Here is a 144,179-nt window from a genome sequence, read left to right as displayed (position 1 = left end):
GTTTCCTTTCTGCAGCTGATCAAAAGCCAGTTTTCCCAGAGACTCCATCATCTTCCTGCTCGCTGGACTCCAGTGTGGATCTGTCTCAGCTCCTCCATCATACTTGACTTTCTTCACTTTGGCCTGAACCACCAGGAAGTGGATGTACATCTCAGTCAGGGTCTTGGGCAGCTGTCCTCCCTCTCTGGCCAGGTGATCCTCCAGAACTGTAGCAGTGATCCAGCAGAAGACTGGGATCTGACACATGATGTGGAGGCTTCGTGATGTCATGATGTGGGAGATGATCCTGCTGGACTGCTTCTTATCTCCAATTCTCTTCCTGAAGTACTCCTCCTTCTGTGGGTCAGTGAACCCTCTGACCTCTGTCACCATGCCAACACAGTCAGGAGGGATCTGATTGGCTGCTGCAGGTCGTGTGGTTATCCAGAGGCGAGCAGAGGGAAGCAGTTTCCCCCTGATGAGGTTTATCAGCAGCACATCCACTGAGGTGGACTTTCTAGGGTCAGTCAGGATTGTAGTTTTGTGGAAGTCCAGAGGAAGTCGACACTCATCCAGACCATCAAAGATGAACACAACCTGGAAGTCTTCAAAGCTGCAGATTCCTGCTTCTTTGGTTTCAGTAAAGAAGTGATGAACAAGTCCCACCAAGCTGAACTTTTCCTCTTTCAGCACATTCAGCTCTCTGAAAGTGAATGGGAATATGAACTGGAAGTCCTGGTTGGCTTTGCCTTCAGCCCAGTCCAGGGTGAACTTCTGTGTTAGGACAGTTTTCCCAATGCCAGCCACTCCCTTTGTCAGCACTGTTCTGATTGGTTCGTCTCTTCCAGGTGAGGCTTTAAAGATGTGTTCTTGTCTGATGGTTGTTTCTGGTCTGTCTGTTTTCCAAGATGCTGTTTCCATCTGTCTGACCTCATGTTCATCATTGACCTCTGCAGTCCCTCCCTCTGTGATGTAGAGCTCTGTGTAGATCTGATTCAGAAGGGTTGGGCTTCCTGCTTTAGCGATGCCCTCAAACACACACTGGAACTTCTTCTTCAAGACAGACTTGAAATGATGTTGAAAACCTTCAGGGGGAATTTCTAAAAAACAAATTAATTAAATCTCAGTCAAGAATTTATTAAGTACACGTGCATGTTGTCCATCTGCAAGATATGAGTTAATGTAGCATTCATTAACCAGCTCAAATCTTTATCTGTTTCTTACTGCGCTGCAGACGGTCAGCCAGCTCCTCCTCATTCATTCTCCTCAAGAAGTCCAGTGTGATCTTCACAAATGCCTCTCTTCTGCTCCTCTGCTCATCATCCTCCCTCTGACTCTCTAAGCATTCTGGGTAATCTGGACTCAGAACCTTCTGGATCTTCTTCAGCTCGTTCTTCACAAAAGTGATGATGTTGTCCTCCAGCAGCTGGAACAGAATACTTTATGAATGACCCAATCAGACTGAAATCATGGAGCCAAACATCAGATCCATGGTCTACAAAGAGCAGCATGGAGATGACTGTGAACAGAATAGATGTAAAAGTAGTTGATGTACATGTACAGACCATAAATATGGAGTCCAGCTGTGTTTGATGGGCAGACTGACCACCTCGAACCTCTGCGCTCTCCTGGTCCACTCTGTGGAGGAATCATCATCAATTCAGCCAGTGATATTTTGACAAAGACATTTATTTAGATGACTGCTCGTAGTTGTATATGGCTATAATTTCAGCTGATCGTACTAAAAATCAACAGCTCAGCTTAGTTTTTTTCTTTAAAAAAGTGGCTTTCCCAACCAAAAGCCAACATCAGCTGCTAACAAATTCTCTTTGGATAACAGATGTAAAGATATAACAATCAATCGTCTAAGATATGGTTAATTCCTCTCTCAGCTCAACGACCATACTTGAAGTAGATAATTATGTCTCTCAAACTTCACCATTTTTTGGATCATCGTGTGGGACACGAGTACAGAGCTGCTAACTATCTCTGACTCATCTGTGTCCTGGTAAACAACCATGTACATATCCAAGAGGTTGAAATCTCACAGTTTTGCCATAAAAGAACCACAGAGAGGTCCCTGTATTAAAGTTTACCACTGACAAAGGTTTCATAACATCAGAGTAGCACAGACAATATGATTTGGATCAGACGATGGAATGAATCGTTCAAACCCTGAGTCAGGATGCTCAGGTGTCATTTGGTAGCAGAACATTTGTGCTATACAGAACCAGTATGTGCAATGGTTTGGGCCTCCTGCTTTATTTAGTTTTAAAATGGGTCAGTCAGCTACAGGATGGCAAGGTTTCTTGTAATTAAAACAATGAACTTTGTTTTTTAATGAATGACATGTGGCCAGAGATGCTCTATAGTTTTTAGTTTCTCCATTTTTGTCGATACATCCACGAGATCTTCAACTAACACCTCTGGCAGACCTTAAGAGAGGTTCGCTCTGAGTTCCTGAAGACTCTGGACGTTCTAGCGCTGTTGGTTGACTCATCTCTATAATGTTGTGTGGTTATCAGGGGCAGTGTCTCTAGATTGACAGACTGTGGTGGTTCCCATCTTTAAGGGGGACCGGTAAGTTCCACTCTTTCCTGGTGGGTGATGGACTCTGTCAGGGCTGCCCTTTGTCACTGATTCTGTTCATAATTTTTACAGACAGAAACTCTACGCATAGCCAAGTGCCACGAGGCTTTCACTTGGTTTTCACAGATGATGTGGTTCTGTTGGCTTCATCGAGTGATGGCCTTCAGCCCACACTGGAATGGTTCACAGCTGAATGTGAAGATGTGAATGTGAGACCTACCTAACCCTAACCTGGCTGAGCTCTAATCTTAAAAACAAAACAAAAAAACAGAAAAATCTTAATATCAATAAGCTGAAAAACACTACATAGGTGGCACCAACCTACTTACTTAGCGTTTTTAACAGAAAACAAATGGAAATGTACAGGGTCCACCAGACTTACCCAGTCCTCTTATTCCCACCACAAACCTTACACAAACAGATAAACGGGGAGGTATAACAACATTCAACAACACCAAGCAGTTAAATCAGCTCTCGAAGAGTTCATGTTACTAACCGCTCACCTCTCTGCAGCAGACACCTGCTGGACTTTAAAATCAATGGGCTGACGTCTAGACCGGTCACTCTTTAAGGACACACAGCTGGGTCCAGCTTCAGGTCCAGCAGGACTCCCATGGGTCCTGTTAGGGAGGAAAAACTTGTTTTTTTTTATTTACAACCACAGAAGCCGATGAAGATTAGGATACCTTCATCATCCCAAAGACAAACTGAGCAGGCTGAGCATGAGCAGAAGGAAACGCCAAACTAGTGTTGGCAGTGGGCATGCTGGTTTTGGTCAGTTTAGCCACGAGGCTAAAGTCAAACTACCCACTGCTAGCATTTGTTTCTAAAATAGTTCAGGATCCAGATGTCTGATGTCTAAATTTCCACAACTTCTTAAAATAAATAGTTAAAAACAGCCAATTCTGTCAAAATGTGTCTTAAAACCAGATAAAAATGACAGTTACACCCGAGCCTGTGTCCTTTGAGACATTTTAGATCATTTTAGAAACCACAAAGCAAAAATCAAACAAACAAAATCATCATCACTTACATCAGACAACAAACTGACAACAAAGAGTTCATGTTACTAACAGCTCACCTCTCTGCAGCAGACAGAGGCAGGTCTTCTATGGGAGGGCTTTTAGACTTGTCACGCTCTCTGGGTGGAGGTCCAGGTTGGTTCCTGTGAATAATGATGGAGCAGTGATGTGAGTGCTGAGCTGTGACATGGAGAAGAGTCATGGACAGTTAGAGATGGTCATCTCACCTCTGAGCTTTGGTCTGGCTCTCATGTTCCCCACACAGAGTGCTTTTAGAGGGAGGGACTCGCTCCTCTCTGTCCTCACACTGATCCATGCTGCTCAATTCAGATCAGCTCACACACACTTTCTACCTTCACCTGCAGAGGAAACACGAAGCATTCAAGTGCACATCAACTGAGAGCTGCAGAGGTCGTGTCTGATGTGTTGATGCGCTCCATCTGAGTGCAAATAATATGAAGTATCTGCTGTAGTTGTAGGACTGACCATCACATATCAATAAGGGATCAATAATAACAGCAACAAGCAGTGTTATTCTTAGAGACTGTAGGGACTTCTACAACCAGAGTTAATCAACATTATGTTATAAATTATAAAATAAATAGATGTTCATATCAAATAAATGTACTTATGATAATATCATGTTAATGAGATGAAAAATAATGTTCACATTACAGAAATAAACCTGAATGTTGTTCTTGTGCAGAGCGTTCACTGCACAGTGTTTCCTGTTTCCTTTCATTTGATACAAACTGTAAATATTCAGAGACAGATGATCAAACTGAGTCGGAGTTGCACTGGCACATATGGAAAGAATAAAATACACAATCGTTTACAGCAGCAAACCTCAGAGTAACAGAGAGTACATGTCCAAATATCATAACTGAGAATCAGCCAGACAGTTTCCTCTGTCACAAACTGCTTTCATCAGTTCACTACAAGAAGTGTCACAGAGATGATTTCAGCCTCCAAATCACCCAATCACAGTAATTATAGTAAATGCGTGTCTGCAGGCGACATCATGAATGTTACGAATGAAATACTTGTTGGGTTTTCTCTGTTATACTTGTGTTATTGTGGAGTCTTTACCTCACCCAGTCATGATTAAGGAAACACACATTAACTGGTGATGGTCTGAGACATTCATTGGTTGTTGTAAAAATTAAAATCCTATTTAAATAATCAGTGTCAGGTGAATACACAAACATCAACTATGGGCAGATCTTTGTGCCATCAGAAACTGAATTTGAATAAGTTAAATTTGAATTGCTCAGATTGAATCTGAATTGTAACTTGAATCAATGCTTTTTAAAACTGAATTTGAATTTGCCTAATTTGAAATTCATTATATTTCTTTGATAGTCACTAAAGTAAAATTTAATTTTATATTTTGAAAATGAATTCATTTGCTCTGAAACTGTATTTTATCCTTTAAAAATGTAGCGCTCGACTAATGTCAGTTTCAGTTCTACAATTCAGTTTTTTGGGACCTACATCCAGTTCCAGAGTAATCGAGCGCAGATTAATAGAACTACTTTTTGCCAGCTTGTTACTGTCGGGAATCTACAGCGTCTTGAACTGGATTAAGACCTCGGAAGCCATGTTGAATGACCAGCGGATAAACTCTCAGGTTGGTAATAAATGTATTACGTGTATATGAACAAGTGTCATGTTAACAAATGATAGCCGTACAGTAACTTTTATGCTTATTGTAGCATAAAAGTTACCTCAGATCCTCGGATCACCTGAAGACACTGAGAATGGGCGCCCCACTCATTTCCTTTCTAACCTTCTCTGTGAGTTATTGAGCATAGACGTGCTTCCATCTCCACCTGAGCTCGATAGAAAACATTACTCCCTTGCAGCTAAGCCGCCCGTGGGGCACCGGCCCTGCCCGGTGATCTTTCGTCTCCATCGATACCAGACCAAGGACCTCATCATTTGAGGAGCCTGGAGGAGCTTCGCCTGCTGAGGCTCAACAATCTGCAATGTGGAAGACTACAATCCTGAGGTCTTTAAGCAGCAGGCGAACATTATGTTGGCGCTCCACAGGCGAGGCTTTAAGAGGCTCCCAAAGACTCCAGAAGCCTCACAAAGCATTATTACTAAACTGTGACGATATCTTTCTATCTGAATATGGAATGTGTGATGTTTGGTGTACCTTAAATCCTCAAAAGAGAGACTACTTCGACTTCTCACTCATGCACCATACATTACATTAATTATCTGCAGCAGGTCCACTCCTGTGCCTACGACAGCATAGTTACTTCAGATCATGCCCCACTTACTCCGTCTCTTCTCCATCCATCCATCCATCCATCCATCCATCCATCCATCCATCCATCCATCCATCCATCCATCCATCCAATTCAACCCTTCTGCCAGACAAGTTTGTAAAGTTTATCCAGGATGATAAGGTTTTACTTTGCCACTAGCCCCTCTCCAGAGACTTCCAGCCTTGTTGTATGGGATTATTTTAAGGACTATATCAGTGGACAGATTATTCATTATTAAGTAAAAATTTAAAAGCTTTACACCTCAGAGTCACAAACTTACTGCAATGCAATTAATGACTTTCTAGCTAAACTTAACATTCTTCAAATTCCACCAGAATGTAAAACAGGCTGGATGAACCCATCTCTCAGTTAGACGTTTCCTTAGCTATAGCTTCTGGGGTCATTTGAACAACTTGGTAATAAATACAGTCAACCAGTATCACACATTTTAATATACTTGCAAGCCAGGCACTTTATTTATTCCCAGATATCAGACTCAAGCCCCCCACCTCCACCAGCCTACACTATTAGGAACTATCCAACAATTGAATCCAACCAATAGAGTGCCTCTTGAACCAAACGCAAAACATTATGGGAAGAACGTCTTGATGCATTCTCAATCATCCAGGAAAGTAAATCTCCAAAAGTTGATTCTGTTCATCTGGACGTAGCGTTTTGTGGGAGAAACGTTTCGTCACTCATCCAAGTGACTTCTTCAGTCTCAGCTGACTGCAGGTTTCCCCAAACCTTATAAACAGTACATTTGCATAATGACTGAAACCAGCCCACTGAAGGAACAATGGGCTGTGAGGTCAGTTCCTTAATCATAATTATGCAAATTCCCATGACCATTGATCAACAATCACTGACCAAAACACCCTGGATTTTGTTGAGAAAGTGAGAGATGTCATTATGGAGGCAGATGAAACCATGGTCTCGTACGACGTTACATCTCTCTTCACTTGTATCCCAGTCACGGAAGCGTTGGAGGTAGTCCGTAAGAGATTACAGGATGACACCAACCTCAGCGACAGGACCACTCTCAGCATCGACCAAGTGTGTTTGAACTGTGTCTTCATTCCACCTACTTCACATACAAGAGTCAGTTCTACAGGCAGAAACATGGGTGTGCCATGGGCTCCCCAGTTTCACCCATCGTGGCCAATTTGTACATGGAAGAAGTGGAAAAGAGGGCTTTGCTATCCTACCCTGGAACACCACCAAGCCATTGGTTCAGATATGTGGATGACACCTGGGTGAAAATCAAATCTCAGAACGTACTACATTTCACGGATCACATTAACTCGGTGGACCAACACATCAAATTCACCAGGGAGGATATGAAAAGTGGCAGGTTAGCCTTCTTAGACTGTGAGATTTCCATCAGTAATGGGGGACATCTAAAAGCTGACGTGTACCGTAAACCTACACATACGGATCAGTATCTAAGGTTTGACTCTCATCATCCACTGGAGCACAAACTGGGTGTCATCAGGATGCTACAACACAGAGCGAACACCATCCCCACTGACACAGCGGCCAGGGAGGCAGAAGAACAGCACATCAAGAAGGCCCTGAGTAAATGTGGTTATCCCAGCTGGACTTTTGTCAAAGCTGGGAAGGCTCCTAAAGAAAGCTCCAGCCGATCCAGGAGAGAAGGACAACCGCTGCCCAGGCGAAAACCTGTAGTGATCCCATATGTGTCAGGAGTATCGGAACAGTTGAGACGCATTTTTTCTAAACACCGGGTCTCTGTGGCTTTTAAACCCCAAAACACGCTGCGCCAAAAACTGGTCCACCCCAAGGATCGGGTCCCCCGACACAGAGTAACATAGTGTACGCTGTTAAGTGCCAGGAGGATTGCCAGGATTTATACATCGGGAAACCAAACAACCTCTGGCGGCCGGATGGCACAACACAGAAGAGCCACCTCATCAGGCCAGGACTCTGCAGTCTATTCACACCTACAGGCCAGTGGACACTCTTTCAATGATGAGGATGTACACATCCTGGACAGGGAGGAACGCTGGTTTGAGCGCTGAGTCAAGGAGGCCATTTACGTGAAAAGGAAAGACCATCTCTGAATCGAGGAGGGGCCTAAGGGTACATCTGTCACCATCTTACAATGCTGTGATTGCAGCCATTCCCCAACTCTCTGTGAATGGGACTCATGGCCATTGATCAGTGTTCTTTGATCAGTGGGTTTTGGTCAGTGATTGTTGATCAATGGTCATGGGAATTTGCATAATTATGATTAAGAAACTGACCTCACAGCCCATTGTTCCTTCAGTGGGCTGGTTTCAGTCATTATGCAAATGTCCTGTTTATAAGGTTTGGGGAAACCTGCAGTCAGCTGAGACTGAAGAAGTCACTTGGATGAGTGACGAAACGTTTCTCCCACAAAACGCTACGTCCAGATGAACAGATTCAACTTTTGGAGATTATGGGAAGAAGGCTTGGACATGACAACTTCTGACATGGGCCTGTATACTCAAACATGTCAACACAACATCATTATGTGCCTGCCACTGTTTAATCCAGTTGAAAGTGGTGCATAGAGTCCACTTTTCAAAATCCAGATTATCTCGTATCTATACTGAACTCACTTGTAATTAGGGCAGAAAAATATGGTCAAAAATATTTATGATGATAAATATTTGAAAACGATATAACTGACGGGAGACAAAATGCTTTACAACGCCACAACTTTATTATTCCAAAAAAACCATCAATGATTTTCACTTAAACAAGCAGCTGTTTTTTATGTGTAATATTATGTTGAAGCACAGTACGTATCACTCCACGAGGCTCCTGACTACGGCAGCCGTAATGCTCCGACAATCCATCAGGCGGTGCGGCTTCGTAACTTAGCAAAGTCGTACTAAAACATTTTTGACAGATTTTTGAGCGCCGAGTACCACATAAAATCTGTACGGTAATAACGACGGCCCGCTTGCAGGCTTTACAAAAAAATATGTGCTTTGTTGCGTATCTGAGGGACAAAAGCTAAACCAGTTCCACACCACTGAAGCTGCAGCATTTTTACAAACCAACTCTGGTTCATCTGTTTCATTAACGATCCGCTTTCGCCCTTCTCATTCTCCATCACCGCCATGCTTCTTCCACCATGTGCGTATGAAAACAAAGGCACTGCGCATGCGCGTGTTACTCATATTCTGTCGCGTATTTCATTTTCTTATCATTGCCTGACATTATTCCGGTATTACCGCAAACGGTATGATATGGTCCAGGCCTAGTTGTAATTGATGCAAAACTGATCCTCACTGATTTGTTCCCTGTTGGCCAGGAGGGCAGTTTTACCGAGGCGGCGGGACGCTGCCCCTCCCATTCATTATCAGTTGTCATGTGACCTCATGTCCAAAAAAAGAGAAGAGGAATAAAAGAGGAGCATCATGTGACTGAAGTAAATTTCAGCTTTCTTCTTTAAACACAGTTACAAGTTTAATGTTTTGTTTTTTTTATTTTAAATTGAAAATCATTTCAAGAACTTCATAGTCATCATTATTGTTGACTGAGTGTGTTCATGACTGTTTTCTGCTTGGTAACAGAGGAAGTGGTTTCATCAACTTCCTGTGGTCACAGTCATGTGACTGTTAGCTGTTTAGTGTTTCTCCAAAATAAGGACTCAGAGAGCTGTTAAAAAAGAGGAAGTGTGCTGATGTCACACTGTCTAAAATGAGGTGCAGTATAAAACAGTGAAACCTCAGACTGTTGTCTTCTTCCTGCTCTGGTCAACGGTCATCTTCCTGTTTATTTAACATCTGATAGATTTGATCTTTTCATTTCTGATCTTTAAATGTTTGCTTTGCTGGAACTTTTGCTCGAGTAGAAGGAAACTGAAGTGGTTCCTTCTGAGCTTCTGAAAACACGTCTTTTCTTCTCTTTGTGTTCTGGTACTTTCTCAGCTGCAGGGGCTCTCCTGGGGGGAGGTGGAGGTGCCCCTGTCCCCTAACATCCTCTCAGTGTTGGGATGGTCAATGAAGGAGTTTTGTGTAGTTCCAGCAGAGACACTAAAACACAACAGTGATTGTGTCTAAACAGACAAACATGAACTAAATGCAGTGAAGCTGCTGTTTGTCTGAGTGTAATCAAATGTCTGAGGGAGCTTACTGCACAGGAACATTTATGTCTTTCCTTTTTTATTTCACTGTGAAGGCTGAACCCTCTCTGAAGTCAGCAGCATCATTTCACACAGAGGTTTACAGTCGAACATTTTAAACAGGAAGTGATCAGAAGTCTCCAAAAGTCTCTGAAACACTGAGAGGAAATCCGCTGTTCAGCTCAGCTGCTGATCATAGTGTCAATATTTCAACCCATCCCCACCAACTCCAGATGTTTGCAGCTGCACATCTATCACATCAAGAAAGTTCTGACAGCAAAAACTGACCAAAGGCTGAAAACATGCATGTTGATCTGTGAGTAGCAACAACCTTTAGACAGCAGGAACCCATCAGCAAGAAATTTACATCAGTCCTTAAAACAGGATTCAAACCTTCCACTTGCAGAGCTGCTAAAAACTGCTCTACATGCTGAACCACAAACTCCACCCTGTACAGAAAAAGTCTTCACTGTTATTTTTCTACAGATCATCACTGAAAGCATTCAAACTGACTCATCATGGAGTCTTTTTTCCTTCAAACTACAAACATTAAACGTGTCCTTAAACAGCAGCTGAAACGTCCAGAAACTGAAGACAACCAGCGTTTGAACACAAACAGTGTAACAGTGGAAATCATCATTTAGACCTTTTCATTTAATTTTAAGACAAAGTCACACCCACACTGAAAGGAGGATGTGTGTTTAGCACACGTGCTTAACCGACAGCCTCGTTGGTCCAGCTGTGAGTCCGTTACTGTGAACTATGGAGTGGCAGATGTGTGCTGTTCGTGCTGGAACTAAGCTGCACACAGCTGATGTTAGTCAGGAAACATTACACACTGCTAAGGTTACCTTCACACGGAGCTTCACATGGAGACGATCAGTTAGCAGAAACAGGAAGTTCAGGAAAGAGAAAGTAAAGTTTGAGCAGAAAGGAAACACCCACAGGGTTGTGTGACGTCACCGTTACGATCAGGAGCGTTAGAAACCGTCAGTGCTGCATTCAGGTGCACGTGGGAAACTCCCAAATCGCTGACAGGTTGTTCAAAGGTGATTTATTTCTGCTGGTTGTCTGGAGGTCAAAACACAAACTGCATGATGTCACTGTAACCACCACAGTGACAGGAAGTGTTTTTAAATGACTGAAACACTGAAATGATGCTAACGGCTGTCGTTAGGCTCACTGACAGCAGTGCTGATGTGTTCGTGTCAAACACTGGCTCAGGTCAGACTCCTTCATCCTTCTCCAGCGTGAAGCCGCCCTCAGACACACAGGAGCTCTGACCTTTGACCTCCTGCAACCTTTTTATAAAAAAAAGTTTGTATATTCGAAGCTTTTGATGCGCACGAACATCAGTCCAGCTCCTTTAGCTTTGGAGCATCATGTTGAGTTATTAAAAGCTCTTTGAATTCTGCTTTTATATTTTTATGAGCTCCCAGCTCTGTTTGAGCCTCCAGCTAAAATAAAACATCTGAGCTGAGATTAATGTGACGAACACACATTTATGATCACAGTTCCTGTACACTGACACATCAGTGATGTTTGTTTCTGGGTTTGAGGTCAAAGGTCAGCTTCATACCTGCATCATGTTGTTAGTGTTGAATGTGTCACTGCAGAGGTGTCAGCGTGTGTGGAGCTCGTCTTTGCTCCCTGATGTAGGAACGTCTTTGACTTGTTTGAACTGTTTAATCTGAGTTTGTTACTTTTCAGCTGCAGTAACATGTTGATGCTGTGCATCAGCTCAGCTCCACAAATGACCTTTAGACTGAGGTCACTTCCTGTCACTGTCCTGACAGAGTCTTCAAAGGCTGATGACATCACAGCTACGAAGGCCGCCCTGATCCATCTCTCCAGCAGACAAACATGTGTTTTGGGTTTCAGTCACTAAGTGCTACAGTTTCATCATCGCTTTTTAAAGAGGGAACTTCATCTGACACATTTTCACAGCTTTGAAGTTGAAATGACGCTTTGAAGGAACCACAGAATGGATTTGCCTCCACAAAAGAAACAGCAGCAGACTGAGGATCTTGTTAGAGGAAGAAGATTAGTGAAAAAAGGAGATCTGATGTTAGAAATGAGAGCAAAGGCAGGAGGTGTGTGGACTGTGTGTAGAAGCATGTGTGTGTTACTGAAATGTTTGAAGTCTGTTTATGAATCCAGTCATGTTTAGTTCAATATAGCGATGTGCTGATCTTTACCATGTTGTTCTGTAGTTATCATGACAAAATTAGAACAATGAACCAATTAGCCTGTGACAAAGGTGTTGCTGAGTGAAGGCGTTCATATTGACAAGTGCAAACTTGTTGTTCTTGGTAAACAGAATAATCTCAACGAGTCAGGGCTGCCCATGTAAAAAAAACGTCAATACTTAAACTTAAAGCTACAGTTGAGATGATACACAGAGATAGTAAGATTACTTACATTGTTATAACAGAAGATTTGTATAACATGGATTTATAAACTCCAGCTGCAGAAAACTGACTAAACCTGCAAATAACAGCAGCGTGCACGAGCGCTTCCTCCTGAGTGTTTGTGTGAGCAGCGCCCAACAGAAACTGACGAGTGTTAAACCTGAGTAAGTTTGAACTGTGCACTTTAGTTTACAGTCTGTCGCCTCTTTGTCTTTGAACATTAAACCTGAGCTGATGTTTCACATAAAGTGAAAAATGATCAGCCTAAAGTTTGCTGTGCATCACAGCAGCCGCTCACAACGAGAGCTTCATGTTTTATTGTTTACTCAACAAGAATTTCTGTGTTTTTCCGTTCAATCAATAATCTATAAAAGCTTAAAGGTAGAAAGAAGGGAAACTTACAGTGCCTTCAAAATCTGCAGAGGAAGAATTGTCTCCACACCCGAGACTTTCTCAGTATGTTCCTGTTTCAACTCGTGTTGTGTGGCTTCAAATGCTCTTTGGCTGTTTTGTTCTCTCCGCCCATTTCATCGAGGAAACATTGGGAAGATAAAATACCACACATGCACAGGCATGTCACATAAAAGCAGCACATAGTGATGAAAAGTCAAGCATGATTAGAAATGCTTATGAATAAGCTTAATAAGGTAGAAATAAGCTTTCAGATGCAGACTGGTTTGACAACCTTGGTTTTCTGTAGATGTGACTGCTCAGATAAATGAACTGAATATCAAAGTGCAATGCAAGGGCCTGAAATGTACAGCACAGTGAAAGTTGCAACTTCTCTCAAGTCAATTGGGGGACAATATCCTGACTCACATGCCAACACTGAAGGACGCCGTCAGCTGATCAGCCCCACTGGTTCCATGGTAGAAGCACCGCATGGTGAGTTTTCAAGGCAACTTCAAGACTTCAAGACGTTTGAGAGTGAACCGTCACTGCTGTAGCACATGGTTTCTTCTCCTGTAGTGTGGATAATGCACCCAGTGATGTTCACAGGTCTGTCCCACTAGTTTTACTCTTCCCACACATGAGGAGACATGCTCAGAGCATTCTAGTCCTCTTTGGATCTACCTACAGACATTCTCAGTGATGAAGTTCAACAAATCCAGATCCTCTATCACTGATGATCACCTCTCAGGGTTCCATCGCAGACATTCAGCCAGATTTCGCTGCACTTGTTCAAGCCCAAGACAGACTGGATTTTTCTCACTAAATCAGTGAGCTGAATGAAAACATCGTAAGCACTTGTTTCTTCTTGTATAAAGTTATATGATATATTCTAAAGAATCTTTAACATACCGGGGCGATCGTGGCTCAAGAGTTGGGAGTTTGCCTTGTAATCGGAAGGTTGCCAGTTTGAGCCCCGGCTTGGACAGTCTCGGTCATTGTGTACTTGGGCAAGACACTTCACCCGTTGCCTATTGGTGGTGGTCAGAGGGCCCAGTGGCGCCAGTGTCCGGCAGCCTCGCCTCTGTCAGTGCGCCCCAGGGCAGCTGTGGCTACAGTGTAGCTTGCCATCACCAGTGTGTGAATGGGTGGATGACTGGTTGTGTAAAGCGCTTTGGCGTCCTTGGGGACTAGTAAAGCGCTATACAAATACAGGCCATTTACCATTTACTGCAGATTTGTGAAGATTAACAAGTTAAAATAAAACAGTGATGTAATGATTTTTTAAAGTTGTTTATTACTTTTAAAGGATTATTTTACTATCAACCTACATCACAATTCATACATTTACATAAATATCTACAGAATATTCGTATACTTCTGATTACCAGTAGCAGCTTAGCAAAACATACAATTTACTGCTTTTTACCTTGGGAGAAATTTAATATTTAGCAGCATTAAGTTAAAGTTATCAATGGTTCGCCCCTACAACACTATTCAGATTTTTGATGTGGCCACCTATAGAAATTAATTGCCCAGCCCTGGCCAAGAGAAAGGTCTGAAAAGCTTAAAATCATTATTCTGAAGCTTTCTAAAGTTTGTTTATATTTGGTACTATTATTATTATTAGACATGCTTTTTATGTCAATGCAGACCAAGATCCGAGGTTTCACTCACTTAATTACAAGCTGTCATGGCTCCGGTGTTGGCGATCAGCGATCTACTATTCTCCCCTGCCTGAGGAGCGACCCGCCTATGGTTGGCTACTTCCAAGCGCAATCCTGAACTTCTCACCTGCGACTCCTGTCAGCGAGATCTTCAACTCACACTTCCGGCAGAGCTTCAACAGTATTCTGAGGGAGACTGGGGACATTGAGTCTGAATGGACCATGTTCAGCACCTCCATTGCCGAAACTGCTGTATTGAGCTGCGGCCGCAAGGTGGTTGGTGCCTGTCATGGTTGTAACCCTTGAACCAAATGGTGGACACCAGAGGTGAGGGGAGCCACCAAGCTGAAGAAGGAGTCCTATCAGGCTTGGTTAGCCTGTGGGACTTCAGAGGCAACTGATTGGTACCGACAGGCCAAGCAGAACGCGGCGTGGGCAGTGGCTGAAGCAAAAACTCGGGTGTGGGAGGAGTTCAGAGAGGACATGGAAAAAGACTTTCGGACTGAAGAGATTCTGGCAAACCGTCAGGCGACTCGGGAGGGGAAAGCGGTGCTCTACCTGCACTGTGTATAGTGCGATTGGAGCGCTGCTGACTTCGACAGAGAAAATTGTTGGCCGACAGAAGGAATACTTCGAGGACCTCCTTAATCCCACTGGCACATCTTTCGTGGAGGAAGCAGAGTCTGATGACGAAGGCAATAACCTGCCAGTCTCTGGGGGCGAGGTCACTGAGGCAGTTAAATGACTCCTTGGTGGCAGAGCCCCTAGGGTGGATGAGGTTCGCCCCGAGATCCTGAAGGCTCTTGATGTTGTAGGGCTGTCTTGGTTGACACGCCTCTGCAATGTTGCTTGGAAATCAGGGGCAGTACCCCTGGACTGGCAGACTGGGGTGGTGGTTCCTATCTTTCAGAAAGGGGACTGGAGGGTGTGTTCCAACACACGGTCGAATGCCTCCCTGGGAAAGTCTATGCCAGGGTGCTGGAGAGGAGAGTCCGTCCACTAGTCGAACCTCGGCTACATGAGGAACAACGCAGTTTTCGTCCTGGTCGTGGAACACTGGACCAGCTCTTTATCCTCTCGAGGATACTCAAGGGCGCATGGGAGTTTGCCCAACCAGTCTATATGTGTTTTGTGGACTTGGAGAAGGCATTCGACCGTGTCCCTCGGGGGTCCTATGGGGGGTGCTCCGGGAGTATAGAGTGTCTGGCCCATTGCTACGGGCCATTCAGTCCTTATACGACCGTTCAAGAGCTTGGTCTGCATAGCCGGCAATAAATCGGACTCGTTCTTGGTGGGTGATGGGCTCCGCCAGGGCTGCCCTTTGTTACTGATTCTGTTCATATTTTTATGGAGCACGGTAACTAGTTATTATGCTAAAATCAGGAACATGTTAATCGTTACTGGGATTTAGATTCGTTACTTCGTGTGTTGAGTTCGACTTACCTCGGAACACAGACCTGGGAATAATGTCACACTCCAGGAAACAGCGTTCTGGCTAGTCTCGTCAGAGAAGTCGGGATTCCAATATGGCAATGCCCTCGAAAACAGTTGCTTTGCTAGCCCTCTACAAAAACAAATTACTACTAAACACATATGCAGCCATAGCTGGACCCGGTGGGCCGATGATGATTTTTCGTTTTGATGTGCGAATGTTTGGTTTTTGGTTTTTTGTTTTTTTCCATAGCGGTATAAACAATGAAAGGTGGTGGATTGGCCAGATGCTGGCAGATGTGTAAAAAATAACTCAATTGTTTGGTGGTGGCTATCGCGGAGCTTCCACAGATTCAGTAACATTAGCAAGTGGTGGAGGCCAGCAGATGGATGAGGGAAATGGGAGGCAGGAGGAGGAGGAGAGACCCGAGGCAGCCGCTGGTCCGAGTGTCAGGTGAACTGAACTTCAGGTAAGAAGTTATGAGCTGCAGTCTATCTGGGTCAGATATAAACCAAGTTTAGGTGGAGTTTATTTTCGTTATGCTGACTTTTTACAGTCAGTTACAATAACTCGTACTGCGTACTAGCTAGTATGATGGAGTTTCTATATAGCTGGGTGGGTGCTATGATTTTATTGATAGTGAACTTTATTTTATTCATTTGGTTAGTTTTTAGAGTTGCCAACCATCCCGTATAAAACGGAATCGTCCCGAATTCAGAGAAAATATTACGTGTTTCGTGTTGAGCTGAAAAGAAACGCAATTTGTCCCGGACTTCAGCTACAATGAAAAAGACACAAAGCTGGAGTTATTCTGCGTCTTTACGCGTCAGCTGCCTCTTCTTCTCTCATTCTCTCCCCCCTCCCTCTCCTGTTGCTTGTTCAATCATGAAACTGATCAATGATCAGCTGATCGGCTTTTCTCTCGTGTTTGTTTATCGCCCACTTTGCGCCAGAAAGAGGAAACCAGCGGATGTCGCGCTAAACAACAGCAGCACGTTAAAGTTTGATCAGCTGTTGTTAGAATTTATTTAATATTAATTTCTAGTATCAGCTGATGTTTGCTGGAGCCACAGCTGTAAAGCTGCTGGTCATGATGTCAGTTTGGATATGTGGTGAGAGGGAAACATGCAGATGAAACCAGGAGATGTCCTTACTGAATCATCAGAGCTGAACAGGTGATGGAGAAACATGTTTACCTTTTAGGTGACATGGATGTGTTGAAAGGAAGTTATGAACTGTTTCTGAGAGACAAATAACACCAGGATCCTTTTCTAAGTAGCTGACAGCCGGTAACTGTGCAGGGGCGGGTCCAGCAAAGTGTTGCCAGGGGGCCAGGTAGGGCATTAACAGGGAAAGGGGGGCACAAAGAAATACTTTTCTTTCTTATTCTCATTTAATTATTTAATAAAAGCGAGACATTTTATCTGAATCTTACAACAAATGATTGATAGATTGATATATATATGTATACCAACAAAACAGTGTACATCACTGTCACAACAGCATTTGTTTTCATTCAAAGGCTTTATGGTTTTTCCTATAATGGTGGGCCGGTCTCTAGTCAAAACGCCCGGGCTGATTTTTTGTCCAAGTCCAGCCCTGTATGCAGCTCATCTGCAGTCTGGTGTTACCTACATCTTCCTACTCGGAAGGCAGAATTTCCAAGTTCTGAGTACAATCGAAAGCACCATGACTATAGTTTTCCTGTTAGATGTAAAAAGCGCACGTGGCGCTGTGAGTAGGCTAGAATCATGGCGGCAGTTGAGGACGATTTAGGCGTGGGATTTCTCTTGTGGAAATATACATATGATTTTTTTCCTTTCTGTTGGTAGGTGGCACAGTGCACTTGTGGCAGGATAGTGCTAACATGTAAGCAAGCTATAAGACTGGCAGTCTTGCTGGGTATCCAGTTAGGGAAGCAACATATTAATAAGAGAATTCTGAGTAAATCCAAAGTTACTTTCCCTAGTAACTAGTTACTTTGAAAGTAACGAGTAACTTGAAGTAACTGAGTTACATTTGATAGAAGTAACTAGTAATGTAACTAAGTTACTAATTTAAAGTAACTTACCCCACACTGATGATGACGTTGGAATCAGGACTGGTTGTGAGAGCATCTGTGTTGAATGTAGAAGTTCACTCTGACGCCTCTGCCTTTCTAAATGGAGGGACAGTAACTGTGTGTGTATATGGGCAATGCTTGAGCTGATTTCTGCTGTTGGTGGCGCTGTCACGTGGTGTTCGCTCGCTCTGTGGTAGAGTATCACTTCCTGTTCCTGCTCAAACACAGTGATGTTTCTGAGTAGCTTATCTGCTTAGCAATTTAATTAAAACCTTTTAAATACATTCTTTTTTCATAGTATAATCTTCACGTGCTTCATCCGAAGCACACTTTCTGTGTACTCACTACCTAATTTATAGCCAAAGTATTCACTCACTGTCTCTGTACTGTTTCGCTAGCTTAGCTTAGCTCGTAGCCGACTCGTTAGCACCATGGCTACTTCACCTGTCCCTCCTGCACTTTCCTGCTCATTGTGTCAGATGTTTAGTTACTCCTCGGCCTCCTTTAGCAGTAATGATACCTGTAACAAATGTAGCATATTTGCAGCTCTGGAGGCCAGGACTACTGAATTGGAGACTCGGCTTCGCACCCTTCATTCACCCGTAGCTAGCCAGGCCCCTGTAGCTGGTGCAGCCGAAGATAGCGTAGGCCCGCTAGCTGTTCCCGGCAGACCCCAAGCAGCTGGGGAAAGAGGGCGGCTGGGTGACGGTGAGGAGGAAGCATAGTCTTAAACAGAAGCCCCAGGTACACCACCAACCTGTTCATGTGTCTCAACTGCTTTTCCCCACTCGGCGACACACCCGCCGGGGGTCAAACTCTGGTAATTGGTGATTCTGTTCTCAGACATGTGAAGCTAGAGACACCGGCAACCATAGTCAATTGTCTTCCAGGGGCCAGAGCAGGCGACATTGAAGGAAATTTAAAACTGCTGGCTAAGGGTAAACGTAAATACAGTAAGATCATAATTCACGTCGGCAGTAATGACACCCGGTTACGCCAATCGGAGGTCACTAAAATCAATATTGAATCGGTGTGTAACTTTGCCAAAACAATGTGGGACTCTGTAGTTTTCTCTGGTCCCTCCCCAATCAGACCAGGAGTGACATGTTTAGCCGCATGTTCTCCTTAAATTGCTGGCTGTCTGAGTGGTGTCCCAGAAACGATGTGGGCTTCATAGATAATTGGCAAACCTTCTGGAGGAAACCTGGTCTTGTTAGGAGAGACGGCATCCATCCCACTTTGGATGGAGCAGCTCTCATTTCTAGAAATATGGACCAATTTATTAAACCCCCAAAATATGACTATCCAGAGTTGGGACCAGGAAGCAGAGTTGCAGTCTTACACGCCTCTCTGCAGCTTCTCTCCTCCTGCTACCCCCAAAACCCATCTCCATTGAGACCGTGTCAGCTCCCAAAAGACAAAAACAAACTAAAACCAGCAATAAACAACTTAAACATAAAAAAAAATCACAAAGAAAGAACAATACAGTATCCACATCTGAACCAAAGAGTAAAACAGTGAAATGTGGATTATTAAATATTAGGTCTCTCTCTCCAAGTCTCTGTTAGTACATGACTTAATAATTGATCAACAAATCGATTTACTCTGCCTTACAGAAACCTGGTTGCAGCAGGATGAGTATGTTAGTTTAAATGAATCAACACCCCGAGTCATTCTAACTACCAGAAACCTCAAGCACAGGCCGAGGGGCGGTGTGGCAGCAATTTTTCACACCAGCCTATTAATTAACGAAAGACCAAGACAGACTTTTAATTCATTTGAAAGCCTGATGCTTAGCCTCGTCCACCCCAGCTGTAAAACTCAGAAACCAGTCTTACTTGTTATCATCTATCGTCCACCTGGGCCTTACACAGAGTTTCTCTCTGATTTCTCAGACTTTTATCTGATTTAGTGCTCAGCTCAGATAAAATGATTATTGTGGGTGATTTTAACATCCATGTAGATGCTAAAAATGACAGCCTCAACATCACATTTAATCTGTTACTAGACTCAATTGGCTTCTCTCAAAATGTAAAAGAACCCACCCACCACTTTAATCACACTCTAGATCTTGTTTTAACATATGGCATAGAAACTGAACATTTAACAGTGTTTCCTGAAAACCCTCTGCTGTCTGATCATTTCCTGATAACATTTACATTTACAATAATTGATTACACAGCAGCGGAGAGTAGACTTTATCACAGTAGATGTCTTTCTGAAAGTGCTGTAACTAAGTTTAAGAATATAATCCACCCACTGTTATCATCTTCAATGCCCTGTACCAACACAGAGCAGAGCAGCTATCTGAACGCTACTCCAACAGAGGTCGATTATCTTGTTAATAATTTTACCTCCTCACTACGTACGACTCTGGATACTGTAGCTCCTGTGAAAACTAAGGCCTCAAATCAGAAGTACCTGACTCCGTGGTATAATTCTCAAACACGTAGCCTGAAGCAGATAACTCGTAAGCTGGAGAGGAAATGGCGTGTCACAAATTTAGAGGATCATCATTTAGCCTGGAGAAATAGTTTGCTGCTTTATAAGAAAGCCCTCCGCAAAGCCAGAACATCTTACTATTCATCACTGATTGACTGTTTGTCAGCCTGGCTACAGTGCTGAAGAGAAACCTGGGGTTGTTCTTATTTTCTTCAGAGCTCTGTTGAGCCAACAATCCCTTTAACGTTAACTAGTAATGACTTCATGAACTTCTTCACAAATAAAATTTTTATCATTAGAGAAAAAATTACCAATAATCATCCCACAGATGTAATATTATCTACAGCTACTTTTAGTACCATCGATGTTAAGTTAGACTCTTTTTCTCCAATTGATCTTTCTGAGTTAACTTCAATAATTACTTCCTCCAAACCATCAACGTGTCTTTTAGACCCCATTCCTACAAAACTGCTCAAAGAAGTCCTGCCATTAATTAATTCTTCGATCTTAAATATGATCAACCTATCTCTAATAATCGGCTATGTACCACAGGCCTTCAAGCTGACTGTAGTTAAACCTTTACTTAAAAAGCATCTCTAGACCCAGCTGTCTTAGCTAATTATAGGCCAATCTCCAACCTTCCTTTCATATCAAACATCCTTGAAAGAGTAGTTGTCAAACAGCTAACAGATCATCTGCAGAGGAATGGCTTATTTGAAGCGTTTCAGTCAGGTTTCAGAGCTCATCACAGCACAGAAACAGCTTTAGTGAAGGTTACAAATGATCTTCTTATGGCCTCTGACAGTGGACTCATCTCTGTGCTTGTCCTGCTAGACCTCAGTGCAGCGTTCGATACTGTCGACCATAATATCCTATTAGAGCGATTAGAACATGCTGTAGGTATTACAGGTACTGCACTGCAGTGGTTTGTATCATATCTATCTAATAGACTCCAATTTGTACATGTAAATGGAGAGTCCTCTTCACACACTAAGGTCAATTATGGAGTTCCACAGGGTTCAGTGCTAGGACCAATTCTGTTTACATTATACATGCTTCCCTTAGGCAGCATCATTAGAAGACATAGCATACATTTTCACCGCTATGCAGATGACACGCAGCTCTATCTATCCATGAAGCCAGGTAACACACACCAATGAGTTAAACTGCAGGAATGTCTTAAAGACATAAAGACCTGGATGGCCGCTAACTTTCTGCTTCTTAATTCAGATCAAACTGAGGTTATTGTACTCGGCCCTGAAAATCTTAGAAATATGGTATCTAAGCAGATTCTTACTCTGGATGGCATTACCTTGGCCTCCAGTAACGCTGTGAGGAACCTTGGAGTCATTTTTGACCAGGACATGTCCTTCAATGCACATATTAAACAAATATGTAAGACTGCTTTCTTCCATTTGTGCAACATCTCTAAAGTTAGAAATATCCTGTCTCAGAGTGACGCTGAAATTGCTGTAATTCATTATTATCAGGATGTCCTAAAAACTCGCTGAAAAGTCTTCAGCTGATCCAAAATGCTGCAGCAAGAGTCCTGACAGGGACTAGAAAGAGAGAGCAGATTTCTCCTATATTGGCTTCCCTTCATTGGCTTCCTGTTAAATCCAGAATTGAATTCAAAATCCTGCTCCTCACATACAAGGTCTTAAATAATCAGGCCCCATCTTATCTTAATGACCTTGTAGTGCCATATCACCCTATTAGAGCACTTCGCTCTCACACTGCAGGCCTACTTGTTGTTCCTAGAGTATTTAAAAGTAGAATGGGAGGCAGAGCCTTCAGTTTTCAGGCCCCTCTTCTGTGGAACCAGCTTCCAGTTTGGATTCGGGAGACAGACACTATCTCTACTTTCAAGATTAGGCTTCAAACTTTCCTTTTTGCTAAAGCATATAGTTAGGGCTGGACCAGGTGACCCTGAATCCTCCCTTAGTTATGCTGCAATAGACGTAGGCTGCCGGGGATTCCCATGATGCATTGAGTTTTTCCTTTCCAGTCACCTTTCTCACTCACTATGTGTTAATAGACCTCTCTGCATTGAATCATATCTGTTATTAATCTCTGTCTCTCTTCCACAGCATGTCTTTATCCTGTCTTCCTTCTCTCACCCCAACCAATCACAGCAGATGGCCCCGCCCCTCCCTGAGCCTGGTTCTGCCGGAGGTTTCTTCCTGTTAAAAGGGAGTTTTTCCTTCCCACTGTCGCCAACGTGCTTGCTAATAGGGGGTCATATGATTGTTGGGTTTTTCTCTGTACCTATGAAGCGCCTTGAGGCGACTTTTGTTGTGATTTGGCGCTGTATAAATAAAATTGAATTGAATGTAAAAATGTAAAATCTGCAGATAGTCAGAATAACAGCAACAGCATTTTGTCTCTATCCGCCATTGTAGAAATTCATCTCATATAAACAATAATGTGGCGAACAGCGTGACATCAAAAAAGGCACACACCTTTGATGTTGCGTGACGAACTCCATATTCCTTGTCCACACGAAAACACAAAAACCGAGTTTTCGGTGATTATGTGTGGACGAAAGACCTAAATGCATAGAAAAACTGCGTTTTCAAAAATACCTGTGTAGTTGTGGATGTGCCAGGGGGGATTTTCTTGTAAAACAAAGGAGGGTCTAGCAAAAAAAAAATTGGGAACCACTGGATTAACTTACTTAGACTTAGACTTAGATCCTCCCGCGCCGATCAGCACATCGGGTGACAAGGGGACGCCATCGAACCCGGTCCGTCGTGGCAGTTGTTGCTTCATCCCATGACAGTTCGACCGAGCGTAAATCTTCAAGGAAAGTCCTCCTCAATGTTATTTTGTGTCTTCCTTGTCGTCTCTTTCCATTCTCCGGGTTGAGAGAGAAATGAACCCTGAATTAATGCAATAGCAAATTGTGCCTTGTTCTCAGATGAACAGCAAGTGGAGGGTGATAGCTCAGATAAGGAGATGAACAACAGAGAAACACAACATACTGATATTCACTGTGAAGCTTTGAGTGGAAAAAGACAGAAAAACAACATGAGGATCTTGGAATAATGAGAGCTTCCATCTTTAAAGGACTGAAGAGGAAGAAGTTTACAATCATTTAGAACAGTTTAAAACATCAAATGATGGGGGTCACATGATGCGTCGAGCTGAGCAGACCTTAGTTTATGAGCTCTGCACTGGACAGCTGTAAAATATTGGTATTTTAGCTCATTTTGCCAACAAATTGCCTCGAATATTTATATAATGTCTTTAGACGAGTTTTTTGCACACCCTGGATCAAGCAAAAAGAGAGAAATGGGCAAACGAGGAGTCAAAGCGAAAGCTAGCAGTGACATGGTAGCTAGCAATTGCCCCGAAAATGAGACCATGTGCGACGCTGAGGATGCACTAAGTACACTGCGGGATGACGTGATTGTGGACAAGGTGACTTCTAACATATCAAAAGTATTGGATAGTAAGATATCCGAAGTCATAAAGCCAATAAATGAGCTCACTGAGAAATTCGACAATCTGATAGGAAGAATGGGAACAGTGGAGCAGCGGGTCTCGGACTTGGAAGATGTCACGGCTACAAATGAGCCATGTATTGCCGCTCTCAGGACCCAGCTTAAGAAGGCCATGGAGCGTCTGGAAAGCTTTGAGAATCAGAGCCGGCGGCAGAATGTGAGGATTGTCGGGCTAAAAGAAGGCACGGAGGGTAGAGCACCAGTGGACTTTTTTAAAAAGTGGATACCAGAAGTCCTGGGCCTTCAGCAGGGTGCCATTACAGTCGATAGAGCCCATCGCACTGGACCACCTATGAGTAGGGATGCAACGATACCAATTTTTTCAAACCGATCCGATACCGATACTTGGATCTGAGTACTTGCCGATACCGAGTACAAAAACCGATACTTCTACCACACACAAGTTAAACTTAACCAGTAGTAAAGAAACGACCCCAGACAACTCTTTAACCCAAACGAAACGTTTACTGAACGTAAGGGCAGAGACAAATACTGTACAACACATCCCTTTTTTAAACTCAAATGATATTCCAACTCCTTAACCAAATGAAATACACTGTGTAAATGACATAATTCCCTTTCAAATTATATTAAAAAACCCAACTTATGTTATCACCTTTTGGTAAGTGACTCACTAATATACACTCCAAAACACGTTATATAAAATCCACTAAACACACAATATTCACACATGGGCTCCACACACTCACATTCACACTTGTTGCAGGCCTGTTTGCTGCTCACGCCGGACGATGGAGAAAATCCTCTTCTCCCCAGTAAGAGCACAAAAGTCTGACTTACAGTTCCGTTGCCCGGTAGATCGCCGTTCACCAGTCCCACAATAAATCCACTCCTTGCGGACCCGATGCTGTCTCTGCTACAGCACGTTAGCGAGTCACTGTCCAGCTCTCCGACAGTCCATAGCGGCTGCTGCCTCCTTGGCGAAGCCAAGCAGTCCGGCTAGCCTTTAGCCTCGGCGGTCGTAGCTGGAAACAGTTTTCCACGGTGGTGCGACCGTTGAAACAAAAGTCACTTCACCCACACTCTGTTGTGAAGCTCTCACACGGTCAGCTTTCTAGTCACACACTCTTTTGTGCTGGTTAACCTCAGTAAAACTAGCCGGGTCTCTCACTTTGGTTCAGCTAACCTCGCTCATCTCTCCATGCCGTTCTCTTCTCCTCCTCCATTGCAACAGATACACAGGTCCCGTTTATGCTACCTTCACGGGCCTCCAGAAAATGAGAACTCTGAAAATATTTTAACTCCTTCAGAGTTACATACCATAAAATAATACTTTTATGATTAACATAACAGTTTGATTGCTCTAATTACCTGTATTTACCTTGCGACATATTACAGGGCAAATTACATTCAGGGTAGAGTTACATCACATAACATCAACTGTGAACACCTTATGTTACCGTGGCGTTTAAGTCCATGGGAATTATGAGTATCCACTCCCAAATTCCCATCCGGGCTACATTAGTATCGGTTCATGGTATCGGTTAACTTTTACGAGTACGAGTACGCACACATTTTACAGTATCGGCCCCGATACCCGATACCAGTATCGGTATCGGTGCATCCCTACCTATGAGGCTTACCGGCACGGAGGGACTGCGTGCAGTACTGGTCCGGCTTCATTACTACACCGATACACAGAAGATTCTCCAGGCTGCCAGGGCTAAAGGTACCATAAACACAGAAGCAGGAAAAGTGTCCTTCTATCAGGATTTCTCCGCCGAGGTGGCACAAAAGAGAAAGGAGTCGATGAATGTGCGTAAAGCTCTCCGAGAGGCGGGGATCAAATATTCCTTCCTTTATCCAGCCATCATTAAAATATTTAACCCCGATGGCACTAGCATCTCCTTCGCGACCATCCAGGACGTCAAGGACTATGTGAGCAAATTGCCAAGACCTAAATAAACTGTTGGTGCACGACAGTGTCATTGTAACGTAAGTTACAAACTCGAGGCTTACAGCATTACAGTACTGTTAACGAGCTAAGGTATAGAGTATACTTTGATTTTTGACATACACTCCAGTGCGGGGATGGTACGCGTCTGTATCCCCCTACAGCTGTACTTTAGAGCAGGGTACATCTAGATGTGTAATTTATTTTATTTTACTTTGTGTTATTTGTGTTGGGGAGGGTTGAGGTTTCCAGGCTTTGTGTTCAGGTTTTGCTGGGAACCAGTGTTCTTGTTTTATGTTCAATTATTTTGGTTAATAGGTTCAGACTGGTCAAATGTAGATTTGGTTAAATATGTAAACAGCACAATATATATATTACTTTTCCTATATGTCAGTTAAGATAAGTACTTGGAATGTTAAAGGGTCCAACAATGTGGTGAAAAAACACGTCAGTTTTAAATTCTCTGAAGAAAGATTTGATTCACATTGCTTTTTTGCAAGAAACCCATCTGACAGATGATGAACACAGAAAATACTGTAGAGAATGGGTTGGTCAAATCTTTTTTTTCATCCTACTCCACAAATAAAAGGGGGGTTATTACTCTTATACACAAAAATCTTCCCTTCAATGTTACAGCCACTCACAAGGACAATGAAGGAAGATATATATTGGTTAAAGGGATGCTGCATGGGGAAACTGTTCTCCTAGGTAATATATATGCGCCGAATGCACAGGATGATGAGTTTTACACGGTATTATTTAGTCAATTAGTGAACATGGACTGTGCTAATATAATATTAGCGGGTGACTTCAACTGTGTTTTATGCCCCAAAATGGATAAATTTCCCCCACAATCTACTTCGACAAAAAATTCCAAAGCCCTTTGGCAAACTATAAATGAGCTTGACTGTTTGATGTTTAGTAATGACTCTGGATTCGTGATTACTAGCAAGCTTTGTTTTACTACGTAACTGAGCAGACATTACATGTAAACAACTCCACTCCCGGGGGGCGGGTCTCACCTTCGCGCTGTCTCACTGTGTGCGTGCGCAGCGTACTACTCGGAACAGGTATATGAAAGCAGCATTAACGAACAATATTAGTCAGATGTTCTACATTGACCTTATAGATGTCTGGCGACACTATCATCCATTATCTAAAGAGTACACTTTCCACTCGAACCCTCACTTGTCAGCATCTCATATAGATTATATTTTTATGTCCAAGTGTATCAGTCAGTTAGTTCAGCAGGTAGATATTGGTTATATAGGTCTCTCTGACCATGCTCCTGTGGTCCTAACCATTCAACCCATGAGACATATTGAGCGCTCCATGTCTTGGAAGATGAGTACACTGTCTCTTTTGGATGAGAAATTTATACATTTCATAACAGAGCAAACAACATTATTTTTAGAAATAAATGATAAAGAGGAGATAGACACGAGAACTTTATGGGATAGCTATAAGGCTTACATGAGAGGGATGATTATTTCATACACAAGTCATAAAAGAAAACAACGATTAACAAGGCAGTTAGAGATCGAGAATAATATAAAAAAGCTGGAGAACAATATTATGTAACAAAATCAGCTGAAACATTAAGTGAGCTTAATATTGCCAGGACATCTTTGCGTAATTTGATAATGCGAAAGGCTGAAAGAGACGTCCTTCTTGCCAGACGACGGCTTTTTGAATCAGCTAATAAGCCCAACCGCTTTTTGGCTCGTCTTGCAAGGAATACTCCATCAAGTTCTTTTATCACAGCTATTGTGGATGTGAATGGTGAAAGGCAAGTAGGAAACCATCAGATTAATGAGTGCTTTAGAGAATTCTATACAAACTTATATCAGTCTGAGATGGACATAACAAGGCTTAACTCAGGCTTTTTCCTAAACGACTTAGTATTCCCTCAGCTCTCTGAAGATCAGGTTAGTCTGCTGGAGTCACCCATAACATTGATGAAGGTGGATAAAGCTATATCTGCACTCCAGTCAGGGAAATGTCCTGGGGCAGATGGCTTCCCAGTAGAATTTTTTAAGGTAATGAAAGTGAAGTTAAATAGTTTATTATTAAGGGTTTTTAATAAAGCATTTGAAGAATCGAAACTCCCAGAATCTATGTACCAGGCTAATATAACATTGATAGCTAAAAAAGGTAAAAATCCGGAGTCACGCTCATCTTACAGGCCTATTAGCCTTCTTGGTGTTGATAATAAGATACTTTCAAAGATACTGGCTCTTAGGCTAGAAAAAGTAATGTGCTCTATTGTGCATGCTGACCAGACAGGCTTTATTAAGGGGAGGAATTCTTATAATAATACTCGACGCCTATTTAATATTATTCATTTTTAAAATTTTCATCAGATCCCTGGGGTTGTTGTTTCTATGGATGCCGAAAAGGCATTTGATAGAATTGAATGAGAATATATGTTTGAAATAATGAGAAGATTTGGGTTTGGAAAAAACTTTCTGGGGTGGATCAAAATTATATACAAATCACCAATAGCATCTGTGTTAACTAACAGCTTGTTATCCTCCCCAATTACATTGAGCATAGGTACAGCACAAGGTAGCCCATTGTCACCACTATTATTTGCTTTGGCCATTGAGCCTTTGGCCATGGCCATTAGACAAAATCCAAGTGTTCCTGGAGTTAAAATTGGGGATAGACAACATAAAATTTTGCTCTATGCAGACGATATTCTTCTGACACTGACTGACCCTGCTAACTCTCTACCTGTTCTTACTAGGTGTATCAAGGACTTTGGTCTTATATCTGGATACAAGGTAAATTTTGATAAATCTGTTATAATGACTCTGTGTAGTGGAGGGGACATTGAACCTTTATATGTTAAACCTTTTCACTGGGCACCATCAGGTTTTGTATATTTGGGAGTTAAAGTTACACCAAATGTTGGTCACTTATATAGAGAAAATATTAATGGAATGGTTCAAGATCTTCGAGAGATGCTGACAAGATGGAGGTCACTTCCGATATCATTTTTGGGAAGAATAAATCTCATTAAGATGGTAATCCTACCGAAAATATTATATCCCACAGGCATGTTGTTTGCAATTTTGAAATCAGAAGATATTAAAGCAATTAATAAGGCTATGGTGGATTTCATTTGGGCAGGAAGAAAACCCAAAATTAAATTGGAGACGCTACAGTTACCGAAAGATCTGGGCGGATGGGGAGTGCCAAACATAGAAAATTATGTTCTCTCAATACAAGCGAGGATTCTTTCTTCCTGGATACATGAACATTCTGATCTGCCATGGCTAAATATTGAGGAAGTATTATGTAAACCATCCTCACCTGTTAACTTTCTAGGGAAACGTCTAAACGATTTACCTCACGTAATAAAGCATAACCCACTGATATATAATGCTATGTGGACGTGGGGAAAACTGAGAAAACTTTTTAACAGTAGTCTTCCGTTTAACATTTTGTCAACATTTATAAATAATCCAGACCTTCTGTCGCAAAACATAGGGTCGAGCTTTGTGGGATGGCATAAAGTAGGTCTAAAGAGGTTTTATGACCTCTTTAAACATGGTGAGTTTAAATCATTTGAATCCTTGAAGGCCCAGTATTCTATGTCAAAGACTGAGTTTTATAAGTATTTGCAATTGAGAAATTATGTGTTAAAAAATGCTAAATCATTACAAATCTCAACAGCCTCTTTTCGGTTGGAGAAATTCTTTCTGGATAATAGGGAGCATAAACATTTTGTATCAAAGTTTTATTCAGAGATTTATGCCCTAATTGTGGATAAATTGGGATGGTTGAGAGAATCTTGGGGGACGTTGCTTAAATGTGAAATAGATACACAGGCATGGGACAAAATTCTGCTCCTTCCATCTAAAATCTCTGTTTGTAACCGATTTAAAGAACTGCAGTACAAAATTTTGCACAATGTGTATATTTCTCCGTATATTTATAGTAAGTATAATATGGGAACATCTCCAAATTGTCTCAAGTGTAAGATCAGAGTGGGCACTAGATTCCATTGCTTGTGGGAATGTGCTAGTATTCAATCATTTTGGAAAGAGGTCTGCGCCAATATTAGTACAGCCATTGGTCATCAGGTGACAGAGAACCCATTAATGTGTTTATTGGGATATATTCCTGTCTCACTGGTACAACATGAGCATGTAATTCAGTCACTGTTAATGTTGGCCAGGAAAAGCATTATGTTGAGATGGGTGGGGACTGAGCCTCCCTGCATTTCTCTATGGAAGTCGCTCATCATTGATGTTATGACTCTGATCAGGTTGGGACATTATATTGATGGGAGCTCCCGAATTTTTGTGGAGAAATGGAAGACACCACTGGAAGCACTGGGAGTAACCTGTAAACTGGATCCTAATGGACAACAATTATGGACATAATGTTGTAATATTCTAGTGCTGTGCAGTGTTATTATTTTGGATGTGAACCAGTCTTGTATTTGTTGGGGGGAAAAGTTAAATAAAAGTAAAAAAACAAAAAACAACAACAAAACAAACAAAAAAACCCATCAACTGATTGAATCCATGAATCCGAAAACATGTTTCTGAGTGAAAGAGACAGACATGTACAGACTGAACTATCTGTTCAACAGTCAGAGTGTTTCTCTGACAGGACGACACTCTTTACACTCAACTCAGCACAGGGACACTGAGGAACCAGGATAGAACCAAAACCCAGGATAAAGAGTTTGAGTGAATGTGGTGTTGAAGGTGTGGAGGTGGATCAGAGTGTCAGAGGAGACTCTGTAGAAGGACAGAGTGCCAGCAGGACAGTCCACATACACTGCTGCTCTGTTAGAGACAGAGGAGGAGGAGGAGGAGATAAATGTTGTTCTGTTATTGTGCCTGAGAGACTGAGGACCATCATCAGAGCAGCTCAGAGTCCAGGACTGAGCATTCCATCCGAACACGCAGTCTTTACTGTTTCCTTTCCTTCTGATGCTTCTGTAACTCACTGATATATGAACGCATCCTCTCCACTCGACCTCCCAGTAACAGCGACCAGTCAGACCATTTGCGCACAGCAGCTGATGATAAACATTAAATCTGTCTTGATGATCAGGATATGACTGAACCTCCTCCACATGTGTCACCTTCCTGTTGTTGTCAGACAGTTGGAGGTTTGTGTGTACTGTGTTTGTGTCGATTGTGAGTTGACAGGAATCTGATGGAGAGAACAAACACAATCCAGCTGCAGTTATTGATCCATCATCTGTTCATTGATTGACACTTTGATGATGACTCCTGACATCAGAGATGTGAATGTGTGCTGCTTTGTTTTCATGAATCACATTAAAAACACACTCACACTTCCTCAGACCTGGTCTCAACCATCGGACTCCAGCAGGCTCCACCCTGAAAGGAAGAGGGGGGTCAGACCAGCACAGTCTCTTTCAGCACACATGGACATTACATGGCTCTCATACACATACTGATAGACACTGATAAAGGAACAGGCCAACATTTTCACAAATACACTGCTGATGATTTGGACTGATCCTGGATCTGTCATTACACCACTGTATTGAACGAAATGTGACTGATTCAAACTGTGACCTTCATTATCTTTATATTCCTCTTCTGTTTAGCTGGAAAAGACACCTCTCTGCCTTTGCTGCCAGCTGTTTTTCACCTCTTTGTGTCAGTGTGATTACTGTTCAGTGGTGTACAAAAGTTTTGAGAATGAGAAAGAGTGATCAGATGAATTTCAAAGTCCCTCTTTGCCATGTAAACGAACTGACTTCTGAAATTTGAGTCAGTGCAGCATCCACACACAGCACAACACACAGCAGCAGAGAGTGTATACAATGATAACAGCAAACAGACACACAAGCTGTGTGACATGCTTTTTAGTTTGATAGTCAATTAGATTTACATTGTGAATTCATTGTGAAAAGTAACTTTAAGTTAAAAGACAAAACAAAGAATTCAAAAGTGGTTAAAAACTGAACATAAATACACATAAACCATCTTATAATAACAAGTTTGTTACATCGTCTCTAAATGTATTTCTTCCATTGTTTTCTGTTCCATTATTTTATATTGTGTGTTTGCTTTTCAAAGCACATTGTGACATTTGTCTATGAAAAGCACTGAAATACTTAAAAGCATTTGTGCACATCCGCTTTACCTTAAATGTACAGTGACCACTCAGTGCATTTTATCAACAACTTTAATATTTTTTGGGAACGCAGGCATCTGTTTAAAGCAAATGGATTTAATTTTAACAAGTCAGGGGTGAAACTGTTCACCTCCAACTTGTTTTATTCCATACGTCATCCATCTGTGCTTGGTGCCAAGGCTGAGATAAACGAGGAGTTATCTCATAAAGAGGAACAAACAGTACTCCGAGAACAGACAAAGCCCAGCAGAAACCTTGAGGAGGAGCTCCATCTGCCCCCACCCGGGAAGAGCCTCAGAAAGGAGAGGTGTCTGAGGCAAGAAGAGGGGTCCCTACTTGCCTCCAACTCTCTCAACAACACCAACGACCATGACCAGGGACCACGACCTCCCCCAGTCCCCCAAACCCCTGATAGGCCTTCACCCTCCTCCCCCTCCCTCTCTCCCTCCTCCCCGCACCTGAAATTCACTGAGGAGATGATGGAGCGGGTCAATGCTGGGCTCAGATCTACCCCCCGGCCCAATCCCTTTTTGTCCCCCATAAACCCCCCACCAGAGCAGCCAAAGGTTCGCCATCGAGCCCCGCCCTCAACAGAGCAATCAAAGTTACACTGCGCAGCCTTGCCCCCCTTAGTTCCTCCTTACCACCTTCATGCTCTGTCTCCGCAGTCTGATGTGTGATGTGTGGAGGGTCCAGGCTGTGAGGATTATGGCAGTGGTGACTTTTCCCAGGAGAAGCTGGGACCCTGTTTACTAGAAGGTTTTAAAATTTCTGTACTTTTAGGTGACAGAAGAAGACATGTGGCCTGGTCAAAACACAGAGAGCTGCACTCTAAAAGATCTTTAAATACAGTAAACATACCTTGTGTGCCACAGACTGCTCCCAAACACGAGGGGGCAAATAATACCTCTAAAACACTTAAGTTGGCTTTATTAAACGTTAGATCTTTAGCTGGGAAAACATTTTAATTAATGATTTAATCACCGAGCACACAGCCTTGATTTTATGTTTTAACTGAAACTTGGTTGGACCAAAGTAACAGTGGAGCTGTTCTCATCGAGTCGACCCCTCCTAACTACAGTTTTATCAGTGAGGCCAGGGTGAGCAGGAGAGGAGGAGGGGTTGCTGTCTTATTTAATGAATCATTTCAATGTAAGCAGCTATCTCCTGGAAGTTTTCAGTCTTTTGAATATGTGGCTTTACAGCTGAAGGCCCCATCCAAAGTTGTGTTTCTTAATGTTTACAGGCCTCCCAAATACTGCACAGACTTTTTTAATGACCCCAGTGAACTGCTGTCTGTGATCTGTGTTGATTTCGACTGTGTAATTATTGTTGGGGATTTTAACATCCATGTGGACAACCCTCAGGACAAAGGGACAAAAGACCTGAGTAACACTCTGGGCAACTTTGGGCTGACTCAGCATGTAACAGAGGCCACACATAATAGAGGACACACTCTTGACCTACTGATCTCCAAGGGCCTGAGCATTTCAAACGTTACTGTGTCTGATGTGGGCCTGTCTGATCATTACTGTGTTTTCTTTGAAAGTAAAATCTCAGCCCACACAAATATATCAACAGCAGTGATCACAAAACGGTGTATAACTGAACACAGTAGTGAGATCTTTAACCAGGTCTTCCCATTAACACCTGACCTGTCCAGAGGTTCAGTCAATGAGCTCGTCACTAGCTTCAATGCTAAAATGTTAAATGTAATGGACACTATTGCTCCCATTAAGGTGAAGGTTATCTCTGGAAGGAAGAAGTCTACATGGAGGAACTCCACACTGGTGAAAAATGAAAAAGAGAGTAGGGAAAGCTGAGCGCAGATGGAGAAAAACAGACCTCCAGGTTCATTATGACATCTATAAAGAGAAACTTCACAATTATAATTTACAACTGAGGAGTGCAAGGAGGTCCTACTTCTCTGACATCATCAGCAAAACAGTCATAACGCTCGGGTCTTATTTTCTACAGTTGACAGGCTAACAAACCCTCCTGTGTCAGTGGCAGCTGAACTTCATTCGACCATGGCCTGCAATGACTTTGCCAAATTCTTCACAGAAAAAATCCAAAAGATTAGACAAGCAATTGGTACATCAACAGCAGATCCAGGATATGTACTGTGTCCACCGAAAAACTGTTTAAATACCATGAACCAGTTTCACCCTATTAACAGCAAAGACCTGGAGGACATCTTAGGTCAACTGAACTCCTCCTCTTGCTGTTTAGATGTCCTGCCAACAAGTTTTTTCAAAAAGGTCTCAAAGACTTTGCAGTCAGACCTGTTACAGATCGTAAACTTTTCTTTAATATCAGGTGTGTTTCCAGAACCACTAAAAACTGCTGTAATTAAACCTATACTGAAAAAGGACAATCTTGACAAGACACAAATGAATAACTACAGGCCGATCTCAAATCTCCCATTCTTAAGTAAGATCATTGAAAAAGCAGTTTCTCAACAGCTCAATTACTTCTTAACACAAAATAACTGCTATGATGCCTTCCAGTCAGGTTTTAGACAGAACCACAGCACTGAAACCGCTCTGACCAAAGTGTTTAATGACATATGTCTGAATACAGACAGTGGAAAAATGTCAGTCTTAGTTTTACTGGATCTCAGTGCAGCATTTGACACAGTTGACCACAACATATTACTCAAACGACTGGAGAACTGGGCAGGTCTTTCAGGAACTGTACTAAACTGGTTCAAAACATACTTAGAAAACAGGAAATACTTTGTATCAATAGGTAACTTCACATCTGAGCAGACAAGTATCACATGTGGAGTTCCCCAAGGTTCCATCTTGGGACCCCTTCTGTTCAACATTTACATGCTCCCACTGGCACAGATTATAAAGAACAACAAAATAAACTATCATAGCTATGCAGATGACACACAAATATATATAACAATGTCACCAGGAGACCGAGGCCCTGTACAGGCTCTTGGTAAATGCAAAGGAAATTAATGACTGGTTGTGCCACAATTTTCTCCAGCTAAACAAAAACAAAACTGAAGTCATAGTCTTTGGAGCCAAAGAAAAACGATTACAGGTCACCAGAGAACTTCAATCTATACACCTAAAAACCACAAACCAGGCGAGAAATTTGGGTGTAGTGATGGATGCAGACCTAAACTTAGAAAAACACATTAAGACAATAACAAAATCAGCTTACTATCACCTCAAGAATATTTCAAGGATAAAAGATCTGATGTCTCAACAGGACCTGGAAAAACTAGTCTATGCATTCATCTTTAGTAGGCTTGATTACTGTAACAGCATCTTTACAGGTCTACCTAAAAAATCAATCAGACAACTACAGCTCATTCAGAACTCTGCTGCTAGAGTCCTCACTAAGACCAAAAAAGTGGACCATATCAGTCCAGCTCTGAGGTCTTTACACTGGCTGCCTGTCCGTCAGAGGATAGACTTTAAAGTTCTGATGCTGGTCTATAAAGCCCTGAATGGTTTAGGACCAAAATACATCAGTGACCTCCTGACCCAGTATGAACCTTCCAGATCTCTCAGGTCATCTGGATCCGGTCTTTTATCAGTTCCCAGAGTCAGAACCAGACACGGAGAAGCTGCATTCAGCTTTTATGCTCCTTATATCTGGAACAAACTCCCAGAAAGCCTCAGATCAGCTGAAACACTTAGTTTATTTAAATCCAGGTTGAAGACCCACCTGTTCTCAGCTGCTTTTGAATAAAGCACCAAATCCACACTTTTAAGCTTAAATTTCAAAATTTACATTCTAACTACTGATTTTATCTACTGTTCTGATTTTATCTACTGTTTTGATTTTTGATTTTATATACTGTTTTGTTTGTTTGTTTGTTTGTTTGTTTGTTTGTTTGTTTGTTTGCTTGTCTTAATCAATTTTAAATCATGCTTTTTATCTATTTTGTTTTTAATGTCTCTGTAAAGCACTTTGAATCACCTTGTTGTTGAATTGTGCTATATAAATAAATTTGCCTTGCCTTGCCTTGCCTTACAGAAAACATCTCCCTGTAGTTGTCAGCTTCTACCACAGCTATGATTATAAAATAATAAGGTCATATTTTTTCTTTTGATAAAGGTAGGCTAATATTTTTTTCATTTCCTTTCCCCTTCCTTCTTCTGGTGGTTGTTTTAATCTAGGATAAATATGTCTGTGGTCTATGTATACAAATAAAAGAAAGAAAGAAATCCAATCTGCACTGTTAAAAATACTGAGATATCTACAGATTGTTCCTGGAGAAGTTCTCCCTGGAGACCTCATGCATAATTGTTCATGCCACATCTGCATGAAACAAACAGGAAGTGAGTGAAGGACACAGGAAATGTTTCAAGCTCTTCCTCCTCTATCAGATATTCTCTCCATACCTGAGAGTGTCCAGTCTCCAACGTGGATCCTTCAGTCCAGCCGACAGCAGCTTCATTCCCGAGTCTGCTGGATGATTGTAGCTCAGGTCCAGCTCTCTCAGATGAGAAGGGTTAGAGCTCAGAGCTGTGGCCAGAAACGTACAGCCTTCCTCTGTGATCAGACAGCCCGACAGACTGCAGACACACAGAACAACAATCCATCTGTGAACAATGATTTTCTGTTTGTCAGATACAATAACATCTATCCATTTACACCCATTCCAGCAGTTCAAGATGGACTTCCCTGAGAGCAGCCATGATGAGCAGATAGGGCTGTCAAAGGAAGACTCAAAGTTCCTGGAGTTGGCCAGCAAGACAGTGACCTTGAGGGATGGGCACTACAGCATTGCCCTGCCACTGAAAGACCAAGTCCCAACAACCGTGCAATTGCTGAGCAACGTGCCTCAGGTTTGAAGAAAAGGTTCATCAGAAATAAAGACTTTCGCAAAGACTACACTGCCTTCATGACAAATGTCATATCTAGAGGATATGAAAAGAGAATGCCAGTCACAGAATTAGAGCACAGTGATGGGAAGCATTGGTATATCCCTCACCATGGGGTTTACCATCCTACCAAGAGGAAGATGCCGGTCATTTTCGACTGTGCAGCATCATTCAAGGGTGTCTCTCTTAATGCGCAGCTCCTGAGTGGTCCTGACTAAACAAATGGTTTGGTTGTTCAGAAAAGAGCCTATTGTTTTGAAGTCTGACATCGAGGCTATGTTTCACCAGGTGCATGTGCCAGAGGAAGATGCTGACCTATTGAGATTTCTCTGGTTACCTGGTGGTGACTTCAATCAGAGCATGCAAGAATACAGGATGGGTGTTCATTTGTTTGGGGCAACGTCCTCTCCAAGCTGTGATAACTATGCATACTTCAGCCAGGAGGTGATTGACACCATTCTGAATAGTTTTTATGTTGACGACTGCCTTGCTTCAATAGGCTCTGAAGAAGAAGCCATCAATCTTTACCTAGATCTCAGAAACATCTGCGCCAGGGGCAGCTTCCATTTAACAAAGTGGATAAGTAATAGCCGAAGTGTTCTGGCAGTTATACCTGAGGAGGAAAGAGCAAATGAATTTAAGGACCTAGACCTGGATTGTGACCTCTTACCTGTTGAGCGAGCACTGGGAGTGTGGTGGTGCCTACAGTCAGATGCATTTAAGTTCTGCATATCCATCTTAAACAGGCCATTGACTCGGAGAGGGATCCTATGCACAGTAAGCTCCTTCTAGGATCCTCTGGGGTTTCTTGCTCCTGTCATCTTCACAGCCAAGAGGATCCTTCAAGATCTGTGTCAGAAGGGGATAGGATGGGATGATGCTATACCGTCAGCAGTTGCTCAAGAGTGGAAAAGCTGGGTAAAACAATTGCATCTGTTGGACAACATCAGCATCAGACGATGATTAAAACCTCCTGAGTTTGGAGAGACGACCACTGCTCAGTTGCACCACTTTGCAGATGCGAGTGAGAAGGGCTATGGCGCTGTTACCTACCTGCTGCTGCACAACAGTCGCTCACAGACACACTGTTCCTTCATAATAGGAAAGTCCAGGGTGGCACCTTAAAAAACCAGTCACAATCCCTCGCATGGAATTGACGGCAGCAGTGGTAGCAGTTTGCATGGATAGAATGTAGAGAAGGGAGTTAAGACTACCCCTCCTAAACTCTGTGTTTTGGACAGACAACACCACGGTGTTGAAATATATCAATAATGAGACTTCCAGGTTCCGTGTGCTCATCATAAGGTTGAGTCCTGCCAGGGCTTTCTTTCATTGGGAGAGATTGAGGACACTGAGATGCAAATAATCAAGTTCTGTCAGAAGAAAAGATATGCCGAAGAAATCTCCTGCCTCCAAAGGGGAGACTGTGAAACGAAGCAGCCTGAACGCCTGTTCTGAAGGATGATGTGCTGCGGGTTGGTGGACGTCTCAGTAGGGCTGTCATGTCAGAAGATTAAAAGCATCCTGTCATAATCGCTAAAGATCTTCACATTTCTAATCTCATTCTACAGCATATTCATAAAGAGGTGGGTCATGGTGGAAGGAACCACATACTCTTGAAGCTGCATCAAAAATACTGGATTCCTGGTGCTGGTACTTTGATTAGAAACATTATGTTGAGGTGTGTGACCTGTAGAAGGTTTCATGGAGCTGCAGGCCAGCAGCAGATGGCTGACCTGCCTGAAAGCAGAGTGACCCCCGAGAAACCCCCTTTTAGCTTTGACTATTTTGGTCCATTTGAAGTGAAGCGTGGGAGAAGTCTTGTGAAGCAGTATGGTGTTATCTTTACTTGTTTGGCGATTAGAGCAGTACATATTGAGGTTGCCTCATCTCTTGACACAGACTCCTTCATTAATTAATTATCTACAGCTACTTTTAGTACCATCAATGTTAAGTTAGACTCTTTTTCTCCAATTGATCTTTCTGAGTTAACTTCAATAATTAATTCCTCCAAACCATCAACGTGTCTTTTAGACCCCATTCCTACAAAACTGCTCAAAGAAGTCCTGCCATTAATTAATGCTTCAATCTTAAATATGATCAACCTATCTCTAATAATCGGCTATGTACCACAGGCCTTCAAGGTGGCTGTAGTTAAACCTTTACTTAAAAAGCCATCTCTAGACCCAGCTGTCTTAGCTAATTATAGGCCAATTTCCAACCTTCCTTTCATATCAAAAATCCTTGAAAGAGTAGTTGTCAAACAGCTAACTGATCATCTGCAGAGGAATGGCTTATTTGAAGAGTTTCAGTCAGGTTTCAGAGCTCATCACAGCACAGAAACAGCTTTAGTGAAGGTTACAAATGATCTTCTTATGGCCTCTGACAGTGGACTCATCTCTGTGCTTGTCCTGCTAGACCTCAGTGCAGCGTTCAATACTGTTGACCATAATATCCTATTAGAGCGATTAGAACATGCTGTAGGTATTACAGGAACTGCGCTGCAGTGGTTTGTATCATATCTATCTAATAGACTCCAATTTGTACATGTAAATGGAGAGTCCTCTTCACACACTAAGGTCAATTATGGTGTTCCACAGGGTTCAGTGCTAGGACCAATTCTATTTACATTATACATGCTTCCTTAGGCAGCATCATTAGAAGACATAGCATACATTTTCACTGCTATGCAGATGACACGCAGCTCTATCTATCCATGAAGCCAGGTATCACAGACCACTTAGTTAAACTGCAGGAATGTCTTAAAGACATAAAGACCTGGATGGCCGCTAACTTTCTGCTTCTTAATTCAGATCAAACTGAGGTTATTGTACTCGGCCCTGAAAATCTTAGAAATATGGTATCTAAGCAGATTCTTACTCTGGATGGCATTACCTTGGCCTCCAGTAATGCTGTGAGAAACCTTGAGTCATTTTTGACCAGGACATGTCCTTCAATGCACATATTAAACAAATATGTAAGACTGCTTTCTTCCATTTGCGCAACATCTCTAAAATTAGAAATATCCTGTCTCAGAGTGACGCTGAAAAACTAGTTCATGCATTTATTACTTCCAGGCTGGACTACTGTAATTCTTTATTATCAGGATGTCCTAAAACTCGCTGAAAAGCCTTCAGCTAATCCAAAATGCTGCAGCAAGGGTACTGACAGGGACTAGAAAGAGAGAGCATATTTCTCCTGTTTTGGCTTCCTTCATTGGCTTCCTGTTAAATCCAGAATTGAATTCAAAATCCTGCTCCTCACATACAAGGTCTTAAATAATCAGGCCCCATCTTATCTTAATGACCTTGTAGTACCATATCACCCTATTAGAGCACTTCGCTCTCACACTGCAGGCCTACTTGTTGTTCCTAGAGTATTTAAAAGTAGAATGGGAGGCAGAGCCTTCAGTTTTCAGGCCCCTCTTCTGTGGAACCAACTTCCAGTTTGGATTCGGAGACAGACACTATCTCTACTTTCAAGATTAGGCTTAAAACTTTCCTTTTGCTAAAGCATATAGTTAGGGCTGGACCAGGTGACCCTGAATCCTCCCTTAGTTATGCTGCAATAGACGAGGGCTGCCGGGGATTCCCATGATGCATTGAGTTTTTCCTTCCAGTCACCTTTCTCACTCACTATGTGCTAATAGACCTCTCTGCATCGAATCATATCTGTTATTAATCTCTGTCTCTCTTCCACAGCATGTCTTTATCCTGTCTTCCTTCTCTCACCCCAACCAATCACAGCAGATGGCCCCGCCCTCCCTGAGCCTGGTTCTGCCGGAGGTTTCTTCCTGTTAAAGGGAGTTTTCCTTCCCACTGTTGCCAAAGTGCTTGCTCATAGGGGGTCATATGATTGTTGGGTTTTTCTCTGTATTTATTATTGTGCGATCTACTGTACAATATAAAGCGCCTTGAGGCAACTTTTGTTGTGATTTGGCGCTGTGTAAATAAAATTGAATTGAATTGAATTGAATTAATGCCTTACAACGTTTCATTGCAAGACGAGGAAGAACTGCGCTCCGACAATGGGACCAACTTTGTGGGTGCAGAGCGCGAGCTGAGACGAGCTATGGAAGAGTGGAATCAGGAAAAGATCTCTGATGTGCTGTCTTTTAAGGGCGTGAAATGGATCTTTAATCCTCCTGTTGGATTGCATCATGGCGGAGCATGGGAGCGGTTGATTCGTTCTGTCAGAAAGGTCCTTAATTCCACTCTGCAGACACAGCATTTGGACGAAGAAGTGATCCAAACTGCTCTTTGTGAAGTCGAGTCCATCCTCAACAGTAGACCCATTACGCTGGAATCCACCAATCCAAATGATTTGGAAACCTTAACACCAAACCACCTCCTCCTCCTCAAGTCCAACCCGTGATTACCACCTGGTCTGTTCCAGAAAGATGATGTCTACGCACGTAAAAGCGCCAGAAATGGGGAAGGATTAAACGCAACTTTGTTCCTGGAGATTTGAGACTCATAGTGGATGATTCTGCACCTTGCTGTTCCTGGGTTATTGGCAGAGTCACAGGAGCTGTGCCAGACAAAAGGGGGCTTGTATGCCAGGTTTGGATTAAGACCCCAACCAGCCACGTGTGCATACCCATCATAAAGATATGCCCTCTTCAGGAGGCCTCTGACCCATGACGATGACATTTTTGACACAGTGTGACATAACTAACTTTGAATTGACTTTAACGTCATGAGATGTACATAACAGACTGACTATTTTTAGGCTAGGTGCTGGTAACCTCTGGCCTATGACTGACTGACCATGTGCCGATAGAAGAAAAGAAGAGAAGAAAGGGGAAAATGACTTTGGTGGACTTTTGAGTATGTTATGTTGTCTCACTGGGTGTCTCTGATGTGATGTAGTGTATGTCTTGCGTTATGGTGTTGGATGTGTAATTATTACTGTAAGGATGTAATAATTAGGGGCCTGAATGTTGTGGATAGGCGTAGCTTTGGGTCACGTGGTGTCGGTAATAGTAGTAGTGTTTACTATATCACCTGTTCGCCTCCCGGGGGAATTTTTTTTGAATGAGTGGGTGATGGGGGAAGTCGACTTTTGCTGACCGCTCAAGCCTGGAATGTTTTCATCACTGTTGTTTTTCGATGGATTTTAAGGATTTTGATAACAAATAAATGAGTTTTAAAGAGGAACTTTGACTTACATTTTAAAGATGAGCGCGTTAACATTATTCACCTATTCAGCTGCTCGGCGACTCAAAGGTTTGACAGTCGCCAATAAACATATTAACAAGTGCTTTGGTGATAGAGGGAAGGAAACACTCAATTAATCAGATTATCCTTTCTTTCAAAATCCTCACAAACCTGGATCATTCTAATAGAATTCTAGTGAGATAGGCATTTCTAGTTTCCTGAAATATTATGTCTAAATATGGAGTTGTGGTATTATTAAATATTTCGCTGCACATTAATGAAAATAATACACACCTAAACATATAATTTGGGCATTGTCTTTTTGAACATATATTTTATAAACATATATTTTGTGTTCATATGTAATATGAACACAAAATATACTTAAACCTCTAAATTTACTATTGCTTAATTTTCTTTGAACTAATTTTCTTTGAAAAGATCAAAACATTGTGACAATGAAAAATCTTTATACAATACCTCAGATCCTAAAAATCCACTCAAAGGTAAATGAACGGTCAGTTGGCAGTTCTATACACATTAGCTCTTTATGCAACAATATAATACAGATTGCATATGATCACCAGTGAAAATGTTTGAAACCTGACCTGAGAGTTTCCAGTCTGCAGTTTGGACTCTTTACTCCAACAGACAGAAGCTTCAGTCCTGAGTCCTGCAGGTCAGAGTTACTCAGGTCCAGCTCTCTCAGACTAGAGGACTGAGAGCTGAGAACTAATGACAGAGGTTCACAATTTCTCTCTGAGAGGTTACAGTGATTCAGTCTGAAAAACAATAATGAAACAAACATATTTGTCAGGTGTAATGAACTGTTTGCGTTTAGCAATATTTATTCAGTTTTCTTTCCCAGAAATCCTTAATAAGATAGAATAAATGGATGAGGATGAAATTTTTAATTTGTGAATGATGTCAGTTGATGAAAAACGGATTACCACGTAACCTGACCTAAGAGAATTCAGTTTACAGTTAGGACTCTTCAGTCCATCAGAAAGAAACTTCACTCCTGAATCCTGTAGGTTGGAGTTACTCAGGTCTAGCTCTCCCACACTACAGGACTGAGGGCTGAGAATTGTGGACAAAGCTTCACAGCTTCCCTCTGAGAGGTTACACCCAGTCAATCTGAGAGGAAAAAGAAAAAAACATTGATATACATATATATACATATAGATATATATATATATCTCAGATGATCTGACCTGAGAGTTTCCAGTTTACAATGTGGACTCCTCAGTCCATCAGACAGAAGCTTCACTTCTGAATCCTGCAGGACGCTGTTACTCAGGCCCAGCTCTCTCAGACTAGACGACTCAGAGCTGAGAACTGAAGAAAGAGCTTCACAGCTTCTCTCTGACAGGTTACAGAGACTAAGTCTGAAAAAATAATGAAATTTGTGATCATAATGAAATCACTTCTGATTTCAATCATTATACATATCACAACTTTGGACTGTAACTTTTTATATATATATATTTTTTTTTAATCTTAAAATTATGAAGAAAAAATAAATCAGATGGAATGACCCCTGTTGGAAACAAGCTCCTTTAGCTTCTTTCCCTAGTGAATTAACATCATGGAGCTCTGTGAAGTTGGATTTAAGTTTTAAAAACATGTTTATCTTGTGTCAGTAAAAGACATGAAGTCATGTGTTAGGCTGGTTGCAGCTAATAGACGTACGTTAGTTAATGTTAGCTGGTTAGTGACAGAATGAATAACTCAGAGAAAGGGGACACTAAAACTAAAAATCACTTATGCATTTATAATTTCACTTTGCTATTTGGGCTGATTGAGACCTGATAAATGTAAAACCAAAGAATTATCAGATTTTTTTTTTTTAATTGATTTTTGTTCCTGAGAAAAACGAAATTTTGATAAATTTTGACAAAACAGTGGCAGTATAATGTCCACGTAAGTGGATATCAGGCCCTTGTAGAGCACAATTTAGTATTTTGGTCTAGAAAACCCAAAATGTGATTTCCACATATGTGGACCCCAGGTCTAGGAGGTTAAGGGCATCATTTGTTTTCTGTCCCTGGCTGCAACACTGAGCTTGATGTTTACAAACTAAGAATATACTGTCCCCTTTAACTGTCTGTCTCTTCAGCTATAAGTGGTTCTATGGTGTCCGGCCAGCTGCACTTAAACTAGAAGATCCACCTGTTAGTCATAATGTCCAGGTTTGTAAAGCACTTTATGAAGTGCAGTGTGTAGAAGACCCAACCCTCCCTAAACACCTTTTTTTGACTGGCTAGTTTTATGAAGCTCCTCCTTGAAAATTGAATGAAGTATACTGAAAAGCAGCATTTTTTCTTTGTAAACAACACAACCTTCACCTGCTGATTAGAAGTTGAAAACAAACTTTAAACATACTAAGAAAAATAATTTCTGGTTCATGATTAGGAATTAGTCTTGGTGGGTGGGGATCGGTCCGCCAGGGCCCCCCGCTCCAAGTGGACGAGAGGATTTATTCCCTGCGCCTACTAGTGATGGGATTTCCGACTCTTTTTAGGGAACCAGCTCTTTCGGCTCGGCTCACTAAAAAGAGCCGGCTCTTTTTAGAGAGCCGGCTCTTTCGGCTCCCAACCGGCTCTTCAGGTTGTTTTGTTGCTTTAATTAATTTATTATTAACAATAATATAAAATTATGCACAAAAGGAATTACTAATGTAAAAACAAAAGTGGTTGTATTTATATATGTTTATATATAAATATGTGGCCCCTTGAGACAAAGCACGTACAAACTCCAAAACACATTTCTAGCGTTAACTGAACTTCCAAAACAGAGCTACCTAGATCACTTAAATTACACAATTGAAAGCATATGTGTATTGTTTGTGTATTTATACACAAGCACTCATATATATTAAAATAATTAAAAATAATGTTGATTTACCTGTTACTACCACACACCAAATCCGGTCGTTGGTACTTGCTGGCTTGTGTAGCCACTAGGTAACAAAAGCTCAACACTGCGCCGAGCATCCTGGAGCACTTCTGTTGTCTTTTGTACATGTTTTGGAGTTTTTACGTGCTTCTGAGTTTTTACGTGTTTTGGAGTTTGTATGTGCTTTGTCTCTAGGGGCCACCATAAATATACTTTTATTTATTCACTCCACATAAAATGTAATAAATAAATCATATAATACAAAAACCAACTATTCACATTTCAACTTTTAACTATTTAAATTTTCAGCTTTTTCCTTTTAAACAAATTTGAATGGACCATGTTCAGCACCTCTATTGCCGAAGCTGCTGCACTGAGCTGCAGCCGCAAGGTGGTTGGTGCCTGTCGTGGTTGTAACCCCCGAACCAAATGGTGGACTTCGGAGAGGCCAAAAAAAAAAGAAAAAAGAAAAAGACTTCCAGACTGCCTCGAAGAGATTCTGGCAAACCGTCATGGGACTCTGGAGAGGAAAGTGGTCTGCTACCTGCACTGTGTATAGTGCGATTGGAGGACTGCTGACGTCGACTGAGAAAATTGTCGGGCGGTGGAAGGAATACTTCGAGGACCTCCTTAATCCCACTGGCACGTCTTTCGCGGAGGAAGCAGAGTCTGATGACGAAGGCAATAACCCGCCATTCTCTGGGGGCGAGGTCACTGAGGCAGTTAAATAACTCCTTGGTGGCAGAGCCCCTGGGGTGGATAAGGTCTGCCCCAAGTTTCTAAAGGCTCTGGATGTTGTAGGGCTGTCTAGTTGACACGCCTCTACAATGTTGCTTGGAGTTCAGGGGCAGTACCCCTGGACTGGGTTGATGGTCCCCATTTTCAAGAAGGGGGACCGGAGGGTGTGTTCCAATTACAGGGGGATCAAACTCCTCAGCCTCCCTGGGAACGTCTATGCCAGGGTGCTGGAAAGGAGAGTCCGTCCGTTAGTTAAACCTGTAGCCAGCCACAAAGACAGAGCAGGCACGTTAGCAGCAGTGGCCTTAGTCTTATGTTCAGCCAGCTTCCCTTTAAGATCAAAATCAGGATGCACATCTCTGGCACCACAAAATGCTCAAGCTTGTATTAACATTTCTCTGGTTGTTTAAGCTCAGGCATTAAAAGACTCATGTGCTCCAGTTTGTTTGGCTAAGGCAGAGGCTCAAAATATATGGAGTAGCTAGCTAAGGCCTAGGAAGAGCAACCTCAAGATTACCTAGTTCAGGAACAGGAGGCACAATTTCTGGAGTCATCATTTCAGACACGGGAAGAACAGACTCCAAGAAAAATAACAGCATCTTACAAGATTACAATTGACTCGACTCTAGTAAGGTGCTGGCTCAAGCAGACCGGCTCGGTTCATGAGGAAAAGGAAGAGGTATCATCCTGGTATCTAGCACCATTAATTGACTTTGCATTGACGAACCCAGGTGTGTGGAATTTAGATAGAGGTGTGACCTCAACTGAGGGTTAGAAGGATGGCCAGTCCGGACAAGGCAGGGAGGTTGGAGCAGTAAAGAATTCTGTGAGAATAATTTCCAAGAAGCAAAAAGAGCAATCACCAAACTCCTTGTATCAGGGTCACTCACAAAGTGGTGAGATAAAGTCGGCACTGATGCCTCATTTTCCACAGTGTAAATGGTTTCTCTCCTGGGTCCATACTGGCCATGGTATTCTCTAACAATCTGAAGGATCGCAAAGTTTGTGAAATAGGACCAAAAGTGCTTGATACAGAAGGCAAACTAAGAAGAAGCAAGGTATTTATTGACTGATAAAGTCCACAACATAATAAAATACCACGCTAAATTCAAAATCATAACAAACATTGAACTGGAACTCGAGACTAATCAGGGAAATGGAAATGGGGGTAACAAAGCTGTAGAAAATAAAGACAGGGAGATTATTCTTGGGGCTGGAAGCTGGAATCCACAAGAAAAATGAGTTAGAGGCCATTAGAAGGAACCGAACATGATTTATTGTCTTGATGCATGCTCGATCATCCAGGTAAGTAAATCCCAAAAAGTTCATTCTGTTCATCTGGACGTAGCGTTTCCAGTGGGAGAAACATTTTGTCACTCATCCGAAAAACTTCTTCAGTCTCAACTGACTGCAGGTTTCCTCAACTTCATAAAAAGCCTTATAATATTTTGCAACTTTATAATAATTTGTACATTAATGACCTCATTAATGACCTCACAGCCCATTGTTCTTTCACTAGGCTGTGACATCATTCTGCAAATGTACTGTTTATACAGTTACGGAAAACGTTTCTCCCATTGAAAACGCTCCATCCAGATGAACAGAATCAACCTTTTGGGAAAAAAATGTATTGATGTACAGAATTCAGATAGAGATATTTTGCAATGAGACTCCGATGGCCCATCTCAGAATGGATTCCCAGTGGTGACGGGGATTAGAGCAGGACCCCACCCAGAGTCTAGACGCTTGTAGTGTAGAGGCTTGAATGGAGCCTGAGTGATGAGGTTACACTTTGAAATATTTCACAAACGCTCACAATTTCTGCTGCTACACATGTATTCACTATTGAATAAAGTGACTACTGATGATCATTTAATAGTTTTACTAATTTTACAGATATGAGCACCCAGTAATGTTTTTTTTGTTAGCTGTGGATACCTGTTTGCTGTTAATTAAAAAAAAGGTATGACCACATATTTACTTACAGAGCTTTGTTGGAGGCTTTGACCACTGGCAGCAGCCTCAGAAGAGCCTCCTCTGAAGCAGAGTATTTATTCAGTTCAAACTCAAACAGATTTTTTTCTGATGACAGTAAGATGAAGACCAGAGCTGACCACTGAGCAGGAGACAGTTGATCTGTGGAGAGACTTCCTGAACTCAAGGACTGCTGGATCTCCTCCACTAGAGAACGATCATTTAATTCATTCAGACAGTGGAACAGATTGATGCTTTTCTCTGCAGACAGATTCTCGTTTAGGTTCTCCTTAATGTACTTGACTGTTTCCTGATTGGTCTGTGAGCTACTTCCTGTCTGTGTCAGCAGGCCTCGTAGGAGGGTCTGATTGGTCTGCAGTGAAAGACCCAGGAGGAAGCGGAGGAACAAGTCCAGGTGTCCATTTGGACTGTGTAAGGCCTTGTCCACAGCAGTTTGGTAGAAGTTTTTCTCTGTAGATTCTCTTGTGTCAGAGTTCTTGGAGGTTGTTTGTTGTTCTTCCAGCAGATTGAGTCCAGAGTTGATGAAGGTCAGATGGACATGAAGAGCAGCCAGAAACTCCTGAACACTCAGATGGATGAAGCAGAACACCTTGTCCTGGTACAGTCCTCTCTCCTCTTTAAAGATCTGTGTGAACACTCCTGAGTACACTGAGGCTGCTCTGATATCGATGCCACACTCTGTCAGGTCTGATTCATAGAAGATCAGGTTTCCTTTCTGCAGCTGATCAAAAGCCAGTTTTCCCAGAGACTCCATCATCTTCCTGCTCGCTGGACTCCAGTGTGGATCTGTCTCAGCTCCTCCATCATACTTGACCTTCTTCACTTTGGCCTGAACCACCAGGAAGTGGATGTACATCTCAGTCAGGGTCTTGGGCAGCTGTCCTCCCTCTCTGGCCAGGTGATCCTCCAGAACTGTAGCAGTGATCCAGCAGAAGACTGGGATCTGACACATGATGTGGAGGCTTCGTGATGTCATGATGTGGGAGATGATCCTGCTGGACTGCTTCTTATCTCCAATTCTCTTCCTGAAGTACTCCTCCTTCTGTGGGTCAGTGAACCCTCTGACCTCTGTCACCATGCCAACACAGTCAGGAGGGATCTGATTGGCTGCAGCAGGTCGTGTGGTTATCCAGAGGCGAGCAGAGGGAAGCAGTTTCCCCCTGATGAGGTTTATCAGCAGCACATCCACTGAGGTGGACTTTCTAGGGTCAGTCAGGATTGTAGTTTTGTGGAAGTCCAGAGGAAGTCGACACTCATCCAGACCATCAAAGATGAACACAACCTGGAAGTCTTCAAAGCTGCAGATTCCTGCTTCTTTGGTTTCAGTAAAGAAGTGATGAACAAGTCCCACCAAGCTGAACTTTTCCTCTTTCAGCACATTCAGCTCTCTGAAAGTGAATGGGAATATGAACTGGAAGTCCTGGTTGGCTTTGCCTTCAGCCCAGTCCAGGGTGAACTTCTGTGTTAGGACAGTTTTCCCAATGCCAGCCACTCCCTTTGTCAGCACTGTTCTGATTGGTTCATCTCTTCCAGGTGAGGCTTTAAAGATGTCTTCTTGTCTGATGGTTGTTTCTGGTCTGTCTGTTTTCCAAGATGCTGTTTCCATCTGTCTGACCTCATGTTCATCATTGACCTCTGCAGTCCCTCCCTCTGTGATGTAGAGCTCTGTGTAGATCTGATTCAGAAGGGTTGGGCTTCCTGCTTTAGCAATGCCCTCAAACACATGCTGGAACTTCTTTGACAAGAAAGATTTGAGATGATGTTGAAAAGCTCCAATGGGAATTCCTAAAGGAACAGAGGAGTAAGAATCTCAGTTTATTGATTGCACATGTTGACGTGTCTCTAAAGACATAAGTAAATTTTCCATTAGTCCAATAGTTTAAATCCTCTTACTGCTCTGCAGACGGTCAGCCAGCTCGTCATGTTTCATGCTCCTCAGAAAGTCCAGTGTGATCTTCACAAAAGTTTCTCTGGTCGTCTTCCTCTGTTCTTCTTCTTCCCTTTGACTCTCTAAGCATTCTGGGTAATCTGGACTTAGAACCTTCTGGATCTTCTTCAGCTCGTTCTTCACAAAAGTGATGATGTTGTCCTCCAGCAGCTGGAACAGAATACTTTATGAATGACCCAATCAGACTGGAATCATGGAGCCAAACATCAGATCCATGGTCTACAAAGAGCAGCATGGAGATGACTGTGAACAGAATAGATGTAAAAAGTAGTTGTTGTACATGTACAGACCATAAATATGGAGTCCAGGTGTGTTTGATGGGCAGACTGACCAGTTCGAACCTCTGCGCTCTCCTGGTCCACTCTGTGGAGGAATCATGAAGAATTAGTTCAAGCAGAGGGTAAAGGTCAAGCAAGAGACATTTTGTTGGAGTCAAATTGTTGAATGTTGTCATTGTGTTTCTTAAATTTGTAAAGTCTTAGTTCAAGCAGTAGGATCAAAGAGATTCCTTTGATCCTGACCACCTCTCCAGCCACTCTGTGCTGGGGGAGGTTTAATTGCAGATATATCCTATTTGAAAGATCTGATTCTTGTGTTGTAAGCTTCCTGCTTTTATGATCCTTTTGGTGAGCAGTAGGTCACACAAACGCAACCCCCCTCCCACATACACACACACACACACATAGTGCCTTGTCTTAGAACCATTAGGGGGGTTTACGGTGGGAGGTGCTTGTGTTGTGTTGTATTGTGTATTGTAACTGTCATGTCAATAAATAGCTGCGAGGAGAGCTGCTCTTTGAAGGATTTGGGCTGGAGACAGGTGAGGAGCATTGCTCCACTGCCTGGTTCTGACCAAGCCTTCCCTCGTTAGCGAGTTAAAGATCGGTTGAAGATGTTCTGCCTTGTTTTTCGTTCTTCATGAATAAGTCTCTAAACTAGGGGGGCCTGTGGAAACACAGACTCAACACATTTGGACAATGACCGATTTAGATGACTCCTTGTAGCTGTAAATGTTCAACAGTTCATTTTCAACAGAAATTCATAGTTGAAAAGTCTTTAAAGCATTATATTTTATCTCAAACACAGTTTACAGGTATAACCACAAGTTCTTGAGGTATTCCTTTGAAATAAAGCTAAATTCCAATAACGATCAATGGGAGCAAAGTCCAGTTACAACAGTTATCAGAAAAATCCAAGTCAAGCCCCCTTTTTTATTTGTTAATAGCTACAAAGCATGTAGAAAAAGAAAGTCAGCCATCAGAGATGACAATAGTTACTCCTCAACTCAACAACTTGATGACAACAACAAGATGAAATACATGATTCTGGTTTACGAACTAGGTAGAACGGTGACGCGCTGATTAGTACTGTTGTTTTTCAAAAAAGCAAAAAGTTAAACAGAATATGAACATGTGCCAAACATGGAAAAATACAGTTCAGTCTTAGTCTTATAAAAAAAAGAAATCCAGAAACTTGTGAAGAGAGATGAAAAATATACAATTTAGTGAAAGTTTAATACTATTGACTCTTAGTGGCTGCAGTGAGCCTTTTTTTGACTGCAGAGCTGTGGCGAGGCGTGGTCTGCGGCGCGGCTGCGGGGGAGGCAGACGCACCTGAGTGGTATCCCCAATCACACCTCGCCGGCTTATATTTCAAACATGTTATTGTTTGTTTTTTTATTATATTGTATGAAAAGCATACAATAGTGAAAAGATATAAGATCCCTTGAAAAATTATATAAATGAAACTTGTATGTTTTGGATACTTCCTAAAACAATATATGAAAGTAATGAGAAAGTGGCCACTCTCATGAGTAAATCATATAAGCCTTATATGATTCACTATATGAAGCAAGCTAAAGCTGATGCAAGTCTTTTACAAGTTTTTCCTATTTCATTTCTATATGGGACATGACACTGGGAATGGGGATTAACATATGGTGATACGCACAACAGACTGGGAGGCAAAAGCACATGACATAAAAAGAAGAACGTGGGACCAGGAAAAGGAAAAACACAAGGACCAGAACTGCAGACGTATAAACGAGACAAGACAAGGAACGCATACAGCCAAGGAGACAGAACAGAGAGACCAGACAGACACGAGGACACAACTGGGGACAGGGACACAAAGGGACCTAACAGGGAACTAACTCACTAAAAGGAGCGACCAGATTAATGTTTTTACCAACATCAATTTAGCTCTATTTGAAGTAATAAGATTTTTTTTTCAGTGACAGCACTTCCTGTTTGAGCTTTAAATTCCATCTCTTTCATTTTTCTTTCCTGCTAGTCCAACTTTCATGGCCTTCCCTGCTTAAACTTGTTAAGATGCTGTTCTACATGGTGTGATGTTGCAAATTGCTGAGTGTCAGATTTGTTTTCTTGCTAACTGTACTGGTTGTAATGGAATGTAAATTCTAGTCTCTGGAAAATAAAATAAAAATTAACTGCATGCTGAAATTTCCAACTACTGTTTCGTTCAGGACTGCTCAATGCTGTGTAGTGCACAGTTACAGACTCACACTAAAAACAGTGAGCATGAGCTACATTAGCTATTGGCTAGCGTCGCTCAGAGTTACAAAGGTCAACATGTGAAAATGACTGATCTGAATGCACAACACCAAATCCACAAATGCTTTTATCTACACGAGCCCCATTGTTAAATATCTGCTTGCTCAATCACCCAACATAATAATATGAACACCATCACTATGAACGTTTAATTGGCACGATTAACTTTTTAGTGTAGGTTTAGATTTCATGTCAGTCACCTGCGTTTAGCAGTATAGTTACATGTGTTTACCATGTGCTGCACACTTTTCTGTCAACTGTTCAGTGAGTAGAAAATAAACTGATCTCCAAAAGGCACAAAGTCAGAGAGGAAACTTTCTTTTCTACATTTTAGAAGATTATTATTTGATGGATTTTCAGAAAAGTGGAGAAAAATGGAGAGTGACTTCAGTTTTAAGTTAAAAATAGCAACCAGCGTTTGAGTCATTTTTGATGCTCTGAGTTTTATGAGTCAAAGTGAAATCTGTGCAGCAGAGTTAGTGTTACGTCCTCTAACTTCCTCCAACATATAGCACATGACTGATGGAAGAAAACATGAGCACGAGCATCACTTCCTGTTTGCTGAAGTGGATTTTCAGTTGTTCAGGAACCAAAGGCTTGTTTTTAAGAGACAGTTTAAATGGGATTGAGGGAATGATGTGTTTGCACTGCAGTTTATATCCAACAACATCAAGCAGTTAAATCAAAGAGTTCATGTTACTAACAGCTCACCTCTCCGCAGCAGACGGAGGCTGGACTTTAAACTTAATCACGCGATATTCAGACTGGTCGCTCTTTAAGGACACACAGCTGGGTTTAGGTCCAGGTTTGAGTCTCTGATGGAGCCTAAAAGCAAGTTAAATAAAATTAAAGCCTTATCACATCTAAGATGATCACATTTGAGACATTGTAACAGTGACATTAGCTTACTTTTTCTCAGACAACCTTCTTTGTTCAAATTTATTGATCAATTTTTTTACTCGGTCACTCTGTAAGGACACAGAGCTGGGTGGAGGTCCAGGTGGGTTCCTGTGAATAATGATGGAGCAGAGATGTGAGTGCTGAGCTGTGACATGGAGAAGAGTCATGGACAGTTAGAGATGGTCATCTCACCTCTGAGCTTTGGTCTGGCTCTCATGTTCCCCACACAGAGTGGTTTTAGAGGGAGGGACTCGCTCCTCTCTGTCCTCACACTGATCCATGCTGCTCACATCAGCTCACACACACTTTCTACCTGCAGAGGAAACACAAATCATTCATGTGCACATCAACTGAGAGCTGCAGAGGTCGTGTCTGATGTGTTGGACTAACATCCATCTGAGACACAGCTTTCATCAGTTCATTACAAAAAGTGTCACAGAGCCGAGTTCAGCCTCCAATTCCTCCATGACTGTAGTTCAACAAAGCAGCAGGTCAAACACGGCTGTAGAAATGGCAGCGAGCAGCTTTATTTCAGGACCAAGCTGACTGCTTACAGTGTTCACACTTTAACTGTTAGCTAAGCTAACTAACTAGAAGTTAATCAGCTAAAGAGTTCATGAGCCCGGGACACATTTAAGCCCTTTTCCATTAGTATCAACTCGACTCAGATCGACTGGTGTTCCATTACAGTGTGGGTGGGTTCAGGCGGCCTGAAGGTCACAAACACAACAAAATACATACAATAAAGGTTTTTTTCTCTGGCACATAAACAGATGTAGATTTTTGTGCAATGACTTAATGCAAAGGAGAGACTGTTTTTATTTTCTTCAAGAGGAGTTATCCTGGCACCAAAACATCTGTGCCAAATGTTGGTTATTCATGTAAAAAATGTATGATGCACAAACATAACAATCACTAAATTCTTTATTACACTCTGGAAAATTCAAACTATTTACGATGTGCATTGTATAAATTATTTTCTATGTGCAACACTGAAGCTGTACTAAACCTCTCCTAGAAGCAAAAGATACAAAGTAAAGCAATGTAAAGCTTTTGCTTTTGTTTTACATCAAAGGGGTAAAGTCCATGGATGAGATGAAACATCAGCCACAGTGGCCACGCATTACTGAAGCAAGGTAACCGACCACACTCAGGGATGCCTAACTGAAGGCTGCGGCCTGTGCCGTTTTGCCTTTTCCTCCCTACGCCCTCTGCTGCCATGCCTCACGGTATTCTCAATATTCCCGGTTCAACACATCCACTGCCAGATCTCAACAAGCACACTAGTACAGTCAGGTGTAGATTGTGTCCTCTTCCTCTCGCCTTCAGGAAAGGCAGAATGGAAGGTCAATGCAATGCAAGAGGAATTATGGGAAAAATGGAGCAAAAATACAGTGGAGGAAAGAAAATTAAACAAAAGTGCACTTCCTCCACCACTGCTAAAGTCAACATAATATGAAATTTCATCACCATTTCTTACCAGTGATGGGGCATTGCAGTGTCTGCGTTGCTGCACCAACTGCAGCTGGAGCACAAACAGGGGAGCTTGGAGGTCCATGCTAATCCAAATGTATGAAAAGCCCTCGCATGTAGAAAAGGTTTCACAGCAAAAGGACACAAATGACATTAAACTGGGGGAAAGCGTAGTTCTTCAGCTGTTGCTTTATGTTGTTCTCTCAGTAAGCACAGAAAACTAGCAGAGGATGGAGTTAGCACAAACAGGGAACTAGCTAGCTTTTTATCTGAGACAACAGTGTTACTGAAACATGGCTTGTTCAAAGTGAACACATCACCAATGGTACTATATTATGATTAAACACACAAAGCACTCACAAACGTCACCATGTTCTCCAGCAGTGAGTCGAGGCCACTCTCACTCCAGGTGCTCGCTGGTCAGTGCCCATAAATGACGCCCGTTTGATTAAACCACTTCCTGTCCTGTCTGTTGGACCCACGTCGGCCATTGTGGTCCTTGATGGCCCGGTAATCACTTTTCAGTTTTTAACGTTTTTAAAGCCACTGGTTACTGTGCATTGGTCCCTTTAGCAGCCAACCTTTGCAATGCGGATCACTTCATCCAGCTTCATCTGAATTTTTTCTTCAGCCACTGTGCACAAAAAGGTCTGCACCTCTTCATTTGACCACAGTGCTGCTTTCTGCCCATCCGTTTCTTTCACTGCCATCTTAAACATGGTGAGTTTGATTTGTTTGAAGGAGACTGTCTCATGACACATGTTGTGGTGACAGTGAATCAGTCAGTCAGTGGCATACAGCCTGGCAATGCCACATTTTAGCACCTGCTTGGATCACCTTGCAACCCCAGTGGAGTAGGTATGGAAAACCCTGAAAACCACAGTTATTCGAGCTGCTGACTAATTGAGGCAATATCGAGATGAATCAAGTATATTCATGTAGGATTTTTCACATTAGAAGCCTAACTTCAGTGAGGAGGAAGAGTTTCAGATGGAAGGGAGAAGCTGAAGGTGGTGCTGGAGGCAGATGAAGATGATGAAAAGTAAATAAAATTAAATTTAAAAAAAGGATAGAAAGAAAAAAGGAAAATAAAAATGTAAAGATTTTTAATCATCAAATATTGTTTGACCTTTAAAAATCCAAATACTTTTACTCCTAATACTTACAATACTTTTATACTGTTTATCTGATGACTGTATCTGTTAATTATCATGTTTTTGTTCCTCGTCTTCTGTCAGAAACAGGAAAGAGATGAAAAAAAGATTCTCTTTCTGTCCTCGATGAGTGCTGCACACACCTGTAATGTGTAATATTTGAGTTGTGAGGGTGAAAAAGTCGTGATCATTTCTATGTAGTTTTTATGTCTAAGCACATATAAGTGACTGCTTTTAATTTCTTTGTACCTGCGACAATAACAACAGACTTTCTGATTCTGATGAACGTGATCACTACCTTGACAGCATGACGTCATGTGCAAACCCGCAATAGAAACCATCAGCAGGAGTCCAGAAATAAACCTGTCCACCTACACAGCTGCTCCCTCCATCTACGCCCACATGTTGAACTCCACCCTGTCCACACAGCTTTAAAAAGTCGTCGTTGTTATTTTTCTACACATCATCACTGAAAACATTCAAACCGACTCATTGTGGAGTCTTTTTTTTAATAACTACAAGCATGAACAGACATCTTTCACAGACTTTTTACAGACTTACAGGCTATCAGCAAGGCAACAGTTTAACGGTCGGCCTCGTTGGTCCAGCTGTGAGTCCGTTACCGTGAACTATGGAGCGGCAGATGTGTGCTGTGCGTGCTGAAACTAAGCCGCACACAGCTGATGTTAGCCAGGAAACATTACACACTGCGAAGGTTACCTTCACACGGAGCTTCACACGGAGACGATCAGCATCAGCCACAAACACCAAGGAAAAAAAAGGAACTTTGAGCAGGAAGGAAAGAGTCAGAGAGGCGTTTGAGAAACTGTCAGTGCTGCATTCAGGTGCACGTGGGAAACTCCCAAATCTCTGGCAGGTTGTCCAAAGGTGATTTTATCTGCTGGTTTTCCTGTTTGAAACACAAACATCTGTCATCACTTTGTTCTTCTTCCTGCAGCGTTTGAATATTTCAGCACTAAACTGACGATTGTTCAAAGCCCATTTCAACCTGTTAAAGTCATGAATGAAAGTGCAGACTGAGAGTGGATCACATGACGTTTAAGGTGTGTCATGTGACATGTTCAGTATTGTCACACATGTCTAGATTGTCTCTGATATCATAACTGCACAAAGACTGATGATTATATTTGAAGAATTATTACTGATGGCAGCAAAGTTTGAATGGAGCTCTCTGTCTGTGCTATTTGTCGCCCTCTGGAGGTCAAAACATAAACTGCATGATGTCACCGTAACCACCACAGTGACAGGAAGTGTTTTTAAATGACTGTGTGGTAGGACTTGACTTAAGCGGTCAAAGAAGTGCAGGAGGCTGATGCTGTCCAGTGTAGCAAGTGATTTATTCACCATTGTGTGACCCAAACAATATTTACAAAGAAACAAATAAGAAACTCAACTCCAAATTAACTCCGTTCAAATAAACATAACTGAACTTAAATCAACGGAAATGAAGGTCAAACTGCACACAGCTACACTGACCTGAACCTTTCTTCTCAAACACCTGAGTTCTTCTGTTTAAATAGTCCACTTAACCAAACAATTTCTCCTCGGGACTATTCCATTCAGTAGGTAGGTAAGATGAACATAATTATATTCAAACCTCTATTACTCTTTACTGGCAACACAAACTCTATGGTGTAATCAATACATATTACAACAATAAATCTATTTATCCATAAACACTCTAAAATCAACTTTATTAAATTACAAGAGTTCTTCCCCTCCTGCACTTGGTCTCTTCCTGTGACCTCAGATGAACCCAGAAGCTATAAAGCAGGAAGTAAAACTACATTTCCTCCTTTTGTTTCTGGAAGACAGGTAGGTAAGGTAAGTTCTAAACAATACAAATTAACAGTTGAAATAAACAACATGTTAACTTAACAAACTTGTAGGAATTGACATAAACCAAGATGTTATATTATATAATCTGTAAAAGTGCAAAACATAAACAAACCCGGGATAGTAGATGTTTGCCTATTGCAGATTACATGTGAAATATGATTAAATCAAAACAAGAATGTTAACTAAGAATATAGACAAACGATGTTCTCACCCACTTTGTCACAGACTGAAACACTGAAATGATGCTAACAGCTGTCGTTAGGCTCACTGATAGCAGTGCTGATGTGTTCATGTCAAACACTGGCTCAGGTCAGACTCCTTCATCCTTCTCCAGCGTGAAGCTGCCCTCAGACCCACAGGAGCTCTGATCTTTGACCTCCTGACCCTAACCATTTTAGTCTCTTTGCATCTTTAAATGCAAATCCATCCAAACTGTAGCCGAGCAAAAGAAGCTGGGAGCTGTTTTGTGAATGATGTTCATACCAGATTTTGTGTTTCCAACTCAGACGTGTGAAACGCTGCTGCTGTGCTACGTTTGTCATTTCCTGGTTTCACTACCATCCATGTCAAAGCGCTGAAATCATCTGATCGCTTTAATGCGGTAAAACAGGAGCTGTAAGTCTGACATTTATTTACGGTCATCAGTAGCGGTTTTTGATACGGGCGACACGGGCGGTTGCCCGGGGCGGCATCGTGGTGGTGGGCGGCATCACGGGCATCATCAAAAAAAAAAATGCCAGCGCATATTGGGAATGTCGTAGGCACCGATCGGGTTTCTATCGCCCGTTTGCTGGGAGTAAGGGCGCCCTCCGTTTGCGAGGCGCGCCTGCTGCTTGCGGCACTGGGAGGAGAGGGCGGGGCGGCGGGGGATTCTCTGGGTGGCTGGAGCAGTGTTGCCAACTTAGCGACTTTGTCGCTATATTTAGCGAGTTTTCAGACCCCCTAGCGACTTTTTTTCTTAAAAAAGTCGCTAAAAAAAGACGTGAAAGCGCGTATCCCTTTTACTCTCAACAAGCAGCGGGTGCTGTAACACAGTCAGTTCTTCTTTTACTCTTGTACTCTTATGCTGTTTTGTGGATCACAAGGTTTAAAACTACTTATAAACACACACACACAAAGTAACTCCACCAGAGTGCCTATTTCGGGTCACTTTTGCCGGTCCAAGCCCGGGTAAAGGAGCAGGGTTGGAATTGTGACATTAAAAAAAACAATAATTGCTAAAAGAAATTTAATTTGTAGTTCTAAATAAACTCTAAATGCATTTAGGACGTTTTTTACTCACTTTATGTCTCTTCCACGATGTTATTTCTCTCTCCAACAACATAGGTTACAATTATATTAGCATGACCAATTATGCAAATTAGGTGATGACGTCATTTAGCGACTTCTAGCGACTTTTAGGACAACCAATAGCGATTTTCCTTACTGAGGAGTTGGCAACACTGGGCTGGAGCAGCATCTAATAACCAACTCGCAAAATAAAACAAAATAAAAACAAACCAACAAACACGAAAACACCGGACATTATGATACAGACTTATAATTTGCACCGATGTTTTTTCGAAATTCTATACGCGAAAAGTGAGCACGAGAGCCCTCGGTGCGCCTGCGCGCTGCTGAAGTCAAAGTAAACTTAGTCCAGTATATAGAGAGACGAGACGACGAGGCTCCAGTTACAGCAGTGCAAGTAAACAAACAATAAATATAAGAAGAGTAAGAAAATAAGGACCAGGGGTAAAGGGATCAATAACAATTTAAAATTTATAATTTACAGTTTGATGATTTAAAGTCTCTCACACAACCTGTCGAAAGGGGAGGGGCCGGCTGCTTCCAAATAGAGCACATTTTATTCATGATGTTGTAAATCCAAGCCCATTATGTATTCATGATCTGAATCCTGGGTTGTGCGAAATCCCAGAAATACACCTTAGACAAAGTGAATCTGTGAACTAAGGTGTAGGTCTGTTAGGTTATGTTGTGGTGATCCTCGGGTTGGGGGATTTGTGTTCATACTGGAGTGCAAAATTAAAACTAATGGAAGATGGACAAGAAAAGTTCAAAGCCATCAGGTGCTCAGTTTAGAAAAAATAGAAAAGAAGAGGAGGAGAAACGAGCAAAAGATGCAGGTAAGCAGATGTGTGATTGGATAATGGCAGGTCATCCTGAAACAATCGGAATACTTTATTAATCCCTAAGGAAATGATGTGGGTTACAGTTGCGCCAAGAAGAAATGGTAAAAATAGTAACAGTAACAGACTAAACTCCAAACAATACATTATGTTACAGATTTTAATATTAATTAGTCAGTGTCAGTTGTTGATTTGTCCTGTTCTCATTGTATGACGAATTATGATGGCTGTTTGGTAGCCGTTTGCATACTATGCATACTCTCTTCATGTGTGTGTGTTTTTCTGGCGAAATTCAGTATGGTTCCAACAACAGTTTTATGTTAATGTACAATCCTTAATATGTTTTATGTGTGTGTGTGTGTGTGTGGGGGGGGGTGGGAGTGATCATTAAATTTCTTGAAAGTGCTTTAAAAGTCCAAACACCTACACCTACAAACATCTGACTGGCACAAGGATTCTCACTGCATCATTATATGCAACATGCAGATTCTGCATGCTACATTGCTTGTAAGATGACCACAAGGGGGCAGTATATAACGATGTGCTTTAAACAAAGCCACTTTAACTGGAACTGAGCAAAAGCTGAATTGCTTGCAATACTATTTGCCTGCTCACAGAGCTTTCAGCATTGTCTCTATATATCATCATCATCATCATTATTCATCTGATCAGTAATAAAGTGACCGAGGTATTTCACCTTTGAAGCCAAACTGATTATCCAGAGAAGAGATGAACACAGCACCTTAGATAAAATACTGCCTATTGCAGTCGGCCTATAATTATCCAGACAACTCACTTTTCCAGCTTTGTCCTTCATAACTGGAACAAGGAAATTACACAGCACTGAGTCTGGTAGTACGGCATGAATCATAAAGCCAGTGGAACAGAGCGCTAGAAGAGGAGCTAGCCTTAAACTAGCGCGTTTTAATGTTCTGCAGTGATGTGATCTAAACAACAAGCTTTACTCTCAATAACCTATGAACGGCTTCATCTACTTCATGTGTTTTTACACTTGTTGTTTCATCACTCATGTCAGAATCGTCCTCAGATGGTTCATTTTTTATACAGTTAAGCAATGCACTGTAATGCTGTCTCCACAGTACTGTAATGTTATCTGCTCCAGATAACTGTCAACAGTTGATGGTAGAGATGGTTTATTATTGGTAATTTTTTCTCTAATTAAAATTTTATTTGTGAAGAAGTTCATGAAGTCATTACTAGTTAACGTTAAAGGGATTGTTGGCTCAGTAGAGCTCTGACTGTTTGTCAGCCTGGCTACAGTGCTGAAGAGAAACCTGGGGTTGTTCTTATTTTCTTCAATCAGTGACGAATAGTAAGATGTTCTGGCTTTGCGGAGGGCTTTCTTATAAAGCAGCAAACTATTTCTGCTTTAAACACAGACACAGATACCTCTCGACTGCTGATACGTAACATCCTCATTTTACTCAGCACTAATCAGCACACAGCAGGGCACATGATCTGTCAGATAACATGTTTGAGAACAACACTGTGAACAGATGGAAGAGATATAGAATTGTTTTGTACGGCTGCTACGATGGGGAAATTACAGACCACAGCTGTTTCTGTATCAGGCTGGAAACATGTTTACCATATGAACTATGAACTATGATCATGAAGCATTGACCATTCAAAGCAAACACTGCTGTTTAAAGCAGAGCACTCACTCTGTATTTGCAGAGTGAGCCAACAAACCTGAGTGTTGGTGCAGGTCTGTGAAGTCAGAGCAACATGAGAGTGCAGAGTTGGGTCTTCATGTGGTCTTCACTTGTGTTTTATTGTGTGCTGATGCTGAGCTGGGCTCTAAGGCCAGCAGGAGCACATTTTTCCACAGGTGAGTCCCTTTCACTTTAACTGTGGACGATAGATGAACTTTATTTATCCCAGAGCTGGAAAACTCCCTCGGTTTAGTTTTTCTGACTGTGCATCAGAAACAAAGAGGAAGGTGAAATGAATTTACTTCTGCCTGCAGTTTTTGCAGACTGTAGCTCAGCTTAGAGACAAACAGAAGAACAAATGACAGCCAAAGAGAAAACATCACGATGGAAGAATTACAGCTGGGAGACGTGTTTATTCAGCACGTGGCCCCATGAGCCAGATTTCATTTGGAAAGTGTTCTGGAGGGCAAACACTCCTGACTCCCTCGTACTTTCCATCAGTAAGTGCAGTAATTACATCCTGTGATAAAAGTCGGAGATATTAGTTTTTGCATCTTTATGCTCTCTGTGCACCACAGTTACAGGACGACCAATCTGATTAAAATCTGAACAAGCCTGTCGGTGGGTCAGTTTAAACACTTTAAACTCCATCTCAGAGCCACACGAGTCAGTCGCTAAACTCAATAGATTCTGTACTCAAAGCAGCGTGAACAGTAAATAAAAAACAGAAATAAAAAGGCAGCATCTTTATTTTAAAAACGGGAGCATTCACTCGGTTTACACGATGTAGGACAAAACGTGGAAACCATTCAAAATAGCCGCTGACGTTGAGAAGAGCGAGCTAGAACAATCAAACACCAACATTTCTGATTCTGTGAAACTGTTAATAAAGTTAAGCTCGAGTTTTTGCACAGCGGCTAGATTTCTATAAACTTGTGTCAGTATGGAGGCGCTGTGCAGCCCACTCTCAGGCTGCTGGGAGGTTGAAATATTCGGCACGGTGAGTTTTACTTCCAGCAGCAGTCATCGTGTCCTCCTGCAGTGTCACAGCTCGTCGATGGACTGAGTCTTGTTGCCGATGATTTCGTTGCAGCGTCCAATGATGTGAGGTTGGTTGGCAAAGGGAACCGTTGTGCCGGCGAGCTGAGGTTCAAGCACGAGGCAGAGTGGAGACAGCTGAGCAAACAGCGCACCTGGAGCCTGGAGGAGGCCGGCGTGGCGTGCAGACAGCTCGACTGTGGCTCTGCTGTTTCAGTCAAAGGCGTCAGGCACCGGCCCAAAGTTCTGAACATCTGGCGCTTTTATTCGGACTGTGACGGCTCTGAGCGAGCGCTCCTGGACTGCGGGACGGTGAAGAAGGGCCTCTCAGATTTCACCACTGAGGTGATCTGCTCAGGTGAGAACAGCACGGCATTCGTTGTACAGTGAGCTGATGGCAAGTTCAGCTGCAGGTGCGATGGACGGATTTTATTCACATAGGTCAAAGGTCAAAGGTCTGAGACCACCAGTAAAGGTTCCTCTCTATGGTCTTACCAGTTTTCTTTTGATTAAACATGTTTTTACATTATAGTACAGACAGTAGGCGAGACAGTGGGAGGCAGTGACACAGGAAGTCACACAAAGGTGTGGGCGGAGTTTAACCCATCCCCCAGCAGTAGTCTTCATCAGTGGCCAACAGGGGGCGACTCATCCAGCTGTAAAAAGAATTATACATACAGTATATAAAAAGCATCTGTGAATCATGACCTCAGTAAACACTTTGCTGATGAGGTCAGGAGGTCAAACTTCATGCCTCACGCTGTGATTGTCGAGTTACCTTCACACAATGCTGCCCGTTGTTTCGCCACATAACTGCATAACATCAATTTAAAAGCACCGAGATGGCCAAAAGCTGGTGAGAATGCTTGAAGTGTTGCATGTAGTTTGTGGGTTTCATCCTGCAGCATTTACATGTCATGATCAGAGGTTAAGGCGGCTGCAGTCTCATTAAATTATCGCAGCATACGTCTGCAGGATTAATCTTTATTATTCATTCTATCCACCCACAATGTTTCTGCTCAGAAAGGGAAACTCACACAAATACATAAGTAATATGTAATAAGGTGGTAATAACACCTGTGTCCACGTCTTTCAGTCACACTAGCCCCGCCCCTCCCTAATAAAGGTTTTGCACCATGAGCTCATAAATCTGATCCAATAACTTGAAACCCGACGCTTCTCTGTTTATTATGACACAGTTCGAGTGTTTAAAGCGTGCGCGCTCATTAGGTGTATGATGATGTCATTACAGATGTCCTGCCTGCTCCTGACATCAGTTTCTACACTGATGGCAGTGAGACTTCTCCAACCGGGAATCAAACACAGGGCGTGGTATGGAAGGGCCACTCTTTCGGCATCCTCTGCTCTGTGGAGCCACGATACAGCGGCGGCACCTTTATCCTCAGCGTCACCGGCGCCCACCAACACCGCAGCTGGACCCAAACAGCGTTCAATCACTCGGCCAGCTTCTGGTTCAAAGCTGCCAACCAAACACACGAGGGGACCTACAGCTGCGTCTATAACAACACTGTCTTCAGCAACATCTTCTCATCTGAGGGCGGGAGGCTCTCGCTCACTGTCAAAGGTACGACAGAGGAACTGGCTGGATGGGCGTGGCTTCTTCAGCTCACCTCTCACCCCCTTACCCACCCAGTTGCTTGTCATGTGGTTTATGGTGTTGTGATGTGAATATGTGTGTGCTCTCTGTGCAGAGGAGTTATTGTTTTGTTTTCTGTTCTCATGCTGACCTCCCATAAGGAGACCAGCATGACTACAGGACTCTTTTTTTTTCCCCGTCCTCCACTTGCCCATTGTACATTTCATTGTGTTTTTTCCCAAATTACTACCTGTCTCTGACCTGTCTTCCCACGTCAAGTCTTTGCTATGTATGTATGTATGTATGTACATGGGGGGGGGGGACGACTCTAAAAAACATGTTTTTTAGAGTCATTTTTTACAACATTTAGTAAAATATTTTTAACTTTTCATATTTCATATTTGCATGTTAGCTAAATATTTAGTTTCCTGTAACATTTAGATTTAACATTTAGATTTAACATTTAAAATTGTGTTTTAAATATGAAAAGTTAAAAATATTTTACTAAATGTTGTAAAAAATGACTCTAAAAAACATGTTTTTGTAAGGTTTTGAGCTAAATGTGGAAAAATGTTGCCGTTAATTTCAGCATGTTTCACTTTACAAACGGCGCCCCATAAGAGTCAGAGTAGTGCGTGTCATTGAAACCTGACAGCTGACCCCGTGGTAGAATTTTCTGACTTTGTACCAACGGCTTCCACACGGGTCAGAAAAGATTAGAGATGAGATGAAACTTCATTAATCCCTCGGGTGGGTTCCTCCGGGAAATTCAGTTTCCAGTAGCACAGCACCGACAGAGGTTGCATGTTACAGATACAATAAGAGGAATGAGAGTAAGGATATAAGCAAATACACCATATATACACATATACACATATACACATATATAAATACAGAATATATAATATGGATAAATAGGATTGCACATTTGAGTGAGTATATTGCACAGTCGAATATAAGAAAAAAACAAATATTGCACAGTGTAAAAAAGCACTACAGCTTAGTTGTCTCCCCCCTCCTTTGTCCCCCTGTCTCCCCTCCCTCTCCCCTCCAGAGAGGAGTTAAACAGTCTGATGGCCTGTGGGACAAAGGAGTTTTTAAGTCTGCTGGTTCTTGACTTTGGGAGAAGCAGCCTGTCGCTGAACAGACTCCTCTGGTTGTTTATGGCCGTGTGCAGAGGATGCCCAGCATTGTTCTTAATGTCCAGCAGTTTCTTTAGTGTCCTTTTCTCTGCAGAAGAGAAGACTTCCAATAAAGAGAATCTGATTTGTAAGACGGCTGAGAGAAGGATGAAGAGTGGAAAAGTGGTTTGTCTACAGTGTGACGTTTGCTGTGAGAGTGTTGATGGAAGGAGCTTCACTGTCTTTGTGGATCAGAGCAGCAGATGATTGGCTGCTGAGAGAGGAGCTGTGTTTCTGTATGAGGAAGTCAGGAGGGTCAGAGACATGTGTGAGGACAGAGATGAGGTGTGTGGTAGGAGTGACAGGTGGGTTCGTGGTGGTGATTACATCAGGGATCAGCTCTGAGCTCCTCCTTGTTTGCATTGGGGGTGGACAGGCTCACAGGTGAGTCTCTGATGCTTGCACTGTGACATGTGATCTGTAGTGAGAGTAGGGAGCAGGTGGAGGAGAGCCTGGAGAGAAGCAAGTGTGTGAGTGAGGGGGAGATGGGGGAAGGAGCAGAGGTAGTGAAGGTGGATGAGTTTAACCATCCAAAGCAGACAGAACAGAAGGGGAGGAGCGAGAGTGAACGAGAAGGTTTATGAGACCTGCTGTGATGGTTTGGAGACGACGACAGGAGGAGGAAGGATCGTACATCCGCTCCGTATCCTGTCACGGTCCTGGTCTGTAAGGGAGACCAACACTTCTCTCTCCCTCGTCTCTGTCAGAGTTCCTTCTTCCTCGTGGCGTTGGTCAGGTGTAACTGCAGAGTGGATTTTGGCCCCTCCTCATTTTGACGTGTCTGTCTCTAACAGATTATTCAGATGTGATTTTGGACGATGGCGTGCTCAGAGCCAGAGAGGACTCTGCTGCCTGTGCTGGGAAGCTGCTCATCAACAACGGGAACGAAACCAAACTGGTGAGCACAGAGTCCACAGTCTGGGACCTGAACCACGCGGGCATAGTGTGCAGACAGCTGGGCTGCGGCCCTGCCGTTTCGACCGAAGCCGTCAACCTTCCCAACAAAACGCCAATGTGGCGTTTTTTCTCTGACTGCATTGGAAGAGAGTCTGCGCTGATGGAGTGCGGAGCTGTAAATCCACGGCTTTCCTCCTCGGTCATTCAGGTGAACTGTGCAGGTGAGATGTTTGCGGTTTGCTGTGGGTGTCATCTGCTCATTCAACAGTTTCCCGTTTCCTGGTAAATGATGTAATTGTGGGACGATGCAGTTCCTGCCCGATAGCTGTCACACTTTAGGAACAGTCACAGGTGTGGATCGCTTTCACACATCAACTTCAGACACGTTTGAATGAAGTTTAGGATGTTTTTTGTAGAGCAGCACACAACAGGAAGTCGTCAGCTTCAGATTCACTGACATCATCCTGAGTTCAGACATTTCCCCCCGATCTGTTGGGAAGTCTGGGATAAACTCTCCGAGTGAGGGTGCAAACTCAACAAGCCTTCAAAGGTGCTTCTCCAAAGTTCTCGAGGGTCTGAAAACTTCTGTCAACTAAACATTTGATCATTTTGAATATTAAGAAAATGAAAATTTCCTTCATCGTTACAAGAATGCATCACATTTCATTTTCCTGACATCTGATGCATTCTGGCTCAACGTAGACTGTAACCCCCTCTCATACAGCAGCGTTTTCATTTGACCCATTAATGCGCTCCACCTGTCAGACCTGAAAGCTACGCTCACCTACGTCACACAGACATGGATCTGACACGCTTGAACACAGATGTGGTTCCACATCAGACTGAAACTCATTTCTCTGTTTTGCCGTCTTCATCAGGGCGCCGCGGGTAAGAGCCGAGGACACAACGCCGGACCAGACAATCCTGAAAGGTCATCGACCGCAGAGGCACCGACAGACTGACGGAGTATTCTGGGTCATGGCTCAAATTCTGGGTTTAATAAGGAGAAATATCCTCCCTCTAAGTTACCAATAAAAAGAGCTCATGATCAAAAAAAAAAGACTTATTTTTTGGTATTTAAATCCCATAAACTGAGTCAGAGGTACTGGACTGGATTCAGAAACCCGTCCTCAACAATCTGACAAGAAAACAGATTATGATCAGAGTCCGCTCATGGAAATGCTCCTCCCCCAAGTTTGTCCTGTGGGCGTTTGCCAGAGACCTGATTGGTCAGTCGGTGTTGGGCCCGTTTGTTGGTTTCTTATCTAAAACCCTGATAGGAGGTGACTGACGTTGGGAAACCCCGAGGTTCCCTCACAGAAAGCCCACACTCTGTGACCTCCATATGATTTACCTGTGAATAACTCACCTGGGCAGAATATCGTTTCTTCCTGATATTGTTTCTCATGCAAATCAAAAATATCAGTGAATTAACCAGAACAACATTTAACATCACATTTTTGCATTACTGGTTTCTGGATCTGTGATTGGACTGAATCGTCCGGAGCGTTTGCACGTGTGCAGAAAGAGACGAGATTTTATATAATAGAAATACTTTCTTTAATCTGAAGGTTCATCACGGACATATTCGTAAACAAGATACTTAAAAATGCAGATTTCATTAATTTTTGTCCCCATTCAGACGCTGAGTGTCGCTGTCTCACACACACACACACACACACACACACACACACTAAACACAGAAAAACAAAAGTGACTAAAGATTCTGCTCGATTAAAATCATCCGCTGTGGCTTCACTTCGAGAGCGCGCGCGCACACACACACACACACACACACACACACACACACACACACACACACAAACAAGTCTGCATCAGCTGGGTGGGTGGGGGAGGGGCTGCGTGCAGTAACTTCTACCTGGACAAAGCAGAGATCCTGAAACAGACACAGGATAAAACGTCAGTTTAACGTTGCCCCTCTCGTGTGTTCTCGCCATCGCGCGTCCGCCGCTCACTTACTGTAGCTTGTCCTGTAACAGCTCGAGCCTCTGCCGGTCCACGTAGCGTGAGAAGAGGGAGAGCAGGTTGGGAGGGGTGAAGAGGGGGGGAGAGAGGGACGAGGAGGGGACGCTGAGCAGCTCCCTCGTCACCGAAAACACCAACTCAGTCCTGAGGGAGGAGAGAGGCGGGGTCATGCTCACTGTCATTAGCACGAATCACGTCAAACTTTCCCCACCAGGGGGCGCCGTTCTCCAGCAGCTGTATGGAGAGGAGTTCATCTTAACTTTTCAGCTAACCCGACTTTACCACAGATCAGCTCATGACTCTGGATGATGATCACATGACTCACTGCACCATCTTGTGGTGGTAACTGGTATTACAGGTTCAGTTAATTCTGGAAGATTTTTTACTTTTTAATAAAAATAAACCAAAAGTATTTAAAACAATCTTCCAAATTAATTTTAATATCACTTATTACATGCAGCAATCCTTTTACGCTGACTTAGATGTTAAGCTGCAAACTTCTGTTCTGATTGTTTTAAGAACAAAGTGCGCACCATGCTGAGAGGACAAGTTTGCAGCTGTGTTGTGACAGGCTGCTGGTAACAGAAAACCTGAAACTGTTCATCTGTCCCTTATGTGCAGACACGGCACTGGCTGAGATTTTATGCTTCACAGATCAGGATCAGGTGGCTAAAAAACACACACACACGGCTCACCATCGATTGTCGTCCATGAGCTGACAGTTTGGGTCGGAGCTCTGCATCCTCTCACCTTCACTTAGGATCACGTAGAGCAGCGTCACGCCAAACTGGACAGAAACAGGCGTGTGCATGTGAACACACGTGGACGAACATCAGTTTGTTTAAAAAACAAAAACAAACAAACAACGAAAATCCCCCCCAAACCGTCTCTCAGAGCCAACGCATCACTCTGACAATATCAAATATATTGAAGGAGAAGTAAAGAAAAGTTTTCTTTGGTCTCTGGATAAAAATCCCAAAGAGACACAAACCCAGCGACGTTTGAGGAACAGGAAGGACAAACTGTGCGTGTGAGGATCTGCAGGTACGCTGATGTAAGCGTTATCATCACGTCCTTCAGGGACTCCAAGCACAGCATATTAGGAACAGCTGCGTCTCTGCAGGTGATGCTAGGTTTACACCCTTTGGCTCGTTTTACAGATCAATGAAACGAGCGCTCAGGTGTAATCAGCTGATCACAGACTCTGTCAGAGCAGCTGCAGCAGCTGAAATCTGGAGTTTGGTCGTTACATTGAAGAAAAAAAAAAGTTCAGACACTTTGGAAACAGGAAGTGGCACAAATGGCATTTCCTTCTGTTGCTATGGGTGACCTGGGGTGACGCGCGTGCTCTGTGATTGGTCAGGGCTGGGCTGTGGGGTGCGTACCTTGTTGTGCAGCACTGTGGCCAGCTGGCCCTCGCTGCCTTGGAGCTCCTGGAGCAGATCTGTGAGTGAGGCGCTCGATAACGACTGGATCACTGCAGAAACCGGCTCCACCAACCAGCACAGCACCTGAACGCAGAGCAGAGGCGTTAATGCCGCACAGACACAGGTGAAAATGATGTCACATCCTGCGGGGGTTACCTGGTCCTGTTTGTCCTTCTTGGCTAAAGCGGGAAGGTTGCGGGCAATTGCCATGACAACAGCAGCAGCCTGCGTTGAGGGCAGGAAGGGGAGGAGCCGGGAGATGAGCCGCTTGCCCTTCCTCACCGACATGATCATCACACACTGCTCGTCACTCACTCTTCACAGAGGAGAAGAAAACACGTTACACCGCTGAGCCGCCTGTGACGGCGCTGATTGGACAGAGTAAGGCCCGCCCCCTCCTACCTGTCATCCCACTCTTTCTCCCGCAGAGAGCTGCAGAGCTGCTCCGTGTTGCTCTTGTGCTGCTCCAGCAGAGACTCGCGGTCCTCCTCCGGCGCCTGGACGAAGCGCTTCTCAAAGTCCTGCACCTCCAACAGCAAACTGTACATCTGCAGGCGGAGGGGGAGGAGGAGGGAGGAGAAGGAGGAGAGGGAAGAGGAGAGAGGAGGAAGGGAGACATGGTTACATTTCTCGAAGCGTTTCCTGCCGTCTGCATGAACATCCTGTCGTGCACGGCTCTGCTCGTCCTACCTTCTCCACCGTGTAGAGGATTTGTCGCCTCTTGTTCCAAACCTGCTTCTCTCGTTTCTCCTTCAAGAAAACAGAAACAAAAAGATCAACGGGACCCGAAACCTGATAAAACACTTCAGGATTCAAAAGAAAGAACCCAGAACCAAACAGCTGCTGTGTCACATTTTTTTATCTGACTGCTGGGTTTGGTGGATAAAGTGGATTCAGGACAATTTGAAGCTCGTTTCACAGGGACACTGATCCACTGTAACACCGACTGCCAGCTGTGCTGCACGTCCGACCTCGAGTGGAGAGGCTGGACCGACAGGCTGTTAGCAGCGTCCGCTGAAGGCAAAGACTCCGGTTTCTCTCAGAGCGACATACAAACACACACGTGAGGGAAACACTGATGTATTTAGTCTCATTTGTTCTCATTTCCAGCTCTGAATAATCGAGCCGACTCTTAATCAGAATTCTGTTTTTCTGATTTGATCAATCACGAGGCAGCTTTCTGATCATGTGATCAAACATTTCACCAAGTTTCAAGCAGCATTTGAAGTTCTGGAGATCCTGCAGCTGCTTCATGGTCTCACAACGTGTTTTGTTCTTGTACGATCTGATCGTCAGCTGGTCTGAAGAAACAACCCGCTCTCATCTGAGCCTCCATTTTTGTTTATAAAGCAAACTTTAAAGTGCAGCTGAAGCAGCATCGTCATAAAAACGTTTGAATGTAGAAAGAAATAAAAACCTCGTCGTCTGAGCGAGTCGTCACCACGGCGTCGATCATCTTGCGGGGGTTGTTGACGCTGGAGACCGTCAGTTTACCCAGAGAGCCTGCGAACTGAACTGCAGACAGACCCGCGTCAGAGCAGCTGATCGAGCAGCGCGACATTGACATCACGCGGCGAAGCGCCGGTGTGGGTTACCTGGTCTGTAGGTGTGCTCCACCTTGGCCACCTGAGGAGTGATGAGCTTGGTGGTGTGCTCCTTCTTGCTGCTGTCTCGTTCTTTCTCCTGACGCTTCTCCATTTTCTCATAGTAGTTCTACACACACACAGACACACACACACACACACACACACACACACACACACACACACACCATGAACAACCATCACACTGACTCGTGTGGGGCTGCTTTACCTGGAGCAAGCGTCGGTGAAACCCACCTGATAGTAGTAGTCATCCAGGTAAGGGTCTGTGCTCTGCAGCTGCATCATCTGGATCTTCGTCACCCACTCCTTCTCTTTCTGAGTCATCAGGTTGCTGTAGGGGTCTCTGCTGCGCCGGTCCATCCCGGGCCTGCGGTCCCTGCACAGACGCAACAAGACTATGACTGCGTGTTGGCTCGACCAATGAGCAGGCTGCGTTTCTCGCGCGCTTGCTTACCCTCCTCGGCTCTGCATGCGCTGGGTGAGCATGCGGCGGTGCTGTGGGTGAAGGTGAGTGGTGTTGTGCCGGATCGGTGGCGCGTGGTTAGGGGGCCCGTGAGGTGGCGGGGGGCCCATTCGGTGACCGTGCGGAGGAGGAGGGCCTCCGAAGAAGGGCCTGAAACCTCCACCGCCTGGCAGCAGAGGAGGAGGACCGCCGCGGGGAAATCCTGCCACCTGGACACACGGGACAGTCAAGAACCTGAGACGCTGTGAGGGAGCGTTCGCTGACATGTCATCGATCACGCTTAACGGGGTAGCCTAACAAGTAAGTAATAACAACATGCATGCAATAACATCCATCCGCTTCTCCTTTTCAGGGTAGCAGGGGGCGCTGGAGCCTATCCCAGCTGTCATAGGACGAGAGGCGGGGTACACCCTGGACAGGTCGCCAGTCTGTCGCAGGGCCAACACACAAAGACAGACAATCATTCGCACTCACATTCACTCCTGCAGTCACACCTATGGGCAATTTGATCAATGAACTTATCCCCACTAACTGCTGTCTTTGGACTGTGGGAGGAAGCCGGAGGAGAGAACCCACGCAAACACGGGGAGAACATGCAAACTCCACACAGAAAGACCCCGGCCTGATGGTGGAATTGAACTGGTGCATGCGTGTATGTATGCAAAAACTTGTGTGTAATAACATCACGTATATGTGTAATAACATGTATGCAAGTCTGTGTGTGTGTGTGTGTGTGTGTGTATGTGTGCGTGCGTGCGCGTCTGACCTGAGAGTTGAGCAGCTGGGCGCGTTGAATCTGCGACAGAACAGGACCGACTCTGGGGGGGAACGGGCCGCGACACAGAGGAGAGTTCTGACAACACAAAAAAGTGACGTCAGAATAAAACACGGTGATGAGGTCACATGACCGCGCTGTTTGTGAGGAAAACTAAAATCAGAGCTAACAGCTGGCCTGACCCCAAAGCTGTAAATATGATTCACGAAACCGAGACGGGTCCTTCCTGGACCTTTGTGGGTGTGACTACACACAGCAGCACGAGCCGTCCACACAGTCACAGGTTCAAGTATCATTCAAGTAAGTATCATCCACAGCCCTGGTGGTGACTGAGAGGCTCCGCCTCCACAGGTTCACCTACAGAAACCTGCTGATGTCATCACCCCACACAGACTGAACGCTCTTCAGTCATTCTGATTAAGCTACAATACAAAGTGCAATCATTTCATTGTGATTCTTTGTTTTCATAATCACTAAAAGACCAAATCACACAGCTCCACCCTGCAGCCTCCATCAGCTCAGTGCTGAACCACCTGATCCAGGTGCTGGTGGAGGTCACCACACAATCAGCTGCTAGCTCATCAACAAATACAGAAACAGTGATATTAGCCCTTTTATTGTTCCATGGTGGGTAAATAAATACCACACGATATAAAAACCATCACCAGTATTATTCCTGTCAAACAGAAACCTGTGATGTCTTTTCTATTTGGCCTGTAAATACACTGCAGCGCACCGTGCTGAGCGCAGGAGTCTGCTGACTGACGCAGACGTGCAGAGAGCCGGGGGCAGCGGGTGGAGAGGAAACACTCACAGCAATGTTGAGGAGGGTGTTGGGTGACAGACGCTCGGGGAAAGGAGCGGGGTATCTGTGCTGGACCGGGGCTCTCACGTGCACCGCTGTGGGATGGTGGATCTACACAGACACACACAGACAGAGGGCGGGGTTAACAGAGACGGAGCCATTACACGCAGCCGAACGCCAGCTGTGCGTCCGACTTTAAAAGCACATCTCGGCGCCATGGCAACGTTTAAATCCTGCGACAGACACACGTGTTCACTGGTCACAGCAGGGAGGGACACCCAGCAGGAAGACTTCCTGTTTCTGACCTGGTGATTCAGCGCGTGGCTCATCGGCTGTTTGGGTGGAGTCCCGATTGGCACCGCCCTCACCGGAGGGGAGCCAATCACAGGGGAAGAAGAGCGTGGAGGAGGAGCCCTCTCTGACAGATCCTCATCGTTCCTGCCCTGAGGAGCTCGTTTAGGATGGCCCACCTCTTTGATTATAGACATGAGTGGATTACCCTGAAGACAGAAATATGAATAAAAATATAAACAATAACTACATAAATGTATTTAGTCGTTCATTTCTTTATTTTTGATCATAGAATTAACACCTAAACTGGCGATGAACAGTTAGATATCCAATAAGAAGAGTAAAGTTTAACCTCCATGTGTGTGACCAATCCCGGGGCGACGCTCACGGGGCCAAAGCCCATGCTGTTCTCCCAAATACTGTGAGAGCTCATCTATGAGAGACAGGCAGAGATTCAAGAAACAAACACTTCATGCACATCAGGCTTAAACTGATTCTGCTGCAGTGATCAGACTAAACACTGGACAGGAAATCTTAAATCCTCCTGTTCGTACATATTTTTTTTTTTAGATGATTCAATTTAATTTTCTCAAAAACATTTTGCCACGCTGCAAAGATACTGCACATGAAGGTAAGAACACTGACCTGGCCCATGGGAGCGGTGCCTCTGCGCAGCAAGTGCTGCTGCTGTTGGTAGCTGAGCATGGACGAGGGAGGAAGGCCTGAAGCACAACAGCAGGTTTCAGTCACACAGGGCAAACACACAGCATGCTTCTGGAGCTAATGTGAACTGAAGCTGCAGACTGAGCGAACAGCAGAAACACGGAGTCATCGTCGGCCTGATCCTAGAGCGGGAATCTCTTTGGGAAGCTGCCCGGCAGTTTCAGAGAGCACAGCAGCGCTGCAGCCTCACACGAAGTGCTCGCTGTCTTTGCTTCTGTTCAGTTTTATTGTCAAGCATTAAAACAAATACTTTCTTGCTCCAAGTGTGTGAAAGGCTTTTCCAAATTTCGGATACCGGCGTTTCTCATGAGGCAGAAAATGACACCTGGTTTTACCTTCTTAGTTCCCGACATGTAGAAAGGAAACAGCAGGTACGTCTGCTCTGAGCATCGCAGCCACGAATTCAAAATCAACCCTTTAGGCTCCAAAATCTGCCGGTAGGCTAAGAAGCCATGCTTTCTTACAACGAGTCTTTGATGAACAGATCGATCAAAGAAAACAACCAAGTGCATCTTTAAAAATGTGAAATTTCATCAACTTATTCAACATTTAATTTCCCCAAAATGAAGCTGCTCACACGAACCAGCTCATACAAAAGAGACCAAATGACAGACGCTACGAATCAACTGTGACCAACAGTCATGTGACAACAGATCCACAGTCAGAGCGCGCACACTAACACACACACACACACACAAAATTAAAATCTCAGTGGCATGAAACCTATAAAAATAAAGCCCACTGAGCTCAGTGAATCTGCGAAGCGGTCGACTCATTCTCACCTGACGCAGGGAGCCCGGGAGGCAGCTGGTGCTGGGGATGCTGGTGTGGCTGGGTGGGGGGCGGGATGGGGGAGGGCTGCGGCAGGACTCTGGGCTGGTCCAGCCCCCGCAGGGCGGAGAGGCCGGATCCTGAAGAGCCGGGGGACAGACCGGGTCTCTCGGCCGCCCCGACTCCAGCGATGGCGGGGTCGGCGTCCAGGATCAGCCTGGCCAGAGACTCGGCCAAGTCCCCCTCCCCCACTCGATCCTCCACATCTGAAGCGAGAGATTACAGACTTTAAAAGATGCCGACCTCCACTTGATGCTTCAGCGATAGATGACATCACCTACCTGATGGCGGCAGTCCAGATGAGGAAGAGGAGAAGCTGAGGGAAGCAAGGGATGATGGTGGAGGGGGATGGACTACAGAAGGGATTCGGGTGGAGGACGGGCGCTCGCTTGTGCTCAAGTCTGAGTCCCCTCCCATCCCCCCTCCTCCGAACCCCAGCCCCGCCCCCAACCCGTCCCGTTCATCGAGCTCGGCGAGGCGCTTGTGTTCCTCCTGCCAGTCGTCATCTGGAACAAACAGGGAACATCAAATCTGCGCAGCCCCAAATCACATGTGAAAGGTCAAAGGTCACCACAGACAAATATGCAAAGACAAACCATCCTACAAAATAAAAGCAGAGACGTGAGGATGAGAATCTGTGTTCATAAACACACAGAGCACCTTCAAACCCTCAGAGGTCCCACGTACATGTGACCTCCTCATTTATGGGGCCTCTTGGAAAATATCAGAGTATACCGGCGCTCTAAACGAGCGGCAGCGCTGTGACAGAAACTGAGCTCGTGTGATCTAAAATAAGGTTTCTCTGCAGTCGAGCAGCACCGCGCTCTTTATAATAAAGAACCAGGCTGACAGCAGCCACCGCCCTCGATTTGTGAGTCTAAATGTTCTAACATTTATTTAAAGCTTACTGATACAATAAACCAATAAATTACAGGTTTAGCTCCCCAGTAATATATAAAATAATTATGAGTTTCTCTCCAGTAACAACGAAGACTTCAGTAAAACTGTGGCCTACATGTCATCTTTGGTTCAGTGACTTGTTCATGGTTAAATGCTTCAGCAGCACATTCAGTCTTTCCTCACTGAATGAAAGGAGGTGAGAACAGCTGAGCCTCTGTGCTAATAAAAAGCAGATGTTGTTGCAGACGCTCAAAGATAATCAGGGTATAAGTCTCCCTCTCAGTCATCAGCCTGTCAGAGCAAACAGAGTCTGAGAAGCGCTACGAGCTAACTGCAGCTCAGCACCTGACCCTGTGACCCGGCTATCGTAGAGCTAACTCAGTTTTATGGTTCAAACATTTCACTGCACGCTCCACAACAGCAAAGAAACTTTTATCAATCATTGTGAGAACCTATGTTGCTCATTGGTTTACTCCATTTTGTTATTGTTAGACTGTGTTTGAGCAGCTTTGTTCAGAGTGACACCAGTGCTTCTTACACGAGACCTCAGTGCACGACGTGTCTGACAGACCGAGAGCAGGAAAAAACTAGCCAGGCGTGTTTAATACGAACATCCAGGAGATCTGACAGGACAGATCCACAGTACAACCTCACCTCGTCTAGACAACAGAGGCAGACTGAATAAAAAAAAGATGTTTCTTTCTTACCGATGGCCCCGGCTCCAAAAGTGTCATCGTTGAATTGATCGATTTCATCTTCGTCTTCTATCAATCCATCATCTTCCTCCTCCAGCATACAGTCTTCATCCAGGGACTAAAATAAAGGAGGACAAGAGGGATGAAAAGATCTACAGATGTGAAAGACGAGGGGACAGAACAGCTGCGACTGGGACGTCAGAATAATCTGCGACTCTATAAAATAGAGTCGCGCTCCATTTTCTGTTAATAATGTCTCAACACTTTTAAATCTCGTCTCAAAACTCAGAGCTGCATAGCCTTCACCATGATTCTGTCTTAGTGGAGTTTTATCTTGCTTAGCTTTTATACTTTCATGCTTTTTTCAACCTTATGTTTAATTTTTATTTTGCTATGTTTTATAATATTGCTACTGTTATTGTACTATTGTAAGGTGAGCTGGAGGGTCTTAAAGGTGCCTATAAATAAAATTTATTATTATTAATATTATTATAATTTCTACAGAAACAGCTGCAGATATTTTGTCATCCAAAGCCCTCTCTCCATCGTGCGGATGGTCCTGCTCGACACGCGGCTCCATCAGACATTTATAGTAAATCAGATCCACAATCTTATTTGTTCTCAGAGCTCTGCAATCAAAAGCATCCTCTGGGTGTGTCCAATCTGACACACAACCAGTTCAGTGAGTCTCATCAGAGATTAGTCAACAATCAATTCACAAAAGCTGACGTGTTTTTACTAGTGACACATAAATATTATTGCTGAAAATACGTCCTGCTGCTGCTGCTTCAGGGCCATTCCTCCATGTGAGGGATGATCCTGATTCAGCTGTTGTAAAACTGATGAGACATTAAACACAAGCTGACACTGTTAAACATCGTCTCATTTGCTGATTGATTGATTGGCTGAATATTGCTATTGGAAAATAAAATGATATTTAAAAATGTTCATCAATTTTCCGATGCTTATCAGACGGGTTCTCAGGAGCTAAACAGAGACTCCCAGACTCCCCTCTCCCCTCTAACCTCCTCCAGTCTTCTGGAGGACACCTACATCCTCCAAAGCAGCCAAGAGACTTCATTTGTCATCATGTTCTGGGTCTGCTCAGGTCTCCTCCTGCCAGCGCTCTCATAGTGTCCGTCTTCAGCCGGGATAAACGAGAGCTGTGCCAGGAAGGACATCCGGCATAAATCTGTGCTTCCTCTTGGCAACTAATGGAGCAGCCGAAAGTAAACAGCAGCATCCATACCGCCAAATAAATCTTGTTATTGATCTGCGTGCATCGTTACTCTTTACCGCAGGAACTGAAAGAGCTTCACAAATTTCTCAGCAGAGGTTTGATTGCACTTAATATAGAAAAACGTATCAAAGACGGCCCACAGGCCTCAAAAATACATCCAGAGAAACTGCAACAATTGCACCAAACAATGCAGGTGCAGCAGCCTTGCACGCTTTACTCTGAATCTAAGTAAATGATGACAATATTTATTTTTATTTTTTTGCTGTCTTGTGCTACGTGCTCTTCCTGATGAAACCCTCCACTTTATCCAGGCTCAGGAACTGTGCTGGGAAGTATAGTAGCTCGGGACCGTGTGAGGGAGGGGGTCATGTTCCCACTGTTAAGTTTACTTTTTAAATGTGGTCATTCTAGGTGTCAGGAACGAGGAGTACTCGGGGCAAGCTTATTGTTTAAGGACCTGTGACAGACAGCCCACGGTGAAAATCTTCACTTCGAGGACTGAAAATCAATAGGTGTGATCACGGTGGCCATGTCACCTTACAAAGGTCAGGATATAATTTTAAAGTTAAGCCAGATGTCTTAAGCATAGAGATTGATGCCCAGTCTCTTCCTCGCAGTGAGGAACATAACTTCCTTTAGCACTGGTATCAGATCAGTGGATATCTAGCAGATACCTTCAGCTGCGGTGTTGATATCTGGGTCCAAACGGAGCTGGAAAAAGCTGGATCCACGCCTACCAAACACTGCGCATGTCCTCAGAGGCAGCAGTAAATTCATTCTTGTCGAGCAACTGACAGATTTGTTATATGACGGTTCATTTTATGAATAAAATGCTGACTAACTGCTGGAGCTTACAGCACCGTTATTATCTTGTATAAACTGGCTGATCGTCAGTGTGCTGTCAGGGCCACATGGACCTGTGATGACAGTTACTTTTATTTAACACATCCAGAAGGCGCCAGAAAGTCTAATTCAAACCGACACTGGGCCTTGGTGGTCAAAGTGTGCTAAACTGAGCTGCAAAAGAAACGCCTCAGCCTGAGTTGGCATTTATAGCATGTAAGTAAATACTAGGAGTAGCATTGACCACTGGCCAAATGCTAGCAGTAGCTAGCTGAGACAATGACCCTGCTTTCACTGGGAAAAACATGAAACGCAGAGGAGATTAACTCAAAACACGAACACCAAGGTACTGACAAGAGAAGCCATTAGTAGCCTTCCATTTTTAAACTACCTGCTGGGAACAATAACGTTTCTAATCACAGCACTCTGGCACCCTGCAGCTAGCAGAGGCGCCTGTTAGCCGCAATGCTAATGCTGACGTGATATCGCGTAAGACTCGCGTCGATTAGCTGCTGCCCTCAGAGGCCGAATACGACACAGTCAGGGCCGCTGCGACACTCCGGACTGTCACAGCGGACGCTGGTTTACTGTACAGTGCTGTAACCCACACGGGCCGAGACAGGGCTCGCCGTCCCCGGTTCAGCACCAGGAAAGCGGGCTGCCTCGCAGGCCGCACCGAGTTCAGCCGCATAAACAATAGTGAACGCTGAGCACGTACAGCGCGCGCTCTGTGGTCACCGTGAGCTCTCCGGGACTCACCGGAGCTCTTCCTCGGGAAAAACACACCTGATTATTTCCACAGCGCTACACTCACCTGAAATCGAAACATCTATCCGCAGGCTTTCGGGAGAAGGAGAGTGCATGGGAAGCTAGGCGGCGCGCAAATGACGCCAGCAGAGGACGTCCTCTTGGACCCACGTTACGGAACGACGTGAACGAGCGCGCTTTGACGTTCGCGCTCCGGGCTGTAGCGCGCCTCCTGAAAATGAGGAAACAGAGCGAGAAAACAATAAGAACGGTAAATAAAGAAGAAAACAGCACATCAGACTTTACAGCAGCGATTTTCTCTGCACTACAGCTCGCTGTTTGCTTAAAATCATTATTTAATAGCTTCATTGGACTAGATCACCATTCTATGACTATCATAAAGCTTTTTTTTTTTAGAAATAAGGAACTGCATTATAATGGCTCAGCTCAGTGTTGTGTTGTTGGAATAAATGTTTTAATGGACTCAATGATTTCATTTGTCGAAAACAAGCCATAATACGGGAATAATGTAAATGATTAAATTATTAATATTACAACTATGCAGTACTGTGCGAAAGTCCCGAGCCACCCCTTATTCCTTTAGATTATTCCCTGCGAGCCAGACTTTGTTGTGATGTTTTAAAGTGGTCCTGAGCAGCAGGTCTCCACAGTGGGCTGTTTTTGCACTTGTGTTCAGTCCGGTCCTTGTACCTGAGCATTTTCAGAGGAATGATTTTTTTTTATTCTTGGCTTGTTAAGCCGCCCAACTCTGACTCATCACAGCCAGCTCAGCAGAAAATACATTTTAAGTTGCTTCTTTAGGCACTTTGTTACCAGCAGCCTGACAGATCATTCGTTCCCTTTTGTTTAGTTGTTTAGTGTCAGTGTGGTGTCACAGTCATTTGTACCAAAAGTTCAAATACTGATTCAAATTCTTTACTCGAGTAAAAGTGAAACACTTAGTCTGCCTCAGTTTATATGAACAAACATAATGTGACATGTACAGATTTAACAACACGAGGACTTCCATGTGAGCTTTAAAAGAGCATCCTTCCCTTTAACTCTAAGCTCTCTTCTTCCTCTCCCGTCCTTCTTTCTTATATTTCTCCATCTCTGAGTGATGTTAGCTCTGTCTTTTCTCTCCCTGTGAAATAAGCAGCTGGACCTTTAGCTGCAACACACTGTGAGACAAACAGTTTGTGTGTTTGCTGATGTTTGTTGAGCTCATAGAAAGGCTGCATTTTAATTTTTTTTTAATTGTTGGAATTTTTTATTAGTCTTTTATTTATCCAGGTAAAAATCTCATTGAGATTAAAAATCTCATTTCCAAGAGAGACCTGGCATCATCGCACCAAAAGTCACATACCACATAGGTATATAACATTTAAAACAAATACAATATCCCATACCAACATGTGTAAAATATACAATAACAGATCAAATTAAGAGTACATTAAAAACAATGACACTGAGTAAAAGAGCTGTTCTCTCGTTCCTTTAAGACAGACTTAAACTTTTCTATGAGAATAGAAACGTACAGAGTTTGATCCTTCATGCAGTAACATCTGGACCTTCAGTCTCAGAGTTGTACAAACTCTGTTTTAGCTTTATGTATAATAATTTTCATCCATTTATGTGCACTTTTCAGTAAATTGCCTATTTTAAATAATTAACTAATATAATAATATTATATTATATTATTATTAATAGTATAATATTATTAAAATATAATTTTCCTATTTTCTCAGCAAAATATAAAGAAATGAGTGACTCATGACTTTTGCACAGTACTGTATCTGCAGTTTTACACGTGTGTGTATTTCTGAGTGAAAAAGTAAAATTGTAAATGTGCAAATATCAGATGCTGTGTTTTATCCCACAGTAGAGCTGTAATATTACCACATATTTACTGAAATACATTTCTTATCTTTAACTCTGATTATTTTTGTTATTTTTTTAGTTATAACTGTGCAAGCGCATCTTTACATAATAACAGCTGTGCACTGGCTCAGCACTGATGCACACATGTAATTTAAACAATACATCAAAGTGCATCAAAGTTTTTGCATTTTTACCAGAAACAGCGCAGTGCCTCCTCACAGTGAAAGCAGAGCTCCTGAATACTTGCATGTGTGTCGCGTGTTGAGCTCCACCATGGTTCAGTGGCAGCTCTGCACTCTGGAGAACCTGATGTATTCGGGGTTTGGCCGTCCTTTTCCACGACACGGCCTCCAGCTGCTCTTTTGGTTTTCCAACCAGTGTGTGACCTGTGACGCCGTCCAGCTGGTGGTCACCATGAAGGTAAGATCAGGTCTGTGTGTGTGTGTCTGTGCGTGTGTGAATCAGACTAACACCTGATGTGTTTCCACAGCTGGTGTCGGACTGTCAGCCGGAGAACGGGAACTTCGGCTTCCACCTGTTTGGAAACATGGAGGAGCTCCTTCCTGTTCTGAGCAGGCCCAGGAAGAGCAGGAGTAAGGTGTGCCATGTTTGTTTGGTAGTTTCACAGGCAGAGATCAGTCTGCTTCCTGTTAGGGGAACCGCTCAGCTGGTTATGGTTCAGTGAAAACACTCGCTTCACTTTCAGTTTGAGGTTTCATGCTCTCAGCTGGAATCTGAATGTGCAAACATTTCATTATAAGTGAAATGAGAAGAAGAGGAAAGGCTGGAGCGTGCAGGTGGGAGTAGGACTGTAGGGGCAAAGTGCTGTTTTATTCCTCCTGTAACAGCACCGCCTCTGCCCTCCATCTTTACTCTCTTTCCAGGTTACGTACTTTGAGGTTGGCAACCTGAGCACAGAAACGTATCCTGCTTCTGCAAACCTCCCGGCATACGTGAGGGAAAATTATCGGTCAAGTGTCAGAAGCAACAACTCTAACATCGACCGCATCATCATTGGTTACCGGGTGAGGACCCGGGTGGTGGAGACGGTGTACGTCACCGAGCACGACCCAGCCGCCTTTGGGAGGTTCAGATTCGACAGGACTTTTGAAATCAGCTGTGAACTGATCCAGGCCCTGCAGAACCCCCAGCTGGACCTCACCAGCTTCCTCATCCAGATGGGCTACTACGTAAATGTGCTCCAGGGCATAGGAGAGATCCCCTACTCGGATCCTTCAGCTCAGCAAACCTGCAGCGTGGTGCAGAACTACAGCGGATACACAGCAACGACACAGCAGCAGCAGCTCTACTGGTATCCCAGCAGCTACGAGCAGCACGTGCACTACAGCTACAACACATCAGCACAGAGCGGGCCTGCAGCTAACTACAGGAAACTACCGACGTACAATTACTGGAAGCTGCCTCGTGAAGGTAAACCTGCAGTCAGGGTTCAGTTTAGTTTCAGATGTAAAAGTTTTGAATGGCAGAAAATGTCGAATATGGCTGTGTGCCAATTCAGGGTCTGCACGCTTGAAGTACGCACACTACGCGTACTTCAAGTACGGGAAGTGCGGAAGTGAGAGGCTTGTGAAATGGGACGGTCTAGCCTTCGTCGTGCTGTTCAGGTTGCCTAGCAACCATGATACTAACCGCGAGAAACGTTACTTACAGCTTTGTGTGACAGAAATGAAGGAGAAAAAATGTTTTGTTGGTCATTCATTTTTGTCATGACATCACTTTGATCAGTTGAGACCACAGGACTGTAAAACATGATAGTTGGGCTTCATTTCTGTACTGAACAGTCATTTAAGATTAGTTAGTAAATAATAATTAGCTAATGTTATTCATGAGACTAAAGTCATCTCACTGTGGTAATGTTAATATAATATGGACAATATTATAGTATTGTCATATATATATTTTACAGCAGTGAGCTTGAACTCTGGGTCAAAGATTCAAGTTGCAGTTATTTATATTTCCTATCACCTTAAATCTTCACTCAATGCTTACATATATGTGTAAAAAGCAAATGTACGAGCTGTGATAACTGTTTCTGATAGAATGAAGATCAGACTGATATATGAAATATTCCTTTATTGAGTGAGAAAATCAGACCATGTCATAACTGCTTTAAGTCATACAGAATAGATATCAGAGCCTTAAACAGGCTGACTTCTGCTAAATGGGTCAAACTGGGCAGAAAGTCTACAAACACATAACATCCTTATAGAATATGATGTAACACTATAGATCAACTTAGCTCAGAATATATAAAGCATATAAACAATTACAGCAATATGATGCAACAAACACAGCAGTGCTACTAATCCAAAATACTCAAAGCTTCATAGAACTGAAACAAACATTTATTTTTAGCTCCATTCTGCTGCTGATACATACTTTAGGTTTCTGAATATTAAACTTGTTGCTGCCTTTCATAGTGTGTAACTTGAAGGCCCTGAGTACTTTCTCCCACACTGAAAACACTGGGATGATAACATTATTTGAACATTACCTAATAAGACTGATTCAGGACAGACAATTAGTTATGTTAAACTTTCCTAGCAGTCCTTCACAAACAGGGAACAGTCTGTCTATTCTCTCCATCTGTCAGCTGCTGCTGGCTCTTCCTCCTCCTCTTCCTCACACACTGCTGAGTTTGTCCTGGTGGATCATCAGGGTGCAAAGCCTCACAGATGATGTGCAGCAGTGGGTCCCTCAGTCTGTCCTCACTCTGGACACTTGCAGTTGTCACACATGGAAATCAAATGTGTGATAAGCTGCAGGATTCAAACACAAGTGTAACTTATAAATACATGTTCATACTTTTATTCCACAATCAGAGAGAAAGAAACAGAGAGAGAGTGCAGGACAGACAGACAGGTGACAGTCTCAGGTGTACACACTGCTACAAAACAGCACAAGAGAAGGAGGATTTAGTGTTTGTGTTATTACGAGTGCTAAACAAGAAGAGTTCCCAGATGGTCCAGTGGACACATGTGTGACTCCTGTGATTAAAGCATCTTTCTTTCAGCTTAACGAGTGAACCGTCAGCTCGTTCAAACACACGTTAAAGTCCGTTTGGCTCGACACCACCGAACAGAGGCAGCAATATAACATAGCTAACATTAACAGTGCAGTGAATCCTGCTTGTGCCGTCATATTCAGGACTGCAAACCGAGCAGCATCACTGACTTTCAGCTTGTGTTTGTGGATATATGACTGACTTTAATTATCCATAAAATCATCACATTCTCTGTAAGATTAAGGTCGACTATATATATATTTAGAAGTAGAGGCTTTAAAACCAAGTTACCGCTGAAAGTACAAACATCACTAATGTCACATAACTTTGCCGACATGTGGCCAACAGTAATGTTTTAATGTTCTTAAACATTCGCACATAAATAAGTGACATAATATTCAGTACTTACTTTTGACAGTTCACTCTTCCGCCGCTCCCTTCTGCCATATTTTGCGGCAAAATGATCCACACCCACCGCCGCTATGGATTGTGGGATATATGGGGCCGGCGTGCACGGACCACGCTTGATATTTGGGGAAATCGACTGCGCATTTGGAGTATGCATTTGAAGTGCACTTTGAATTGGGACAGCCGTCGTCGCGTGGCGGTGACGTAATCGCACTTGAAATGCGTACTTCAAGCGTGCAGACCCTGAATTGGGACACAGCCTCTGTCTGACTGGCTTCTTCGGTCAGGTCGCCCGAGTTCAAGCTGAGATGTGCGCTTCGTTTGGGGTTTTATTTACCCAGATTTTCATTGGTTGGTATGATTTGTCGTTTTGGTTTTCTTTCACAAGAAGCACTCGAGTTGGAAGCAACTGGACGTCTTATCCAGATGTGCAGAAGTCTCAGTGATGAGGTGAAACATCTAAAAAAAGACGTCCAGTCGTTTTCCACTTAACTGCTTCAGATGATCATGAGCTGTAGCAGCAACTACAGTGGGTATAAAACGTGTACACACCTGTTAAAATGCCAGGACTTTATGATGTATTGTGACCTTTAACCTCTACTATTTATTTAAAATCAAACCATGTGTGTCAGGGGGATTTTACATGTTTTCCTACAGACAATGAGCTGGTGTCATATCTGTGATTTTACTTTAGCATTCAGACTTCTTGGGTTGAGTCTGTCATGCTAGCTCGGCAATATTTACTCACACTTTCTCACAAAAGCGTCTCTGAGATCGTGAGGACATCTCATTGCTCCACAGATCGTCTGTTGGATCCAGTTCTGGGTTCAGGCTCAGATCTTCAAGACCTTTTCAAGATTTTCTTCTGCTGAAGCCAGTTTTGTTGATCTGGATGTTGTGCTGTTCCCATTTTTAACACAAAAACAAAAACCTGGCATTCAAACAGGTGGGGTACACTTTTTATATCACCTGTAGGGTCTGCTGAAGAATCGGCTCCTGTAAAAGTTCTGGACATGAACCTGGAAATGAAGCTCTCATATTTAGACGTGATTGTTCAGAGCTGCTAGCACCGCGAGCCAGATTCCAGTCACACTTTAGATAATGAGGAACACTAAAGGGACAGTTCACCGTCTCTGAGCTGTACAGCTTTCTGTCCTTCTGTTTTGGTGATTCATATTTTTGAGACATCAGCAAACATCATGAAAGAAAAAAAGAATAAAGAGACTGAAGAATAATCCTCAAACGTGAGCAGTTCGGTGCCTGGCAGGTGACGGGGATCGTGTCTGACTGTGTGATCGAACCTGTAAAACAATCTCTCTTTTGTAAGAGTAACATTTTAAAGACTTTCTGAATTTCTGTCTTCAGCTTTCAGTGGAAAACCAAAGAAGCGGGACGGAGGTGAGGACTTTGGCTTCCTGAAGCTTCTTCTCGGCGCTGGAGCGCTCTACTTAGCAGCCAAGTGTCTGTTCTGGTTACTCGGCAGCTGGTGGAGCGAAGACGTGGATGGAGACGTGGAGCTGAAGCCACAGTGGACTCTGACGTTTTGGCGCCGCGCTCCCAGTTATCGGCACACACACGTCATGCTGGATTACGTCTTCTAAAACTCGCTCATGGTATCAAATGTCACACAAAGCTGTGGACTTTCTGGACTCCAGCCTGTGCACTGCGCTGTTTTCCACACTGGAGGAAAAATGATTTTTTTTTTAATGATTTTAAGGTGTTTTTGCTTTATGTTTGACACAGACTGGACCAAAATCACATTATGCATTCATTCATGCATCCAGCTGAATCTGTAAACACTGAAGTGCTGATCTCTGAAATCTTACATTTTAAAAATCAGTGCAGTAATCATGTGATGTTCCTGTTCCAGGAAGCAGCTTTAGCTCCAGATGATTCAGTCTGAGTTTTCACTTCCACAACGTCAGCTCTGATTATTTTCACCCTGAGATCAGCGCGAGCGGAGAAAGAAAGCCATCACCAATCGAGCTCCGATACCACGATTCACCACGGCAACGGAAAAATAAAGAGCAGGGCGGCGATTTTAATCCAGAAGAAGCAATATGAGCGTGTGTCAGGACGGGAGCATCAGAGATCACACACTCGCAGTGAGACTGGTTTTGGTTGTTTTTAGTGGAAAATAAACTCAAACTTTGAATCAAATATTGTTTGACATAATTTAAAAACTAGAGCTCAAAATTTCAGCATGAAATGTAATCAGATTACAGACTGTCTGTAGGTTATTTTAGTCATGTTTGAGACTAAATATTCACATCGGGTCTTGGGAATGAGGTGTGGGCTGGGAAACCCACAGATTTCTCTCCACAGGTTCGACTCCCGAGGCTGGAAGCGCAGAGAAAAGTGAGTTCATTAAACAGCTCTGATCCCAGCAACAAGGCAACACCACAGCACCAGGAGCCAGCGCACACACTAACACAGGTGACTTCACTGCCCACAGCCTCCAGGTGCGAGGACTCGTAGAGCACGAGTGTTGAACATTTAGATTCTGTCGATCGTGTCGGAGAATGGCCGACACAAAGGGAGAGGATTTGAAACCAGTAAATCCAGTAAAGTCCAAGAATGAAGCAGAGAGACGGAAATGAACAGAACTTTAAGGCAGGTCGCACAAACATGGATAAAAGTGCGTTAGCTGTTTGACACAGAAATACGGAGGGCCAGGAGTGACTAAATGAAGTAATGTAATACAAATTTTAATTATTGACACAATTCATGAATTCATTTTGTCACTCCTGGTGCTCCGTATCTCTGTACCTCTTTTTACTAGTCGCCCAGCTTTTAGCAGACCACATCAGGTCGAGTAAACCTCGAGGTATTTCTCTGCTGGACAGAAATCTAATCATCACTCTTTTTTTCTGAAGAACAAAAACCAAATTTCTGCTGCTGTGGATTCAGTAAAATTGTTCCCTGGATCTTAGATCTGAATATTAACAGGTGTGAACATATGGCTACAACATCCTTAAATCTGGAAGCTATCATTCAGAAAACCCAACGCAGACTAAACAGCGTCTCCTGAGAGATCTCTCCTTAAGAGGAAGAACTCTGATCGCCAAAGCGTCGCTGCATGTAGAGAAAAATCCTTCAAACAACATCGACAAGATGCTCCGTAACTTTGTGTGGAGAAATACGACTCAGTATTTAACGAAACCTGTTCTCAACAATGCAAATGATAAAGGTGGTCTACACCTCTGGATTTTAGCACTTTAAACAATACATCTAAGATTAATTGGCTAAAATATTGACAAAATATCTCAGCTCCATTTGGAATGTTTTTCTCCTCCATGCGAGCTCTAAACTAGGCGCTTTAAACGTTTTTGGCATGAATCAAATCCCAATTAAGATTTCTGCTTTTCATTGCTGGACCTTTTTGGACTCTCATGGACACTTTATACAGACACAAATCCCTCTTTATGGAATACTGGTTTCTTAATATCCCGCCTGGGATTATGCTCAAGTTTGTGCTGTTCTGGTCACGTCCCAATCCAAACCCTCAGCAGTTGTCTTATTATCACCATCAGATACAGCTGCAGGCAAAATATGCTTCTCTAACAATTCAAGGAGAATTTTATTGTCAACCCAACAATACACACTCAAGTATAGAGTGGGACGAAATGTCTGGATCAAAGGTGCAAACTGTAAAAATAACAATGAAACAATTCAAATATACAACAGTGCCGTACTTTAACAGAAATAGAAAAGAGGGTCAAACTGTTGTATGGGGCTCCAGCTGCAAGGTTATTGGTTAACGGCTCGGTCTCAGATGTTTTCCCACTGGGTAGAGGAACGCGTCAGGGATGCCCCCTTTCTCCCCTACGGTTTGCACTTGCATTGGAGCCACTGGCAGAGGCTGTAAGAACTGACCCTGTGGGGTAACCTTGTTGAATACTGAATACAGAATGATGTGTTGCTCTTTCTCACTAAGCCAGAAACATCTGTTCCTGCACTGACACATATCATTAATCAATTTGGCCGTTTTTCAGGGTATAAAGTAAATTATGATAAATGTGAAGCTTTGCCACTGGGTGATATGGGGAGGTGGGACACTCCTCCTAATTTTCCTTTCAGGTGGTCGACCACAGGTTTTACATATTTAGGTATCAGGGTGTCCGCAGACACAACGGAGTTCTACAAGTTGAACTTTAAACCAATTGTGGCCTCAATCAAGAATGACCTCAATAGGTGGTTTGACCTCCCCCTGTCTTGGATGGGTAGAATAAGTTTAATCAAAATGAATGTTTTACCCAGAATATTATATCCCATACAAATGTTGCCTCTAAGGATCAACAGAAAAACATTCTCAGAGATTGAGGGATCTCTCTCTAAATTTATATGGCATGGGAAGAAATCTAGACTAAAGATACAGATTTTACAACTGCCTACAGATGAGGGGGGGCAGGCACTTCCTAACCTTTTAAATTATTACTGGGCCTGCCATGCACAAATAATCTCAGGGTGGTTACATTCCTTTCAACACCAAGGCGAGCCACCCATAGATACTTGGTGCTGTGACCTCTTTCGCCTCTTAGTCTTATATCTATTGATCTGGCTGACCTTCCTCTTGGTGTCAGAAATAATTGTATTTTGATGCCTACACTTAAGGTTTGGCATAATATTGCTGCCCATGTCAGAAGAAGAGGTTTCTCTAGTGCACTGCAGCCTCTAATTAGGAATAAAGCTTTCCTTCCAGGTGTTGGCATTGGTATATTTGATGATTGGTGTTCTAAAAATCCAGCCAATCAACCTGTTTTGAATCCTGTTGAAAGCTTTTTCCTTAAATTTAATGAGGAAATAATCACAAAAAAGAAATTTATCTCTCTTTGTTATGGGAAATTATTGTCTTTGAATTTTGTAACCACTGATAAGGCCAGGGTTCGGTGGGAAACTGACCTCGAAGTTCAGCTTAGTGCAGAAGGATCCTTAAGCGTAAACCTGCTCGGGAGCAGGTTTACTTTATGTAAACAGGATTAGATCGCGGCCACTCAGGTATGTCCGCTTCATTTATATGAAAGCAACAGCGATATTTCTCCACTGTTTTTCCATAAATAAATATTATCAATGTAACTAAAGATAATGCAGTATTTGATTCTTTCATTGATTTCATACAGATACATACAGGTCATTTCCTAAAAAAAGGGAAATGTACTATTAATCATTCTATTACATGTATTTGATTATTTCAGATGTAATTCATATTTTAGAGTAGTAATAGTAAATTACTACGTGCAATCAAGATGAGAGACCACGGCTATAAAAGCGAAGGTGGATTTGGGAAGTCTGTCGCAGCCATGTCCTGTCCGTTTGTACGCGAGCAAGGAAGGTGCAAGATTGATAAGGAGAGTTTACAGAATTTAGCGGATATTGCGGGATAGACAGGATCCTTTAGCTCGGCGCGACGGTGTGCTCATAGAGAGATATCGATTCTCCTGTCAGGGTATTATTTACTTAACACACTCTCTCTCTCTCTCTCTCTCTCTCTCTATATATATATATATATCTCCCAACTTACTGTGCATGCTTCAGTCACCTCTTGGTGGAGTTACTTTGTGTGTGTGTGTGTGTGTGTGTGTGTGTGTGTGTTTATAAGTAGTTTTAAACCTTGTGATCCACAAAACAGCATAAGAGTAAAAGAGTAAAAGAAGAACTGACTGTGTTACAGCACCCACTGCTTGTTGAGAGTAAAAGCGATACGCGCTTTCATGTCTTTTTTTAGTCTGAAAACTCGCTAAATATAGCGACAAAGTCGCTAAGTTGGCAACACTGAATACAATACAATACAATACAATACAATTTTATTTATATAGCACATTTAAAAACCCGAAGGCACACCAAAGTGCTTCACAGTAACATGTAGAGTCAACATAAGTCAATAACAGGGTACAAATCAGGCACTAGCACAGACAGGATAGAGGCACTAACAGACCAGGAGATTTAGGTAAATACAAAATCTGATGAGACAAAACCAGCAGTAAAATTAATAAAAAATAATAATAAATTTAATAAAATCTAATAAAAGATTTAACAGATTAAAATTTAAAAGATTAAAAGGGTGTTAACTGGTCAGGAAAGCCAAGTCAAATAGATATGCTTTTAATCTTGATTTAAAGGATTGGACAGAATCCAAGGCTCGAATAGAAGCAGGGAGGTTATTCCATAGGTTGGGTGCAGTTGAAGCAAAGGCACGATCGCCTCTGGTCTTCAGTCTAAACTTAGGTTGGGCCAGAAGTAATTGACCTGATGATCTTAATGCACGACAAGGAGTGTACAAATTGAGGAGGTCAGTGAGGTAGCTGGGCGCATTGTTATTCAGGATTTTAAAAGTGAGTAGCAAGATTTTAAACTCAATGCGATATTTAATAGGTAACCAGTGTAGATCAACAAGAGCCGGAGTAATAGGGTCAAATTTTCTAGCTCCAGTAAGAAGGCGAGCCGCAGCATTCTGAACGAGTTGCAGCCTTCGAAGAGAGAAGGCTTGGAGACCACAGTAGAGAGAATTACAATAATCTAACCTGGAGCTCACGAAAGCGTGGATAAGTTTTTCCAGGTCCCTGTGTGGTATATAATGCTTAGCTTTAGAAATCAGGCGCAGTTGAAAAAAACCAGATTTAACTACAGATGATACTTGCTTATCGAGCTTAAAGGAGCTATCCAAATAAACACCCAGGTTACGCATAGAGTCAGAGAGAGAGTTAGCTAGGGGCCCCAGCAGGGCAACAAGCTGGTCTCGAGGAATATGGCTGTCGAACAACATAACTTCAGTTTTTTTCTCATTTAAAACGAGAGAATTTTCTGACAGCCAATCTTTAACCTCTCTCAGGCAATCGTACAGGGAGTTCAGTGATGCTGACAAATCATCAGTCAGTTGACAATAGATTTGAATGTCATCAGCGTAAAAGTGATAGGAAATATTATATTTTTCAAATACGGAGCCCAAGGGTAGCATATACAAAGAGAATAATAAAGGGTCCAATACAGACCCCTGGGGCACACCACAGCAGAGAGGGGCAACAGGAAGAGTATCCTCCCATCACAACAGAGTAGGATCTATCTGTGAGGTAAGAATTCAACCAATTAAGGGCAGAACCCTTGATACCTACAACATGCTCTAGCCTCCTCAAGAGTATATTATGATCAACCATGTCAAAGGCTGAAGACAGATCCAATATATCAGAGAATGATTCTGGGTCAGCGTCATCTTCTGATGTTGAGAAAACGTCCGATGACCTCGCCTTCTTCCTCTTCGTGAGCGTTCTTGTAAAATCTAAATCTGAGACCAAATAGTGTGTGTCTCTGTCAGCAGAACTAGACGTGGCCATCAGCCGTCTGACAGATCTGATCAAGCCTGAACTCAGCAGCACAGAGTCCACCACGAGTCTCATGAATAACGGGAAACAGTTCATGAAGAAAATAGCCAAATCCCTCATCAAGGAGTTTGGCTCCCCAGAAAGTGTCTTAAATGCTGCGATGGAAAGTGATTCATCTTTTGATGAGGCTGTGGTAAGGCATCTAAAAATCAGCCTTGGAGTCATCCCCAGTCCTCCAAAGAAATCCAAAATTTCCAGCTTCTTTTTAGCGGTGGGAAAAGCTCTGCGAAAGCCTTTAGGTGGTGCATTAAAGCCAGAGATGATTAAAATCACCATCCTGGCTTTCCCCCACTGCCCTGCTTCTTTTAACATCTTGAGGCAGAATTTTAGCACCAAATCAAAATTTAAACTATAACATTTTTAGCTCGGCCCTCAAATCCAAATTTTAACAACTGTAGTTCACGCCATCTCGCCTCCTTTTTGATTTCCATCCCCCCCAACCGGTCGCAGCGGATGGCCGTCCCTTCTGAGCCCGGTTCCGTTGGAAGTTTCTTCCTGTTAAAGGGAGTTTTTCTTCCCCACAGTCGCCCAGTGCTTGCTCAGAGGGGGATCACTTGATTGTTGGGGTTCTCTGTAGTACTGTAGGGTTTTGACCTTACAGTACAAACAGGGAGGAGACTTTGTGATTTGGCGCTTGATTTTTAAAATATATCATTCGGCATGAAATAAAAAAAATCCAAATGAAAATACATTCCAACTTTCTTTGTGTTTTTCTTCTGTTATCAAATATGTAGAAAGTGTTGCAGGTGTGATTTCAGTCATTTTGCATCAACATGTAGCCAACATGTGTCTGTTTGTGATCATGTTGCATCTGTTTTTGTCTGATTTGTGTCTTAGTTTAGTCGGTTTACATCTATTCTGTGGACCAGTTTAGTTGTCTTGCATGTATTTGTGGCAGAATGTGTGGATCCTGTTTGACAGTTTTGTCTTAATGCTTCACTTTGGTTGTTGGTGTTTGTGCTCATTTTGCTTCTACATGTAGACCTGCCATCTGAAAATCAGCACCTCGCCCACTTGGACCATTTCCTTTTAGTCCAGGGGTTAGCACCTTTGTTCTTTCACTAACCTTGTGGAGTAACATGAAAACAAGCACAAAGCAGTAAAAGCATCGTCAGTTTCATTGACCTGTAGACCCTTCTGCTCCCGCTCTTTTATTGCCAACATGAATTTATGTAAACTTTTCTCACTTAGTGGAACAAATGATTTAAAAGCGCTGACTGAGCTCTTCAAACTGTAGTCACATTTATTAAAGTCGGTGTAACTGCACTGGTGATGGATCAACTTTTCGTTGATGACTTACTTGGCATTTGTGTATCAGTGAAGATGATATTAGCCAAAGCTTTCACTGGAAGTCAGTTACTGGTGTCCAGCGTTAGACCTTTTCTCACTGTGTGCGTGTGCAGTGTTCTACTTTGAACAGGTAAAGGAAACCAGCATTAATGAAATACTAGTCAGATGTTCTACAAGTTTACACAACGAGACATTGAGACCTGAATTAAAACTAAAAGCCACCTTTGAGTGAAGCTTGGAGATGAACAAACACTGTTTAATCCATAAGAACAACTAATGACAAACAACATTTCACAGCTTCTACTGAGGGAGGCGCTACATAACCAGCCCACTGGATTACTAAGAACCTGTGAGACAGGCCACAGCATGTGAGACTGAGCAGAGCTCGCTCTGACGTGATGATGTGCAGTCCAGGAGGATCTGTTAGATCACAGGAAAGAGAAACGTTTCAGCAGTTACATGAGCTCACAGAGTTTGAATATACAGAGAGCACAGCTGGGGTCACTTTGTTGGGATGATGATGACGATGATGATGCAGGGGTTCTGCTGCCTAGTGAGAAAATGATTAGCTCGTCCCCGTACTCATCTCCAAAAATGAACCTGGAAGCAGTTTTGAAGCTGGGGTCTCTCAGAGGTCAGTGAAATTTTGTAGTGCGCTCAGTCTGTGAGAAAGAAACTTGTGATTTTATTGTACTTTTGTGAAATCGTGAGCTGATATTTTTCTGTATGTTGATGTTTTTGTCATTTTTAGTCAATTCAATTCAATTCAATTTTATTTATATAGCGCCAAATCACAACAAAAGTCGCCTCAAGGCGCTTTATATGTAGATATAGTCCTCCTCCATTCCAGAGAAACAGGCATAGAAAACTAATTTTTAAAGATAACTGTGTGAAATCATTTCACCCAGCCTCACACTGATCCCGCTCAGCTCCATCTGTGACACAGCAGCTAAATACTGATAGCTGATAATACGCAGACTGACATTAAAGGAGACACCACACAATAAACCTTTGTTACCTCGTTGAGAACTCATTATTATGACCTCAGGGTGCAGGAAGAGAGAGAGCAGGAACGTTTCAGTAGGCTGGCAGGGCTGGAGACAAAACAGAACGTGAGTCAAAGGATGAACTCACTGAGGACAGCAAGACTGGCACAAAGATCTGAGGAAGAGTGGAAACCAAAGCCAGTGAATAATGGAAGTGTTGATGAGACCAGGTGTGTCGTTGCTAAAGGGCACATGTGGAAGGAACAAAGAGGCAGACAGGAAGGAGGCAGATGGGACATAACAAAGCGCCTCAGCCAAGAAAGACCCCACAGACAGAGAGTTATTAACATCTGGCTTCTGTTTTTAATGAACATGCCCACTCATCTTACTGATCTCAGTCAATGAAGCTCTGTGATGTTTTATTTTTTAAATACATTTTTCAATTAAATTCACTAAATTACAACAACAGTTTATTATGAAGTAAATGTAAAGAGAGAGCACACCAATGCAATGACCACACAGCACCACCAGGGGGCAGAAGCGTCTCACTGGTGACAAGTTTTACACCAGAAAAATGAATAGAAGCAAAGAAAAGACTGTTTAACAGATTTTATGTGAGTACATTTAGTAAGAGATGAACAGGAAGCTGATTCAAAAGGCTGTGGGTTTGAATCTGTGAACAAGAAAACAATGACTAGAATAAAATGTGCTCAAGTTTGTTTAGATGATAGGGTGCAGCTGTAGATCAGAGGAAAAGGAAGGAATTTGGGTGTGTTTGTGTTTTATGTTGGTTTAGCTGTATGCCTGGGTGTGTGTAATTGTAGAGAGAGAGGGATTTATTGACAGTGGGGGTCTGCCTGTCATAAAGGAAATAGGAAGCCACAGCTGGGGGTGGACAGGTGTGCACAGAATAGAGTAAAAGTAGATGTAAGTCATGAGGATACAATGTTTCAGTAAGAAGTTGGTTACATGAGTGTTTTTTGTCATTACTGATCATGCACCCAGCATCCACTCTGCACATGCTTACGTAGCACACACACACACACACACACACACACACACACACACACACACACACACACACACTCAAGTATCAGCACAACCTGGTACCACACAGACACCCCCACACAGGGGTGCTCCTAGCCTGTTTGGTGCCTGGGTTTAAATGTTTTTGCCGATGCCATGATGCCCCCCCCCCCAGCACGATGTCGCCCTGGGCAACCGCCCATGTCGCCCATATCAAAAACCGCTACACACACCACTCTGGCGGTGAGTTGCTGTTGTTGCCATATAAGGGAATCCCCACGGTTTTATAGCATGTTTTAAAGCTCATGGGGAACCTCCCCCAAAGGGTGAGGCTGAATGTATATATGTGTAGGACTGAGGGAGGGGCTGCCCCTCAGATCTGCTGGTTACAATTGCAGGATCTCCCTCTGCGCAGAGGTTCGGTTTAAATAAAAGCATAACAAGTGTGATGTCAGAGTTTCTTTTCAGCTGCGTGACAAACAGATGTGATTTATAACAGTTTGAATGTGAGTGTGCAGGTCTGTGAAGCCCCCAGAGGGCTTCCACACGATAAAGAGGGTCTGTGGGTGGGTTGTAGAGGGAATTGTGTAGGGTGTGGTACATTCTTCAGAGTTAATAACCCTGAGAGATAAAGAAAGAGCCGGAGGAGGTGGAGGTCTGGTGCTTATTCTGGCTGCCTCGCTGTGTTTTCATGCTTCTCTATGAAGCTGTCACAGAAAGTGTTTCTCTCCTGTTTCTTATTAAATATTCAAAGGTTGATTATTAGTTTGTTTACTGTTTACATTCTCACCTTCCTGTTTTTCTTTCAGTTCTATTATAACTGTTATTTTGCTAGTTACTTGTCTCCATCTTCTCTGATTGCCTTGCTGTATATTTGTAGCGCTGTCACGTGTGCTCCCTGTAAACACACATTTCACAGTGTTTAACCTGCAGAAACGTCGCTGCCTCTCATAGCTTTGGTTCGTCGGAGTGATGGACTTGCAAACTCTAACATTAATCTGAAGGAAATGTTCTCCGACCTTATTGTTTTCACTCAGACTCAGTTTTACACTTTTTTATACGTGATTCCAAAGAACCAAACATATGTCACTGAGACAGATCAGCTATTAGAGTCATAAATAATAATACATGAACAGTTACAGCCCAGCTTTCACATAATCATTAACTGACTCTCACATCTGGAGCCAGACATCACGTCTGCATGTGTGCTGAAATGGTGAAAAACATTAGAATAAAGAAAATTGTTCAAAACATTCCCCGTGAACCGGGAGAGCCTGTACATCACATCCTGTCCTCGTCGGTAAAATTATCCCATCGACTGTGGCTCCTGCCATCAGCTCCTGACCTGTAACACTGATGGCAGCTGAGAGGAGTGTGGATATAATAAAGTAGCTGAAAACAAACTCCACACTTCCTGTTCTCAGTTTTCCAGGTGAAACATGATCTGACAGGACAGGTAAAGTCTGCAGAGCAGCATGTTAGAATATCCAGTAGAAATAAGGACATTTACAGCCTGGTATCTGCAGCCTTACAGATCATTGGTTCTGCAGTGTTTTGAGAATAAACTCGGCCTCTCCCTGTCTGTGAGCAGCTGTTGATAAATAATTCAGAGGAGTTGTTTCTGGCTCTGGTTTCTGTGCATTCCTCATTAGTGTGTCACTCATGACACCCACAGCAACTCATGCTTCACCCTGTGAGTCTTCCCCTGGATATCAGCTGTTTGAAGACTTTAAGGGGAAAGTTGCCGTCCCTCCATCCAGCGTGATGTAGAGGGCGACCAGAGGGGCGTTAAGGGTCGCTGACCAGAACCATGTGCACTGCTACCTAACCAGCGCCAAAATCCTCAGACCTAATTTATAAGTCATTTGGTATCTTCCAAACAAGCTCACTTCCTGTTTTACTGACCTCTGAGGTTAAGAGTCCACCACAAAAATGTCCTTTTAGTTTCCAGCAGCACTCAGTGACTGTAGCAGCGTTATCAGTAATACTAACTTCACCATAACAGTCTAATAAGTTCAGTCTTTATTGGCATGCAAATATAAATAAATTCATTGTTAAAAATTACAGATTGTGTCATTAGTTACATGTTAATTACACGTTTGTAGATATCAGAATATGTGGGCAGAAGAAAGAAAAATATGTTAGCTGTCACACTACTAAAGTAAGACTGACATCACACAGGGACAGGTGTATTATTGATTAGGACATTATAAACTAATAATTGTTGTAGAACATATGTGTGGTCACATTTAGCTCCAGAACAGGACAGAAACCAAATCTTAAAACGTATAAAACCACCAAATATTAATTAATATTAATTAAATCATTAATAAACACCAAAATTAATTAAATGTGCCTTTGCATAGGCAAACTTAATAATAATAATAATAATAATAATAATAATGATGTTGAACTGATATTAAGGGGAAGATATGGAAACCCCAACAAAACACGCATTAAGAGGCTCTAATGTCTGTCTCAATCTCACGGCCCATGTCACCTCTACTTGCGGCCCACATAATGACGTGAAGAAATATTTTTTTTAAATTATTATTCAAAAAATGATTTAATATGAAGGCAATAGTCAGAGTGTTACAGGCAAAGCCCTAAAGAATGTAGCCTCATGGGCAGTGTAGTCCGTGCTGCAGGGAGAATGGACTGCTATACCCGTGATGTGTCTGTGAGCGTGAGGAGAGAAAAACGAGAGTTGAAAAGTCCGAGCTGTCACGGAGCAGAAACGGGAGCTGGAAGCATGTAAATATAATAATAACCACAGCAGCCAAGAAGAGTGCCTGACGAGCCCAGCTGTAAGTAAGCTATTAAGACTCAACTGTACACTGTGTTCGTGTTTTCCTCCGGAAAAAATAAGTTCCGTTGGAGCCTTTCAACGCCTCTCTCTGTCTCTCGCTAGCAAAGTTGACCCAGACAACAAAGTAAAGCTAGTTTTCGGCTATGAGCCCGACACGAACCCACCGTATTAGTCAGAGGTCCCTTTACTACTGTTCGGAGCCGCGGGCCTGTTTTATATACGCGCGGAATAGTTTTCTATAAGAGATCGCTGCAAAAAGTGCAGCCTTACCTAATGTCCACCTACTGTTACTCATTTATATTAAGATTTAAACATCTAGTTGGTATTGGTATGGCGAGTAACCTTCAGTAATAGTAATAAATCACACAGCAATAGTACATTCATGTAGCTGTAAAAAGCATGATAATATATTAAGTAATCCAAAGTATTCAGAATACGTTACTCTCAATTAGTAATGTAATAGAATACGTTACAAAATACATTTTGGGGCATGTAATCTGTAATGGAATACATTTTAAAAGTAACCTTCCCAACACTGGTTATTACATATTTCTCCAATGGAAAAGTGTCTTTTTTTGTAAGAGAAGTTCCAGATGTTGATCCACTGCTGCTGATGGAGAACCAGAGGACGGCTCTGGACCAATGGAAGCATCCAGGGTAGATTTATGGGAGTATCACCTGACAAGCAACAGGTAACACTAGTCTGCAGGGCAGAAGGAAGGACCCACATGCTGAGCAATGGAAAGGTTTGAACAGGTTTATTTACAAGTTGAGGTTATGATATTTCCAAGAAAACACACAGAGAGAAAACCAGGAGTGGGAGAAAAAATAACATGCAGGATGAAACGTTTTTGGGAACCAGTCTGAACATAAATCACCAAAAGTATCAGCCAATAGTCCGGGTGAGATTCCACCATCAGCCTGCACAGTCTGAGGTGAACAAGGAAGATCATTTTAACACTGGATGGAGAAAACATGTAAAAACTGACTCGCTGCACGTCTTGTGGTACAAAATTGTGTAACTCAAAAGTGGAACCTGGTTGATCTCTTCCACACAAAGCCGATGTTTGGACATCATGGCTGCTTTGCTGCATTCAGTCGACAGCTTTAACTATGAAACCAGTTCAGCTGTACCTGAGCTGAGTGTGTTAGTTGTTTTTAAATCATTGACTCATTTCCCAAATTCCTTCATGCACAGAGTTTTTATTAGCTGCAGGAAGTGAAAACAAGCTTTGCTGTGAATTAAACTGAAATGTGAGATTCAGTAACAGAAATCTAACAGGGTGACACAGAGGCACATGCAGTTTATAAAAGAAATGAAATATAAATAAAACGAAAGCAACTAATTCAGTCAAAAAAAACAATAACCTGAAATGTTTTCTTTCTGGAAACTCTCAGTTGGGAATTTCTCATGTGGTCTCAGGTATTTTCAGCATCGTTGTCCGTGATCATGCGATGGACCTCCAGCTTATCGTATACTGTGGTCAGGTTGGTGTGGTAGATCGTTGTTGATGACTCTGGTAAATTTTCCCCCTGGAGAGGAGAAAATACAGGCATCAGATAACAGAGTAAAGTGGAAGAGATGAAATAGATACTGCTGTTCCAGTAACAGCATCAGGGCGTTCCTGTTATCACAGTCCATCCTGCTGATGTAAACAGGGCTGCTGAGCATGACTCAATAAATGTCAGGAAATGAGCTTCAAGGTTATTGTTTTATTTTCCTTGGAAAAAAGAAGGAATTCTCCAAAATGTTCATGTCAGGTAAACAACGCTGTAAACGCAGACACCACACCAGCCGAGTATTTATGGTAGACACACGCACACGCACACACACACACTCAGGGATTGAACCACAGCCTTCTGATTGGCAGATGACCTGTGCACACCTGAGCCTTTGTGTGCTGCAGCTGCTATTTGCATTCAGTTTCCAGGAACTGGTGAGAACAAACACAGCATGTTTGCTAACAGACATGATGACATCTGCCCTGGAGACAGGCTGGATGAGCATAGCTGCTAATGATAGAGTTTCTCAGTGAAACATCACCAACCTGTCTGTTGTTGGTTATTTGTATTTCACTATATTGGACCTCTTCCTGCATGCCTGCGGGGCCTGCAAAACATACAAAGCTGAAGTTAAATTTAAACTGATATCACACTTTAAAACCACAAACTGACAAGAAAGAGTGAAACAAAAAAGTGAAAGAACAGAAAATAATCAGGTGATGGACGCATGGACGCAATAAAATGCTTCTGATGATTTATGGTTCAGAGGAGAAAAAAGAGGAAGCAGGAATAAACTCTCAGAAATCACGCAGCAAAAATGTTTGGGAAAGTACAAGAGGATGCTGGAAAATGGGGAAAACTGTGGGGAAGTCCATCGTGTTACAAAGTAAACCACATCAGCCACACCTGTGCTGGCTTTTCTGACCATCACAGCTCTCTCTACAATCCTGTGGAGTCTTTAGTTTAGAAATCTCCATGAGAAGACAGCTGCTGCTGCCTGGAGCTATAGATTTGAACTGAATGACAGAAAATGAAAGCACATGGAAACAATAACACACAAAGACTCTGTAAGGTTTGTACCAGTCAGCACAAACTGTTAAATACAACTTTCTTCATAAAAACTGAAGTTGAACCAGCAGAGAAAGTTATTCATGTGTATATAAAACGAGTCTCAGTGAAACCAGAATGAATCCACAGAGATTCATGTTCATGCGAAACAAATGTCTCCATAGTAACTCTGTTTGCATCACATCCTCCGTCAGGAAGGTGACCCTGGTGGTCATAGAAACACTTCAGGTGCTTGGCTGCACAAAGGAGAGATACACAACCCTTACATGACCTTCAGACTCACAAACATACCTGTGCTGTGTGCTTGGCTGACTCTAGATGAGCGTTTGACTCTTGCAAACGCTGAGTGAGCACAGACACGTCGAGGCCTGAAGCAAACTCTAAAACTCTCACAGCCGTCGCAAAAACAAAGAACAGGAGGAGAAAAAACTGTTCACCTCCATGTAACATCTGGCAGATGTTATGATGTTCATAAAAGGAGAAGTTCTAAGTTCCCCTCTGCTTTTAATTAAACTGAGCTTCCTCTTATAATTACCTATAATACAGCAGCAACGCTGAACCGATGCTAACACTAATCAACAGCGTGCATGAATTTTAGGCGAAGTGTTAAATTCATGAGTTAAAAAGGTAAAAATAAGTATCTTTATTTATGTACCCAGTGTGTGTGTACAGGGTGTTTCTAAAAGCAGCATGATGTGAGGTTACTGACTCAGCAGCCAGTTGACGCCTGATAACGAGCCGAAGGTTAAAATCTCACACAGTCTTTCTAACTTCATCTACAGACTTCCCGTCTGCCATCAAGTGTTATTTCCCCTCCTGCTCCTCTTCTCGGTTTGCTTCACCAGCTCTGTGCAGGCTTCAGGTATGAACTTTGACTCTCATGCATCAGTGGAGTGTGACTCTGCAGCGCTGCAAACCTGATAGAAGAGAAGGTGTCGAACCTCTGAGGAGCCACAGCTTTGCTCTTTATGTGCCCAACACGGAGCTGAGCTACATCAGAGCTCTCAACTCTGATTAATCACACAATCAGATCAAATCACCTGGTGGAGTTAATGCACTACAACTGTCACCAAGGTGCTGCTTAGCAACCACCATTAAACAGCAGGATGGAGGAAGAACTGCAAACCAACTAAGGTCTGTGAAGCAGGATTTCATCATAGTCGGGTGATGACAGGGTTAACCTGGTGTTCAGTATTACCAAAGCCTCTGAGGTAAATCACCCGAGTAAGAGATCAGCAGGTATGAGGTCACTGCCTGATGATGAGTCAGGTCTCCATAAAACAGAGTCGCCGTTCCCAGAAGAGTCCTTGGAGCTTTGTGTGGACAGTGGGAGGGTCTAAAGTTTCCCCACTAGTGTCAAATCTCTGTTTTATTTTCTCCTAAAACAGGATCTTATATCAAATGTTCATGTTTGAGTTCTTTATTTTCACACCTCATGAAGCGATAACCAGCTTTGTGTAACAGCTGACTGCTGATGTTTGGTAAGTGATCCTGATGATGGAAAGATAACAACTGTAAATCGTCATAACTCACTTTGATTGTCTAACACACTTTCTCAGGCTTCTGTACATGTTGAACCTGTGTTTTTATATCACTGGAAACTGAATGTGAGTATTTTTAAAGCATTTTAAAGCTTCTTTTTAAAAATTGTGATTTAGATCAAACTGCCTGGACCTGACAGCTGACATGAGAGGAGATTATTTTCATTCGTTCTCATAGTTCAAAACTCAGGTATACTTTTCAACTCTAATAAAAAACAACAACACAAATTTGACACTTTTCGTTGGCTGAATACTTTGACTGTGTGATTATAGTCTGCAGGTAATCAGTCTGCTGAGGTAACAACTATGATGACCAATAACAGTTTAACATTAACAAACACTGAAGAACCAACAGCAGTCATGACAGAAACACTTTCACCACCAGAGCCAGGAAGTAACAAAGTACAAATACTCTGTTACTGTATGTAAGTGGATTTCTTTTGGTATGTCTACATTTACCTCTTTAAAAAACAGACTCGTTACTCTCAGTACTTCAGCGTCTAGCTCGCCCTGCAGGAGAGGAGGGAGTAGGGATGGGTATCGTTTAGGTTTTATCCGATACCAGTACCAAACCGGTACTTTTGAAACAGTGCCGGTCCTTAAAGAATGGAAAAAACACAAACTTTGTCCAAAAACCTCTCATGTTTAACTGTTTTCCACTTTTTCTTTGGTCATTTTAGCCTTTTTGGCCAGGGTGAAGGGAGTATCTGCCATCAAACAAGAAGACAGCCGCATGTAACTACGACGGTGTTTGCTAGTTCACCTTACATGCATTAATGTAATAACGTGGTTAGCCTACTCAACGTTAATTACACACGAACAACATGAAGCTACTCACGCAGAGAAGAACGGCTGCTGCTGCCATCATCATCCTCATCATTTCTGCTACGCTGACAGGGCTAGGGGCCAGGACTCTACTCTTCGGGTTTTTGGGGGATGTTGCTAACTCCGGGTCGATAACAGGCACCACACCCGCAGTAGATGTGCACGGTGTGAGGTCTCGCAGCAAGCTATCAAACACGGCGCATTTCTCGGCTTTAAAAAAAAACGCTATGTGTCGCCAGGTGTTTCATCCGATTCGAGGTGTTACCTCCTTTGACAGTATCACAGTATCAGCTTAAAGCACTTGTTGCAGGCTGCTGAGTTTGCATCTTTTGCTGTGAAGTACAGCCAGACTTTTGACCGCTTCGCCTTGGGCATTTTTAATCTGTAGCTCTGCTCTAAAAGGACATACGTACCTGGCCCCGCCTACTATCCTCGGAAACGTAAAATGATTGGCTAGAATCCAAAGTGTATGACATCTCAGGGAAAATAAAGCACCAAAATATGCGCTGCTTTTCGGTCTGGTTACTACCGTTTATGTCAGAACCGGTGCCATCATGGCACCGGACACCGGTACCCATCCCTAGGAACGAGCATAAAGGGAGCAACATGTTGTGTCAGGTAATTTAAAATGCAGCCTTTCTATCAGCTCAACAAACATCAGCAAACACACAAACTGTTTGTGTGCAGTTTGTCTCACAGTGTGTTGCAGCCAAAGGTCCAGCTGCTGATTTCACAGGGAGGGAAAAGTGTTTGTACAGAAATATTTACTGCTTCAAACTGGAGCAACACACAGAATAAAGAGATTAAAGTAACGACCTGATACTGATGTGAACATTTGGATCAAACAGCCAACCTCAGCCATGTAAAGCCAATAATAACTAAACCTGTCAACTTCATCATGAAGCAAAAAAACAGTCCAAACTCCACCAGGTGGAGGTGCATGAAGCAAAGTGAACAACCTGCAGAACTACAGGTGAAAATCTGTAGTTTCAACATCGACCTGCAGATGATCAACGATGGATGTTCTTAAAAAGAGTCAGTAGCTTTTACTCTGAAGTGCTAACAGGACAAAGATGTGAAACTGATGCTGTTTGTCTTTAGCTCATTAGGTCGGCCGGGAAGTTGAAATTGATTTGATAACAAAGTGAAAGGTACAGTTTAATGTACTTTTAATAACAGATTCTTCTTTATATAAGATCAGTTGTGTGAATTCAGCTGAAAACATTCTTTCTTCCCCTTCATCACATGATAACGCCCAGAAGCTCAGAGCTCACACGCTGCTTCTTATTGATAACAGTTGGTGGGTGTGGTTACTTGGCTGCTGCTCTGGCTCCTCGTGTCCTCTTTCACTTTCCTGCATTAACGTCTGACCCTCCTCCACCTTACATCCTGCCTCGCCCTCCTCTGTCCTGCTGTCCACACACAGACGACTGAGTGAATGTTCTGTTCTGAAAAGCTTCAAACTACTGCAGATTTCTGAAAACCTTTTATGTTTTCAGGTAAAGAAACTATTTGATTTTTAACAATAGAAACATAATCACTACATAAAAATGATCAGCTATTGCTGAAAACAGACGTCCTTGTCTTTGAATCAACCCCCACAAATGTAGCATCACTGGAAGTCCAGGATGTCCTCTTCGCAGTACAGTAGGATCAAATTAATCACAAAGTTTGCCTGATGTAGATCTCTCAGACACGTCTCCCACAGAGGGCGAGTATCAATTAAGGTTATTGATTTTTAATCATTGCTGATGTGAGCAGGCAGCACTGAGAGGAAGAAGAGTCCCAACTATCAGAACCAGAAGCACAAAGACAGATTCACTGATGTTATGACCAAAACTACGAAGAAACAAAAGGACTGTTGATGGACACAGCTGGGGAACGAGACACAGGTGCAGGTAATCAAGACAATGAGACTGTAGAAAGAAAGAACTACAAAGTAAAACTTGGACAACAACCACTGAAGCAGGAAGACATGAACATAAAAACACTAAACATGAGAAGACTGTGTCAAAAAGGAAAACAGGAATAATGTTTGAAAACACAGCGGGGAAGGAAACGGGAAAGAAAAAAAGATGGAAACCAGAATATCATCACACTTAAGTCTGACACTGAAAGTGACCCAATAATCTAACAAGACATGAAAGTCACAGTTAGAAGAAGTCAGACAGACAGGAAGATGATTAGTCCTCAGTATTAATAGATACAGGAACCCAAACGTTAGCTTAACAATGAAACTCCCAGAGCTTCTTCAACAAAAACCATCTGTCCACGACACACAACCTCACAGAGTCCCACATCCTGCTTTTAGTACTTGAAGTGAGTCCAGAGTGGGCGTGTCCTCCTGAGACCAGCCTGCTCATTACGTCCTCTGTAGTGGATTCAATACTTTTGTTCTCAGGAGGACAAACGACGACAGACCCAAAGGAGTTAATGAGCAGAGACATTTACAGTTTTGAAGTGAACAGAGGTTTACCTTCAGTACGTGTTTGCTTTCTTTTCAGTCAGTTCCTGTTGTCATATATAAGACGCACAGTTTACATGTTAATGGAGATTTAAATGACTTCATTGTTTTACATAAAAACCTTATACGGAGTAAATGCACTTTAACTTTTGCTCTAAGCTCGTCAGGTTTAGTCAGATGTGATCACAGTGACAGCTGCATGTGTCTACTGAAGCAGCTCATATGAACCAGAAGAGCCTCTGTGACACAACATGGCAGCATCAGCCTGTTCTTAGTGCTGATAGTGATGCACTGGAAGCAGCTCATAGTTCCACTAACAGGACAAAGACTCTACTGAAGTCGGTCAAATACAGACGTGTTACAGCTGACAGGGCCGAAATGTGTTTTTGTCTAATGTGATCTGGATCTGAAGGTTTAGACCTACAAGCTCCAAAGAGGTTAGAAGTAAATAGAATAAATAAAATAAAAAGAGAAAATAAATACCTGCCTTGTGCCTGTCCGTTTGTCTTCGTTTTGTTTCGGGGAAGATACTTTGACTTGATGAAAAAAGCAGCAAGTACGATCATCACAACCAACAGGACAGAGAAGATTATAATGAGGATGTTATCTGTCAAACAGGAAATCAGATGTCAGCAAACACAGTGAACAACATGTTTAAAAATCACAGTTAGAAATAATCTCACAGCTTCTTGGTTCAGTCGAGCTGTTGGTGTCGTTGTTGGTGTCTCCACAGGTCGTTCTCACATGGACAGGAAGAGTTTTATTCTCTGCAGGGTTTGCAGCCACACATGTGTAAGAGGAGCTGAAGTCCTGTTTGTGCACAGTGAGAGGCAGAGAGAGCGCAGAGCTGCTCTGGTTCAGTCTCTGCTCGTCTTTAAACCACAGCAGTTTGGTCTCTCTGTCCACCAAACACAGTAAGGAGCAGCTCTCAGAGCTCACACTCACTTTCTTCACTGCAGGAGTCGGTACAGAGTCTGGGGACGAAAGTTGATGGAGAATAAAAATAAACATCAGAAAAATGTTTTTTTACTTTCAGGACAGCAGAGCTCTGGTTATAATTGCTTTAATGCAGTCAGTGAACATTAATATGAAATTGCTCATCTCAAATTTTAATTTTTGTACCGTAGCAGCTTTGCCTGATTTTTAGCCCCGCCCCATACCAGCCTTCTTCTGATTGGCTGTCCCTCACAAAAACCTGTTTTGAATAATGCCGGCTTCTCTGATTCGATCACGTTTTTATCACAACAGAAATATTGCTAAGTGCTGCTGTGTAACACTGAAGGGAAATCATGTATTATATAAATAACACATGCTCCATGTTTGGATTACAGTAGTTCCTTGTTCACATTTGTAAGCCGAAACTCGCTGGAACATCTGCAGCTTGTAGCAGCTTCCATCTTTGAACCTTTGGAGCCAAACCAGCAGGAGATGATGGTCTGCTTACATCACACAAGGCTGAAAGCTAAAGGAGACAGAGCTTTTGTCACAGCGTCACACTCTGCAACTCTCTCCCTCTGAGTTTGAGCTCCGTGGACTCAATGGTCTAAGAAACAAATAAAAACTCATCTTTGTAAACTTGCCTTTAGTTCTTTTTAAGCTCTTTGTGATGGCTGTCTTTAAAGGTGCTACATGAATACAATTTTATTTACTTACTGGGGCTTCTCTGGTCAAAACCATTGAACTATTGTATTAAGGATATCTTTATCTGTTATATCTTACAGATCCAAACACAGGACAGTCTAAGCTCGTCTGTTTGATTACACAAAATCAGCAGGGAGGTCAATTCAGCTGTGGGCTGAGGTCAGGCTCTGGTACAAAGATGCAGCAGCAGAATGAGCAGCAGGAGGAAGACTGTGGTGGAAACACTGAGCTGGCAGCTGGAAATGTGAGGTCTGCCACAGCAGTGTGGGCACTGAGAGGAAAAACAGCAAGCAGAAACGGAAACATGGCAGTTTAAGCTAGAACATAACAATCGCATCAGATTAGAAACACGCAGTAAAGAGTTGCTGTCATAGAGTGAGGGGAGATGTGATCATCTACAAAGGAAGTCAACACATTTCCAGACAGTCAGTCCTGGAAAGCCTCACAGAGCTGCACATGTTCACATCACTGACAGACTGTTGGTTTCAGTTCTTTGAATTTAAACTTTATGAAAGCAGCACTTTGGTCAATATTTCTGAGATGAAGGAAATAAGACTGGATGAGCTTTGACATTTGTGGCAACGTCAGATCAGCATTCACTGAGACAGGAGAGGCTGTCGGTGTGTTCAGGCTGACAGAAAAGTATAACTGTGTGTCGTCTGCATAGCAACAGAGAATTCACTGATATCAGGTCCAAGGATTGATCCCTGCGGGACTCCACACAGCAGCGGGCCAGACGAGGACTCACACTAATTAATATGAATTCTGAAGTGTCGATTTGATAAAGTGAAGAAAAGCAGCAGCGATGAGCAGCATGATCAACAAGGCTGCAGACACGTCGAGCAGGAAACAAACGTCTTCACCTTTGAGTGCAGAAGTATCATTAGTAACTTTAATAACGCTGTGTTTCTGCCTGTAACTGGAATTTATTGAAGATGTTTCCTCCAACAATCTGAAGAAGCTGATGAACAACTTTTAAAGGATTTTTGGAAACAAACAAGTTTGGAAATCGTCCATTAAACATCTGAAACGGTGGGATTGTTTTTCCCAGCAGAGCAAAGACGCCGGCTGCTTTAAAGTAATCTGTAAGCAGTCAGATGATGATTTATCAGCCAGAGACAAAAGAAAATGATTTAGGAGAGGTGATGTCACTGACAGGATGAGGTGTGCATGATGAGCTCTGCAATGTTTCAGTATCTGAAGACGTGGGAGTGAAAGCAGAATGAGGAGGATGAAGGAATCTGCTGATGGCGTCAAACACGAAGCCCGAGTTTGTTTTCATTAATCAAACATGAGATGTTTTCACGTCTTTGACGAGCTGGTTCTGTGTGATCAATAACTCCTTTATATGGAGAATGAACATGAGATCAGGCTTCTTCCATCTACATTCAGCTTTTCTGCACTTTGTGTTGATGTGTTCACTGATCCAGGGGGAAGGATTGATGATTGGTGCTAATCTGACTTTGCAGTAAGGAAAGAAAAGTGCAGAAAACCTGAGTGCTCATTAAAGATGTGAGATTTAGACAACAGTGGATACAGAACTGTGTCAAAGAGCATGAATGTGTGATCGCAGGTCAGACATGTGGAAGGAATTTAGAGATAAACTGAGAGTAAATCCAGATCTGAGGTTTGGGGCCGGTAACATGTTGCATTAAATAAAATGATTTTTGTAATGTTAATAAATCCTGTAGCAGGGCAGTTAAATAATTCATCCATATGTAGATTAAATGATTTGATCAAAATAAATTTTTACAGGTCAGAGGAGATTAAAGAATTAATTCAGGAGAAATTTGCAGGATTTGGGAGGTCGACAGATTACAACACGTCCTCATACAGACTGGCGACCTCTACAGGTTGGTCCCGCTCTAAGACAGCTGGGATAGGCTCCACCCCCCTGTGACCCTGGAAAGGGTAAGTGGAAGAGAATGGATGATTACAACACAGTAAGCTGGATCTTTACATGAATTTTAATGGTTAGAAAGTTGGAGGAGTAAAAAGAACCAGAATTAAATGGGACACAGTTTAGATGATCCTTATAAACCACTGGTGTTCCTCCACTATAAAGACTCCATCACAGTGCAGATCAGTACTGAGTCTGGGTGCACAACTATGGAAAACACTGGAGTTTTTCTCTCTGTTCCTTATAATTGCAGGAATTGATGAAGATGAGGTGGCCGACTTAGAGACTGAGAAAACAGGTGAAGTCGTGGTATCGGTGGTTATGCAGGTTAGCAGGCGTGACACGGTTTAGTAGTGATGGTGAGAAAATATCAGTAATAACATGACTTTAGGCGACACGCTGGTCTGGGCTCAGTCCTACATGAGTGAAAGGTTAATTCAATGATTGTGGGCAGATTGAACCCCAGACGGTTTGGGTGAAGCGGATCTTGTTTCAAAGTTCAGGGCGGTGGAGGACTGTCTTTATTCCTGTAGCAGCCCTTCAGCCAAATGTGCAGCTGATGCAGATGGCTGAACTAAACCAAACAGGGAGAGGACCAGGAGACTCTTCACAAGGTGCATAAAACCTTGTTCGATGGTCTCCAACTGACTGTTTTTAAGTCATTAGTGCTGAGGCTTTGTGGTGAGTTTTCAACAGCTGTAATATCCTCCACACAGGCGCCATAATAGCAAAAGGCACGGCCACCATGTTGGACTGTAGAGGTGCCCACAACCACACTGTGGACAGGCATGGCTTTGAGGAGATGGCAGATGATGTGGACCTCGCGGGCACTACAAGCATTTGAGGTTGGAGATGCAGCCGTCGAGGCAACAGGAGTGGCAGGAGTAGTGCTCTGGAGAGAAAAGCCTGGATGCTCAGCTTGGGTGTCATGCAGGCGTTTGCACTATAGCCAGGTAACTGGGAAGAGAAATGGCAAGGAAGCCCAGGAGAGGACACAGCTGCAGCAGCCAATCACAAGAATTGGCAGGCTGACGAGTGAGGTTAGTGAGGCATCCCTGTCGGTGAGCCATTCCCCTCCTCAGTGCCGAATGGCGCCAGGTTTAGTGAGGATGTAGATGGAGTACCACCCTTATTGTCCTTTACCACCACCCACACATCTGGGTTGCAGGTTGCAGACTCTGGACTTTGACCTCGCCCCTGAGGAGCGGTCACATCTCATCAGACATAGATAAGAGATCGACTGAGACGACTGGCCCTCCTGTAGATGTGGCTGAACTGGTTCCAGTGGAAAGTGGTTTGTGAGCAGCTGGGACTGAGCACCGAGTGGACAGGCAGCAGGTTTCTCTACTGAGACGCGCAGTTCAGTTGTCGGGTATCATCTTGTAAAAGTATGTCAGTAGGTAGGTAAGGCCCACAGACAGCCGTAGCTTCAGGGCAGCAAACAGTTAGCAGACAGGCTAAAAACAAGGCTAGCTAGCATAGCCCTGGTAACAGACTAACAAAGTTTGGAGGTTCTGCAAGAAGACGTCTCAGTCTCAAAACCACCCAAGAGATAGTAAAGCCATAGAAAACACATGTGGTTTGTCCTGTTCAACAACACCTGCCCACTGTGGGCGTTCACAGGGATGTTTGCTGGCACACTATTTATAATAAAGGGAACCCGATAAAGAGTAATGTGACTATTGTGGGGAAGATGAAATAAGAGAACATTTTTTTAATTTCACTGTCATAAAAATGCAGATTAGAGACAGCGACTTATTCCAGTCTTAAAGTGTATATCACTAATATACTGAACAAGCAGTGAAAGATATCAGGACATCTTCTATTTACTAACACATACTGCTTGTTCTATAGTATTTTATGTGATGTCTTTGAGGGCAGGGGCATAGTGCGGTAACGTGTTTGTGTAACAACCACAAGAGTGTGGGAGGAGACAGCGGTGAGAGCTGTGCAGCAAACAGCACAAACACAGTGAACAAAGGAACAGTGTGTGCATGTGTGAGTCTGCAGTGGCAGACGTGATAAAAACACACAGACGCTTTGGTGTTTGAAGTAAAAATCTGCCAAAATCAGCTCTGTGATGACCTCCTGCAAAAAAAGGGAGGAGCTAAAATGATCTCTCTTTTTGAGGATTATTCTGGTGCGTACTACAAACCAACTGGTGGCAGTAAAGTCCCACACTGTCTGTTGTAGATCATGTGGGTCTGCCCACACCTCCCCATATGAACTGTAAGGGTCTGTTTGTTGGGTAAGCAGCGATCCTGGAGCAGAGCTTTGGATTTCAGGTGAGCGACTCTGATGTCACAATCAACACTAACTCTTTTTGTGCTTGTTTCCTTCAACCAGCAGCTTCTGACTGTTCTGTTCAATCATTTGTCTAAACAAGCTCGGTCACATCTTTCCTGTGAAGCTCTGTGGACTCTGTGGAAGCCTTTCTTCTTCCTCTACAAGGAAACAGATTTTCTTCCTGTCTCAAATTATTGGTGTTACTGGTTAAATTACCCACAGGTGACGTGATGATGGTGATGAGAGGAGATTTACTGCAGAACTGTCTGAAAACAAACCACACGAGTAGGTAGGGCTGGACTATATCATACCGTTCACGGTAATACCGGTGTAATTTTGGGCAACGATAGGAAAATGAAATATTGCGATAGAATGTGGGTAAAACGCGCATGCGCAGTGCCTTTGTTTACATACGCACATGGCGGCGACGCAGAATGAGAAGAGCGAAAGCGGATCATTAAATGAAACCGATGAACCAGAACTGGTTTGTAAAAATGCTGCAACTTCAGTGGTGTGGAACTGGTTTAGCTTTCGTCCGTCAGATACACAACAAAGCACTATTCTTGGTAGCGCATGCTAGCGGGCCGTCGTTATTACCGTGTTGTTTGGAAAATACGGCGCACTTAAAATCAATCCTTTGATTTTTCTGAAAATCAACAGTGTCCCTTATAATCCCGTGTGCCTTATGTATGAATTCTGGTTGTGTTTACTGACCTCGAAACGATTTTATGTACCCGGCGCTCGAAAATCTGTCAGATGTTTTAGTACGACTTTGCTAAGCTACGAAGCCGCACCGCTTGATGGATTGTCGGAGCATTACGGCTATCGTAGGCAGGAGCCTCGTGGAGTGATACGTACTGTGCTTCAACATAATATTACCGTATTGTGTGTGTGTATAACCTCTTTTTAAGTTTTGTGGATATTATACATGGTTATGCTGAGGATATGTCGGCCAGTTTCCACTGGAAATGCCTTTTGGTTAAACTGTCAGCGAGGAATTTGCATTTGCACTGTTACATTTTTATATAACTTTAATGCACATAAAAAAACAGCTGCTTGTTTAAGTGAAAATACATTATTAGTGCAAAAAACCCATCAAAGTTGTGGAGTTGTAAAGTATTTTGTCTAGTGTCAATTATATCGTCAGTTATATCGTTATCGCAAATTTTCAAATGCATATCGTGATTAATATTTTTGGTCATATCGCCCTGCTCTACGAGTAGGGATGGGTACCAGTATCTGATGCCATGATGGTACCGGTTCTGACATAAACGGTAGTAACCAGACCGAAAACCAGCGCACCTTTTTTGTTTGTTTTTTTTACTGAGATGTCATACACTTTGGATTCTAGCCAATCATTTTACCTTTGCAAGCGTAGTAGGCGGGCCCAGGTACGTACGTTCTTTTAGAGCAGAGCTACAGATTAAAAACGCCCAAGGCGAAGCGGTCAAAGTCTGGCTGTACTTCACAGCAAAAGATGCAAACTCAGCAGCCTGCAACAAGTGCTTTAAGCTGATACTGTGATACTGTCAAAGGAGGTAACACCTCAAATCTGATGAAACACCTGGCGACGCATAGCGCTTTTTTTTAAAGCCGAGAAATGCGCCGTGTTTGATAGCTTGCTGCGAGACCTCACACCGTGCACATCTACTGCGGGTGTGGTGCCTGTTATCGGACCCGGAGTTAGCAACATCCCCCAAAAACCCGAAGAGTAGAGTCCTGGCCCCTAGCCCTGCCAGTGTAGCAGAAATGATGAGGATGATGATGGCAGCAGCAGCCGTTCTTCTCTGCGTGAGTAGCTTCATGTTGTTCATGTGTAATTAACGTTGAGTAGGCTAACCACATTATTACATTAATGCATGTAAGGTGAACTAGCAAACACCATCGTAGTTACATGCGGCTGTCTTCTTGTTTGATGGCAGATACTCCCTTCACCCTGGCCAAAAAGGCTAAAATGACCAAAGAAAAAGTGGAAAACAGTTAAACATGAGAGGTTTTTGGACAAAGTTTGTGTTTTCCATTCTTTAAGCACCGGCACCGTTTCAAAAGTACCGGTTTGGTACTGGTATTGGATAAAACCTAAACGATACCCATCCCTACAGAGGAGAGACAGCAGACGGCCAAACCACCATTATATCCATTTGAATCTCATTATAAAGGTTTATGAGGGATTTCTCAGGTTTCCTGTCAAACTAGCATCACTATCAGTAGAAGGTGCTGAAGAGGACACAGAAGAAACAAACGCTCTGATTCAAATCCTCATTAAAGGAAGAAAACAACACAAAGACGGGACATTATTCTGTGTATGGGAGCGTTCCCATAACTACATGACTGTCATTGGTTTCTATGACACAGACAGCAGCTTTGTGGTCAGACACAGACATTACAGCAGAGTGTGTTGCTTCATGAGTGGAAACCACAGCTTGTGTTTTGTAATGTGTTCCTCTCACAGCAGCAGCCACAGGAAGTCACCATCAACAACAAACCCATCAAAATAAAAGTGTCTGTTCTGCTTTTTAGGCTGTGTAACACTGTAGGCCATACAAGACTGACAGGTGGCAGCTGGGCTGTTCAAATATACACGTTTCACTGTAAGAAGTAACTGTTAATGCTTCATAAAGAAGTGAAATACCTTAGAAACTCACAGGGTGCTGTGCTGAGCTGTGATTGGTCCATAGTTAGGCACTAGTGGGAACATGGCCAATGAGGCTTTGTGTTACTTCTCTGTGGATTAACGTGACCATGAAATGGGAAACATGTTCAAGTAAACAGGAAGTTTTGTGTTTTGGTAAAAAAAAAGCTGTTAAATAAAAACGTGTTAATTTCAGTTGTTCTGCAGGATTTTCTAAGAACAGTGTTTAAACTTTCTGCTTTGTCCTGTTCTTTCATTCACTTTGTACAGATCAGTAATGTTGGTGAAAACACTGAAGTCAGAGCTGATTCTTCCTTTCACACCAGACATTTGTGGGATTATAAGAACAAAAAGCTGTTTTTATTCTGAAGTGATGATACGACCAAACTAATGAGGAACATACAGACTGAGGTCACATATGAAGCTGTTACACAAAAATATACATACCAGAATAAATATCAGACTTACCGTACACTGTGAGCTTATATGATGATGTGAAAACTTTTCCTGTTTTAGAGTCGACAGTATAACTCCCTGAGTCGTTCCTCTGCAGCTCTGTGAGTGTAAAGAGTCCAGAGTTTCTGTCCCACTGAAGTCGGTTCTTGTACTTTTCCTCATATATGTCAAATCCTCCCTTATTCACTTGAGCAATATTCTTTTCTCCATATAACAGAAATCCTACGTCTTCCTCCTGCACAGAGTCAGGCAGAGTGATGTTTCCTCCCACAGTGCCCGTCAGGTTCTTCTTCACTTCATCAGAAGCAGAAAATCTCATCACTGTAAAATATGAAGAGATCCAACAGTCAGTGAGAACTTTAATGAAAGTGATCAGAGATCTTACAAAGAGCCACAGAAAGTAAGTGAGGATTAAATCCAGGCAGCATGAAGCACGAGGAGGGTGAGGCTGATACATGTGAGCTGCATCAGTGACAGCAGGAACTCAGCCTCACACATTTTACACAAATCACAACAAGTTCTTACTTTTTGATCTGGTTGTGACAAACTAAACATTTACAGCTGCAAAAAGGTCGTTGGTGTCAAATAATGTTCAAATCTCATGAAGCCATATTTTATTCACAATAGAAGATAGAAAACATTTCACATGTTTAAACTGAGAGAGCTCATTTTTAATCTGATGGCAGCAACACGTCTGTAAACGTTGGACGGGCTCATGTTTCCTGTCTGTGAGCTGAGGACAGCAGCTGTTCGGTTCAAGCTGCTCTTTTAGTTTACATTTCAACATACAGAGTAAATTTGATGTCTGAGGTACACATAAATGTATTTGGATTATAGGGCTGTAATATGAGTTTATTATAGTGAAACAAGAGTACCAATAAATGTGGACAAACCCTAATTTAGTAATATGAAGAAGAAATAGATTTTAGAAAAAAATATCATGCAAATGCAAAAGCAGCTAAAAGTATACAGGTCAAATCTGTCAGCACAACCAGCTCGAGGAAGTTTTTACACTAAAAAAAACTGATAACTGTGAGCTGCCTAAAAGTATACAAGTATACACACGTCAATGTAAAAACTGAGTTTTCAAAAATCTCCACCCTAGCAGGAGTTTTTAAAAGTCTCAGTTTCCTGTGACCAAAAACGCCGTTTACGAAGAGCGCAAACGCATAAAAATATGTGTTTTCAAAAATACCCATGTACGTGTGGATGTAGCCTGAGGGCGTGTCCAAATTCACGGGCTGCATCCTTCTGAGGACGCATTTGTAGACTGATTACGTCACAGCGACGCGACGAAGGCTGTCCAAATTCGTAGACTCCTCCGAATGCAGCCGACAAATGCTGGGGCATAGTTTTAAAATTACTCTTATTAATTTTTCTGGGTGACAAAATAAACTCTTAATAAACTCGCTATTTGAGCACCTCGCCTGCCCGCAGCACTTAAGTAGTCTTTGAGAGACGTCTGTCTCGCCCTAGCAGCACCTGTCCTTCTCCTCCTCTTTAGTTTGCCTCAACATACGCTCGTCATATTCTGTGATATGATTTACTCTGAGGTGTCTGACGAGGTTAGTGGTGTTGCCACAACACCTCACTGTCTTGCCACATGTATGTCTGCACATAACATTCTGTATTTTACCACTGGGGGGGCAACAATTCACTCTATCACATTCCTCCCCTTTTAGATTTGTAATTGAAATAAGCAATGTAAAAGAATGTATTTCACTGCCCCCCCCCCCCGAAAAGAAATATTCTGCGGCCCTTACGAACAATGAACAAATGTAGCCATTACTTTTATTATTAAACTGTTCACTTCTAAAATAACTGGCAGTAAATAACTAAAACATAATTCTACATTTTCAAAGATTCAGTCTCTTTGGGGGAACTCTGCGTCTCTCTGGGTATCTGCGTTCCAAAGATGGGCTTTGGGTGGTTTCTGGGGTGGATACTGGTGGTTCATCGGTTGTCTGTTTAGGGTGTTAAGGGGTGTGATGTTAAAATCCCAGGTGGACTTGGTGGTATCTCTGGAACAACACTGTCCATAATCACTTCTGGTCGTCCCTCCGGAACCGGTGAAAATATAACTGGGGGTTTCTCCACCGTCTGTCTCCATGGTAACAGGTGGTCCACAGGTATTGTGCGTGTTCTCTGTCCCTCTTGTATCAGGTAAGTAACACTTCCCATTTTCTTCAGAACTGTTCCATGAGTCCATTTTGTTTCCCCCCCCCCCCGAAGTTTCGGATACGCACAGCATCTCCCTCCGAAAACACACGAACAGGTTGGGTTCTGCAATCATGGTGTCGCTTCTGCTCAGACTGTTTCTGTTCACTGTGTCTGCTTAGTTCAGGCTTCAGCAGGCTGATTGTTTCAGGATTTGTACTGACCTCTCTGCTGCCCCGTGTGATGCAGGATGATAGGCAGGAACAGCTGTGTGTCTGATCCCATTTAACTCCAAAAACTGATTGAATTCCTTTGACACAAGTTGAGGTCCATTGTCTGAAACAAGCTCTTCTGGAAGTCCATATGAAGCAAATAACCCTCTCAAAACCTCAATGGTGTTGTGTGAGGTAATGGATGACATAGGGAACACTTCCAACCATTTTGAATGACTGTCAATGACAACTAAAAAGTACTGCTTGCCTTTTTCACAAAATCAATGTGAATCCGTTGCCAGACTCTCTCAGGCCACTTCCAAGGATGGAGTGGTGCAACGGGTGGTGACTTCTGTACAGCCTGACAGACTGAGCAGCTTTGAACCAGTTCTTGTATATCACCATCACAGCCTGGCCACCACAGGTAGCTGTGGGCTAGTGCTTTCATATGACAGATACCTGGATGTTCATGATGCAGGTCTTCCAGCACTTTCTGTTGGTAAACTGGTGGAATGATAACTTGTTGTCCCCAAAGAACACATCCTTGTTCTGCTGACAGCTCGTGTCTGCGTGTAAAGTACGGCTTAAGTGATTCGTCTTGCATATAACTCGGCCACCCATTCATGGTGTAGCTCCAGACTTTGCTGAGGATTGGATCCTTCATGGTTGCTCTCTCAGTGTCTTTAGCTACTATGGGTAGCTCTTCCACATGTGAGAAATAGAAGATACTCCCTTCCTCTGCAGTGTTGTCTGGCGTATTCCGAGGTAAACGTGAGAACGCATCCGCATTGGCATGTTCAGCTGATCTTCTATACTCAATGTCATCGTTGTATGCCATTAGAATAAGAGCCCAGCGTTGCATTCTTAGTGCAGCGAGTGTTGGGACAGCTGACTTTGGCCCTAGTATAGCCAGCAGTGGCTTATGATCTGTTATGAGGGTGAATTTCCTTCCATACAGATATTTATGGAATTTCTTTACTCCAAAAATTATGGCAAGGGCCTCTTTTTCTATCTGGGCATACTTTCGCTCAGCTTCAGTTAATGTCCTTGATGCAAATGCCACAGGCCTTTCCTCTCCATTTTCCATGACATGAGAGATGACCGCGCCACCCGTGGGGTGACGCGCCATGCAGGCTAACTTCAATGGCAGATTTGTGCTGTAATGCACCAACACTTTGTTCTGCAGCAGTAGACTTTTTGCATCTTTGAATGCTTTTGCACATTCCATGGTCCAAATCCATTTAGCATCTTTTCTCAACAGGTTATGCAAAGGCTGAAGAATGGTGGATGGATTTTCCAAAAATCGACTGTAGTAATTTAGAAGACCAAGAAAGGACTTCAGTTCAGTGACGTTTGTTGGTTCTGGTGCATTTGCTATGGCTGCTACCTTTTCCTCTAAAGGATGCAGTCCATCCCCGTCAATACGATGTCCCAGGTACTCCACACTGCTCTGAAGAAAATGGCACTTGGAAAGCTTCACTCTGACACCATGCTTCTCCAGACGTGTGAGCACTTCCTCCAACCTCTTCAAATGCTCCTTTTCAGATGAAGCAGTGATGAGGATGTCATCCAAAAAGCAGGTCAAATCCTTCAGGGGATGGAGCATGTGATCCATCACAGACTGGAAAAGAGCCGGAGCACTGGAAACACCATAGCTGAGGCGATTGTACTTATAGAGACCTTTGTGTGTGTTGATGACCAGATACTTCTCTGATTCTTCATCTAACTGTAGCTGCTGATAGGCATGAGAAAGGTCAAGTTTACTGAAGGATGTTCCTCCAGCTAAAGTAGCAAACAAATCTTCCGTATTAGGAAGTGGATATCTTTCCTCTTCAACACACTGGTTGACGCTGACTTTGTCGTCACCACATATCCTAATTGTTTTGTCTGCTTTTGGCACAGTAACAATAGGGGATGCCCACTCACTTTTCTCAACCTTTGAAATAACCTTCACCCTTTCCAACCTGTCCAGCTCTTTTCCCACAGCTTCTTTTGGTGCATAAGGAACTGGGCGAGCTTTACAGAAAATTGGTGTAGTGTTTGGTTTAGTGTGGATTCTAGCTTTAAATCCTTTGATGCAGCCTTGGTCATCCGAAAACACTGCCTGATGACGCTGAATCACTTCTAGTACTCCTGGCTTTGCTTTGCAAGTTCCATGGATATGGCAATCTCACATGCACGTGGAAATGTAAGATCTTTTTCCGATAGTAGCTTGTGCTGCACGGCATCAGAACGCAGCCCACTAACAAAACGATCCCTCAGGGCCTCATCCAAATATTGTCCAAAATCACATGTGGCTGACAACTGCCTCAGGGCGACAACATAGTCAGAAACCGCCTCCCCTTCTTTCTGGTTACGTTTCTGAAAACGAAAACGCTCAGCTATCACCACTGGAGTCGGCTTATAATGCGCACTTAACGCTGCAGTCAGCGCTGCATATCCCATAGTACTCGGTACCCTCGGAGACACAAGATTCTTTAGCAGCCTGTATGTATCTGCTCCGATCACAGAGAGAAACGTGCACACTTTCTTCTCATCGGAAACATCATTTGCCAACATCCATTGCTCCAACCGCTCCAAATATGGCTCAGAATCTTCCTTCGATTCATTATACTCTTCAACACGACCCACATGCATCGCCATGTTAGCTCACCAAAACTGTTCCGCTGCAGCTGTGAAGAAAAACGTCTTGTTGTTTTTTCCTTTACATGTGAACACAGCCCTTCTACAGCCTCTGTCACGCTGTGCAAATCTTTAGAATCCTCGTCGCCACTTTTGATATTCTTGATTAGGGTCTTGAAAAGATCAGAAGAGAAGGACGTGGATACGTGCTTTATTGAACAGCAGGACATCACACACTAACTTGTTATTTTCTTAGTGGTGCACAAACTACCCTTTTTTGTTATACGTTGGTCAACCAAGAACTAGCCCTGTAACAGGCACTTCTGTATTTTACCACTGGGGGAGGCAACAATTCACTCTATTACACCACTCATTTCCTTTCCGATCTGATAACAATACCAATACTTTGTACATAAACTTTTTTTAAACTGTATCTTTTTTATTGTATCTCAAATTATGGCTTCATAATGATTACAGGACGTCAGATTACTTGTTCTTATCACTTGATGCAGAATTATTATATAGAAATAATTTTTTTTTAAAAACTGAAGTTGTGCGCTATTTGAGCACCTCGCCTGCCCGCAGCACTAAAGTAGTCTTTGAGAGACGTCTGTCTCGCCCTAGCAGCACCTGTCCCTCTCCTCCTCTTTAGTTTGCCTCAACATACGCTCGTCATATTCTGTGATATGATTTACTCTGAGGTGTCTGACGAGGTTAGTGGTGTTGCCACAACACCTCACTGTCTTGCCACATGTATGTCTGCACATAACTCCCTCTATGCTCAGCCATTGTTGTGAGTGTGCATGCCGGGGGCTGCCACACATTTATACAGCTGTATTTAACATATGACTATGAAAGGCAGAAGAGGAAGTAGTTCCTTCGAATGTAGACAATCCAAATGGTATCGTTTCTTTCCACTTTGTTCCTGTAAATGATAAACTAAAAAATTACCCAAAATTAATAAAATATTGATATTTTAATATGAGAATTGATTCTAGAACATATGGGAGGAATCGATAATTCAGTATCAATCCGCTCATCACTAATATTTGCAAAAGTGCTCCGACGTGTTCGGAGCCGTCTGTTACCCACCAGCTCGATAGCCGGGAGCTCGAGGGTCACTGAAGCCGCTGAGAACAGCACAGCTCCTGGCACATCATTTTCAGATCACCGTGGACTTTGGCTACTCAGGTTAAACGTAATATATAAGTCACTTAGACAACCTAAAAATGTTATTGTTTGGCTTCTTCAGTGTTTTATTTGTTCGTGAGTAAATCGGTTTGGCTGAGATTAAAGTTACTAGATTAGATTTCACTAGCTGAGCCCACGTCCTCATTTTAGGTTTGACAGTGTTTTAGTAGGTAAAGGTGATGCTTGGACATGAATTGAGCTGCAGTTTGGGGAAGGCCTCGAAGAGGACTGGCGACAGCTCCCAGGCCTGGCAGATCCCCGTGTACTAAAGTGAAAAAGTGAAGAAGTTAAGAATTGAGAACTAGGAGGGAGGGAGGAGCACGTAAACGAGAATGAACAGTTTGTAGAACTGGGGGAAACGAAATAGGTGACAACCGGAAGGAGCGTGTTTGGAGGCGTGGTCCTGCTCCTGAAATTCTGATACATAATCTCCAATAGATTAAAAAAAAAAAAAGAAAACTTTTTTAATGCCCCGGGTGGGTTTCTCCGTGGTTTTCACACAGCTGAATAGACGTCAAACAGAAAACTGATTAAACAGAAGTGTGAGACGGTCGAAAGTTTACGCCAGTGTCCTGTTATATTTTAGATAGCAAGGAGCAGGCGGCTGAGTTTATTAAACTCCACCGACAGAGCAGTGACACAAATCTGAAGGCTAGACCGTCCAATTTCACAGACGTTTACTTCCAACCTACCTACTCGACCTTCTGAGGACCCGGCCCACGTAGACCGTGAAGACCGGGTGCTCAGGAGGATGCAGCCCATGAATTTGGACACGACTAAAGACTCTCTTTATACCCGATCACGTCACTGACCTGTGACAGGATATTTAGGTTATGATGTTTTTGTAGTTAGTTGTGTTGGAAGTCTAGTTCGTATTAATTATTCTTTGCTTTGATTTTATATTTAGTTATATTTGTTTCCATGTTGTCTCAGCTCGGTGTCTCGTCTCCCCTGTCGGTCACGTACGCCCATCGTCTCTCGTTCCCTCTTCTTGTGTCCCCTCTGTTGTAGTCTCCTCTTCTCTCTCATGCTTCCTCCCTCTCCTCCTCCTCACTCTCTCTTTCATACCAAGCTAGTGTGTCCCGGTTGACATCTCTTCATGTTTCCTGTTTTGTTTTGAAAGGCTTGCATTTTCATGTTGAGCGTGTTCAGTTTTTTATTTCCCCTGTGGCGTCATGTTTATTTGTGTCAGCTGCAGGGGTGGGTTTGAATTATCGATTAAAATCGATTCTGGCTTGGATAACGTGATATTGTTTCATTAAAATCCTGAATCGATTTTTAAATATAAATTTATTTTGCCTGACGCCAGAATCTCAGGTTAAACCTCACAAAATTTCAACAACCACCAAACAGCTAAAACAGTAAATGAGAGCAGGTACACGGATTCTGCACAAAGATGTAAACACAAAGCGCGGACCCGGCGATGGATCAGAATCAGCGAGATGTCGCCGTTCTCACCTGACAGCCCGTACACGGAGACGCCGTCGGGTCTGAAGGTCGACAGCTCACTGATTCTGATGTTTCGCCGGGGCCGCGCTTTGTGTGCTGCTGCAGGTTTTATCTCTCTCCAACCAAAATTCACTGCATGGACCATCGACTACCTTACCAACAGACCACAGTATGTGAGGCTCCATGACTGTGTGTCCGAGGTGGTAATATGCAGCACGGGAGCACCACAGGGCACGGTTCTCTCACCTTTCCTGTTCAGCCTTTACACTTCAGACTTCTGTTATAATTCGGACGATTGCCATCTACAGAAGTTCTCAGATGATACAGCCATCATTGGATGCGTATCAGACGGGAATGATCAGGAGTACAGGGGGGTCATCAGTGACTTTGTTGGCTGGTGTGAGACCAACGTACTCCAAATCAACCCAGGCAAGACAAAGAAGATGATCATAGACTTCAGGAGGAAGTCACCCCCTACAACACCGGTGAGCATCCAAGGGAAAGACATTGAGATAGTGGACTCTTATAAGTACCTGGGTGTTCACCTCAACAATAAACTGGACTGGACTACAAATACAGACATCCTGTATAAGAAGGGCCAGAGTCGACTCCACCTGCTGAGGAGAGTGAGGTCCTTCGGAGTCTGCAGGACTCTGTTAAGGACATTCTATGACACTGTGGTAGCATCTGCCCTTTTCTATGCAGTGGCCTGCTGGGGGAGTGGATGCACGGACAGGGACAGGAGCAGGATTGACAAACTGGTGCGGAGGTCTAGCTCCGTGCTGGGATGTCCCCTGGAGTCTGTGGGGGTGGTTGGCGAGAGGAGGATGTTAGTAAAGCTGACATCCATCATGAACAACCCACATCACCCACTGCATGAGTATGTGAGTGGGCTGAGCAGCTCCTTTAGTCAGAGACTGAAACACCCTCGGTGCAGGAAGGAGCGCTTTTGCAGATCATTCATCCCAACAGCAGTTAGACTCCATAACTCCTCAATCACAATGTCATAGGTCTCTGGACACTGTGAACATCCACGGTCACCACTTCATGCATAATGGACCTTCCATGTGTATGGACATGTGCAGGTATATATGTATGTATATGTATACATATGTATATTTAGTGTGTACATGTCTATAAATAGGAATAGTAGTGGTACAATAGCTATATCAAGCGATATAGTTTATGTCTTCCATATTTCCAACCATATACATAATCACATACTGTGTGTGCTACCATTGTATATAGTGTATTATATTACTTTTTTCATTGATTGTACTTATTTGTATTTTTTTTTGTATTTCCTTCTGATATCTGTACCTGAGCTGAGGTGACGCAAAAATTTCCCCGTCGTGGGATCAAAGTCTTGTCTTATCTTATCTTATAAACAGCAGTAAAAAACATCCAAACTACGCTTCACATAGACATCGTCATGAATTCCCTCTGACGTCTGTACTGAATTTTCCGGAGGAACCCACCCGAGGGATTAAGAAAGTTTCATCTAATCTAATCTTACTTTTGTACGGAGCCCCACAAGGGACATGGGAGAAGAAAGAAAAAAAAAAAAAAAAAAAAAATTAAGATGAACTTTTGCGAGATCTTCCAAAATAGGAATTCCAACAATGGTGGCAGCTAATTAGTTGTAATATTAATCTTTCTGGGTCACAAAATAAACTTTTAAGATATTTTGAGGCGTGAATGTAGCTGTGTAAATATAAAATATCTGCTCGGTTTACAAGACATCACATATTTGCAAAAGTGCTCCGACGTTTTTGGAGATGTCTGACACCCACCATCTCGAAGCTAACGGGAGGTCGAGACCTACTATAGCTGGGGGGTAACACCGCTCTCCTGGCACATCGTGCATCGGCGTCCGGAGAATGCGGCCAAAACTTTTGCGAGATCTCACAAAAGTTCATCTTAATTTTTTTTGTCCCATGTCCCTTGCGGGGCTCCATACGTTTGCCGTTTTGCTTCCACCACGATAAAAATCACACTTCATCACAGGTCTAAGGAGCTTGGAAAGAAAAGCGTCTGGACTTGTTTAAATTGCTTGAAGACTTCTTCAGTTCTAAGGTCAAATGGTGGAGAGTCCCAGATTTAAACCCAGTGGGAGTTTCCCCCCCAAAGAGGGACAAAGGACCCCCTGATGATCCTCTAATCACATGAGCCAAGGTGTGAAAATGGGTGTGGGTCACAATCAGCCAGGGTTTCAGATGAGCTCATTGTGAAACCTGGCCCCACCCTATCATGTGATTTCCTGAGGTCAGATGGCCCAGGGTGTCAGTGTGCGTCAAGGCGTCTGGGAAGGATCTCAGAACTGGATTATAGATGGCAGAAAGTTGGTTTATGATACCAACTGTCTGCCATCTATAATCTGTTTTATAAAAACTTTATTTTATTTGAATGACTTCCAAAAAGGAAGCCTAATTTCTGCTGTTCAATACAGAAGAAATTTTTTAAAATGATGCCAAACTGCAAAACTCTCAGCTGTGTCTGTAATCAAACCTCTGTAACTTTGCTCTGCTTCACTTCAGCAGCATCATCACAGGTTGTAGAGCAGATCAGCTACTGATTGAAAGGTTGGTGGTTCGATTCCTGGCTCCCCCAGTCTGCATGCCAAATATCCTTGGGCAAGATACTAACCCCAAGTTGCCCTCTGATGCTTCATCAGAGTGTGACTGTGTGTGAACGTAGTTTAGTTTGCACTTGTGTTTAGAAGTGCTTGCATGAGTGGGTGCGAATGGATGAATGAGGCATGTTGTATACAGCGCTTTGAGAACTCCGGGAGAGTAGAAAAGCGCTATATAAGAATCAGTCCATCTACCATCAGGTAATCTTCAGATGTTGGTAGAGCAGGGCGATATGACCAAAAATATTTATCACGATATACATTTGAAAATTTGCGATAACGATATAACTGATGATATAATTGACACTAGACAAAATACTTTACAACTCCTCAACTTTATTAGTGCAAAAAAATATCAATGTATTTTCACTTAAACAAGCAGCTGTTTTTTTATGTGCATTAAAGTTATATAGAAATTTAACAGTACAAATGCAAATTCCTCGCTGACAGTTTAACCAAAAGGCATTTCCAGTAGAAATTGGCCGACACATCCTCAGCATAACCATGTATAATATCCACAAAACTTAAAAAGAGGTTATACACACACAATACGGTAATATTATGTTGAAGCACAGTACGTATCACTCCGCGAGGCTCCTGCCTACGATAGCCGTAATGCTCCGACAATCCATCAAGAGTTGCGGGTTTGTAGCTTAGCAAAGTCGTACTAAAACCTTTGACAGATTTTCGAGCGCCGTGTGCCACATAAAATCGTTTCGAGGTCAGTAAGCACAACCAGAATTCATACATAAGGCACACGGGATTATAAGGGACACTGTCGAGTTTCAGAAAAATCAAAAGGATTGATTTTAAGTGTGCCGTATTTTCCAAACAACACGGTAATAACGACGGCCCGCTAGCATGCTCTACCAAAAATAGTGCTTTGTTGTGTATCTGACGGACGAAAGCTAAACCAGTTCCACACCACTGAAGTTGCAGCATTTTTACAAACACATTCTGGTTCATCTGTTTCATTCAACGATCGGCTTTCGCCCTTCTCATTCTGCGTCGGCAGCACGTTTTTTCTGCCATGTGCGTATGAAAACAAAGGCACTGCACATGCGCGTGTTACTCATATTCTATCGCCATATTTTCTTATCATTGCCTAACATTATACCGGTATTACCGTGAACGGTATGATTTGGCCCACCCCTAGATGTTGGTTCATGGTCTTCTTCAGTTTTTGTTCTACTGCAGAATATTTTAAGGTTATCTGCTATAAAAAGTCAGGACAGGAAAATCTCCTTCATGTCTTTCTGTTTTATCCTCAGTTACTTTGACACAAAGGCCTCTGCTGTGATGTCACACCTCTGATCAAGTCTCACAGTGTCAGCTTTCTTTTTATAGATAAATACAGCGCTTCCTCGCTGTTACGTGGTTCACATTTTGCGGCCTCGCTGTTTCGCAGATTTTTTTTGGTGCAATTTTGCATGCTTTTTTTTTTTTTTTTTTTAACAGTGCATCCTGATTGGCTGTAGACCATCGTCAATCGATCTCGTGCCGCGTCTCCTGTACAGTACAGAATGTGTTCAGTTTGTCAAATCTACATAAATCTTCAATCGCTAGCAGAGTGAGTGTATGTTTGTAAGTTTTCTCCCCAACAAACACAACAATGTCGATGAAACGTCGTCACCTGCGGGTTTCTTTGGTTTCATTCTATAACACTGAACTTATTTTCCTACCAAGGTTTGAACTTTGAGTGTTTAAACAAGAGAAAAAAAGTGAAAATGTTCACGTCTGTCTGAGAAAAGTGCATAAAGTGTGTAGTGACGGGTTTTACAGCCTTAAATCATCTATAATAATTTAAAAAAATAAAGTTTGCTATTTTGCGGATTTCACCCATTGTGGGTTATTTTTAGAACGCAACTCCCGTGATAAACGAGGGACCGCTGTATATTAAAAATATAAAAATATGGACATGTACTCATAAATGATCAGAATTATAATATTTCTGAGGCAGAATTTCCCCGATTCAAATGGAATTGAATCGATTCTAGAAGTCAGTGTCGATACCCAGCCTTTGGCTACGTCCACACGTACACGGGCATTTTTGAAAACGCAGATTTTTCTATGCGTTTGCACCTTCCGTCCACACGTAAACGGCGTTTTCGGTCACTGAAAACAGATTTTTAAAAACGCCTGCCAGGGTGGAGATTTTCGAAAACTCTGTTTTTGCGTTTACGTGTGGACGAAGAAAACGGAGAAAACACAGCGTCAAAGGTGTGCGCCTATTTTGACGTCACGTTACTGTTTCGGGTAAATGAATTTCTACAATGGCGGACTTACACAAAATACTGTTACTGTTAATTTTACTCTCTGCAGTGTTTAAAAGCTTACATACACACACAGTTACTGTCCCTCCCCACAGGCCTCCTTTCTGCTTCTACCATTTCCCACCCAGGCTTTACGTCTGGACGGGATTTTTTAAAAAACACAAAAACAGAAAATCTCCGTTTTCAAAAATACCCGTGTATGTGTGGACGTAGTCAGCTGTGTTTCCATCTCCCTTATTGCCACTCTGTCTATTTAAGTCCTCTGTCTTCCTTCGTTTGGTGTCAGGTCATCTGTCTTTTTCCTGTTTCCTGGAGCTTATTTCACGTTTTCAAATATCAGTTTTTCCAGGCTCATGTTTAGGTTTTTTCATGGTTTAGGTAATAAATGGTAAATGGCCTGTATAGCGCTTTACTTAGTCCCTAAGCACCACAAAGGGCTTTACACGTTCAGTCGCCCACCCATTCAAACCCACAAAGATGTCATGCACATGCAAAAGGAGCCAATATCAAATAAAACTATCCAGGTCAAATCTGTCAGCACAACCAGCTCGAGGAAGTTTTCACACTAAAAAACTGTGATAACTGTGAGCTGTGCATTAAAGTTACTCAGTGTGGATGAAATACTGGAGCCTGTAGGCACATCGTGCATATTTACATGTTCCTGCTGGTACAAGATATTAAAGGTTGTTGCTGCTGGAAATAAAAACACAACCAAACATGGTGTAAAGACTATGAGGAGCTTTTGTTGAAGACAGACACGCGTTATTTGTACGTCGTCTGTCTTACACAGTGTTTCATGTTTACTGAGTCAGAGTCAGGAGGAGACTCTGAACTGGATGCAGCTCTGGATCGATGCTTAATGGCTTCTAATGTAATATTCATGCCTGCCACATCCTGTTCAGGACAGAGATTTATAACATTTATAACCTTCCTCAATTTCTTTGGCAAACAGAAACTGTGTCCTGTAATAACACTGAGAGTATTAGTCTGACTGTTGGTGATAACTGAGGGACTTTTTCGTGTTTGTCATAAACGCTATCAGTGACCAGCAGGCCACAAAATGTTGGTAGTTTTCTGTTAGGCGCACAGTTTGTTTCTCTTTATAGTCTAGTTAGTATTATTTTACTTAAAGTTCAGTGTGTGTGTTATATATATATATATATATATATATATATATCTCAGCTGCAGAAGCCGACCTAACATTTAGACACAGACAAGTGAGGGGCCGCTTTTCCCGCCAGTGTCTTAGCAAAACATTTTTTTTAGAAGTAAGTTCTGTATATTTTTAGTCACATTTTAATTTTTGTTTGATAAGTTAACTTTTATTTTTCTATTTGAATCGTTCTTATTCCTGACGTTTTATTAAGAATTTGAATAAATATATTATTATTTATTTATTTATTTATTAAATATTTATTTTAGGTCACAGCTTTGATTCGGACTCCAGTCGATTCATCTGAAGCTTTATGAGGAACGATGCTGTGCATGTTTTTGAATCGGCCCTTTCAAACTTCAGTTTATGAAAACTGGTTCCTGCATCTTTGTTGTGACGGATGTCCTTCACTGACTTCACCTTTTCTGTCCACATAAATGTTCCAACATGTTTACTATAAAATATTATGAGTGACAACATCAGATCATCAGGTTACTTCTGTGTTTCTCTTCACTGTCAGAGTTGAGCTAATGTGCTCTTCATAAACAGACGGAGCTTCCTGCTTAAAACACACAAATAAACCAACAAAAGTAATTTGATTATTTACTCTCTGCTTTTTTATTCACTCCCATCTAAGACAGAACAAAACCAAAAACACTGTTTTGATCCTGAACAGCAAATTTTAAACACCAACGATCGCCTTCGATATAATTATCTGTATATAGTAAAAGTGTATCATTAATGCTTCTGATCATCAGCTGTCCTCAGCACTTGTTGCTGTCGCACCATTTAAACTATGAACTTCTGAAAAGAAACGTCTGAACTGAAACTCCGAATATAAAATATTACAAACGGCTCAATTACAGACAGAGTGTCACGGTTACAAGTCCTCAAAGATTTTATTAAAACATTTTAAACTATATAGTAAAACATCTGGACTGTCAGGCAGTTTGAGTTAAACTTTGATACTGTTGATCATCGATATGATCCAACAATTTGCAAGTTTGTACGCAGGCAAAGTCCAATGTCCAAAACTTGAAAGTTGTATTTTATGGTTTATTATCCAGTTTGGCGAGCATTAAACAAAGATCCATAGCCCCGCCCCAGTGCATGCTGGTCCTAAACCAGTCCCTTTATTTATAGAAAATGGTCCTGCAGTTCTTCCTGACTGACCGAACAAGATAAACAACAAAACAAAAACATGAAGCACGTTTTAACCTACAAATAAACTTTTAAATAACCCAAAAATATAAGTAAACCAACAACAAACTTTAACAAATTTCAAAATAATAAAAATAAAGAACAAATAGTTCCAACAATCAGGTTTAAGCTCCTTGTTATTCTCATTATATATCCTGCCATTAGACCTTATTATTATTAGTTTTAAAATGATTTCCTATCATCTGTAAGCAGACGTGAACTGGGTAAACTGGGATGGTCTTAAGGGAATTATAGCTGGATGGCACAAATGTTTCTGCAGCTGAACGCAGACAAGTGTTTAACTCTCCAGAGAGCATCAAGCACCAAATTATCATCCTCTGGGATCTTTCTCATCCAGAGTTAAAGTCACTGCTCACTATCTCGGGTTGATTTCTCATCTGTCTCTGACTTTTGATGCTCACATCAAGTCTGTGATCTGCTCTTGTTTTTTCCATTTAAGAAATATTGTTAAACTCAGGTGTTGAACCAAACACTTTTTTTCTTCTAAATGTGATGAATTTGTGTTTGTAATGTTCTCATATTCATATATTTTCTATTCTTACTGAGACCTCTGCAGCGCTTTATTCTGTACGATCACCAGTTAATCTCACTCGTGTGTGTTTATGGACTGTGGCAGGAAGCCAGAGCAGCTGGAGAACTCATGTAAGCACAGGAAGAACCAAAGAACTATTACATGTTTAAAAATTAGTTTCTATGTTTTATGTTGGGTTTTTTTTTCAGTTATCTGCAAATTATTTGCTGCACCAAACTGCATGAAAGCTGCTGTAAAAATAAAGTTTCACTGATTATAAAGTGGTGTTCCTCAGGGTTCTGTTCTTGGTCCTCTGTTGTTCATTAACAGCCAAATATCCTTCAATAATCCTGCAGCTGACAGATATTTAAAATACCAACAAGTGCACACAGTCCCACATGAGTGTATAAATATGACCTGGATATAAGTGAGACCAATAATCAGTCCAAGTATCAGTGGACTAGCTTACTGTGAGAGAGTAAAGACTACAGGAAGACAATGTGAGAACTTTTCGTCTTAAAGATGTTAAATGTGTCATGAAATGAATAAAAATGGAAGAACTAAATACATAAATCTGCATGTGACAAACAGCACGTTGCATTTTTAAATCTGTATTTTGTTGGTTAATAACAAATAAACCTGCAGGTTAAACACTTGCAGCTCGTCGGTGCTCTGACTAACGACGCAGAGATGTCGCTCTGTGAAGCTGCTTTCAATAGAAATCACTTAGTGTGGTCAGTGTTCACGAGGCCGCTCGTTTCTACTGTGTTTCTACTTTGACCTGTTTCACGGACGCAGCCCGTGTACGTGTTAATCTGTAGATCATCTTTATTTATAAGAGAATTTGGCGCTATATAAATAAAACTGAATTGAAAATGATAAAACACTTTAAACGCAAAGTGCTGCACACTGGAAGTAAATAATAAAACTACAGTTAGTCTCTGTGAGCATCACATCTTATCTCCGTCACAGTGAAATGCAGCTGCTGTAAACTCACCAACGAGAAGGACAATAACTCTCACACTTGACTCCATCGCAGAGTTAAACGGAGACGCTCATGACCAAATATCCCTGCTGCTGTGTCTCCTCACAAGCTGTCCGTCAAAGAAACACTTTTTAAAAAACGAGAGGAAAAAATATCATAAATACTTAGAATTCAGACTGGAACTAACTCTGACCCATAAAAGCACGGGCTTAGTCCAAAACGCACCGAGTCTGCAAACAAGCTTCAGCTGGCAGACTCCTCCTCCTCCTCCTCCTCCTGCTGACTGCTATACACCCTAAAATGGGAAAACTCCGCGAGGTGAAGAAAGCACGAGAGTTATCATTATGGGGAACTTTGTAAAAGAGTCCCAGAGGATCTCAGTGACGCTGTGATGGTGGATGTTACTGTGCTGGGAAACTACAAATGTCAGACTGCATCTCTGAGAGTCTGCTGCTCTCTGTGAGTTTAAACCTTCATACAGATTAGAAACACATGAAAAATGACCAAAGCGCTCAGATTTTAATTTAGTCTTTGTTTCATATTTTAATTTGTTACATTTACTTTTGTATTTTCCTCCATTTACATCACAGCTGATCTCTGACTGCGTTTGTTCCCCTGCTTCACTTTATGTAGTGTGTGTGTGTGTGTGTGTGTGTGTGTTCTTTCTGGTCATTGTTCAGTTTCCTGTTGGACTCCTGATCTGTTTCACATTAAAGGTCGTATTTCTCAGGCTCCTGCGTCATTTCCTGTCATTGGTTCACAGATTCACTGGTTTTATTCTGGATTTCTGTTTCTCAGATTATTGATAATCCTAAAGATGGAAACACAGCAGTGCTTTAACTGTGAGCAGAGCTGATGCTAACTGAATGATGGAAGCAAGGAGCAACTTTATAAAAAAGATTTTATTTCCTCTCCTAAAGGAGGTAACAAAGGAAGCACTGAAGCACCTTTCCTTTGTTCCTTACTTCCTAACTGATCCAGCTCGTTTACTGCTGCGCTGATGCTTCAGAGACTCACTTCAGTCTGTCACAGATCAGGAACTGAGACATTTGTAAGATCAGTTTGTGGGTCAGAGGCAGGACAGAGGACACAGAGAAATGAGGAAAGGTCAGAGGGAAGAGGAGGGCAGCAAATTTCCTCTTCTGTTTTACACTGTGGAAGCGAACGTGTCTGTTTTTTAAACAGCAGCTGTAAACAAAGATGGCAGCTGCTGCTCAAATAGAACCAGCCGGAGAAACTGGTTTAGAGAACAAACAACGACATCCTGACTGGTTTCCTGTGTGTGACAAACAGCTTTGCTGCTGATGTTCAGACTCAGTAAGAAACGTCTCCATGCTGACTGAAAGCTTCATCAGGCCTCAGTGCTCGACTACAAGCACTCACTGTGGTCTCAAAAAGCGTCCACAGAATTATTTCAAATGATAAATAAATAGTGTTTATGATGCCTGTGATTATAAACACGTCCGAGTCGTGTCATCATGTCAGTGTCACGTCAGAGTGATGAAGCACAAAATATATTTGTGCTTAAATATATGTTTAAATGAATTCACGAGTCCATCAACAGCTGCAGTGACAAATGTTCTTGTTTAAATATAAAATTCACATTAACACACACACACACACACACACACACACACACACACACACACACACACACAGTAGTGCACTGCTCAGCGCTCACTCACAGATGCAGAGCTTAAATTATCCAAATTACAAAAGAAACAAAGAAGAATTCATTTTGAAATACTCGATAAAATACAAACAAATACCAGCAATAACCAGGAAAACCAGTGGACTTCATCCTCTGAGGCCTGCATGGTCCTTCAGCCTGCCTGCACACAGACTTCAGTAAATGCATCTGAAACATTTACAAACACATGTTGACCTTACAGATACAAAAGCACTGGCTTGGTGTAAAAGGCACGGCCTTCGTCTTTGGCCTGGCTGATTATTTTTCTCTGGGACCAAGTAGCTGGACGAGAGTCGTAAACAGGATGTGACAGGATGTGGCTGCTCGTTATCTGGGAACAATGAATTAGCTGTACATGCAACAGTGGCACTGGCAGAGTACTAGCAGCAGAAGCTGCAGCAGCAGGACTGCAGAGCTAAACCACATCATGTTTCCTGTTCTGTCAAATGTGGAACAAAAGCGCCTTTAACAGAAGAGTTGCTGTGCTGCTGTCTGGCTACTCGGTCCGGTCTGGTGTGCCACAGCTCTGCAGAGCCACTGAAGACATCATCAGCTCTGCTTTCATTTCTGCAGCCACGACCACAGCACACAGCGTTTCTCACGCAGCACGCGGTCTCTGGCTTTCAACCTTTCCACCTGTGGGACCCTTCTCACACTAGATGCAACAGTTCACACACGTGCAGACCACACAGGTTCATGACTGACAGCAGTGGAAAAAACACACCTCCAGTGTTTTTGGAAAGTTGTTGAATTAAAGACGATGTTTGAGGCAGGAGCATCATTGCTCCTCCAACACAGCAGTTTGATGCATCAGCCCACACAGTGTTATAAATATGGACTGTGTTTATTAGAGAACCGTGCAGCGGTCAGGTCTAAACTCCCACTCAGACCCACCTGTACAACTTTCTATCTGAGCACATGTTCTCCAGCTTTCTGAGAACAGAAACATGATCTGTGGATGTTATACATCAGTCAGTTATTGAAACAGGACGCAGATCAGAGATCTACAGAAATGTTTTGGCCTTTCCAAAAAGCTTTAAATCTACTTCAGATTCTATCACGGAAACTTGCTTCTTCCAACCACATGAAGACCTGAGACAGTGAGAAAACCCTCTGTGAGGCATCTGTCTCAGTTTCCTCTGTGGTGTTTCAGACTGAGCGAGCAGACCTGAGATTATGAAACAGGTCATGCTTCTCATCTTAGTGCAGTTACCTTAAGTTCAGTTTATAATGCAGGAAATGGATCTGCTGGTTTTTAGAGTGTCTGTTTTTCCTGTCCTGTGCTTCAGCTGGACGTGATAGTGAAACTATAAATTATGCAAATTAATTGGAAAAGCACCAGCTGCTCTTCATAACGGCTGAAACAGTCAGTAAAAGAAGAGGAACTGATCTGACCTACATCCTCCTGTGAAGATCAGTGAGCACAGTCTTCATCAGCTTTTATTGTTTGGACCAAAACATCGAACACGTGATGCACAAAAACAAACAGAAGCAAAACAAACGACATGATATCATTTTAGTCCCTGTTACACTGAGTCAGGCCACCATCAACACTAATGCAATATATTAATGCACTTTTTAAATGGAGTAAACTGAGCTCAGACACTGGGAGGCTGTGAGTGTGCACGTTTGGTGTGAATAAGTCCAGACTTGTAAAACATTTCTTCACATTTCACTGACACACAGAGGAACTCTGCTTTTCTTCACTCTGAATTCATCTTCTCAGTTTTTCTGTTAATCTGCAGAGAAGCAGTGAAACAAACAGAGACAAATATTTAAACTTGGTGTTTATGGGACGAGTTTTTGGGAAGATTTGTTTTGCAGAAGCTCGCTGTGAAAAAAAAAAGGATCAGGGTGTCCTGATGTTTTAAACAAGAAAAGGAAGAAACTGAGATTCTGGTTCCTCCCGGTCTCCTGAGAAACAGCAGCAGGGAGAGTTTCATACATTTCATACTTTTGTGCATATTTGAGGACGAAAAGCTCCAGAGAGCCATCGACTTCCAGCTCTCTCTCTCTTTGTGAGAATCAGATTACATTTACTGGCTTATAAACACATTCAGATCTTTACGTTATAATTGTACAGGAGTCAGTGTTAATTTACAGGTTTTCAGGAAGTTTGGTATATTTTATATCTCAGTAGACGTTTAGGCTCTGCTGAAAAAATGTTCTCGTTCATCCTCAGGTTACACCCATGCTGACAAAAAATTCCCAAATGCTTTTGTCTCATTGTTGCTGTATCACGTCAGCTTCATCTGATCTCATCAGATTCCACTGAGAACAATACTTTTTGTATTTCAGCCTGATGTGTCTGCAGGGTCACAGCGAGCAGACGACAAAGACCAAAACACGAAACATTTGATCCTGTTTATGAGAATTCAACAACACAGAGAAACGTAGGGCTCTGTCAGCTTTTTGATATTTTATCTTCAGACACATTTCAGTGAAATTCAGCTCTGATCGTCCTCCACGACAGCAGCATTCATCGTTTCCACCTCCACGTGTGAAGGTTTCAGATAAATGTTGAAGTTAAAACTGGTTATAACTGAATAAATAACTCCTCAACTGAAGGTGACCTGAGAGCACGATAAAGCGTATTTACACATGTCGTTAGTGAAATACTGCAGAGGGGGAAGCATAAAACACAGGTGTGACAGATGGTGACCAAGGTGAAGCCACGCCCCCTACACAGACAAAGACAGACAGGTGCTTTCATCCTGACACACCTTCATGCATTCAAATTCATGTGAACTCAAAGAGGAAGAAGGATCCACTGTTAGTATGTTCACATCCAACCCTGCACTTGGTTCCTGTCCTCGTTATCTCAGTGCTCTTGTTTGCTCACTTTGTGCTGTTTTCATGTTTCACAAAGAAGAAAAACGACCTGAAGTCAAGATAATAACATCACTTTAGCTCTGACTGCATCAGACTGAGCGGCGACAGCTGCTGTTGTTCGTTTGATAAGCTGGTGAAGTCAAACCATAAAAAGAACAAAGACTCACACAGAGTGACTCCTCTACCTGATGACCTGCATGTGGATGAGTCTGTGTTATTGTGACAACATTAAGCTTGTTTTCAGAGCACACATGACCTGCATGCACACACAGCACAGAGCATGATCTCACAGAGCTGTGGGGCTTTCACAGCAGGCTGCTGCTCTCTGATTTGCATAAAATTTGCATAAACAAATGTGTCCCGCCTGCTTTGGCTGAAAGGTTGACATCTGATTACTAAACTAAGCTGCTGCCCAGAGCTGAAACATGAAGCCAACAACAAAAAACTGCATGCCATCTTTTATATACAGTCTCAGAGTGTCACAGACAAAGGGCCAGACATTTGGAAGCTCATTGGACTGGAAGCTGTAGCTCCTCCTCTTTTACATGAAGATGGAAAACCAGCTGGAGAGGGCGTGGAACCATCTCAGGCCACAAAGATCAAAACTCCCTGCCTGTGGGCGATGGGAATCACTTCTTTAACAGGTGTGATTCATCCAGGATGAGTCTCCAACATCGACCGCAGACACACCCACCCCCACATCACACCTCCTCCACACCCTGCCCACTGCTCCCCAACCACAGCATCCAGCACACATGTCACGGTCCTGGGTCGGTGACCCAGTGTTTGGATTTTGCATTATTATTATTGATCTGTGGCTCCATCCTGGTTCATGGCTGCTGGTGTTTGGTTGCTGTTTTGTATCCTCGCTCTTCGGTTCTTCAGTCTGTGATTTTTAGCTCTGAGGTTTAGTTCTGTCTTCATGTTTATTTTCTTGTTCCACAGTCAGTCGTGTCTCATGTCGGAGTTTGTTACTCCTGTCTCTGTCTCCGTGTTCCCTTTGTTCAGTGTTCACTCTCTGCCTCTGTCGTGTGTTTCCTGTTTTACTTTGACAGTCTGTGTCCTTTGTGCAGTGCGGCTGATTTTGCTTCCCCTCGTCTCGTTAGCTTTGATTACCACCTGTTCCCCATCCTTTCATTATCCTGCCTGTGTGTTTAAGTCCTGTGTTTCTCTCTGTCAGTGTTGTGCTGTCTTCATTGATGTGTTATGATAGTTTTCCAGTTCTCTGCTCATTGTTTAGCTTGACCAGTTTCCTTGGGAGTGCTTAGAGCAGAGGTGTCCAACTCCAGGACTCGAGGGCCGGTGTCCTGCAGGTTTTAGAGCTCACCCTGGGTCAGCACACCTGAATCACATGACTTCATTACCAGGCCTCTGGAGAACTTCAAGACATGTTGAGGAGGTCATTTAGCCATTTAAATCAGCTGTGATGGATCAAGGACACATCTAAAACCTGCAGGACACCGGCCCTCTAGGAGCTCCCACCCTGCTCTATGAACTCACTGTGCGCCCCCTTGTGTTCAGTGAGAAAAGCCCAGCTGATGCAGAAAGTGTTCACAAATTTGGTCTTAACTTACTTCATTATTACACTTTTATTATTTAAAATTTCTGATCATCTTCCTGACTTAGTAGTTGTGAGACGACTCTGTGAGGTCTGTTTGGAGGTGATGTGAAGAAATGAGCAGGTGTGTCACAGCTGGATTAAATGTGGCCTGTAAGTGAAGCACAGGCCTGACTCACAGACTCCAACAGACACATTTCAACATGTCTGGAAGCTGCAGAACATGATGAAGCTGGTTATGATTATGCAAACATATCAGCAGCTGTGAAACATGTGATCATTTACACCAAACCTGCTTTCAACCATTTAATATTTCCTCAAACACATCATCGACTGAAGGGTTTGACTGTTTCTTATGAATATTAAAGAGTTTATTAACATTAGATGATGATATTTATTTCAGTTTTTTATATTTAGAGGTTTGTTCAGCATAATTAATCAAAGCATCAGAGTCTGTTGTTCCTGAGGCCTCACAGAGGAGCTCAGAGGCAGCAGGCTGCAGTCTTTCTGTGTTTCAGTGTAAAATCAAATGTTCATGTGCTAAAGATAAAAATAATAATAATTAAAAATAACTTTTAGATGCGACAGTTCATTTTTCTCAGAGTGGAGGTCAGAGGTCACTAAAGGAGGACTGAACATGTCATTTGAACCTCACTGAGGTCACAGTTTGACTTCAGTTGTTTATTCTTAGCAAAGTGAACCTGTGAGTGTCGGAGCATCTGTAACTTCATATATGAAACAGTTCTGTGGCTGCTGTGGTGAACTCGTGCTCTGTACAACAAACTGAACTGAGCTCAATCTTCTTTTCCACAAAGTCACGATATTTATGGCTGAAACAGGCTGAAAGCTGCAGGCTGGGTCTGTACGAACATCACATGAGTCAGAGAGTAATCAGAGTAAAGTATAATACTCAAGGAATAATTATATGATCGTGTAAAGTTTTCTTTATTTGCAGCAGAGTTCAGAAAGATGACACAGTCTCAGCTTTAATTTAAAAATGCTGAATAATTTAAAAGTGTGAATGTTTTTAAATATTAATATAATGATAATAAATGAGTTTCTGTTTCCGTCCTCTGCAGGACTCTGCAGTGAACACAGGGGGGCGCCTGTGAGTGCAGTGATGAGCTCTCTCAGGCTTCAGCTTCACATGTTTGAACTGTGGACAAAGGTGTGAAAACAAAGTGATGAAGTTTAAACCATGAGAATAAATCAGAGCTCAGTGATGGTTTCACTGTGAGGGTCGTCCTGAATATCTGCCTGCAGTCAGGACCTGAAATGAAACTCAAACTGGAACTAAAACGTTTGTTTTGCTGCTCTCCTGTCGTGTGAACTCGCAGCTCAAACCCAGAGTTAGTTTAACGAGTTCATAACCAGCTTCGTGTGACCGTTTATCTCTGACATGAATCCAGATAACAGGAACGTGCTGAACTCAGAGCTAGCACAGCGCCACCTGCCCACTGACTCCGTCCCTCCTTCACAGAGTTCCTCATATTTTTGTTCTTTATGGTTTGGTCCCGTTTCTGTTTGCACATTTACAGTTTTCATCCTGCTCTCTGTCTGTTAGTGGAGCTGTGGGCACATCCTTCAGGCCCTTCGTGCTCGACACGAGTGTAAATATGATGCTAATGATGTTGTGTGTGACACAGGAGCAGGAGCTGTGCAGCATCTGCTGACAGTTCAGGTCTGCAGACGTTTATATCACAAACACCTCCAAGTACAGCAGCTTTCATTCTGAAGGAGTTTGCAGTTATTCCTCCATGAATGTGTCTGAGTGCTGCCAGCATGTTAACACTCAACCTGTTAATGTGACAGTGATCAGTAAAAGTCTCAGGTGGTGTTGGAAGCTTCTCACAGGCTCAGACACACACAGCTGTGAGAGGCTTCTGTGGTTGTTTCTGTACAAATGAAAGCTGAGAGCTGCCGAGCTCACGACGTCTCTGCTGTGCTGTCACGTCTCAGACTGTGGTCGACCTCACTGACCTGAGACCGTGGACAGTGTGCAGCGTTCCTCTGAACCACACTGTAGAGCTTTCACAGAACAGGAAGCACACGTGGTTTCCTCTGCAGAAAACAGATCATCATGCTGCAGCAGCAAGAGGGACAATCTACTGTGCTGTAAATACTGCTGTACTTCAGTATATCACTGTTTATTGCAGTGTTTACTGTGAATTAATTGCAGTAGATATTGTAGTAGTTACAGTAGTATACACTGCAGTATACACTGCAGTATTCATTGCAGTTTTCAGAGCAGTACTGCTTCTGTCAGGCAGTGCTGCAAGTTTCTGGGAGAGAAATGTGATGATCTGTGACGGCAGCATCAGGACCGGACGAGTTCAACATAACTGTGACTGCATCAGACACTCCCTGCAGTACTTACATGTACTTGTACACGAGTAAAAATATTTGGTGTGGGAGGTTTTGCACTGTGCTTGTTCGTAGCTGTGTTGTGGACAGAGACCTCCACCAGAAGCAGGCTCAGGGAGGGGCGGGGCCACCTGCTGCGATGCTGATGGGGGGAAGAGAAGAAAGAGGAGAGCAGAGACGAGGACACAACAGGAACTGTGGGAGAGACAAGGCAACGTTAATGACATGCAACAGAAACACACGGGGAGTGAAAAGAAGGCAACATAACCAAAGGAAGGTCGAAGGTCACCTGGTCCAGCCCTAACTATATGCTTTAGCAAAAGGAAAGTTTGAAGCCTAATCTTGAAAGTAGAGATAGTGTCTGTCTCCTGAATCCAAACTGGAAGCTGGTTCCACAGAAGAGGGGCCTGAAAACTGAAGGCTCTGCCTCCCATTCTACTTTTAAATACTCTAGGAACAACAAGTAGGCCTGCAGTGTGAGAGCGAAGTGCTCTGATAGGGTGATATGGTACTATCTAATCCAAGCTGGCCCGCTCTCCTGAGAAGCAACGAGCAGAAGTCAGCCAGCAGTAGCCACAGTCGTACAGCAGCCTCTGTGCAGTCTGTAGGCTAAAGGCTGCAGTTCTGGATAAAACGTCCATTAGTCCTTGTTCCCCCTCTGACACAGGAAGATACAGGGCCAATGCTGACCAGACCAGACAAACTTCACCAGAAGCTGCTGCACCTCTTCCAGACGACCAGGTGGTGGCACTAAAACAGTAAGTGTGTGCATAAGGATGAGGCAGCTACGTATCTACTACATCTAGATACCAACGAAACATCCGCTCTAAGCTGGCTGACAAACCCCTGCTCTTTCAGAAAATAACAACCGCTTTATTCATCCATGAAATGTTTCCATGTCCCACCTGCTCTCCTACAGCCAACAGCACCTGCTCGAGGGTGGTGCTCGGCTGCAGCTCCACCCTGACTCCATGCTTCAAGGACGGCGTCCCACTGGACGCCATCTCTGCCAAAACACAACAAACTAACAATCACAGACAGCTCTGAAACGATCACACAACAAACACAGGAGAAAACTGAAAAAGCATTTAATGAAAACTCAGTCTCACTCACACCCACCAAACTCCCAGCATGCAGTGCGAGCGAGCGAGATAAACAGAGAGAGAGAGAGAGGCTATTTTGGCTTCTTCATGTAAAAAGCCTCCACAGTAACAGGAAGTCACGATGCCTCAGATGAGCTTTATTCTCATGTTTTTAGGTAAGTTAGAACTTCTTCGTTGTTGTTCAGAGTCCTAAAATTCATTCTTCTGTGTATCAGTGACAAAAACAGGTGTTTGGCTCATTCTTAGAGCGATGCAGCTTTGACCTGTGAACAAACTGTTCAGTCAGAAACGTGTTTGTTGAACAAACAGCTGACAGACCAACAGAAGCAGCTTCAGCTTCACTACATCTGTCAGCAGATGTTTGGTCTGCCAGATGTGGAGGATAACGTTTGTCTTTGGATCCTTCCAGGCTTCATAACGAGAGCAGAAATCAGCTTTATGACAAAGTTTGAAGAACAGTGTGATCATAATGATCCCACAGACATCACATTATTATGATATGAAAGGAAGGTTGGAGGTTGGCCTATAATTAGCAGCTGGGTCTACAGATGCTTTTTAAGTAAAGGTTTAACTACAGCCAGCTTGAAGGCCTGTGGTACATAGCTGATTATTAGAGATAGGTTGATCATATTTAAGATTGAAGCATTAATTAATGGCAGGACTTCTTTGAGCAGTTTTGTAGGAATGGGGTCTAAAAGACACGTTGATGGTTTGGAGGAAGTAATTATTGAAGTTAACTCAGAAAGACCGGTTGGTGTCACAGGCTGGGTCTCTGACTCTGAGTTTATTTTTGTATTCGTCTAATGTTCGATTTGTAATTATAGTTCATGTGTTATTCTTATTTAGCTTCAGTTGAGGTTAAAGGCAGCCATTATTTATTATTGTTGCCATGGTTTCTATGTTTGTCTAGTTTTAGACTTCATAGTGTCCCCTCATGTTTCATAGTATAATCAGTCTATATATATATGTATATATATATACACACATATATATGTGTGTGTGTGTGTGTGTGTGTATATATACATTAGTCATATAATCCAAATAAATAACAGTGTATTGTAACAAAAACATATAAACCTCAGATATCAAATTTACTTCACATGTTTGGTCGTCGAACCTTTCAAACAGTTTTTTCTTTCTTTGTGCTTTAATTTGAAACTTTGAGTTTTATATAAAACTGAACAGTTGAATAAAATCATGTTGAATCTCTGTTGCTATTAAACTGAGATATTTTACTGTTTCATGAGATCATTTTGTGTTCAGATCTCAGGTCAGTGACATGATCGGGTACAAAGAGTCTGAGAGAGGCCGAGTTTCTCTGAAATAAACAAGTTGATCAGTCTGCACATCTGCAGAGGCTCCATCAGAGCTGAAAGGTGGATGCAGAGGAAACATGACCCCGTCCAGCGTTTACAGACGTGTTGCTGCCATCAGATTAAAAATGAGCTCTCTCAGTTTAAACATGTGAAATGTTTTCTATCTTCTATTGTGACTAAAATATGGCTTCATGAGATTTGAACATTATTTGACACCAACGACCTTTTTGCAGCTGTAAATGTTTAGTTTGTCACAACCAGATCAAAAAGTAAGAACTTGTTGTGATTTGTGTAAAATGTGTGAGGCTGAGTTCCTGCTGTCACTGATGCAGCTCACATGTATCAGCCTCACCCTCCTCGTGCTTCATGCTGCCTGGATTTAATCCTCACTTACTTTCTGTGGCTCTTTGTAAGATCTCTGATCACTTTCATTAAAGTTCTCACTGACTGTTGGATCTCTTCATATTTTACAGTGATGAGATTTTCTGCTTCTGAGGAAGTGAAGAAGAACCTGACGGGCACTGTGGGAGGAAACATCACTCTACCTGCACCTGTGCTGGAGAAAGGATATCTGTTATATGGAAGAAAGAATATTGCTCATGTGATTAAGGGGGGATTTGACATATCAGAGGACATTTACAAGAACAGACTTCAGTGGGACAGAAACTCTGGACTCTTTACACTCACAGAGCTGCAGAGGAACGACTCAGGGAGTTATACTGTCGACTCTAAAACAGGAAACGATTTCACATCATCATATAAGCTGACAGTGTACGGTAAGTCTGATATTTATTCTGGTATGTATATTTTTGTGTAACAGCTTCATATGTGACCTCAGTCTGTATGTTCCTCATTAGTTTGGTCGTATCATCACTTCAGAATAAAAACAGCTTTTTGTTCTTATAATCCCACAAATGTCTGGTGTGAAAGGAAGAATCAGCTCTGACTTCAGTGTTTTCACCAACATTACTGATCTGTACAAAGTGAATGAAAGAACAGGACAAAGCAGAAAGTTTAAACACTGTTCTTAGAAAATCCTGCAGAACAACTGAAATTAACACGTTTTTATTTAACAGCTTTTTTTTTAACAAAACACAAAACTTCCTGTTTACTTGAACATGTTTCCCATTTCATGGTCACGTTAATCCACAGAGAAGTAACACAAAGCCTCATTGGCCATGTTCCCACTAGTGCCTAACTATCGACCAATCACAGCTCAGCACAGCACCCTGTGAGTTTCTAAGGTATTTCACTTCTTTATGAAGCATTAACAGTTACTTCTTACAGTGAAACGTGTATATTTGAACAGCCCAGCTGCCACCTGTCAGTCTTGTATGGCCTACAGTGTTACACAGCCTAACAAGCAGAACAGACACTTTTATTTTGATGGGTTTGTTGTTGATGGTGACTTCCTGTGGCTGCTGCTGTGAGAGGAACACATTACAAAACACAAGCTGTGGTTTCCACTCATGAAGCAACACACTCTGCTGTAATGTTTGTGTCTGACTGCAAAGCTGCTGTCTGTGTCACAGCAAACCAATGATAGTCATGTAGTTATGGGAACGCTCCCATACACAGAATAATGTCCCGTCTTTGTGTTTCCTGCTGTGAGTCTGTGGAATAGGAAACCTTTCAAATGTCCAAATAAATGGATCAGACTGCTGATGGAGCTCAGCACTGAAGCTGAGGATGCTGCTGCTGCTCACAGACCTGCCTGAGGTGAAGGAAACCACACGTTGGCATCTTTAGATCCTCACAAACTCCCAACATCCTGTTTCATAAACCTGGATGTGAAAACTATCAACCTCCTTAAGTCTGACTCAGGCTGTTTGTTCTCAGCAGCTTCCTGAAGTTTCATATCACTGATGGTGTCGTTCAGCTCCATCGTACAGCTGAGACTTCTTCATGAAAGTGATTTGTCAGAAACATCAAACTCACCTTTACAGCTCCATCACTTTGAGATGAGCTCAAACAAACATGCTGAGCTGCAGCTGCATGCTTGTTTGCAGGTCAGTCACTTCCTGAGAAAAATGCACGACTTCATATCTTTGCAGAGACGTGAAGGTTGAATAATAATAATAGATTGCATTTATACAGCGCAGGGGTCGGCAACACTGGGCACGAGTGCCACCTGGCACGACCATAGCTGGACTGTCCGATGGTGATTTTTCGTTTTTATGGGCCGATGATTATTTTTTTATCATTATTAATATTATTTTTAGTAATGGTATGAACAGTGAAAGGTGGTGGATTGGCCAGATGCTGGCCGATGTGTAAAAATAACTCAGTTGTTTGGTGGTGGCTATGGCGGAGCTCCCACAGAGGCCAGAAGGTGGATGAGGGGAAGGGGAGGCAGGAGGAGAGATCCGAGGCGGCCGCCGGTCGGAGTGTCAGGTGAACTGAACTTCAGGTAAGAAGTTATGACCTGCAGTCTATCTGGGTCAGATA

At 42.8% G+C, this 144,179-nt stretch overlaps 5 protein-coding genes across 17 annotated transcripts; 2 read left to right on the top strand and 3 right to left on the bottom strand.

The window, feature by feature from the left end:
* Positions 1-47,575: 47,575 nt before the first annotated feature.
* On the bottom strand, positions 47,576-58,299 carry LOC116324732 (NLR family CARD domain-containing protein 3-like). Of its 3 annotated transcripts, none has more exons than XM_039613764.1 (11): positions 57,713-58,299; positions 56,199-56,547; positions 55,650-56,066; positions 54,844-55,499; positions 54,491-54,592; positions 53,203-53,323; positions 53,020-53,118; positions 52,822-52,935; positions 49,828-49,900; positions 49,483-49,687; positions 47,576-49,374 (listed from the first exon to the last, which is right to left on the bottom strand). In XM_039613764.1, exons 6-11 carry the CDS (start codon positions 53,289-53,291, stop codon positions 47,576-47,578), a joined length of 2,379 nt encoding a protein of 792 aa, XP_039469698.1. In that variant the 5' UTR covers positions 53,292-53,323; positions 54,491-54,592; positions 54,844-55,499; positions 55,650-56,066; positions 56,199-56,547; positions 57,713-58,299. The 3 variants fall into 3 exon arrangements, with proteins under 3 accessions (XP_039469698.1, XP_039469699.1, XP_039469697.1); XM_039613765.1 differs by having other exon boundaries at positions 54,491-54,569; XM_039613763.1 differs by having other exon boundaries at positions 54,491-55,499; positions 55,650-55,780; positions 55,936-56,066.
* Positions 58,300-61,311: 3,012 nt separating this feature from the next.
* Positions 61,312-67,075, top strand: LOC116324741 (scavenger receptor cysteine-rich type 1 protein M130-like). The gene is made up of 5 exons (XM_031745458.2): positions 61,312-61,478; positions 62,396-62,698; positions 63,593-63,925; positions 65,913-66,236; positions 66,894-67,075. The coding sequence occupies exons 1-5, from the start codon at positions 61,376-61,378 to the stop codon at positions 66,905-66,907; spliced, it is 1,077 nt and encodes a 358-aa protein (XP_031601318.1). The 5' UTR covers positions 61,312-61,375; the 3' UTR covers positions 66,908-67,075.
* A 475-nt stretch (positions 67,076-67,550) lies between these two features.
* On the bottom strand, positions 67,551-79,542 carry patl1 (PAT1 homolog 1, processing body mRNA decay factor). Its single transcript, XM_031745440.2, has 20 exons — positions 79,413-79,542; positions 76,528-76,633; positions 75,202-75,426; positions 74,872-75,126; positions 74,012-74,088; positions 73,719-73,799; positions 73,381-73,575; positions 73,085-73,186; positions 72,262-72,348; positions 71,487-71,704; positions 71,267-71,408; positions 71,024-71,141; positions 70,846-70,943; positions 70,119-70,178; positions 69,831-69,976; positions 69,585-69,744; positions 69,387-69,512; positions 68,697-68,788; positions 67,996-68,145; positions 67,551-67,912 (listed from the first exon to the last, which is right to left on the bottom strand). Exons 1-20 carry the CDS (start codon positions 79,425-79,427, stop codon positions 67,891-67,893), a joined length of 2,475 nt encoding a protein of 824 aa, XP_031601300.1. The 5' UTR covers positions 79,428-79,542; the 3' UTR covers positions 67,551-67,890.
* Positions 78,219-87,702, top strand: LOC116324726. 4 transcript variants are annotated; one of them, XR_005613448.1, is made up of 6 exons: positions 79,481-79,616; positions 81,424-81,646; positions 81,717-81,824; positions 82,111-82,657; positions 86,025-86,376; positions 86,530-87,702. XR_005613448.1 is itself a non-coding variant. In XM_031745439.2 (6 exons), exons 2-5 carry the CDS (start codon positions 81,500-81,502, stop codon positions 86,258-86,260), a joined length of 1,038 nt encoding a protein of 345 aa, XP_031601299.2. In that variant the 5' UTR covers positions 79,481-79,616; positions 81,424-81,499; the 3' UTR covers positions 86,261-86,272; positions 86,530-87,702. The 4 variants fall into 4 exon arrangements, 3 of the variants coding, with proteins under 3 accessions (XP_039469691.1, XP_031601299.2, XP_031601298.2); XM_031745439.2 differs by having other exon boundaries at positions 86,025-86,272; XM_039613757.1 differs by lacking the exon at positions 79,481-79,616 and adding an exon at positions 78,219-78,300 and having other exon boundaries at positions 86,025-87,702.
* A 6,699-nt stretch (positions 87,703-94,401) lies between these two features.
* LOC116324723 (SLAM family member 7-like) lies at positions 94,402-131,188 on the bottom strand. 8 transcript variants are annotated; one of them, XR_005613370.1, is made up of 7 exons: positions 130,881-131,087; positions 114,475-114,783; positions 106,231-106,521; positions 106,035-106,154; positions 100,195-100,256; positions 99,515-99,679; positions 94,402-94,419 (listed from the first exon to the last, which is right to left on the bottom strand). XR_005613370.1 is itself a non-coding variant. In XM_039613322.1 (7 exons), the coding sequence occupies exons 2-7, from the start codon at positions 130,915-130,917 to the stop codon at positions 99,566-99,568; spliced, it is 933 nt and encodes a 310-aa protein (XP_039469256.1). In that variant the 5' UTR covers positions 130,918-130,995; positions 131,094-131,188; the 3' UTR covers positions 98,886-99,565. The 8 variants fall into 8 exon arrangements, 5 of the variants coding, with proteins under 5 accessions (XP_039469256.1, XP_039469255.1, XP_039469258.1 ...); XR_005613369.1 differs by lacking the exon at positions 94,402-94,419 and adding an exon at positions 98,608-98,877; XR_005613368.1 differs by lacking the exon at positions 94,402-94,419 and adding an exon at positions 98,608-98,849.
* Positions 131,189-144,179: the final 12,991 nt, after the last annotated feature.

The sequence above is a fragment of the Oreochromis aureus genome, linkage group 6 (assembly GCF_013358895.1).
Source record: "Oreochromis aureus strain Israel breed Guangdong linkage group 6, ZZ_aureus, whole genome shotgun sequence".
Lineage (NCBI taxonomy): Eukaryota > Metazoa > Chordata > Actinopteri > Cichliformes > Cichlidae > Oreochromis > Oreochromis aureus.
The sequence above is the reverse complement of the archived record's forward strand: the minus strand, read 5'-3'. Positions and strand labels throughout refer to the sequence as shown.

Bases quoted from the DNA above. Each gene is read 5' to 3' on its own strand.
- LOC116324732 (XM_039613764.1), bottom strand. From the start codon at position 53,291: ATGGATCAGTGTGAGGACAGAGAGGAGCGAGTCCCTCCCTCTAAAACC. The intron at 53,119-53,202 runs GTGAGATGACCA...CATTATTCACAG, and splicing joins AGCCAGACCAAAGCTCAGAG to GAACCCACCTGGACCTCCAC. The intron at 52,936-53,019 runs GTAAGCTAATGT...ACTTGCTTTTAG, and splicing joins AGAAGGTTGTCTGAGAAAAA to GCTCCATCAGAGACTCAAAC.
- LOC116324741 (XM_031745458.2), top strand. From the start codon at position 61,376: ATGAGAGTGCAGAGTTGGGTCTTCATGTGGTCTTCACTTGTGTTTTAT. The intron at 61,479-62,395 runs GTGAGTCCCTTT...ATTTCGTTGCAG, and splicing joins AGGAGCACATTTTTCCACAG to CGTCCAATGATGTGAGGTTG. The intron at 62,699-63,592 runs GTGAGAACAGCA...ATGTCATTACAG, and splicing joins CACTGAGGTGATCTGCTCAG to ATGTCCTGCCTGCTCCTGAC.
- patl1 (XM_031745440.2), bottom strand. The intron at 71,705-72,261 runs GTCAGACGCGCA...CCGTGTGTCCAG, and splicing joins CCCAGCTGCTCAACTCTCAG to GTGGCAGGATTTCCCCGCGG. The intron at 69,513-69,584 runs GTAACCCCCGCA...CTCTGCGTTCAG, and splicing joins AGAAGGACAAACAGGACCAG to GTGCTGTGCTGGTTGGTGGA.
- LOC116324726 (XM_039613757.1), top strand. From the start codon at position 81,500: ATGGTTCAGTGGCAGCTCTGCACTCTGGAGAACCTGATGTATTCGGGG. The intron at 81,647-81,716 runs GTAAGATCAGGT...GTGTTTCCACAG, and splicing joins AGCTGGTGGTCACCATGAAG to CTGGTGTCGGACTGTCAGCC. The intron at 82,658-86,024 runs GTAAACCTGCAG...TTCTGTCTTCAG, and splicing joins CTGGAAGCTGCCTCGTGAAG to CTTTCAGTGGAAAACCAAAG.
- LOC116324723 (XM_039613322.1), bottom strand. From the start codon at position 130,917: ATGGAGTCAAGTGTGAGAGTTATTGTCCTTCTCGTTG. The intron at 106,522-114,474 runs GTAAGTCTGATA...TTTCGTCCCCAG, and splicing joins ATATAAGCTCACAGTGTACG to ACTCTGTACCGACTCCTGCA. The intron at 99,680-100,194 runs GTTGGTGATGTT...TCTCCTCTCCAG, and splicing joins AAATAACCAACAACAGACAG to GGGGAAAATTTACCAGAGTC.